The following is a 144,179-nucleotide window of genomic DNA, read 5'->3' on the forward strand; positions in this document are numbered from 1 at the left end:
TTTGTGACTAGGGCGTCCCGTCGGATGGACCGTTCGCCGGGTGCAAGTCTTTCGATTTGACGCCACTTCGGCGACTTGAGCGTCGATGATGATTAGGGCAACACAACACCCAGTCCCTGAACGGAGAAAATCTCCGACCCAGCTGGGAATCGAACCCGGGCCCTTAGGACTGACATTCTGTCGCGCTGACCACTCAGCTACCAGGGGCGGACATTCAAGCACTTGCATGAGTAAAACGCGGTACTGCGTAGACATCTGTGGGTTTGTACGTTAACACATGCTCAAATGCTCATTACCAATTAAAATATGCCTTTTTCGAGAGTGATAAATTTAAGTTAGGTGAACAGAAATTGGGTTTGTTAGTTCTAAGGAAATTAAACGAAGAACACGTTTGACGACTCTATCTCTGGCAAGCTGCATGAATTTGCGTGCACAACGGCCTCATTATCTGAAACAATGCTAAATAACTCTGAAACGACTTAACGTACCGAATTTTTTTCTTAATAGTTATATCTCAGCCCAGCCTCCCCTGCAGTACCCTCAGAAGCTCTTCAAACTGTTTCCGACCATCCTGTATTCGAGGCAAGTCACCTACAGCATTTGTAAGTTACTTCCTGTGAAGTTTTTTAAAATACGGGAAACTTTCTATCTTCCTGAATAATTACGCTTGAAATTCGGGATTAGTATCATTTTCGAATGAGTACCATCTTCGAAGGAAGATTTCGTCAAAACCACTGTCAGATTCCAGACTTAGGCTACATAGATCTGTTCCCTTAATTTTTCTGTACCATCTGATATTCAGAATTGATTAACTCACTCATTAATCATTTCATAAAATTCACTTAAATAAAAATATAGTGCTTATTCACGGAAAAGTAGGAAACTGCAGTGTACACTGCCGAAAAAAGAGTAATGCAACTGGAAAGACGATGACGGCAAATACCACTTGGGGCGTAGTAGATGTGCTAATAACGGTTTCACGTCGGCCGCCAACAGATAGCGTACTGGCATAGCTACCAGTACGCCACCTGTGTGTACCCTTTAATAGGGACTGCTCACAGCGAAAGGGTTAATGTGGTGCAGACGTGTGAAGCAAGCAGGCAACCATGCCACGGAGACGCACTCATGCTTCCTACAGCCAGCTGAGCAAGTCTGAATGGGTCTAATTGTGGCCTTCCGAGTGGCGGGACTGTCCTTTCGGAAAATTGCCTCACATCTACATGTACATGTACATATATACTCCGCTAGCCACCAAGCGGTGTGTGGCAGAGAGCACAATTCGCACCAAAATCATATTCCCCCCCCCCCCCCCCCCCGCCTCTGTTCCACTCCGCGCGCGAGGGAAAAACGACTGTCTGAACGCCTCAGTATGAGCTCTTATTTCCCATATCTTTGAATAGTGATCATTGCGCGATTTGAAAGATGCTGGTAATAATATATGCTCTACGTTGGATTTCGAAATTTAGTGAGCAGCCCTTCTGTTTAGTGCGCCGTCTATCTGCAACTGTGTCCCACTTCAAACTTTCTATGAGATTTGTAACGCTCTCGCGATGGCTAAATGAACCAGTCACGAATCTTGCCGCTCTTCTTTGGACCTTCTCAATCTCTTGAATCAGACCCAACTAGTAAGGGTCCCATACAGACGAACAATACTCCAAGACTGGACTAACTAACGTATTGTAAGCTATTTCCTTTGTTGAAGGACTGCATCGCTACCAATAAACTGCAATCTACAGTTCGCCTTACCCGTTACTTGTGTAATCTGATCATTCCATTTGAGATCATTTCGAATAGTCACACCCAGATTCTTGAAGGATGTTACCGCTTCCAAAGACTGGGCATTTATTTTGTACTCGTACATTAATGGGGATTTTCGCCTTGTTATAAGCAGTAGGTTACACTCACTAATATTGACAGATAACTGCCAGTGATTATACCGCGCATTTATTTTCTGCAAATCCTCATTGAATTGTTCACAACTTTCGTGTGATGCTACTTTCCTGTAGACTACAGCGTTATCGGCCAACAGTCTCAAGCCGCTGTGAATACCACCAACCAGATCGTTTATGCAAATAGTAATAAGCAGGGGACCTATTACGCTGCCCTGGGGCACACCTGAAGTTACGCTTGTTTCTGTTGAAGTCACCCCGTTCAGGACGACATACTGCTCCCTGAGTTAGACGTGCGGCGGCAGTTGTGCAACGATGCCGCGATCACTGGTCATGTCAACATTCTCGCACCCGCAGACGAGGTTCAGGAAGTCCACGCAGCACAGACGTCCGCCAGGATTGTCGCATTGTAAGGCCAGCAGTGGCAGATCGTACGGCTACCACAGCACAGATAGGAGGACTTGTGTTCTTAAACTTGTCAACACGAACTGTTGCGAACTGGTTATTACCAGTGGGACTACGGGCACGCACACCTCTAGCGCGTCTTCCACCCACGCCAGAGCGTAGACGTGCTCGGACCGACTCGTGCAGTCAGAGGGTCACTTCGACGATGGAATAGTGCGCCGTGATCTTCAGCGATGAAAGCAGATCCTCCTTGTGTATACGGCATAGACGTGGTGAGCGCCGTCTCATAGAGTGTATTTTGTCCGAGACACACTAGCTCCACTCCAGGCCTAACGGTCTGGGGTGCGATGAGCTACAACTCTCAAAATTCACCTTTGGTGTTTGTGGAGGGGACGCTAACCAGGCGTTCTTTAGCTGTTCATGCAACAGTAAGGTGATGTGTTATTGCAAGAGGATAATGCTCGTGCCGGCCGGAGTGGCCGAGCGGTTCTAGGCGCTACAGTCTGGAGCCGCGCGATCGCTACGATCGCAGGTTCGAATCCTGCCTCGGGCATGGATGTGTAGTTAGGTTTAAGTAGTTCTACGTTCTAGGGGACTGATGACCTCAGAAGTTAAGTCCCATAGTGCTCAGAGCCATTTGAACCATTTTTTAATAATGCTCGTCCGCACACTGCACTGCCCATGAAACTCAACGTGTTTTGCAAGACAGGCTGCAACTTTCCTGACCAGCACGCTCTCCAGACTTGTCTCCAGTCGAATACATGTGGTACATGATGGGACGAGAAATGACTCGTTCGACTCGTCAACCAACAATTCTTACAGAACTACGTGAAGACATCGAGTAGGCGTTTCATGAAGTGTCCCAAGACAGTCTTTGCCGTCTGTAAGATGGGCTGGATTCCAGAGTCGACTCCTTCATTGCTGTCTACAGGAGTCTACTGGAGGCAACACCGTACACTAATAGTGGTGTTTCAGCTTGGATCGGTACCTGGTACACCAGAAGCGTTTCTGATATTGATCTGTAAGTGTAATAATTTGATTTACTCCATGTGCGGTGTTGCAACAATATATCTTGTGTGAACTGGAAAGCTGCAAAAGGGTGTACCAATTTTTGCCGGTAGTATAGAAGATAGTGTCAATGTATTTTTGTACTTTGTAACCAGCAACATTTTCTGTAATACAAATTCTAGTAATTCGTGTAAGTCATCGAAAACAGAAAATATTTAAAAGCGTTATGTATTTTTCAGAGTAACAGTTTGTTGTTACACGTCCGCATTTTGATAGATAACGAGTAACAGCCAGTCCTGCTCTCGTTGTTTGACTTACGTTTATATTATGTATATTGTGCGTGCGAGAATACAAACTCCAGTCCCCGTGGAACTCAAGACCTTTAATGTTCAATTACCTACGGGTAATAACTGTGATATAAATTAACGCACTTTTTTTATTAAAGTAGGGTTTCATGAAGTGTACTGTTAACTGTCACTGTCAGTGAAGTGATATATTATTGGTCACAGTGATTCGTATTCTGAACTGTTGTAAATGAACAACTGAATTTTAATCATCTGTAACAAACTACTGAACTACTGTGCAGAATTTGAACTGTATGGTGATAAATGAGAACTGTGATATTTTTTGTATATTTTAGCTACCATCTGGTATGGATCGAGGATTTAGGTTGAGCGGTAAGTGTCTAGGCCATGAAAATATTTGACAGTCTCTTTATTGATCCTTCAGAATATTTAACAGGCCCAGCACAAGTGAATCACTGAACAAGAAGGTGTAACACCATTATCGATAATAAGTAGGTCATGCTATGTAATTATGTGTATGTAACTTTGAAGTGATTGTCCTGCACTAGTTAATATCTCTCAATTGTCAGAGGGAAAGTGGAAATTTATGATGTAAAGATTTAATAATGTTTAAAAATAATGAAACTTCATAAAATATGTATGGTCGTGAAAGAGAAATTGTACTTTGAATGCTGGTTCATACTTAGGGAAGTTGTATTATATAAAGGAAAATGTGTAGGGAACCCCTTTCACTGCGGACGGGGCTTGAGGCGCGGGAAAAGAAGGATTTGGCGGTCAATCTGGGCGGTAAGAGAGAGAACAGATTACGCAGTCAGTGGCCAGCAGTTGTACAGTCAACACCATAGGTGCCAAGTGAGGCATTCGGAAGCTGATTTGTGTTGAAATTGCCTCGGATGTGGTTTCGGCTGTAATATGGTGCTCTTGTGTTATGGAATGGCTCTGAAATGATTAATACATTGCCAAGAAGAAATCTGAAAAAGCCTTAAACTGCAAGAAGTGAGACCAGACAGCTGCCACGTCCTTGTCACCACTATTCCGCCACTGCTCCGGTAACTTCAGGAAATCAGATATGTGTTTTAGTATGGACCAGGACATATGTGTGTGTTTTTTCAATAATAATTTCGGTGATAAACTTATGTGTTTCAACTTTGAAATTGCGCTGATCATGAAACCTATGCAGGTTCCTATCCTGAACGTGCTACGACCGAGTATCCTGTTTCTGAATAATCAGTGATTTGTTTCTACTTTGAATGTGCCAAAGTTTCAGTGCTAAAGTGTTTAAATGATGCTAGTTAAACCACCTGCTTCATAGTTAATGAACGAGGCACAAAATTTGAACTTTCATGAAACTTAACTTTGTTGTGACTATTACAAGGAACTAATTTCTGAAGTTTTATTTGAAAATATTAATTGAGTAAATTGCTATATAGTGTTGAAATATAAACAAATTCAAGTGGGGTTATAAATACACATTAGTGTAATGCAATTGTCTCTGAAACAGTTACAGAGTTTACCTATAGAGTAAATGACAGTTTATAGGCCCCCATTATACTCTTTTCCACTATGGGAAAGTCAAGCTAAAGATCGTTTTTTGTTGCTATTAAAAGAAATCTGTGACATTGTTAACAATGAAGGCATAATAAGTATAGGTGTAGGATTATTTAATTTCATTTGTGGTATGTATGTGTTAGCTGAAATCAGAACTCTTTCCATGCCTAATTTCAGTCCAGTGTGTCTTTAGTAACATCCTAATGTTGAATTAGTGCTGAATTAATTAATAATTGCAATAGTAACTTTTATCACCATGAGTTAAGTGTTATTTAGTTCTCTATGTTTGCTGATTTGTGTAAATAGCTATCTACTGCTAACCACTACGTAGTTCGTTCGTTAGTTGTGTGTATCCATTGCACTGTTTAAAAGGAGCATTACTGGAAGTCTCTTCAGCAATCCATGTTCATTTTTCTATAAACTTAATGTTTCAAGGTATTATGCCTAATTAGGCTGGCGACCGTTTAGTATTTCATTCACGAAAACTTCCATAATTTCCAAAATTAAAGTAATTCAGCCTTCTATTAACTGCCATATTCACAAAATTCATGTTCGATACCCTCTGTCCATTTGATTAACATACGGTCAAACAACTTCATAATTCCTCCCAGAGGGTAACACTTCTTGTACGTTAACGTCATATTTGGTACAACGTACATAAGTGTTATAAGGGCGACATCTCATTTCCAGATTTGGCATTTCATAACTTTCAACATTTATTTTAGAATGATGGAGTTACGACCTGCAGGGAACGAATACTCAGACTGGCCCCACAGACAATTATGGCACAACTAAAACAGACAGATGGTACATTGTAAAAGATGCAAAACATATAATCATAAGACCAACCAGAATCGGCCACAAATAACCTAGATAGTGAAGTTCTAGGGTTTCTTTTAATAACTGAGCAACATGACCTTAAATAATGAAACCTTTAAATTTAGTTCTAGATACTAATATGATAAAAAAGGAACCTTAAAAAACCAAGCAACAAATGAAATATAAGAGCTGTGACCTTAACTGTAGATAATGAACTCTTGAAGAACATTTATATAACATCACCTATTGGAAAACTTGAACTTCGTGAATTTAACCAAGCTAAACATTACAGCAAACTCAAAAACGCTGTTGCTGCATCACAACAGACAAGTGATTTATGGCAAACAACTTACTTACTTGTGATAGTGCACAACTGTTCACAATGACGTAAATAAGAAATATGAGTTCCACAACTTACCGTTCACGGCAAGATTAGTGTTCAGCATCTTAGAAGTTAAACAGAGACAGCAAATGGCCATCAGAAACTGATAATTAAAACCACAATAAAATACACAAATGGTATTCATGATGAATCGTTAGGACAATAACACATGGGGAAAGTGGGCCAGACAAACAGCTCGTTTTCAAGGGAACAGGTCATGGGGAAATAGCGCCCTGTCAAACGGTGTGTCCAACAGTTTGGATCAAAAGTTTCCTCAAACGACCCCCTCATCTGCGGTCACCATAATATAAATGTTGCCACTGCTTCCCAAAATGACCAAGTGCATTTGACGTCCAACAAATGCCTCACCTCTACCAAGAATCCATAGCGTCACGCAAATCAAAAATGATGCAGGCACGAGGATACACTATCAGCCAAATTATTAACACTAATGCCTGACCTCAAATAATAATATAATGCAATTAATCCACTACTGTTTGGCTGCCCGTAGCTGAGTGAGAACGAGTTTTGCCCTTTGCACTTAACAGACTCGAACATCAGCTTTACCACGGCTGCGCTTACACTCCTTACGGACTCTGCACGCAACTCCACAGATAAACATTGACGGATGCCGACAAGAAGGCGCAGATATGGCGCAGAACTTCACTGTTTCGCTTCCTGGGTCGACAGGCCGCGAGCGCCTCAGTTGATCGCTAGCAGAAGCCTCGCGAAACCCCACAGCGAGCGGCCGTTGCAAACTTCAGGCGAATAATAGCACATGTAAAATCGATTCTAGCTATAGCACTCGATATCAAGCCAGCACTAAACTGGCTCAGTAACTTTGTATATGAACGTAAAGCAGTAAATACAAGCAAACCTGATGATGACATTAGGTTAAGGTCGGGGCTAGGCTTAAATTCAAATGACGAACTCGATGACTGCCAAATTATGGCCACTGCTCTCTACAGTGCGAAGGAAGAAGCTGGCAGTTCTAAGTTAATGGAACAAGTTACTATCAAAACACGATTTTCAGGAAGAGAGTGGTATAGTGCAAGAAGTATCAATAAATGATGGTTTTCAGTCGGAAATGCTAAAGCTAATGAAAAGTTTCAAGTGTTAGAAATCAAATATTGTGACATTTGCTTTTATTTATCTATACTGTCATAATAAAACGTACGCTTATCCAAGCATAAGATAAACAAAGAATAGAGATTCAATAATAGTGAAAATCCAAGGCATCGATATATAAAAAAGCTGTCAGTTGCCAAAGTAGAAGTTTGTTGAGGGAAGTAGCTCTTTACCGTTAATCTTTGTTGTTTGTCCCTCCTCAATAAGCAGACATAATTATGAGTAACTGGCAGGTCTTGTGCTCTATATTGTTCTGAATAATAACTTGGCATGTTTATCAAAAGTGTCTACCGTAAATCTGGTCACCTATAGATATCTCACTTACGTTTTTATACTGGGTATTTTCTGTTTTGGAGACGGTGTGTCAGGAAGGGTAATGTACACTGTCTGGAAGCAATCAGACCGATCACGGATCGTGTCTTTCTATTTGAACATTGTATTCCAAATACAACTTGCATCTTGAAATGCAAAGGCCGATTCAGTTTTGCTACCACTATTTAAGGTTGGAATTAAAGTAGCATTTTTCTCAATCTGCTTATCGAATAGTGGTTCGTTCGTCAATATCCACGGTTTGACACCCTCACCATTGACTAAGAGACAGTGATTTCATTTTTCGTACAGGAACTCACTCAATACTCAATGAGATAATTTATGTTTTCAGATGCTTGGATGTAAATCGAATGCGTCGTGCTATCGCTTCTGTGATGTGTCCTTCCGATGGAAATAATTGATGCAGTGCATACTATTGAGCAGATTCGTTGACTTTTATCATTTTTAACATTTACCCACTGCTGCGCAACGAAGGAAACATTACAAGCTGAATTCAAAAATGGCCAAAAATAATAGAGCGATTGGTGTTTTAAGGTTAAAATGAAAGAAATGGATAAAGTGATTAATTGTAATTAACTCTAATATCGCAAAACTGGATGAAAGAAGTGACTCCGTAAAAATTTGTATTGAAAATCATTGAGATGCTCGAATTCAGAATTTTCAAGTTAGTGAACTATATACGAAAAAATGTAATAAAGAGATGGAAGTTATTGATTTTTGTCACGATGATTTAACTGAAGGAGTGCAAATCTGTTATAGAGACATAGTGACTTTCCATGATGAGCAAACTAATGCTACTGATATAGAAAAGATGGTCGTAGTTACAGAGGATATTTACGTAAATTTATGCATCTGATTATTCTGAAAGAGAACGTGTACCAGTAGTAAATGAGATAGTTGATTAAATTAATAGTCTTGTTGACAATGAATGCAAAACTATGGTAATTAGTAGTAGTAAAGTAAATGAAATGCATGTAGTAAAGATAAGTGTTAGTAACACTGTGATGTCATACTGTTGAAAAGAAAGTGCAGGCTATCAAAACGAAGAAGTCATTTGAAAAGTTGCCAAGTGTTACTATGTGCAAACTATTAGAAGTTGATGAGGAGGTAAAGAGTATGGTGGCTATAGGAAGAATTTTTGATATTGACAGTGAAGTAGAGAGTTGTCAAAAAATAAATTTCAGTGTAACTGTGAAATGCGATGTACTTGTGTTTGTTGGGCATCAAATGTTCAAAGAACTAGTTTTGCCAAATGTTCTGTGAGAATGTTGTTGGGCTGCAGTCAATAATGTAAAATTAGATGTAAGGACAAAAGACCTAATTAATCGAGAACCTACCAGTAACCAGGGGTTCACTGTTCTTTATTGAATTAATTATATGACTATAATGCTCCCCTGACCAGGATGATCTCATTCAGCCTCTTTCCTGAATCATTCAACCTTTTCTACTATCCTGCAGTAGCTAGTATGTGGATTGTGCAGCTAGTTTTTATTGTATTAATGATCAGAAACGATAACTCTAAGAGGTTGGAAATTTGGACAGTACAGAATATATATGTGGTATTTGGTAAAATTGATGAGGTTTTGTCTACATTTTGGGACTGAATATCGTAATGAGAATTTTGTGTCAGTAGCAATAAATTCCTTTCATCCAAAAGATATCATAAATGTGTAATAAAATATGCCAGAAAATTGGAGTTTGTAATAATTTTAAAAATAATATTTAAGGTCTAAAGCAATTAGTTAATAAGTGGAATCAGTGCGAATTTGTGCAGCAGCTGGAGTAAAGACAGGGAAAACATCTTGACTATATGTTGTAGGCTACTAATTGTGGCAAAACACAAAAGTTTTGTACTCAAGGCAGCTATTCATGGAAAATGACACATGCTATAACCCTTCAGGTATCAGTAAAATGGAATAAAGATAAGATACAGATACCCACAGTTATATTTATAGAGAAAGGTTCATATCGCTAATGCCCTTCAGGCCTGAGTTCAAAGTAAGAGGAAGATACAGAGTGAGTAATTATTTTAGCAATTCGCATTATGTCTGCTGTGTAATAAGAGTTAAGTTCATGAGCAATTCTAGGATTTGTTACTGTGGAAGTGTTAGTTTGTATATTCATTTTTTGTATATAAGGAACAAAGCAGGTGTTTATCTCTTTGTTAACAGAGCAACGAAGTAAGTAAGGAAGCATAAAATTGTAATAACACATTGATAAAATAATAAAGTAATAATGAGAAGTCATGAGAAATGCATTAGGTGGGATACCAATGGTTAGGGACCCTGACTTTGCATTAGGATAGTTTTTTTTAATTGAGAAAGCACTTATTTACAAAACAGGGTTGGAATTGAAGGGATATGACAGAACTCACAGACATGAATTAGTAATGCAATGTTACATGTGTACAACACAATGTGTTTTCGTTGTACTGAAACATCTTTGTGAATTAGGCAACACTTGGTACTGCTTATATGAGCAATTCTTGACACTTACTACAGTAAAGTCAAATGAAAGAGTAATTATTTGAGAAAGTAATAACTAATTGCACTACATATTCTGCTGCACATATAATTGCCTTGTTATTGAATGTCCTGATTGTGTTTTTGGTATTCATGGTTTAAGGTAATGATGTTACAAAAATATAATCTTGATAGTTAAATAATTACAGTAACTCAAAAATAATGTAAATATTCACACTAGACTGAATGATAAGTGACATTTTGGGAATTTCTTGAGAATTTAATTTTCAGTTCTAGTGAAAGTAGTAAAATGATTGAGTGAAGTAATGTAATGATTTGAAACAGCTTCCATCCCCTTAACTTTACAGAACTAGTGGTTATATAAGGGTGTAATGCTAATGGTTCTATTTCTACGTAATATGTACTTTGTCATGTTGGAAAGTGATTTGTATCAGGGTGCTGGTCATTGGAACAGTTTCCATTCTCTTTGTATTAACTTAGGTAATTTTCTGTATCAGCTTGAGGATAAATACATATAAGGTTATGTAATGGATATGTGATTACAGACAAGACATTTTATTGCTGGTATAGACTTAAGAGTGTACTAGTTTGCTAAAGTAGAGTGTTTTATTTGTTTTTCCTCCTTAACTGAAACAACAAGTTTAATGTTACCAGTCACTGTTTATTTACCTCCACGACGCGTTTCAAAGATGTAAACCTCTGTTATCGGGTGGATTTACATTTACTAGTATGGCATGTGTCTGTGTGTTGTGTTTTTGGAGGAAGTTGTGGCTCTGTCTAGTGGAGAAACAAAACACTATTTCAGAACATGGTTTTAGGTTTCTTTTGACAAAAAATTAAACGTATATCTAAGAGTAAACGTAAAATAAGTAAAACAGAGTACCTCCAGTGGTCACAGTTTCCGTTCACTGTCATAACAAATCACATTCATACTGTCATATTTTGTAAACAAATATGGCGTCTGGAAACTACTGGGTACAAGGCTCGTGTAGCAGAAGAGAAAACACTGTCACAAAATACAAAGCATATACACTGTAACAACATTATAATAGAATACATTTTAAAGGATTTGGAGATGCTTGTTTTGAGGCATAGAATACATGCGTTGGAGTAAATACTTCAGGTGGAATATCAATCCGATTTTGACAAGTTAAAATAACTTAAACTTCATACTCGTTTATACAATCAGGTGAATTGCTACAAATTTAAGTAAAATAATCATATTCGCTACAGTGGTAAAATTATACACAAATAAAAATTTTGGTTGGGATTCAGAGATAGATATGAAAGGCTGGAGGCAGAGGGAGAGGAAGAGAAAGTGCGAGGGAGAGAGAGGTTGGAAAGACTGATTGTATGAGAGCAAACGTTACAGGTAATACAGGTAATAACAGCCTAAAGTTTGGGGTAACACATTGGTTAATGATTTAAAAAATGCAGATAGGTGTAAAATTTGTGCCAGTAGTTGATGGACATATAGTTTCAAGCTGACAAGGGGTACAAACTGTTGGTGTGATGATAGATCTGTAAATGAGGTCAATCTAAAATGTTCGCATTTAATATTTTTCTTCCATCTACCACAGACTGAGTGGAACCATATTCAGGGACATGGCTGACAGTGAGTGAAGATAGGCTTGTGATTTGGACCTCCAATGATGGGTTTTGTAATAGCACAGTATTCGAATAGAATGTGTCAGTGATAAACGAAATATGAGTAATTTGATCAGTGGAATACATTATGCTTTTGTGGCTTTGTCAAACAGTAACCAAACTTTCCCTTTCTATGAAATTAATGTTGAAACAAAAAATGTACTTTCTGGGTAGCATGGAGTTACATATTTGAATATATTTTGAACACTTTATTCTTCTTTGTAAGGCATGTATGATTTTTTAGACTTTACTGTGGGCAGTTTTAGCATATATGATCTCATTTTCGTGACAAGTGTACATTTTCCTGTTATCTGTGATTCTTGTTGAAGGTAAAATAGATAGTATAGACACTGGATTATGTGGTCAGCAATCTGGCAATGTCTGTCTATATAACCCAATGTGGGGGCTAAGTGACAAATAAGATGGAAGTTACATGTTTTTCTACTCCTTCCCATTTACCTAGAGACATGTAACACTTACTTAAAAAACTCAGGTTTTTATGTGAACTCTATTTCATTCGAATTTATTGCTGAAATCATAATTTCAAGTGTTTTGATTCTATTTGAGTAATTTTCATTAGTGAAGTGATAATTCAAAGTTACAGTTAACTGAAATTAGCACGCAAAAATCTATGAGTTAATACTTACATTTGTAGGAAGTCAGATACACCATTTCAAAACTAACCATTCCAACTTTCCTGTAAAACATTTTAAAATAACGAAAAGTAATTATCTTCCTCTATAACTACACTTTAAGTTACGCATGAATACCATTTTTCATGGCAGATTTTGTCAAAAGTATTAGCTTCCACACTTCCCTTAGTTTTTCTGTACCATCTGACATATAACATTGATTAATTAACTCATTTAATAATAATTTTATGTGACTTGCTTTGATTTGCAAGATGGTGTCTAGCCATGCAAATATGGGGAATAGCAATCAATGTAGAAGAGAAACAGTGTCATTTTTATAATTTGTAATCAGCAACATATTCTATAATAATCCGATATCTATTAATTCATGCAGATCATCAAAAACAGAAAAATTGCAATCTAGCCGTATTTCAAAGCACTATGAAGTTTTCAAAATAAAAGATTTTTCTTGTGCAACATATAGGTAGTTCGACATTGTCCAAAGCAGTAATGCCGCATTTTGAGAGCCAATGAGTAACACCTATGCTGGACATGCTCTCAATGTTTGACTGAGGTTCTGTTCAGTATGCTCTGCATGCAACCACAGAAGTGAAGAACTTCAATGTTTAATTACTTACGAGTGATAGTTGTACTCTAAATTAATTGACTGTGTTTGAATAGGCATGCAGTCAACAAGTACTGTGAACCACCATTGCCACTTGAATGAACTATTTGAACTGAGTGATCTGTGTCCTGAAACTGTAATCATCTGTAACAAATTACTGAAGGACTGTGCTAAAACTGAACTGTGTCGTCATAAGTAAGGATTGTGGTATTTCAATATAAATAGTAACATTGTTTCGTATAGTAACATTCTTTTGTCCCACAATAGAACAATTACTTCCCACATGCTGGTCTATACTCTTGAAGTAATGATGCTTCGTACTGTAACAACTGGCAACCATAATTAATGAACGAACTTCACATAAATAAAGATGTATACACAGGAAAAACATGCAGGGCTTTTAAAGCGTGATATTCAGAACACCTCAGAGCTCTAGTAAGTTACAGCTCCGATAACACTCCTGCTCATCACCTAACAGACCACAACCCGCACCCAAATGAAACAGATTTTAAAATAATAAAACCAGCCACACCATAAACTTACTTCTACATGCAGAAGGGATTAGCAAAATGAAAACAGATTACAAATGAATACACCACACTATACAGACACGCTATTTAACATCTTTAAGGGAAAGATGAAAAAAACGACTATTAAGCACGCACGCACACACAAACACACACACACACAAACACACACACACATAGAAGAAGTAGGGAGAGCCAAAGGGATGTTGTTGTTGTTGGGGTCTTCAGTCCTGAGACTGGTTTGATGCAGCTCTCCATGCTACTCTATCCTGTGCAAGCTTCTTCATCTCCCAGTACCTACTGCAACCTACATCCTTCTGAATCTGTTTGGTGTATTCATCTCTTGGTCTCCCTCTACGATTTTTACCCTCCACGCTGCCTTCCAATACGAAATTGGTGGTTCCTTGATGCCTCAGAACATGTCCTACCAACCGATCCCTTCTTCTACTCAAGTTGTGCCACAAGCTTCTCTTCTCCCCAATCCTATTCCTAGCCAAAGAGATAGAAAGCAAAAAATATTCAAATTTGGAACCAAACTCACTTGACAACTAGGGTGTGCCAACTGGGACTGGACACAGAAGGGCGCTGATTACGCTCTTTTTCGGCAAATTGCTATTTACAAAAGAAATTCTGCAAAATATGAGTAGTATTTGTGTGTAATAACTCATGAGAACGCAAATGATGAAGCATTTAGCAAGGCTAAAAGTAAGTAGTAGCAAATAGCGGTGTAGCAAATAGCGGTGCGAAATATCTTGAGATAATGAAATTATGTTTTGATAAATCCACTAAATTACTAAATTACAGGCTCGTATCATTAACGTCGATACCCAGCACTATTTTGGAACATATAGTGCGTTCAAACATTGTGAATTACCTCGAAGAAAGCGGTCTATTGACACAAAGTCAACACGGATTTAGAAGACATCGTTCTTGTGAAACACAACTAGCTTTTTACCCGCACGAAGTGTTCAGTCCTATTGACAAAGGATTTCAAATTGATTCCGTATTTCTGGATTTCCGGAAGGCTTTTGACACTGTACCATACAAGCCACTTTTAGTGAAATTACGGGCTTATGGAAAATCGTCTCAGTTATGTGACTGGATTTGTGATTTGCTGTCAGAGGTCCCAGTTCGTAGTAACTAACGGAAAGTCATCGTGTAAAACAGAAGTGATTCCTGTCGTTCCCCAACGTAGTGTTATAGGCCCTTTGCTGTTCCTTATGTATATAAACGATTTGGGAGACAACCTGAGCAGCCGTCTTAGGGTGTTTGCAGATGACGCTGTCGATTATCGACTAGTAAAGTCATCAGAAGATCAAAACAAATTGCAAAACTATTTAGAAAAGATGTATGTATGGTGCGAAAATTGACCCTAAATAACGAAAAGGTCATCCACATGAGTGCTAAAAGGAATCCGTTAAACTTCGGCTACACGATAGATCAGTCAAATCTAAAGGCCGTAAATTCAACTCAGTACCTAGGAATTACGAAGAACTTAAAAAGGAAGAATCCCAAAGAAAATGTTGTGGGGAAGGCTAACTAAAGACTACGTTTTATTGGCAGGACACTTAGAAAATGTAACAGATCTACTAAGGAGACTACCTACACTATGCTTGTCCGTCCTCTTTTAGAAAAATGCTGCACGGTGTGGGATCCTTACCAGATAGGATTGACGGAGTACATCGAAAAAGTTCAAGTAAGGGCAGTATGTTTTGTATTATCGCGAAATAGGGGAGAGAGTGTCACTGAAATGATGGAGGATTTGTGATGGACATCAGTAGAAGAAAACTGTTTTTCGTTGCGGAGGAATCTTCTCACAAATTTCCATTCACCAAGTTTCTCCTCCGACTATATTTTGTTGACGCTGACCTACATTGGGAGAAACGATCACCATGCTAAAATAAGGAAAATCAGAGCTAGTATGGAAAGATATAGGTGTTCGTTCATTCCGCGCACTATATGAGATCGGAATAATAGAGAATTGTGAAGGTGGTTAGATGAAACGTCTGCCAGGCACTTAAATGTGATTTGAGGAGTATCCATGTAGATGTAGATGTATATGTAGATGATATAAAGCGATTTGCTAACTCGCCAATTATGTTCATATTAACATCATGCAGTTGCAGATGACAAGCTACCGGTACATGATAATGTACTGAGGGTCTTCCATAACAGTAGAATGTAAAAACTTTTTTAGGCCTATTTTTAGTAGATTAGTTAGCACCTAATATATGTTCACATTTCACAAATTTGATTAAGAAAACCCACTGACGATGGCACTAAGGTGTTGAAATATGTTTGGTTCATATGAATAAACAGTGTTTTGCATAATTTTAGGTGGAACGCCACGTTTATTTACACGAGATACTTTGCTGTGGTTTTTCTGTCGCCAATGTTTGAGAGGCAGATGAAGAGGGATATGCTGTTACCGACTACACCAACCATCACAGTGCTAGCAAAATAGATAGGACGTACGGAGTCACCAGGGATAAACCGTATGGGTTGGCAAAACATTCAGTACGCTTAACAAGGTACTTAATTCACGTTAGAGAGAAGGTTTTTTAGCGAATACCTCGTTTAGTGGATCTGATATTCTTAAAAACTTCGAACCTCCTCGTAGAGATACTATCGCATGCCAAAATATTACGTGTGAGTTAATGCACACAGGCTAAACAACACGCCAGATGGACGAACGAAAAGCCCAAACAGCAAGAAATACATGAATATTATTGGACCTACATTACCAAAATAAGTTAACTGTCTGCTGAGTCGGGAACTGAGTAAACTTTTTAAGCACGCAGTGATCAGTGAGGCCATGAATAAAATTAACGCCATTACCAATAAGGGTAGAACGTAGAATATTACTCAGCGTTGGAGCAACCAAAGAGTGTTAGCAACGAATTTTTTTATTTATCTTATGAATTACCATGTCATTTTATATTTAAGTGTGTATGTAGTAACATTAAAATTTGTCACGAGCAATAGCAGTCAGATGTCTCATATAATGAAAGCAATGGAAGAGGCTAAAATAACGTGATACAGCAAGCACTCTAGGAATGTTTCGATGCGTGCATTAATGTATAAAGAACTGTACTACCTGTATCCAAAACCGAGGTATACTGTAAAACAAATCGCAGACTCACGAAATTTTACTTTTTCTTTTCCAAAGGAGTCACGCGAATAGTGATTTTATTACATGTGTCCGATGTTGAGGCGTATTTCTTGCATGTGTATGGTAGCATAAGTAAAGTGATAGTGATCATGTGGTAAATGATGCCAAACGTTATTAAGTGATCCTGCTCTCTTAGGAACAATTGATTGGGACACTGTAAAAAAAAAATTGGTATTTCCGCAAAACGAGAATTAGATATGCTGGTAATCTGTAAATGTTCGAATTTTTGTAATGAAATGTTAAGACGTCAGATATGCCAGTAACTGTATTCTAATTGGATTTCTCGTGAGCGAAGCTTAGGAACGTGTATGTAAACATTATACAAATGCGGCAAGGTGGAGAGGGATCACGATAGCAATCAGTTTCAAACAGCCAATACTAAAATGGACTTGAAAAGCGAACCCAGTGTAGCTCACACAAGCGTGTAGACAACAGTAAAATAACAGTAATGCGCATTTGCGTACCTGTGATACGGAACTGCGATCTCGAGATGAAGTCTCGTCGTCCACTAGAAATGTTATTCTATGTATGAGACAATTGATGATGTGGTAGAAGTAGCAGTTGAGAAGGAGACACACAAAACTCCCAAGTACGTTTCACGCAATTCTGGCGCTACTACTGCTAAATCACCCGATGGCGTGAGCAACTAAACGGTCGCCGCGTCCGTTTAGCACAAATTGTTGGCGGCGCCTTCGACATAGAAACCGCATTCTTGAAACTTAAAATGGATGAGTGAAGATAACTTCCTAGCCCAGTTGACGTATTAAGACGATGCCACCTGTATCATTTGCTTTTGCCATTTAGCTGCTAACAAGTGAACAAATTAACTCAAGAGCTATGTACAGCATTATGTATACAAAGTATGAACAGTATGAGAGCACTACAATTACCTAAAGGTCACACGGCCACTGTTACGCTCACGAGCCTACAACACTACTGGCCATTAAAACTGCTACACCACGAAGACGACGTGCTACAGACGCGAAATTTAACCGACAGGGAGAAGATGCTGTGATATGCAAATGATTAGCTTTTCAGAGCATTCACACAAGGTTGACGCCGGTGGCGACACGTACAAAGTGCTGACATGAAGCAAGTTTCTGGTGAAACGTTGTTGTGATGTCTCGTGTAAGGAGGAGAAATGCGTACCATCACGTTTCCGACTTTGATAAAGGTCGTATTGTAGCCTATCGCGATTCCGGTTTATCGTATCGCGACATCGCTGTTCGCGTTGGTCGAGATCCAATGACTGTTAGCAGAATATGGAATCGGTGGGTTCAGGAGGGTAATACGGAACGCCGTGCTGAATCCCAAGTGCCTCGTATCACTAGCAGTCGAGTTGACAGGCATCTTATCCGCATGGCTGTAACGGATCGTGCAGCCACGTCTCGATCCCTGAGTCAACAGATGGGGACGTTTGCAAGGCAACAACCATCTGCACTAACAGTTCGACGACGTTTGCAGCAGCATGGACTATCAGCTCGGAGACCATGGCTGCGGTTACCCTTGACGCTGCATCACAGACAGGAGTGCCTGCGACGGTGTACTCAACGACGAACCTGGGTGCACGAATGGCAAAACGTCATTCTTTCGGATGAATCCAGGTTTTGTTTACAGCATCATGATGGTCGCATCCGTGTTTGGCGACATCGCAGTGTACGCACATTGGAAGCGTGTATTCGTCATCGCCTTACAGGCGTATCACCCGACGTGATGGCATGGGGTGCCATTGGTTACGTCTCGGTCACTTCTTGTTCGCATTGACGGCACTTTGAACAGTGGACGTTACATTTCAGATGTATTATGACCCGTGGCTCTACCCTTCATTCGATCCCTGCGAAACCCTACATTTCAGCAGGATAATGCACGACCGCATGTTGCAGGTCCTGTACGGGCCTTTCTGGATACAGAAAATGTTCGACTGCTTCCCTGGCCAGCACATTCTCCAGATCTCTCACCAATTGAAAACGTCTGGTCAATGGTGGCCGAGCAACTGGCTCGTCACAATACGCCACTCACTACTCCTGATGAACTGTGATATCGTGTTGAAGCTGCATGGGCAGCTGTACCTGTACACGCCATCCAAGCTCTGACTACATGCCCAGGCGTATCAAGGCCGTTATTACAGCAAGAGGTGGTTGTTCTGGGTACTGATTTCTCAGGATCTATGCACCCAAATTGCGTGAAAATGTAATCACATGTCAGTTCTAGTATAATATATTTGTCCATTGAATACCCGTTTATCATCTGTATTTCTTCTTGATGTGGCAATTTTAATGGCCAGTAGTGTATTATTAATGGCCGAACGAATAATTCACTAGGAATATGTATTTTGCTGCATGCGCAAGTAACTCCCGTGATCAGTCACTCCAGTTGCTGTTCCTAGGTCTTTTCTGCGTAAATCGCCAATTCTGTGCGGCGATGGAACTTCCTGGACGTATCTAATCCGATTGTCCTGAAAGACTTTCCCTGAGATTCGTGGTTCAGCCTGCGGATCCTTGGTCGTTTCATCATTGTACTTACGATTCGTCGCTTCTGATCTCATGTCTACCACGAGCATCACCACAATCCAATATGAATTACCTATGTTCTACCTCAAATAAGTGATAAAGTGAGCGTTTCTCAATTTTCTTTCTAGAGAACCATTCAAAACAATCTTTTTGTAACTTTATTAAATGTTAAGTGAACAGAGTAAAATCGAATGAAATGCTTGAAAATTCTGAGTGACAAGTATTAGGTGACTTTTTAAGTCGAACTAAAATGAAAGCGAAGACACCATGAGCAAATAGTAACAAACTATCTGCTAATGCTAAAACTATGTAGACAAAAAATATCACTTTTTCGTGTTGTACCTAAATCATTACGTAAAACTTAAAGAAAGTTACTTTAAATGTGAAGTCCATGTCCTCAGTAGACGCTCCATGCAGTGAGAGGAATATTTGTTTTCACCGAGTAATTTGAAAAGGAAAATTCCTCGCCTCAACCAAAGGAGGCAGTGAAAGAATGTATAATGTGATTTATATTTTGTGTTATAAATGCTATTTAAAATATGTAATCCAATGATTTCCCCTATGCTCTGTCACGGAGTATGGGACTTCATGATCATCATCAATGATTTAGCATGGCCAGAAAAGCAGACTTAGTGTATATCAGTGGTTACGATGGAAATGAATAAAATGCTGTCTCTGAATTTTTGTAAGTTACTCAGCACTTGTTTTTATCTTACTCTCTCTCGCTTTTACTTTAGAGACAGAAACTTGTCTGTCTCCTGTCATGGCCGTTGCCTATGCAAGCATTTGCTATTTCCGTTAATAATAAGTACGTTAATAACATGAAGCTTTGAATGTGTTCATTTCAAAGCATAATAATCACCATTTTCATAGCTGACGGACCAAAAAAAATGGCTCTGAGCACTATGGGACTTAACATCTGAGGTGATCAGTCCCCTAGAACTTAGAACTACTTAAACCTAATTAACTTAAGAACATCACACACATCCATGCCCCAGGCAGGATTCGAACCTGCGATCGTAGCGGTCACGCGGTTCCAGACTGAAGCGCCTAGAACCGCACGAGCTGACGGACCAGTTGTTGGGTTTTTGTAAGTACTTGTTGTAACGCTTTCCGGAATAACGACTTGCCAAAGAACAATTATAAACCATTTTTTACATCTCATGAAGATCGCTGCTAACGGTAGGAAACTTTTTCAGAGCTCGCAGTTATTGATTCTCTACTAAATCTGATGTCTTAGCGTGATGAATTCGATAACTGTTAAGAAATGAGGATGTTCTCTGTGAAGTCGGCGAGGAGTTTTACATACGGAAACCACTTGCAAGAAGAACATACAGGATGAAGGACATTAGTTAAGACACCAAGGGATAATTTACGTGGTACTTGGAGTATCTGTAAAGAGCAAAAACTGTGGAGGAAGGCAAATAATATCCAAAAAAAGATTCACCACGCTGGTCGTAGATTCTCACTCATCTTACCAAAGTTATGCATCATATATAGCAGTAACAGAACAAGAGGGACATGGCAAGATTTTCTATAAGTCAGAAACAATCCTCGAAAGATGTTAGAAGAACGAAAACGACGTAAGAGAAAAATAAGCTAAATGAAATCTAGAAAGACTTCAAGAGAAGTAACACAAGAAATTTCTACAGAATTTTCAGGGAAAATACAAAGGTTTATCAGCCTCCAAATAAATAGAACAGACAGGTCTCCGGAAACAAATACTAAAGAAAACTGCAAAATTTTTAAAAATCGTTTTGATAAAGTCCTCAATTGCAGAAGGCCTAAAGAAAAATTACACTTTACGAAAACGTACCAAATCCAGATTCAAAGCCGTCATCAATAACAGAAGATATTATAAAACAATTGAATAACAATAGAGCCCCAGGAGAGGACGGCGTTATGTCCGAGATCTTGAAACTCAAAGATCAAACTTTCACAAAGAAAGCCCTGGAAATTCTTACACAAATATGGAATACAGAGAAAATTGCACATGAATGGAAATGTGCGTTGATTCTCCATTTCTACAAAAAAGGGCGACAAGACAGGCCCTAATAAGTACAGAGGTATTCAAAAACAAAATTATGAACACGAAATCTGAAATAAAAGAAAGGAAGAAAACAGGCAAAGTATGGACAGAGCAAAAGAAACAGGAACACGGAAAAAGAATGAAGCGGATTTTGGAAGAGAAAAAGAAGAAGAAACCAAGAAAAAAACAAATAATCATGTAACATTTAATTTACAGCTGTCCTGGAGGCAAAAATCAAAGGGAGCGTTTTATGGGGCCATTACCGTTCAATATATATGTGCTCGATTATACATCTCATCTACATCATACTCCGCAAGCCACCTAATGGTGTGTGGCGGAGGGTACTTTCGCTACCACTATCTGATCCCTCCATCCCTGTTCCACTCGCGAACAGTGCGTGGGAAGAATGATTGTCGGGAAGCCTCTGTATTGGCTCTAATCACTCGAATTTTCTCCTCGTGATCAATACGCGAGATGTATGTTGGAGGAAGTAATATGTTGTTTGACTCCTCCTGAAAAGTTCTGTCCAGAAATTTCATCTCTGCGTGATGCGTTACGTCTCTCTTGTAACGTCTGCCAGTGGAGTTTGTTTAGCATCTCCGTAACGTTCTCTCACCAGCTAAACGATCCCTTGATGAAACGCGCTGCTCTTCGTTGGATCTTCTCTATCTCTTCTATCAGTCCTACCTGATAAGGATCCCACATAGACGAACAGTACTCAAGAAACGGGCGAACAAGCGCCTTTTAAGCCTCTTCCCTTCGTGGGTGAGTTACATTTCCTTAAGATTCTTCAGATGAATCTTAGTCTTTTGTCTGCTTTTCCCACTATCTGTTTTATATGGTCATTCCACTTAAGGTCGCTCTAGATAGTTACCCCTAGATATTTTACGGCAGACGCTGTCTCCAGATGTTTTTCATCAATAGTGTTTGTCATCAATAATGTAGCTGTACAGTAGTGGATTTCTTTTCCTATGTATGCGCAATATGTTACATTTATTTACGTTCAGGGTCAACTGCCTGAGTCTGCGCCATCCATCAATTCTCTACAGGTTGTTCTGCAAATTCTTACTACCTTCTGGCGTTGCTACTTTGGTATAAACAACAGCATCATCTGTGAATAGCCTTAAAGAGCATCCGACGCTTTCTACTAGATCATTTACATATATTGTCAAAAGCAACGGTCCTATCACACTGCCCTGTGGTACTCCGGATATTACCTTACATCTGTCGATTTAGTTCCGTTAAGAGCGACGTGTTGAGTTCTATCTGCAAGAAAGTCTTGGATCCAATCGCAGGTCTGCCCGCTACTTCGTAAACTCGTATTTTTTTCATTAAAGGGTAATGCGGGACGGTGTCAAATACCCCACTGAAATCAAGGAACACGGCATCAACCTGAGCGCCGTTGTCCACTGCGCTGTGGATCTCATGGAGGTAGAGAGCGAGCTGAGTTTAGCAGGATCTCTGTTTGCGGAATCCATGTTGATTTTTATATAGGAGCTGTTCATTTTCCAAGAACATCATAATTCTTTAGCATAAAACATGTTCCATACTTCTACAACAGATTGACGTCAACGATATAGGTCTTACGGCCTTTCTTAAAAACGGGAGTGACGTGCGCTTTTTTTCAGTCGTTAGGTACCTTTCGTTGCTCAAGCGATCTTCGAAGAATTACTGCTAGAAGGGGAGCAAGTTCTTTCGCATAATCTTTACAGAATCTTATAGGTATCTCATCTGGTCCTGAAGCCTTTCCATTACCAAGCGATTCTAGCTGCTTTTCAATTCCGCGATCGGTTATCTCAACATGTGCCATTTCGACATTTTCATGTCTATTGAAAGGAGGAATAGTGCTACGATCTTCCGCGATGAAAAAACTTGGGAAGACCGAATTCAGTATTTTGGCCTTCTCTCTGTTATCTTCCGTTTCGGTGCCGGTGTGGTCGCTGAGAGAATGAATAGATGATTTTGACCCACTTACTGATTTTACATACGTCCAATATCTCTTAGGGTTTTTACTCAAGTCGGTTGACAACGTCCTACTTTCGAAATAACTGAATGCTTCTCTCATTGTTCTCCTTACGCTCATTTTCGCTTCGTTCAGCTTTTGTTTGTCAGCTAGGTTTTTACTTCTCTTGATTCTGTGATGAAGTGCTCTTAGTTTACGTAGTGCTTTTCTAACACGGCTATTAAACCATGGTGGATCTTGCCCATCTCTTAAGGCCTTACTCGGAACATACTTGTCTAGGGCGTATTGAACGATGCATTCGAATTTTTTCCCTTTGTTCTCCACATCTTCGTCCTCATCACCGAATATTTGATGCTGACTGCTGAGATATTCTGAAATTTGTATCCGCTCACCCTTTCTGAGGAAATATATCTTCCTACCTTTCTTAAAATTCCTTGTAGGACCCGTCGTCATAGATGCTGTAACAGCCTTACGATCACTGATACCTTCCTCTGAGTTAACTGATTAAATAAGTTCAGGTCTGTTTATTGCCAGGAGGTCTAAGAGGTTACCCTCACGAGCTGGTTCTCTATCTGCTGAAGGTAATTTTCGGAAAAGACATCCAGAACAATGCCACACGATTTCCTGTCTCTGGCACCAGTTTTGATGGCATAACACTCCCAATCTATACCTTGTAAGTTGAAGTCACCCCCTATAACAACGACATGTTCGGGAAAGTTACTAATGATATTCTGCAAGCTCTGTCTGAAGCGCTATTATATATACTGTGAACAGTAGTGATCCTAAAGCACTCCCTTGAATTGCTCCAGATGGGTGCTCTGTAAACAATAAGCAAAATTCTGGTACTCCTGTAGTAATTGCAACCCATCTTCGTACTCTTGTGACCACTGGAGAGAAAATGTGGGGTTAAGCTACATTTAGCACCCACAGCGACACCGCGCGTCTGGATTCGGTAGAGCTTTCAGTAGTTTGGACGAACAGAAGGGATGTTTTTTACTGAATGGCTGTTTGTGGCCGCGCGGTTTAGGACGCCATGTCATGAATTGGGCGTCACCTTCCGCCGGAGGTTCGAGTCCTCCCTCGGGCACTGGTGTATATGTCGTTCTTGGCATAACTTAGTTTAAGTAGTGTGTAAGTCTAGGGACCGATGACCTCAGCAGTTTGGTCCCTTAGGAACTCACACACATTTGAACATTTTCGAGCTGTTTGTGCTCGTTGGTAACACGTAACGGGGCCCACCGATACAAACATTTTCTTGAGCCCTCCCTCCAACCTCCCCTCTCTGTGGCGGCCAACTAATGTCCAACGAGTCCCTCAATGTCTTCATCGACCTCGCGCTTTAGATGGGGTGCTGTTAATTCCAGAATGTCGCCAGCTCTTCTGCCGACCTCTCCAAATTATCGGGCCCGTCGCTCGTTTCACGCCTTAGGAGTAATAAATCCGTGTTGAAACTGGAGCGCCGTCCGGAAGATTAACGGCTCCGGCCGTTGATCCATTAGTTGCGTGCCTAACACTGGTCAACGTGCTCCGACGTGTCAGGGCAGATAACAGGGCTCGCGCGAGGACATAAATTAGGATCCAATTATGGAGCCATTAGCAGAACAATTAGGGGAGCGCCGCGAGGCGAACAGTTTATCACTGGACACCGCGCCGACCTGCCGGCTCGCCATCCTCGATAGCGGCGGGCACCCTCGGGGCACCAGCGCTGGCTTCGGACCATTGCGCCGGCGCGAGAGTGAGAACGCAGCTGGATCAAAGGGATAACCGGGCAGCTTTGTGGCTGGATCGAAGACTTTCCGGTCAGCAGAGCTGAGAACGCCGTTCTGAAAGAGGAGTTATTTAGTGAGCTATTGCTGTTGGACATAAATATGAAATCACCAAAAACACAATATATTGCCGTGTCTAAAACGGTGTGAGAAACCCGTTGGCATTCAGGCTTCCAGTCGTTTCAGAACAGATAAATGATTGTCAAGGGAATCTTAAACCATTCTTCCTGCGAAAGAAAGGTACGTTCAGATGATTATGGAGGGGTTGATAGCGATCATGCACCCTTCTGACCAAATTAGATCACAAAGGCCCATTAATATTGAGATCTAGTGACTGTGGATGATGTGAGCTGTATGGACAGGGATCCTGTCATCTTCATACACAACATTACCAATGGGGCGCAAACATTCTAGCATGGGATTTACCTGCCCATCCAAAATGTTCATATAATCCGTGACAGGAATGTGACATAACAGAGTAACTTTAGGGCCCAAGTTATACCAAGGTATGGCTGCCCAAATCATCACCGAAACCCCGCCAAGTTTCACTCCTGGGACATAAACCCGGCCGGAAGTTGGAAACAGTGTGAAACAAGACGCATCCGATCACATCACACTTCTCAATTGCTCCACAGTCCAGTTTTTGTGGCTTTGGCTGCACATTTTTCTGTTACAGGCATCTACATAACTGGTAAGTGGTTACGGGATTCCAGCTCGCCCTAAAATTCCCTACTTAAGGAGCCCTCTCCGTGTTGTTCACGGGGGCGACATTCAGTTCTGCAATGATTTTCGCAGATGTCGTTTATTTTTCGTTAAAATACTCTTCAATGAGCATCTTTCATGATAAATCAAGACACACTGTTGCCCGCGCATACCGACGCATGTGCGTTGGGATTGCTTGGAAGATGGAGAGCAGTGCGCACATCACGAGTTGTGCTTAGCCAAGCAGGCAGACACATGAGAGTAGCCGATGTTATTGCACATGCAACAGCTTACTTATTCATGACCACTCATCGTAACAAAACTACTGGTACGCAAGTACAGCCATGTGTAACAGCTAATAGTTTTTTACATGGATAATGAGTCATGTATGCACAAAATTTGAATGAACTTCCTCCAGACGTTGCTAAGTTAAGCCTCTATGTCACCCTCTTTCCACTCCACCCCTGTGGGAGGCAAGTAGTTTTTACCGCCAAAGATAACCTCGCTTTTGTGTCCGTAAATAATCATATGAACGGTACAGTAACGCATATAGATTAATTTCAGCGGATGGCTGCTTGCTGTCCATTAATGACAGAATGGCCTAAATTTAACGCTAGTGTACGTAATATTTTTCAGTCCTACTCATCCAAATAGATTTAAAACTAGTTCTCTTTTTTTTTAGAATCTACCAATTTTTAAATAAAAATTCGTCGATGGAATAGAAAGAGTTGTCCAAGAGGAATGACTTTAAATTAGATTTAAAATTGCTTTGCTACCTGTCAGACATTTTATGTTATTCGGTAAACGATCAAAAATTCTTCTCTCAGCCAGTTCTTAATGTCAAAGTCTAAAGGGTGTCCTTTTAGGAAATTTTAATTTTGGTGACACTGAAAAATCAAGTAGAGTGAGGTGTCCAGTATGGAATGGGTATGGAAGGACTGTCATATAATGTTTGGCACCAAATTGACGAATTAACAAATCTAAGTAGGCAGATGCATGGTGTGATGGAGGTGGTATGGGTAATCTTGACACAGTTGTGGTCTCTACGAAATTTAGCAGGCAAACATGTCAAACTCTTCCTTAGTAATGACGACTGACTGTCACCTTGAGGCTAAATTTCGAATTGCACAATTCCATTAACAGTGAAAAAACTGTGAGCATCACTTTTTCGTTGGATCGAGAATATCACGCTTGTAATGGATGTGCTCGTCACTTGCCAACTCACTACGGTGATTTTAGCCTCAACTTCGTAGTCGTAGACCAATCATTCACCTCCTATGATGATGCTTTATGTGAATATCTCATTGTCATCTTGTTCAGACTGTAACTTGCAACCGTTGAAAGGTGGCTACACTGAGCCACAGCGCCAGAGATCGCTAGAGAGCATTGTTCCGCCGCCTCCACTGGCACAGTGATTATTGAGATGTCGTAGTGGGCAGTGTTTGTCCAGGACTCGTAGTAGTCAGTTCGTGTTCAGATGTGCTAGTAAGGAGTGCTTGCTGAGATGTGATACTGAAAAGTTCTTGTTGAGATGTGGTAATAGCGAGTCGGTGTGGAGATATATTGTAATTATGAGAGTGATTTTGGTCAATATATGAAGGTAACGAAACTTGATTTATTTTTCATTATTTCCATGTTTTAAATAATGCGTCATTACAGGTTCAGTCAACAAAGCATCTGGCTTGTGTTCTTGGATTAGAGTGTAATTCTGGTTTTCTTGAGTAATTATGGTATTTTTATTTCCTTTAATTAATTCAGTTTAAGTGATATTTAAAATTTCTTGTGTTGTTGAAGAAGAACCGTGCCAGATGCGTACGTTGAGTCATACTTCCACACACAGAACAGTTACACTTGTGCTTTGGTTTCGTAGGTTTTATAGTTGCTGGGGACTTAATTAATTAATTGTGTTAATGAAAATTTCCATTTCATTCTTTGTTGTTGTTCTATGCAGTCAGATAGCGTAATAATAACAGTCAGGGCCAACCGTTACGAGACTTCGTAATCGGACAGACAGCTACTAAAGCAAAAAAAATTGAAATTATTTGCATTCAACTTTTATTAAGCCCCCATGCACGTGGCGACCACTGCTTCGGATCGTCCCTTGGAATTCTTCTGATTGTAGAAATAGTGGACAGTAGCATTGTTGTAGTAATTTGTAGTTTAGTAATTATAGTCTGTTTTGCATGTGTAGATTTGGTAAGTGTCATTCTTATAATGGTATTTTTTCTCTGAATTTGATTTGTTGTCTTGTATACGCATTTGACGACTTAGTGCAATTATTTCAATTGTTCGTTAATCGTGTTTGAGGGAAACATTTCGAGTGAATGGTATTGTTGGAGATAAAGAGTCATTGTGTGTAATTTCCGTACAGTGACGAGTTTTGTATGCTTTGTAAATGATTACGCGATCGATGAAAAAGGCAAAAAAGATGAATAGTGAGAATAACGAAATTGTTAACATGGCGAACTCGCCAACAGAGGAAAACAGTATGATGGATAATGAAGTGGAAAACAATGTAATAAGTCGGGAAAATAGTCCGGAACCATTTCAAAATTTTTCTCAATCAGGAAATTCACAGAATACGAGATTAACGATAGAAGATTCGGAAATAGTATCGAACACAGATAGCTTTACAGCTATGACGAAGGAAACTGGTTTTGCGGGATATGTTAGGGGCGGAAGGAGTTTCGAATCAGTTACTATGGAGCAGTTGATGAGTGCTATATTAAAAATGGAAACACGGTTTGGATCTGAATTAAAAACAAATAGGGGAACAATGGAGCAGTTACGAGACTCACTTGGATCACAAATAGGAACAATTAAAACAGAGATAGGAACAATTAAAACTGAGATGGGAGCAATGGGAACACGGTTAGACTCACAAGGATCTGAATTAAAAACAGAGATAGGAACAATCAAAACTGAGATGGGAACAATGGAAACACGGTTAGATTCACGAATAGGGACATGTTTCAAAAACATGAAAGATGAATTAAAGAAAGAAATCAGAGAAGAAGTACAACCGATTTTGAATTCTCACAATAATAGATTAATTGCAGTAGAGATTAGACAAAGGGAACAGGATAGAGAACAGGAAGAAAGAGATCGCGTGATAGTACAAAAATTTTCAGAGTTAAATTTACAACGTGCACACGATAAGGAAGAGATATTTGAGAGAATCGAGGAATCCGTACCAAATGACAGAATAAATAATCTAACACAACAATATGAACAGTTAACTACCAAATGTGACAACACTGAAACCCGAGTCGCGACACTTACGGAAGACGTAGGTAAACAGAAAGAAAAAATAGGTGACTTATCGGAAAGAGTTGAGGAGATTTCAGATAAATTGACAAGTCTTAGTTTACATGGGGATAGAGATTCAGATGATACAGCTCCATTACCATTCGCAGAAACCGAAGAGTACCAGAATATAAATAAGCATGTTGAAAATCAGGGAAAATTTAATGAACGCGTTAAAAGGGAAGTTGAGGCATTACGGAAGCAAGTCAAACAAATTGAAGGGGAAATCGTAGGAAAAGACAGTAGAAGAAATTTAGAATCACAGATAGCAGAGGGCTTTGAAGAAGATAATTTGTTTCATTTACGGGATGCAGCAAGAGAGCGCCAGGCGCGCGAACTTGACAATAATCGACATTCAAACTGGGACAGACGCGGTAGGTCTTTGTCGCCACGAGGCGAAAACTTTGACTATAAACACTTTTTGACTGTTCGGAAATTTAAGATCTTCCGTAATTCTAAGAATGACATACATCCACGTGCATGGGGGCTTAATAAAAGTTGAATGCAAATAATTTCAATTTTTTTTGCTTTAGTAGCTGTCTGTCCGATTACGAAGTCTCGTAACGGTTGGCCCTGACTGTTATTATTACGCTATCTGACTGCATAGAACAACAACAAAGAATGAAATGGAAATTTTCATTAACACAATTAATTAATTAAGTCCCCAGCAACTATAAAACCTACGAAACCAAAGCACAAGTGTAACTGTTCTGTGTGTGGAAGTATGACTCAACGTACGCATCTGGCACGGTTCTTCTTCAACAACACAAGAAATTTTAAATATCACTTAAACTGAATTAATTAAAGGAAATAAAAATACCATAATTACTCAAGAAAACCAGAATTACACTCTAATCCAAGAACACAAGCCAGATGCTTTGTTGACTGAACCTGTAATGACGCATTATTTAAAACATGGAAATAATGAAAAATAAATCAAGTTTCGTTACCTTCATATATTGACCAAAATCACTCTCATAATTACAATATATCTCCACACCGACTCGCTATTACCACATCTCAACAAGAACTTTTCAGTATCACATCTCAGCAAGCACTCCTTACTAGCACATCTGAACACGAACTGACTACTACGAGTCCTGGACAAACACTGCCCACTACGACATCTCAATAATCACTGTGCCAGTGGAGGCGGCGGAACAATGCTCTCTAGCGATCTCTGGCGCTGTGGCTCAGTGTAGCCACCTTTCACCGTTTACTCTATTTCTCTTCAGCTATTTGATTATCAAACTAGAAATTGGTGCAACTCGATGAGTGGTCGCTATATCGGTAGGAATCCCACGACAAGGAGCAGTTATTTCCAACACTTTCTGCAAGTTGCCTGACAGTTATATAACAATGCCGCGCCTCAAATTCTTAACTTTCTTAATGTTAGCACCATCAGATGACGCGAAAGTCTTTGATTGGAGAAGGTGAACTACTTGTGACTGACGACTACTTTGAAACGAAAGAACCTTTATAAGACTGCCTTAGACCAAGAGTATCATCTTCGTAAGCTCGCTTCCAACGTACATAACTTTCCTACAAATACACTCCTGGAAATGGAAAAAAGAACACATTGACACCGGTGTGTCAGACCCACCATACTTGCTCCGGACACTGCGAGAGGGCTGTACAAGCAATGTTCACACGCACGGCACAGCGGACACACCAGGAACCGCGGTGTTGGCCGTCGAATGGCGCTAGCTGCGCAGCATTTGTGCACCGCCGCCGTCAGTGTCAGCCAGTTTGCCGTGGCATACGGAGCTCCATCGCAGTCTTTAACACTGGTAGCATGCCGCGACAGCGTGGACGTGAACCGTATGTGCAGTTGACGGACTTTGAGCGAGGGCGTATAGTGGGCATGCGGGAGGCCGGGTGGACGTACCGCCGAATTGCTCAACACGTGGGGCGTGAGGTCTCCACAGTACATCAATGTTGTCGCCAGTGGTCGGCGGAAGGTGCACGTGCCCGTCGACCTGGGACCGGACCGCAGCGACGCACGGATGCACGCCAAGACCGTAGGATCCTACGCAGTGCCGTAGGGGACCGCACCGCCACTTCCCAGCAAATTAGGGACACTGTTGCTCCTGGGGTATCGGCGAGGACCATTCGCAACCGTCTCCATGAAGCTGGGCTACGGTCCCGCACACCGTTAGGCCGTCTTCCGCTCACGCCCCAACATCGTGCAGCCCGCCTCCAGTGGTGTCGCGACAGGCGACGAATGGAGGCGTGTCGTCTTCAGCGATGAGAGTCGCTTCTGCCTTGGTGCCAATGATGGTCGTATGCGTGTTTGGCGCCGTGCAGGTGAGCGCCACAATCAGGACTGCATACGACCGAGGCACACAGGGCCAACACCCGGCATCATGGTGTGGGGAGCGATCTCCTACACTGGCCGTACACCACTGGTGATCGTCGAGGAGACACTGAATAGTGCACGGTACATCCAAACCGTCATCGAACCCATCGTTCTACCATTCCTAGACCGGCAAGGGAACTTGCTGTTCCAACAGGACAATGCACGTCCGCATGTATCCCGTGCCACCCAACGTGCTCTAGAAGGTGTAGGTCAACTACCCTGGCCAGCAAGATCTCCGGATCTGTCCCCCATTGAGCATGTTTGGGACTGGATGAAGCGTCGTCTCACGCGGTCTGCACGTCCAGCACGAACGCTGGTCCAACTGAGGCGCCAGGTGGAAATGGCATGGCAAGCCGTTCCACAGGACTACATCCAGCATCTTTACGATCGTCTCCATGGGAGAATAGCAGCCTGCATTGCTGCGAAAGGTGGATATACACTGTACTAGTGCCGACATTGTGCATGCTCTGTTGCCTGTGTCTATGTGCCTGTGGTTCTGTCAGTGTGATCATGTGATGTATCTGACCCCAGGAATGTGTCAATAAAGTTTCCCCTTCCTGGGACAATGAATTCACGGTGTTCTTATTTCAATTTCCAGGAGTGTATTTACCCCACTTTCTTACGCGGTGCATCCTTACTAGCGCAAATGGGTAATAGGTAAAGCCGACACGAACACCGTTCCATATTTCACACATATGTCGCCTATGTGAAACAGGGAGATTACTTGGAAGATCGTGAAGGATACAGTGCTGCGAACGGCTCACAACCAGGACGCTTCGTCTGCGCGTAAAAAGAATGAGCAGACCTCGTACATTAAGGATTGCAACATCAAATTATGGTGTGGACTCGAAAGGGCTGAGGAGAGCATTCAGTTTGCCTTGCACTTGGAGGAAACGAGCGAAAGGTGGCGCTAATTGTGTGTCGTAACTATCACACCAGCATCACATATTTTTGCTCTTCACGGGTTTAATGTTCCTCCAGGTGCCAAAGGTTGCTGTTGTGCACGTCTGGTCATCTGCGTGAAACATCCATGTTGCACCCGTTTCGTCGTATTTCAAAATCGCTACTAAGAAAGTAGACACCTTGAGCGGGTTAGGGCAGAACAGATAAGTACTTGGGGCAACATTCATCTCCAAAACCAGCGTCGATATCATATACATCCATACGTATTATAAAAATGGATCTTACACATCTCCTCCTAAACCAATGGACCGACTTCCACCAAATTTGGTACACATATCACATACTATCTGCAAATCATCGCTGCGGCGTAGGAACCACCTACTTATCAAAGATGTAGTTGGGGGTGAAAAAGTAGAGCAACCCACGACGCGGGCATACCCAAACTTTAGTCAGCCAGTATTTACGAATGGGAACAATTAGAGAATTGCAACAAAATTTGCTCTTCATTTCAAACCTTACGAAATTGTTTCCCGATGACAGTCCCCACAAAATGAGGAAAGAAAAAAGTTTTATAGATATTAGTGGTGTCTGTTGTATCGGAGAAGTCAGACAGAATAGACTTATGTCATGTCTATGATTCTATGGCAGCGACGGCTATTTAATGAAAAAATTTCAGTGTGAATGCACAACCAACGTTCGAACTCCTACGGGACTCAGAAATCTGCGAGAAAGGGGTTAATTGGCGGGGTCGTTGCTGTGTGGCTAGAAGGAAGTTGGGAACTTGGGTCTGACAGAGACCATATCCGAATGGCCGAGGTTAGCGATGAACTCTAACGGGTGTCATGTGACGTCCGTCCAGACCATGAAACAAAAAACAGTTAAGGCAACCGTTCTAGTAAAGTGGAGCATCAGAGTTTTAGTCGCCGCCTGGCTCAAATTTTCACCTCTCTCCGTTGCAATGCTGCAGTACCCTGTGCGCCTGGAAGTCATTATTTCCTTCCTGTCTCTTTCCCATTCCGTTTCCGTCCCATTCCTTTGACGCCAATTATTCTTAGGAAAAAGTGATCACTTACTACATTTTTGCTGTTCATGCAGTAAAACTGCCACATGAAGCACGACATTTTAATTTATTACTTGTTTAGTACTGTGTTCAGGGCACATTTTGCAGATGGTACCCATATGTGCTGCTGAATGTACCTAGAAAAACATATAATCGTACGACACCTAGGAAAAAGGATACGTCATAATCAATGAGATTCGCGAAAAACTGCCGCATCATACATGATGTTTAAATTTGTTACTTCTTTACTACTCACTTTATTCGCAACATGTTTCACATACAGAAGCCATGTGTACCACTGGATGTACCTGCAAAATTATATCACTGCACAGCACGTAGCTGAGGAGATACGACAAAATAAACATTGAGCTGCGTGAAAATGAAACTGCAGGGCGAAATTCACTAGAGAAATAGCTGAAATATGTACACAAATACCTGTAATATACAGTATGTTAAATACATGTGCAATACACTTGACATGTGTGTACACATGCAAACCAAGGGCAGAAAGCTCGTCGTAAATCCCTGAAACAACTCCAACGAAATTTAGTTACCATCTGTAAAGAAATTTGTGGCGGTAAGAACCAACAGCCTCCTTCTGGGGTGAGCATGTTAACGTGGAGAGAGAAGGGAAAGGAGAAGATGGAGAGACAGCGAGGGGGATTTAGGAGATGTGCACACATAGGAGAGAGAAGGAGACAGGCAGAGAAATGGGGGAGGGGAGAATGGACAGAGAGAGGGGAGAGGAGCAGATGGACAGAGAAAGGAAAGGAGAAGTGATGGAAAGGGTGAAGGTGAGATGGACAGAGAGAAGGGGAAGGAGGAGATGGACATAGAGAGGGAGAAGAAAAGTACAAACAGAGGGAAAAAGACGAGGAGAACAGGGAAAGAGGAGAAGGTAGGGAAAAAAGGGAAGAAGAGGAGTGGTGAGAGGGAACGATGAGATGGACAGAGAGAGGGGAGAGGAGATGGACAGAGAGAAGGAAAGGAAGGAGATGGACAAAGAGAGAGGGAGGATGAGATGGAAATAGAGAGGGGGGAGGAGATGGACAGAGAGAGGTGCACCGAAGAGATTGACAGGGGGAGGGGGAGGAGGTGGAGAGAGAGAGGGGGTGGAAGGAGATGGACAGAGAGCAGGTAGAGGAGAAGATGGATGAAGAGAAGGGGAACGAGGAGATGGACTAATAGAAGCTTATATACTGTAAATGATGCCTCACGAAAATATACACACTGAACCGCCAAATAAACCGGTATAGGCATGCGTATTCAATTACAGAGATATGTAAACAGGCAGAATGTGGCACCGCGGTAGGCAAAGCCTACATAAGACAAGTGTCTGGTGCAGTCGTTATAACGGTTACTGTTGCTACAATGGTAGGTTATCAAGATTTAAGTGAGTATGAACGTGGTCTTACTGTCGGCGAACCAGCGATGGGACACAATATCTCTGAGGTAGCGATGAAGTGGGGATTTTCCCGTACGACCATTTCACGAGCGTATCATGAATATCAGAAATCCGGTAAAACATCAAGTCTCCAACGTCGCTGCGGCGGGAAAAAGATCCTGTAAGAACGGGGCCAACAAAGACTGAAAATCGTTCAACGTGAGAGAACTGCAACCTTTCGCATGCGAACCATTCAACGAAACATCATCGATATGGGCTATTGGAGCCGAACGTCCACTCGTGTACGCTTGATGACTACACGACGCAAGCTTTACGTCTCCCCTGGGCCCATCAACACCGACATTGGACTGTTGGTGACTGGAAACATGTTGCCTATTCGGACGAGTCTCGTTTCAAATTGTATCGAGCGGATGAACATGTACGGGCATGGAGACGACCTCATGAATTCATGGACCCTCCATGTCAGAAGGGGACTGTCCAAGCTGGTAAAGGCTCTGTAATAGTGTGGGGCGTGGTCAGTTGGAGTACATCTAGATACGACTCTGACAGGTGACACATACGTAAGTATCCTGTCTGATAATCTGCACCCATTCACGTGCATTGTGCATTCAGACCGACTTGGGCAATTCCAGCAGGACAATTCGACACCCCTGACGTCCAGAATTGCTACAGAGTGGCTCCAGGAACACTGTTGTGACTTTAAACACATTCGCTGGCTACCAAGCTTACCAGACATGAACATTATTGAGCATATCTGGGATGCCTTTCAACGTGCTGTTCAGAAGAAATCACCACCCCCTCGTACTCTTCTCTTACGAATTTTTGGATAGCCCTGCAGGATTCACGGTATCAGTTCCCTCCAGCAGGTGTACCAGTTTCCTTGGCTCTTCAGTGTATATTTGACATGTGTGTACAAGGGCAAAGCCAAGGGTAAAAATCTCATTATAAACCACTGCAACGATTTCAACAAAATTTAGTTACAATTTGGAAAGAAATACTGTGGGGACAAGAGCCAACAGACTACTATTGGGGTGAGCATGTTAATGCAGAGAGAAAAAAGAGTACGAAAAGATGGACAGACAGCGGAGGGGTAATGAGGAGATGGGCACACATAGGAGAGAGAAGGAGATCGACAGAGGTAGGGAGGGGGAAATGGGCAGAGAGTGGGAAAGGAAGGAGGTGAAAGAGAGAGACGAGGAGATGGATAGAAAAAGGAAAGAAGAGGAGATGGAGGGGGTGTGGATGAGATGGATAGAGTGAGAGGGAGGAAGATATGGACAGAGAGAGGGGAGAGGAGGAGGTGGACAGAGAGAGGAAGAGCGAGGAGATGGCCAGAGAGAGATGATAAGACGCAGAGCGGGAGGAGGAGATGAACAAATAGAGGTGCAGGAAGAGATGGACAGAGAACGGGAAGGGGTGGGACGAGAAGGACAGAGAGAGGGCGTGGAGGAGATGGATAGAGAGGGAAGAAGGAGGACATGGATGGAGAGAAGGGGAATGAGGAAATGGACTAATAGACCATTGGAATAAATACATAACTAAGCAACCGCGGTACTCAACTTGTATGGCTATAAGTGTTGACGCACGGAAACGTACATAACACTTAAAGGAGACATGTAAACAAATCATAGACAAACGCGGAGACGCGATATCAACAGGAGCATGGTAAAAATTATAAATGATTATCAAATTAAAAAAAAAAAGCTTGTTATTTTTATACAAGGAAATCACACAGGTCCAGTTGCCAGAGGTATCAGGTCTGTAATTTAAGCAGCAACAAGCCACAAGTATGGTTGATACACGTTTGTTTAACTCAAACCATTATCGGTTTTGAATTTTTACAAATCCATCTTCAGATGGCGTCTAAAATCTTTCGTTTCTTTCCTGCTGGGGACTCGCTTTGTATTCGTTATTGGTGTGGTGCACTACAGCAAACAAAAGTTTTTTCGCTCACAATACGCTAAAGTTCCGATCGATTCTTTTTCATTTTGACCTTCACACAAACCTTCACGAAACGATTTTTAAGTTAACAAAACATGAAATATGGCGAAAACTTGTGTGGTGGATGTTTCTATGTGACGAATTCGTCCTGTCTGTGTGTTCTGAATTATAAAGTCAAAACATTTTTTGTGCATGTACTATGTAAGGGCTGTTTAATTCCCTGTAGACTGCTATAACACACATCATTGTATGTTTCATGGCAGCACACACGCTCAACATTTGCAATCCTTGGCCAGGCTTCACAGAACAAAAACAGTAGTTTCAAAGATGTTAAGAGTACTGAAGATGCTAAGTTACAGATGTTATACAGAACGTATGGGCACAGTAAAATAGGTCTTTGGTAGAACGGAGAAATTAATTTATAAGTCCCATAGTAAAACTATGTTCAATAAATTCTGGTATGGTTTTGTATTGATTGGCTGAGGTTACAGAAGCAAATAATATGTACATGATAAGTGTAATCTACCTAATCAGATAGCATGTGTGTCACATTGTCAACATCGCGTATCAACAAAAGAAGGAGAAAGTTTTTTTATTGTACTCTTGTACTTTACACAGTATTGATGATCTAATTTCAATGTCCAGTGCTGGTACTGTTCAATGTACACATACCTGTTCAGAATGTAAAACAAGTTAGATCTGATTATATAGGTCACACTTACAAAACTTTTATTGTTTGTACATAATATTCGTTTGTGCAGTCTCAGCCGATCAACAGAATGCCATATTAGAATATACTGTAGATAATTTTATTTCTCTGTTCGACTTTTAAATTAATTTCACCGTTCTACCAAACATATACTTTCTATGCACACATACGCTACACAACTTTTGTAACTTAACATTTTTACCATTCTAACATCTATGGAAACTACTGTTCTTTTTGTTTTTACTCGTGCAAAGCTGGGCAAACACTGAGCGTGCGTACTGCCATAAAACATAAAATGGTATACGCTGTAGCAGTTTACAGGAAATTAAACAGCCCTTACATAGTTCTTGTCCAAATAATATGTTAACTGTACAGGGCGATTATTCTCAACGTTTCAAAACCTCTGAAGCGACGTAGATGATGCTGAGACAAGTAATGAATATGAGACATATGGAGCTGCGAGTGTTGGGAAAAACCCCAAAGTGGATGACAAAAGTTGAACAAGTGACGTCACAAGATGACGTATCTCGCCACTCATGCAGTGGATGGGCCTATCGCTCTGTCGCACCTGATCATGCCAACCCAAGGCAACACACCGGTGTGACTCCGTACCCATGTGAACGACTTCAGCGCGTGTGGCTCAGGGTTCGAATCTTGAGTGTGGCAGGTTGCTTTTCTTTTGGTTGCGTTAGACAATCATTCGTTTACTGTGAGGGAGGAATTACTATTTTATTTACCGGTCTCGCGGCCTCCGCTGGTTTATTGCATAGTATGGTACAACAATAACCTACTGTATTGCTTGACATGTAAATGATTATGAGCTTCCGAATTGCGTCGTTATCAGTAGATGACCTTCGTCTTCTTTACTAAATAATGTCCGCAACCAAAGAAAAAAAAGGGACAAAAAGAAATGAACACAAAATAAGAAAGGCTTTTACTCGGTTACAGCGACAATAATAACATAGTAATTTCTACGGTTATAACAGATCAGATTTACAGTCGTGTTCCAAATTTGCACCGTTTGCACGAATGCAAGTATTGAATCATTCGATCATCCCTTCACACCAAAGCCCAATCACTGCACGCGTGGTGAGGTACGCCATCTTGTGACGTCACATGGCCAACACTTCTCAATCATTTTTGGGGTAGTTCCCGACATTTGCGACACCATGTGTCTTATGTCAAATTACTTCTCCTCGCTTCGGGTATTTTAACATTAATAAGAATCAATTTCCCCCATGAACCATGGACCTTGCCGTTGGTGGGGAGGCTTGCGTGCCTCAGCGATACAGATGGCCGTACCGTAGGTGCAACCACAACGGAGGGGTATCTGTTGAGAGGCCAGACAAACATGTGGTTCCTGAAGAGGGGCAGCAGCCTTTTCAGTAGTTGCAGGGGCAACAGTCTGGATGATTGACTGATCTGGCCTTGTAACATTAACCAAAACGGCCTTGCTGTGCTGGTACTGCGAACGGCTGAAAGCAAGGGGAAACTACAGCCGTAATTTTTGCCGAGGACATGCAGCTTTACTGTATGATTAAATGATGATGGCGTCCTCTTGGGTAAAATATTCCGGAGGTAAAATAGTCCCCCATTCGGATCTCCGGGCGGGGACTACGCAAGAGGACGTCGTTATCAGGAGAAAGAAAACTGGCATTCTACGGATCAGAGCGTGGAATGTCAGATCCCTTAATCGGGCAGGTAGGTTAGAAAATTTAAAAAGGTAAATGGATAGGTTAAAGTTAGATATAGTGGGAATTAGTGAAGTTCGGTGGCAGGAGGAACAAGACTTTTGGTCAGGTGATTACAGGGTTATAAATACAAAATCAAATAGGGGTAATGCAGGAGTAGGTTTAAAAATAAATAAAAAAATAGGAGTGCGGGTTAGCTACTACAAACAGCATAGTGAACGCATTATTGTGGCCAAGATAGACACAAAGCCCATGCCTACTACAGTAGTACAAGTTTATATGCCAACTAGCTCTGCAGATGATGAAGAAATTGATGAAATGTATGACGAGATAAAAGAAATTATTCAGGTAGTGAAGGGAGACGAAAATTTAATAGTCATGGGTGACTGGAACTCGTCAGTACGAAAAGGGAGAGAAGGAAACATAGTAGGTGAATATGGATTGGGGGGAAGAAATGAAAGAGGAAGCCGCCTTGTAGAATTTTGCACAGAGCATAACTTAATCATAGCTAACACTTGGTTCAAGAATCATAAAAGAAGGTTGTATACCTGGAAGAATCCTGGAGATACTAATAGGTATCAGATAGATTATATAATGGTAAGACAGAGATTTAGGAACCAGGTTTTAAATTGTAAGACATTTCCAGGGGCAGATGTGGATTCTGACCACAATCTATTGGTTATGAACTGCAGATTGAAACTGAAGAAACTGCAAAAAGGTGGGAATTTAAGGAGATGGGACCTGGATAAACTGAAAGAACCAGAGGTTGTAGAGAGTTTCAGGGAGAGCATAAGGGAACAATTGACAGGAATGGGGCAAAGAAATACAGTAGAAGAAGAATGGGTAGCTCTGAGGGATGAAGTAGTGAAGGCAGCAGAGGATCAAGTAGGTAAAAAGACGAGGGCTAATAGAAATCCTTGGGTAACAGAAGAAATATTGAATTTAATTGATGAAAGGAGAAAATATAAAAATGCAGTAAATGAAGCAGGCAAAAGGGAATACAAACGTCTCAAAAATGAGATCGACAGGAAGTGCAAAATGGCTAAGCAGGGATGGCTAGAGGACAAATGTAAGGATGTAGAGGCTTGTCTCACTAGGGGTAATATAGATACTGCCTACAGGAAAATTAAAGAGACCTTTGGAGAGAAGGGAACCACTTTATGAATATCAAGAGATCAGATGGCAACCCAGTTCTAAGCAAAGAAGGGAAGGCAGAAAGGTGGAAGGAGTATATAGAGGGTTTATACAAGGGCGATGTACTTGAGGACAGTATTATGGAAATGGAAGAGGATGTAGATGAAGATGAAATGGGAGATAAGATACTGAGTGAAGAGTTTGACAGAGCACTGAAATACCTGAGTCGAAACAAGGCCCCGGGAGTAGACAACATTCCATTAGAACTACTGATGGCCTTGGGAGAGCCAGTCATGACAAAACTCTACCATCTGGTGAGCAAGATGTATGAGACAGGCGAAATACCCACAGACTTCAAGAAGAATATAATAATTCCAATACCAAAGAAAGCAGGTGTTGACAGATGTGAAAATTACCGAACTATCAGTTTAATAAGTCACATCTGCAAAATACTAACGCGAATTCTTTACAGACGAATGGAAAAACTGGTAGAAGCTGACCTCGGGGAAGATCAGTTTGGATTCCGTAGAAATGTTGGAACACGTGAGGCAATACTAACCTTACGACTTATCTTAGAAGAAAGATTAAGAAAAGGCAAACCTCCGTTTCTAGCATTTGTAGACTTAGAGAAAGCTTTTGACAGCGTTAACTGGAATACTCTCTTTCAAATTCTGAAGGTGGCAGGGGTAAAATACAGGGACCGAAAGGCTATTTACAATTTGTACAGAAACCAGATGGCAGTTATAAGAGTCGAGGGGCATGAAAGGGAAGCAGTGGTTGGGAAGGGAGTGAGACAGGGTTGTAGCCTTTCCCCGATGTTACTCAATCTGTATATTGAGCAAGCAGTGAAGGAAACAAAAGAAAAATTCGGAGTAGGTATTAAAATCCATGGAGAAGAAATAAAAACTTTGAGGTTCGCCGATGACATTGTAATTCTGTCAGAGACAGCAAAGGACTTGGAAGAGCAGTCGAACGGAATGGACAGTGTCATGAAAGGAGGGTATAAGATGAACATCAACAAAAGCAAAACGAGGATAATGGAATGTAGTTGAATTAAGTCGGGTGATGCTGAGGGGATTAGATTAGGAAATGAGACACTTAAAGTAGTAAAGGAGTTTTGCTATTTAGGGAGTAAAATAACTGATGATAGTCGAAGTAGAGAGGATATAAAATGTAGACTGGCAATGGCAAGGAAATCGTTTCTGAAGAAGAGAAATTTGTTAACATCAAGTATAGATTTAAGTGTCAGGAAGTCGTTTCTGAAAGTATTTGTATGGAGTGTAGCCATGTATGGAAGTGAAACATGGACGATAACCAGTTTGGACAAGAAGAGAATAGAAGCTTTCGAAATGTGGTGCTACAGAAGAATGCTGAAGATAAGGTGGGTAGATCACGTAACTAATGAGGAGGTATTGAATAGGATTGGGGAGAAGAGAAGTTTATGGCACAACTTGACTAGAAGAAGGGATCGGTTGGTAGGACATGTTTTGAGGCATCAAGGGATCACAAATTTAGCATTGGAGGGCAGCGTGGAGGGTAAAAATCGTAGAGGGAGACCAAGAGATCAATACACTAAGCAGATTCAGAAGGATGTAGGTTGCAGTAGGTACTGGGAGATGAAGAAGCTTGCACAGGATAGAGTAGCATGGAGAGCTGCATCTAACCAGTCTTATGACTGAAGACCACAACAACAACAACAAGAATCAACCTGTAAAATGCAGAACACGAAGACAGGATAAATTCCTCACGCAGCAACATCCACGACGTAATTTCCACCACAGTACCTGTTTAACTAACTTGAAAGTCATATCATGAATGTTTCTATGAAGGCCTACCTTAGTGCACCATGCCAGTAAGGAACACAAAACGACGCCTCAGCTAGAAAGCATGGAAGCTGTAAGAACCCGTCTTAACACGGATTTGTAATAAATGAGAAGTTGGTAATGCTCTGAGTTAAATAAACTTTTTTTAAAACATATTTCTAATGGGTTGCTGCTTACATTATAAATCTTGTAATTGTACTAGAGCCACGTCTCTCAATACGCCAACATTTCACAAGATAGCATGAACCCGCCGAAGATTATGAGGCTGTAAATAATCAACTACACATCAGAATAGTTCTACATCGCAGACGTCCCAGCTGAAAAAAGACTGAAACGAGGTAGGAACTGTCGGAAGTGAAAAAAGTGGGAGAATGAAGGATTCTTTGTAAATGCGAGCCATAAATCTCAGAAGCAATAAACATGCGGAAGTTTGAGGCGGCGCGGGACGGCGTGTGCTGTTTATTGATTCCGATGTCGACGGGAGAGATGACGCAAGACTTAGGGCACCAGAGCGATGATTTATGCTCGTGGTTCCAGCACAGTGCGCACGTTTTTTCTGTTGCTGTAGCGTCATCAACGCGACGACCACCCACACATTTATCACATTCGCCTAAGAAAAATTGGCCAAGTACGAGGGTTACGTACAAACTAAATTTTGTATACGTGTATTTCACCCACCTTGAGAGTCGAGAATCTCAACGGTTTTTGCCCGTTATTGATATCGATACTGGCAGGATACTAGTCCCGGGAATTCCAAGACCGTACCAAAATCTCTACAGTAGTTCCTCAGACTAGCCCGAACATACAAAAAGAGGCGAGCAAGGTGACTTCAGTTTATAAACTTAGAGAGAGAATATGTAAATTAACATTTTTATTTACTAACTAAAACATGACTAAAACTCACATTTTATGTTAGCATACACTAAAGTTCGTCTATTATGCTTTTGACAGATGATGAATGTAGTGTATGTTCAAATGGCGAAAGATATTTTCATGTGATATAATTACAATTTAACAAGTTTAGGACTTTTTTACTTGTACTGTAAAACCTTGCTTCTTGTCGAATTTCAAGTTCCTAGGTCAACGGGAAGCACCGTACAGGTTTTGATGAGAGAGTTTCCGAGTATCAAAATATGAGACATAAATGGCTGTATCGTTTGATTGAAATTACTTAGAAGCGTAAAATTTTTACACCGCCAAGAGACTATACACTATAATCTGTGACATAAATTTTAATTTGATGCGTCTACCCGCATCTGGGAAAAAGGGTCCTTAACAGTCTAACAGACAGACAGACGGACGGCCGAACAACAAAGCGACCATATAAGGGTTCTGTTTTTACAGACTGAGTCATTCTTTGAAAGAACCAGTACTAGATCTACAAACAGTACTCATGCTCAACACACGATTTCCCTAGAACTGTAGAACATGCGGAAAGGTAGAAATCTGATGCAGAAGACTTTCGAAAAGCGTTCTGCGTTGCATCACAATGTCGGACGATACCGAGTATCTACACAAAAATGATTTACTCAAAGAATATTTGACTGGTAGAAAGCCATACTGACGGAGACTGTTGAATAGGATCGAAAGTAACATTCGCTATGCCCTAAAGAAGAATACGAGGACAAGGCTAGCATAACTATCAGACAATCTACCGCGAATCCCTCGAAAGAAAAAACTGCGCCCAGTAGTTGGAAGAAAGCACGCATTACGCCTGTCTACAAGAAGGATAGCACAGTGTTTTACAAAACTGCCGACCAATATCCTTGACATCAATTTATTGTAGAATCTTAGAACATCCTGAGCTCAAGCATAATGAGATTTCCCGAACAGAATGACCTCCTCCGAACAGAATGACCTCCTCCATGGCAGTCAGAACGAATTTCGAAAATATATGATGAGAAAAAAGAAATTATTCACATACTGAAGGGAGACGAAAATTTAATAGTCGTGGGGGACTGGAATTCGATAGTAGAAAAAGGAAGAGAAGGAAAAGTAGTAGGTGAATATGGAATGGGGGTAAGGAATGAAAGAGGAAGCAGCCTGGTAGAATTTTGCACAGAGAATAACTTAATCACAGCTAACACTTGGTTTAAGAATATGAAAGAAGGCTGTACACGTGGAAGAGACCTGGAGACACTGGAAGGTTTCAGATAGATTATATAATGGTAAGAGAGAGAGATTTAGGAAAAAGGTTCTAAATTGTAAGACATTTCCAGGGGCAGATGTGGACTCTGACCACAATCTATTGATTATGAACTGTAGATTAAAACTGAAGAAACTGCAAAAAGGGGGGAATTTAAGGAGATGGGACCTGGATAACTGAAAGAACCAGAAGTTGTAGAGAGTTTCACAGAGAGCATTAGGAACGGATTGACAAGAACGGGGGAAAGAAATACAGTAGAAGAAGAATGGGTAGCTTTAAGAGCTGAAATAGTGAAGGCAGCAGAGGATCAATTAGGTAAAAAGACAAGGGCTAGTAGAAATCCTTGGGTAACACAACAGATATTGAATTAATTGATGAAAGGAGAAAATATAAAAGTGCAATTAATGAAGCAGGCAAAAAGGAATGCAAACGTCTCAAAAATGAGATCGACAGGAAGTGGAAAATGGCTAAGCAGGGATGGCTAGAGGACAAATATAAGGATATAGAAGCTTATCTCACTAGGTGTAAGATAGATACTGCCTACAGGAAAATTAAAGAGACCTTTGGAGAAAAGAGAACCACTTGTATGAATATCAAGAGCTCAGATGGCAGGCGAAATACCCTCAGACTTCAAGAAGAATATAATAATTGCAATTCCAAAGAAAGCAGGTGTTTACAGGTGCGAAAACTACCGAACTATCAGTTTAATAAGTCACGTCTGCAAAATTCTAACACACATTCTTTACAGACGAACAGAAAAACTGGTAGAAGCCGACCTCGGGGAAGATCTGTTTGGATTTCTTAGAAATGTTGGAACACATGAGGCAATACTGACCCTACGAATTATCTTAGAAGATAGATTACGAAATGTCGGACCTAAGTTTCTAGCATTTTTAGACTTAGAGAAAGCTTTTGACAATGTTGACTGGAATACTCTCTTTCGAATTCTGAAGGTTGGAGGTGCAAAATACAGGGAGCGAAAGGCTATTTGCAGTTTGTACAAAACCAGATGTCAGTTATAAGAGTCGACGGGCATGAAAGGGAAGCAGTGGTTTGGAAGGGAGTGAGACAGGGTTGTAGCCTATTCCCGTTGTTTTTCAATCTATATATCGAGCAAGCAGTAACGCAAACAATAGAAAAATTTGGAGTAGGAATTAAAATCCATGGAGAAGAAATAAAAACTTTGAGGTTTTCCGATGACACCGTAATTCTGTCGGAGACAGCAACGGACTTAAAAGAACAGTTGAACGGAATGGACAGTGTCCTGAAACGGGGATATAAGATGAACGTCAACAAAAGCAAAATGAAGATAATGGAAAGCAGTCGAATGAAATCAGGTGATGCTGAGGGCATTAGATTAGGAAATGAGACACAAAGCAGTAAATGAGTTTCGCTATTTGGGAAGCAAAATAAATGATGATGGTCGAAGTAAAGAGAGTATTAAAAGTAGACTGGCAATGACAAGGAAAGCGTCTCTGAAGAAGAGAAATTTGTTAACATCGAGTATAGTTTTAAGTGTCAGCCGTGTATGGAATGAAACATGGAGTATAATTATAGACAAGAAGAGAATAGAAGCTTTCGAAATGTGGTGCTACAGAAGAATGCTGAAGATTAGATGGGTGGATCACGTAATTAATGAGGAGGTACTGAACAGAATTGGGGAGCAGAGGAATTTGAGGCACAACTTGACTAGAACAAGGGATCGGTTGGTAGGACATGTTCTGAGGCATCAAGGGATTACCAATTTAGTATTGGAGGGCAGCGTGGAGGGTAAGGATCGGAGACGAAGAGATGAATACACTAACCAGATTCAGTAGGATGTAGGTTGCAGTAGTTATTTGGAGATGAAGAAGCTTGCACAGGATAGAGTAGCATGGAAAGCTGCATCAAACCAGTTTCTGGACTGAAGACTACAACACTAACACATCATGTGAAACTGAACTCGCACTTTTCTTATGTGACATTGCGACATACTGAAAGCCGTAGATAAGGTAGGCAGACATATGCAATATTCCTCGATTCCCGAAAAGCATGTAATTCAGTAATACACCTAATTTTACTATCGAAAGCACTGTCTTATGGGGCATCAAGCGGAACTGTTTGTCTGGCCTTCTTTTAAGGGTTAAGGTTAGATCTAATTGTACACGCAGTTAGCTTTGGCATAAGGTTTAAGAAAGCCTTTCAATGCCATGAAGTGAAAGTTTAAATTGATAATGCCGATTAAGCAGGTGTCGTAAGAGAGCGCGAAGATGTTGGAAATGCAGTATTGGCTGTGTTGTTCGGAATTACAATACAGTATCCTTCGGATATGCACGCATGCCCGAATGCACTACGGAGCGACTACAGCCATTATGCAATACAAGAAATGTATCCGCATTTGCGAGGATGAACAACCATTAGCTGTATAAAGGAAAGACGACAATGAAAATTTGTGCCGGATCGGGACTTGAATCCGGAATTCCCACTTCAAGCGAGTGGTCGCCGTATCATTTCCTTTTTAGAAGCTGCAGAATTCGAACCCCGTAACAAGAGATTATAAACTCAACGCTTTACCTACTCCACTATATCAGGGACCTCTTTTTTTATGTTTATTTACAGGATTACGTTGACATTACTGAAATAACTATTGGAAAATTTACAACAGTTACATGTATACCATCTTTACATCATTTCACTTTAGCACAAAAGAAGCAACAAAATGAAAGAAAGACCTCTCCAGGTCTGTGAGATACATGGTTCCCTTTCGGAACACATTTCAGGATGTGAAGACAGAATATATGAAGACTTCCGAACTGTCCGGACCCGGGGCCGTCTTCTCGATGCTTATCTACTACCGGTGGATTCGTGTACGAGGGTCGGTCAAAAAGTAATGCCTCCCATTTTTTTTCTACTTAAAGAAATTAAGTTAAGTGAAAAATTTGAATTTGGCGCCATTCCTCAAACCTTCTTCTGCAATCCACTGCAGTAGTAACTTTCTGTGTCAACAGGTGGCAGCACAGCAGAAGTTTGTAAGATGGCCGACATCGATGTTCGTTTGAGACAGCGTTGTGTGATTGAATTCTTGAATGCAGAAGGTGAAACGCCCATACGCATTCATGAAAGACTGAAGAAGGTGTATGGTGTTGTGACAGTGGATGTCAGCACTGTTAGACGATGGGTTCGTCGTTGTAAGGAAGCTGAAGGGCAAACACCGTTGACTGACGAAAAGCGGAGCGGCAGGCCGGTGAGTGCAGTGACTCCACACAACATTCAGCAAGTTGATGACATCATTCGTGGTGACCGTCGGGTGACTGCAGATGAAGTGTGTCGCATTATTTCTCTTAGTAAAGGCAGTGTGATCACGATTATTAAACAATTGGGGTACTCAAAAGTTTGTGCACGGTGGGTTCCAAGAATGTTAACCGATCAGAATAAAGAGGCAAGGAAAACAATAGCCTCCCAACACTTGCAGCGCTTCCGTTTGGAGGGAGATGAGTTTCTGAAAAAAATTGTGACCGGGGATGAAACATGGGTGCATTTTTTTGAACCCGAATCAAAGAGGCAGTCAATGGAGTGGCGTCACACAAGCTCGCCGAGGAAGAAAAAATTCAAAACTGTGCGATCGGCAGGGAAAGTTATGGCAACAGTTTTCTGGGATACAGAGGGTGTGATTCTGGTTGATTTTTTGGGGCAGGGATGCACAATAAATTCTGTTCAATACGTCACAACCCTCAAAAAACTTAAAGCACGTCTTCAGCGAGTTCGCCCAACAAAATCAATGGCAGATGTTCTTCTTTTGCATGACAATGCAAGACCACACACCAGTCGTCACACCTCTGACGAGATTGTCAAAATTGGATGGGAAGTTTTGCCTCATCCCCCATACAGCCCTGACCTGGCACCATCAGACTTCCATCTGTTCGGGCCACTAAAAGAAGCTCATCGTGGGATTCATTTTGAAGATGAGGAGGCCGTCAAAACATCCGTGCGTCAATGGCTTAGGAAGCAGAGCTGTGATTTTTACCGTGCTGGGATACATGCCCTTGTTCAAAGATGGACCAAAACTGTAGAGATGGGCGGAGATTACATTGAAAAATGACAAAATGATCCTCAATGTTGTGGTTTTCAACCTATGTAATTGCATTTAAATTTCCTGACAATTAAACGTAGAAAAAAAATTGGAGGCATTACTTTTTGACTGACCCTCGTATTATTTTTATTTTTTTTAAATATATATCTCTGTATACATGACTGCTCATGCCCATCGCCACCAGATTACCAGAATGTCTGCCAATGCCTTCAGTAGAAAATTCGCATAATTATTGTGGTACGTTGCTGTTCGCGTCAACATCGAATGTTGGTTCTGCAGAATTGTATAATCTCCAGCATCATAGTCCGTGCTGGTTAACACGTAGCACATGGTGACGCACTTTAGCCAGTACAATGGATTTCTTTTCCATATCGGGTACGCGATGTCGTGAAAGTAAAGTAAGGACGTCATTGAAATCACATTAGGCGCCGTTCGTTGGATGAAGGCCAATAGGCGGCAGAGCAGCCCCGCAAACCAGTCGGTGAATGTCTGTACATGCATGCGGCAGGTCTGGTACAACGCGAGATGGATGTTGTGCAGACGTGACTGCGTCGGACATTTTCCGTTCACATAATAACACTGTGTGGTCCTCGCCGCCGTCGATAAGTTGGAGGGGGGGAGGGAGGGAGGGGTTGTGTATATTACATCAGACTGCCTTCTACTCGACCCAGGATATTTACTTTCGACCACGTTCTGTCACTGTCGCAGCATGAGATTGCTATACACCTTGCGGACCCCAGGCAGATTGTCAATGCGCAACATCCTCCTCAGGTAGCCGCATTCTTGCAGAAAAGTACGGCAGTGGGACAGCGTTGCGAGGATGTGGTCAGATTTAGTTGGCACACTTATCACAAGGAGGAATGAGGTAAGACGGCTGTATCATTAGGCTATCTATGCACGACTCCCTGCCAGACTCAAACTTCCATATGTCGTCAAACATGTGTCTTCAACCTGCACTTGCAAATCTAATATGTATATTCCTGTACAGGAGAGACGTTTTAATTGAAAGTCGCTGGCCCGATGTCGGCGGATAAATACGATACTGCTGTGCATGCATGTCCGAAGGAACAGGGATTGTGGTTGCTACAGCCGTTATAAAGTACATGAAATGTGTTCGGAGTTGCGAATATGGACAACCATCAGCTGTATAATGGAATGGGCCGGAATCCGTACCTGCATTTCCCGATTATCGAGAGCGGTCGCCTAACCGTTTGGCTATCTGAGCGGGACTCACGGACAGTCCCAAGTGAATCTTCTTCAGATAGCCAAATTGCAGGTCGACCTCTCACAATAAGCGGGAAATGTTATTCCATTATACAGCTGATGGTTGTCCGTATTCGCAACTGCGAATACATTTCATGTAGATATTGAAATTATCGCGCTATGCTCAGGTGGTAGCTCATATGGTTTTTATAGGCTAGTGTCATGTTACGTCTTTTCTAGTTTGATGGGCGTGAAGCGTCTTAGATTGTTTGTGTCGACATTCGCGACAGCACTACGATACATTGTAAACAGTTATGACATACACCCTTTGGAACGCATTGTACGGATAGCTAGTTTGCTTGGAAGATATAGATTCTGATAAGGTAATGCAGCAATTTCAACATAGTACGTTCTATCAGTCCTTTAGAAAGAAGGTATTTATTCATCCTATGTTACTGTAGCTTCCATCAGACTTGATCATAATAAACGAATATTAAAATTGGAAGAGCAGCCGTCGCTGCAGAGTAGGTAGTAACATATCATCCCTATGTGACATTACAGTCCCCTTCACTCTGCCTTCACAGGTACTAGTTCAGCCGACAAAAGCTGCGTTGAAGAAAATTCGACTAAATACCTACCAAGAAGAGGCCGCGTAACTCAAGCTTCCAAGCGGCATCTCTAAGTTCGCTAAAAAAATACAGGCTTTCGAGATCCTAAATAACTTGCGTGAAACAATTTAAACTTCAATTAATTAGGTGTTTTTGCCTTCAAAACAACTTTTAAATGGCTACCAAGTTCGCATTCACTGTCAAACTACTACTGGTGCAAGGTAATTGCTGTTTTTACTACAAAGTTTCGCACGAAAGCATCCAGAAGCTTACTAGTCTGACCCAAATGATTCTCACGTTCAGTCGAATCACTGACGCACAACTGCTCGCGAATTACTACATCAAGTAGTTCAGTGGTCTTCTTAAAAAAAAGGTGCTCGCCAGAATCTTCTCAGATGTTCACGAAACACGCCACGCGGAGTTTTAAGTGCGACAAGAAAGTTGACATGAAAATAACTTCGAAACTAAGTTGCTAAAATAAAACAGATTTTTACTAAAATGTTCAAAACTATAGTCGCTTCGCAATTAAGACAGAAAAATCAACAGAACGTAAGATCTTCAAACCTTGGTGCAACGCTGTTCCACATCGACCCGGGTACTAACACAGTTCTTGAGAGACTCCTAGAGACATAAAACCGTATCACAGAAGACTGATGATTTAGAAAACCAATGAGAACAGCTCCTGCCCTCAAATACTCGCAGTAATTCCTAGGTCATTCAAAACACTACAGAAAGCAGTTTATAAAAGGAATTCTGTCTTTACGCAACCAAATTTTATTCTAAAAAAGCAAAGCATGAGTTATCCCCAGAAATGAAACATTCATGTTGATTTAACACCACAGATCTCTTCTGGACATACATCACATGACTCATGATTGTACAAGAATTTTCTGACACATACATTTCACCCACTTTTTAATAAAATAATACATTCACCATTTACTGTATGCCCTCTATACACTCTCTCACTCTCTCCACAACATTCACAAAACAAAACAAAATTAAATAATAATTTTGAAATGGTTACTCTTACGTCAGCAAGCTATTGTAATCCGAGTAAATTCTAGAAAACCCAATTTGTATGAACTGAAACTTTTTAGTTATTCTTTCAGCTGATATTATAAATGACTACATTATAATCCTTATCTCGGTTCCGTAACACCAGAAAAGCTGGTATGTTGAAACTACTTTTTCTGGATACATATTGAGTCTGAACTGTATCTTTAATAAAGATGTCATTTAAAGTAATGAATTAAAATATGTGCCAAGGCCAGGACTTGAACCCATTTCTCCTGCTTATAAGGAAGATGTGCTATCCACTGCGCCCCCCTGGCATGGGTTACTCTTAGTCCAACGCACTCCCTAGCACAAACTTCAATTCACACCTCTGGCCATCTTGATTTTCCCCTTTTTAAATCATCAGTATTGCCGAGGCTCTCCAGTACTGGAATAGCACCCCAACTATGTACATAATGGCGAAATGCTGCCTGCACTCATGTGTAGGTATTCTGCTGACGTGATGGAACATTTGGTTAGTAAGCAGGAGACCCGGTTCAAGTCCTATCCTCGACCCAAATTTTAATTCATTACTTAAGCTTCCATCCTTATCGAAGACAAAGTTGAATCTCAGTATGTCTCCGGGAAAATTTAATTCCATCAGATCAATAGATCACCAATGCAGGCAGCATTTCCCCATTGTGTACAAACCTGGGTCCTGTTCCATTATTGGAGAGCCTCAGCAATACTGGCGATTTAAAAAGGAGAAAATCAAGATGGGATGACGCATGAAGTTTGTGTTGGGGAGGGCACTGGGCTAGGGTAATCCTGGCATCTGTGTTAACTGCAGTGCCAGGGTGATTTAGTAGATGAGACATCTGCCCAGGAAGCAGGAGACCCAGGTTCATGTCCCAGCCTTGACACAAATTTTAATTCATTACATCATCTTCTATCCTTAACCAAAAAAATATTAACACGCATTTTAGGTGAAATTTTATATCTCCGAAAGTAATGAAGATAATGAACCGAGGTTTCTACAGTATAGTTGTATTATTAATGCAAGTCTGTATATGGGTAAGGGCCAAGCAGGGTTTTGAACAAGCTTTCTAAATCCAGACATTTGCGAACGTAAGCTTATCTCTATCAAGGGAATTGAATACACTATGTGATCAAAAGTATCCGGACATCTGGCTGAAAATGACTTACAAGTTCTTGGCGCTCTCCAACGGTAATGCTGGAATTCACTTAGCCTTGGTGACAGCTTCCACTCTCGCAAGCATAAGTTCAATCAGTGCTGGAAGGTTTCATGGGGAATGGCAGCCTATCCTTCACGGAGTGCTGCACTGCGGAGAAGTATCTATGTCGGACGGTGGGGCCTGGCACGAAGTCGGCGTTCCAAAACATCCCATCGGATTCAGGTCAGGACTCTGTGCAGGCCAGTCCATTACAGGGATGTTATTGTCGCGTAACCGATCCACCACAGGCCGTGCATAATGAACAGGTGCTCGATCGTGTTTAAAGATGCAGTCGCCATCACCGAATTGCTCTTCGACAGCAGGAAGCAAGAAGGTGCTTAAAACATCAGTGTACACCTGTGCTGTGATAGTGCTACGCAAAACAACAAGGGGTGCAAGCCCCCTCCATGAAAAACACATCCACACCATAACGCCACCGCCTCCGAATTTTACTGATGGCACTACACACTCCGGCAGATGACGTTCACCGGGCATACCTCATACCCACACCCTGCCATCGGTTCGCAACATTGTATACCGTGATTCGACGCCCTACACAACGTTTTTCCACTGTTGAATCGTCCAATGTTTGCACTCCTTACACCAAGCGAGGCGTCGTTTGGCATTTACCAGCGTGATGTGTGGCTTATGAGCAGCCGCTCGACCATGAAATACAACTTTTCTCGCCTCCCACCTAACTGTCATAGTACTTGCAGTGGATGCTGGCGCAATTTGTAATTCCTGTGTGATGGTCTGGATAGAAGTCTGCCTATTACACATTACGACCCTCTTCAACTGCCGGCGGTCTCTAGCAGTCAACATCTAGCAGTCAACAAACGAGATCGGCCTGTACGCTTTTTTGCTGTACGTGTCCCTTCATGTTTCCACCTCACTATCACATCATAAACAGTGAACCTAGGGATGTTAAGGAGCGTAGAAATCTCGCGTACAGACTTATGACACAAGTGACACCCAATCACCTGACCACGTTCGAAGACCGTGAGTTCCGCTGAGCGTCTCATTCTGCACTCTCGCGATGTCTATTGACTTCTGATGTCGCTGATATGGAGTATCTGGCAGTAGGTGACAGTACAATGCACCTAATACGAAAAACGTATGTTTTTGGGGGTGTCCGGACACTTTTGATGATGTAGTATATATTGCATCTTGTAATACGCCCAAGAAATGTGCAGCTGACTGACATAAAGGATGTTGTTTCTTGGACCTTCTCACATACGGAGCTGCCTGCGCATTTCTCCAGTCGCTTGGGACACTGCGCTTCTCACAGGTACGCGATAACTGCAAACTAAGTAAGGGGCCAACACCGTAGTTTACTCTCTGTTATGCCAAACTGGAATTCCACGCGGACCTGCCGACTTCCATATTTTCACTGCTGAAGTCGCAGTGCGTGGGTCTTGGTAGCAGACTTGGTAGCGAGCAACATGCCCTCACGGGCCGAGCAGAACCGGGGGCGTCCATTAGAGGCGTCGTGTCACGGGGAGAGTTATAGGGAAGCAGTAACACGTATTAACATCTCCGGAAACGAAGGCGGCTCCCAGCGGCTCATCCATCAGTAATGAGACTCGGAAGCGGGCCCATCTGCATACGCGCAGGGCGTGCCCTGGGAAATCCCCCAACCGCCGTCTATTAGCCACGCTTAAATTACGGCTCAATTTGTGGCGTATTATGTCATCAGAGAGCGGCTAACAGATATATTCCGAGGCACTGAATTATACTCCCCGTGTTTAATGTTATATTAATGCCGGGAAAGTTAACGATGAAACATCATTACGCCCTAAATCACCAGCTATGAAAGATTCGAACTCTGGATTAAGTCACCGCTCTCTGCAATCGAGGACCGTCCTGACGCTTTCAAATATCGTGGTAACGTTTAATACTCAACATTTTCATATTTTCAAGCTGAATGGCGTGCATAAACTCACAATCCATCAGCATATGCAAAAATATGTTGGGCAAAGTTTATGATGACTGTACTTTCGGTCATAAATCAAAGGCAGCCGCATTAAAACTAGAAAAAATGCGAATGTTTGGTTCAGAAATGCTTAATAGTGTCACAATAGAAGTCAAAGAAAATCTCTAAATAGGGTGCCAGTAGAGTGAGGTGCTCGTGATAACGATGGCAGATGAGGTAACCTCTCTGGCAAGGTACAAGTCGTGACCAGAAAGAACGTGTGCTATTCAGTTATTACTCGTGAAACAGAACTGAAGATCTGGCCAGTGTGGTGAAAGTATCGTGTTGGCACTCGAGAAACATACAGCAGAAGCAGGAATATCGTACGCTCTCACGAGTGGAGTGCTGTCATATGTTACACATGGGTACTCCCTACTGTAAGAAGTGCCCACTTACAGCAAGAAGAGAAACGGAACGTTCAGTAGGTTTCACCTTCGCTGTTCACGATACTACCCCGACAGTCCCAAGTCCTAGTCCTACACAACGCACCACAATAGATATTCAATTGCGATCACCATTTTATGTAATGCTAGCTGTGCCCAGCATGCTTTACCATGTCTCTTTTTCTGAGTAGCTATACACATACTAACCAGACACATTTACATGAACAACATAAATGAAAGACAATGATATTTTAGTGCATTAAACTAAATTGGAAAAAGTTTTTCAAGAGCTTCTTGTCCGAGTCTTCGCTCCTATGCACATGTCACATATCCACTGACAGTAAAGAAAAAATTGCAACACCAAAAAATAATAAATGTAGAGTAATGAAATTTCGGGAATACCCGCCAGGTTAGCCGAGAGCGCTAACGCGCTGCTTCCTGGACTCGGGTAGGCGAGTAACGACGAGGGCCGGTGTGCCGACCAGCCTGGATGTGGTTTTTAGGCGGTTTTCCACATACCCCTAAGAGAATACCGGGCTGATCCACACGTCCCGCCTCAGTTACACGGCTCGCAGACATCTGAACACTTTCGCACTATTCCATGGATTACACTAGTCGCAGACAGTAGGGGTACACTAATTCCTTCCTGGGGAGTACGGGGTGGCGGCAGGAAGGGCATCCGGCCACCCCTTCAGCTAACATTGCCACATCCGATTAACCATGCCGACACTGCGTATCCGCGGGAAAATAGGCACAAGCAAAAGAAAGAAAAAGAAAGAATGAAATTTCGGGAATACATTTGTCTAAGTAATATATTTAAGTGATTAACACTGCAAGATCACGGATTAATGTGCGATATAAGCCATTGCAAATGTGAAATACAGGTACATTAATAACCGGTGTAACAGTCAGCCAGCATGTTGAATGAAAACATGGAAACGTGCATGCATTGTGTTGCAGAGGTGCCGGATGTCAGTTTGTGGGATGGAGTTCCATGCCTGTTCCACTTGGCTGGTCAATATAGGGACGGTTAATGCTGTTTGTGGATAACACTGGAGTTGTCATCCGATAGTGTCCTATATGTGCTCGATTGGCGACAGATCTGGTGATCGTGTAGTCGACATTCTGTAGGGCATACTGCGCTACAACAGTGGTATGTGGGCGAGCGTTATCCTGTTGGAAAACACCCCCTGGAATGCTGTTCATGAATGGCAGCATAACAGGTCGAATCGCCTGATTGACATACAGTTTTGTGGTCAGGTTGCGTGGGATGACCACGAGAGTGCTCCCGCTGTCACACGAAGTAGCACCCCACAATAACTCCATATGTAGGTCGTGTGTGTCTAGCACGCAGACATGTTGGTGGCAGGCCCCCAACTGGTTTCCTTCTAACCAACATACGGCCATGTGGCAACGAGGCAGAACCAGCTTTCATCAGAAAACACAACAGACTCCCACTCTGCCCTCAAGTGAGCTCTCGCTTGGCACCACTGAAGTCGCAAATGGCGGTGGTTTGGGGTCAGTGGCTCAGAGATGTCCTTGAAGCAACCGGTTTGTAACAGTTAGTTGTGTCATTGTGGTGGAAACTTCTGTTCAAAAAGCTGCTGCTCTCTCTCGCTAGTGCCACGTGGCCATCCGGAGACCGGTCTTCTTGTTATGTACATTCTCGTGACCACCGCTGTCAGCAATCGTATACTGTGGTTACGTTCCTGCCCAGCCTTTCTGCAGTATCGCAGAAGGAACATCCAGCTTCTCGTAGCCCTATTACACGACCTCGTTCAAACTCAGTGAGTTGTTGGTAATGGCGTCTTGGTCACTTTACACGCATTCTTTACTAACGCGAGCCTACTACGTACGATGAAAGGTAACTAACGCTCACAGCTTTACAGCGTGTATTTAAAGCAAAACTGATTCGCATCCTCACTTATGCGAGTGGCTTGAAATTGGAATGGACATCATATTTCAGATGTAGAACTTTCGTTCATGTCGCACAACCCCTTCTTAGTGTTTCAGTTTGTTCCATCAGTGTTTTCCATCCACACACATATATATAAGAGATTTAACATATTTCACGCATATTGGTACGTCATGCAGCTCTAGAGAGGGCGTTCAATGAATCTGTGGTGTCGAGCAGTCTGGCATGATCTTTGGCCCCGAAGTATGCTAGCAAATTAGTGGCTCGCTGCATTGCTGATCCTCATGTGGAGGTGATGCACTCAACAACGCAACTGTCAGACAGATTGTGCTTTACACCCTTAAAAAGTGCCAGGTCAACTATTTGCAGGAAAGAAATACCAGCGTTTTCGTATGTTTCCAAATGTTGCCCCTTCTCATGCTCACCCTCAACCCTAGTGGTAGTATGGGTGTCTTACTCCCACGTTGTTTTTATACAAAAACCAAATGTGGTTGAAAATGCTCCACAAGTTCCTGTGTTATGATTTTAAGTCACCACTTTTCACTCCAAACCTCAGCCGTAACGTTGCTAGGGTTGCCATAAGGTGAGAGTAAATTTTTCCTGACACGAGCGCCCACGTCCTCCCCATCAACTCCAGAGGGGGAAACTTAATCTTAACCCTGAGCAATAAGTCTGGCGACCCCAAAACCTGTGGATCTGATACCATGCTTCTATGTGACTTTTCAACTGTAACGCTATGGGTTACAGGTGCTTTCCTCACATAAACCTGAAAGCAACGCCTAGCTCAGTTCACAAAGTCTTTCATAATCAAATGGGAACATACAACAGACCCAACGGTTTTTTTTTTTTTTTTTTTTTTTTTTTTTTTTTTTTTTTTTCCGCCGGTTCATATCCGGTCCAACTGTCTCGGTGGGCAAGTGAGAGGAGGCTCAAAGCAACGGCTGAAGAACAACCGAGCATAGCACTTTGACGGTGTGGCAGTGGAAGTTTAAGTTCCGTGCCACCCTCCGACGGTGGAAGTACAGAGGAAGGGTGCAGTGATGTGTCAACTCAATGGTGGAGGAAAAAAGAGTCTGGACGAGAAGAGACACTGCTAGTGACTGTACGAAGCGGACAGAAAAAGGTGGTCGTATTGGGTCTATCGTCAGTAGTCATAGCCCGAATCCGAGTCCTCCAGGATGGGGAACGGAATGGGGTGTCATTGCTTGGAACTGTGGTGCCGATGGTTTGTAGTCCAGCGACCGTTTCACGGAGGCCATGCACTTTATTGTATAGTTGGCGAGCCTTACGGCTAATGGTCGTCTTGAGAAGGGCCGTATTTGTCTCCTCATGCAGAGTGGCAATCCTGGTGAGCAGAGTTTCCACTGCAGAAGGAAAAGGCCACTCTGAAGACAACAGTTCCATATCCTGGTGAATAGGACCAGGGGCTTACGCGTTAACCAACGGAGATGTTTTTTAACGATCCCATCCAGGCTGGGTGCCGAATTACCTCGTTTCCTCCAGAGTTTTCGGAGCACTCCGCCGTGGACGTAAGGCAATGGGCTATAAGTGGTGGTCTGTTTCGGAAGGCGGCCACAGCCATCAGGATATCTTGGTCTTCCTGGAGTTCATCTGGCGTGCGGTCCAGGACGAGCAGTTGGGTTTGGGCCCCAAATGCATCAGCAAGGGTTTCCACCACACGGAGGCTATCATACGTGAGACCAGCGGCCGTCTGGACGGACTGGTGGGTCCGCAAAGTGGTATGACGCAGGACTCAGACGACAGCCCAGTCCGATTTTTGCTGGAGGAGAAAGGTGGACATCCAATCCTCCCACTGTTCCGATTTCCCATCAGCTAAGCGGCGACCGAACTCCCGTTGGAGATGCTTCAGGGACGCTTGTGCCGAGGGTCACAGTATTGTTTCCACCGGACAGTATTGTTTCCACCGGCGGCAGTAGCGGTTCTTCTGGATTTTTAGTTCACGCAAAAGTGGAGGTAAATCATCCAGTGGATTTAGGGCCCTAGGAACGTGGGGAGACTTACCGCTCTCTGGATTTTCGCGGTGAGGTAATCAACCACACGGACAGGCTTGCCAGGAGTCGTCAGGTCTAGGTCTGGCCGGGTGCTGTCGTTGACAAGCAGTGGTCGGATGTGGATCAAATGAGCTGCACCAAGTGTGATTGCCTCAGGGCGGGTGGAGGTAGTGACAGCTGTGGCCTCTAAGCAGTTCAGTAGCTGCAGAGCCTCACTGGCCGATAGCAATCTTTATATAGTTGACAGAGCCACCTTATCACCTGCGGGTATTCTCGCTCTGCAAAAGATTCGAACGATTAGAATCGATTACAACTCAATTGTGAACTAATTAACGGCCTTCGAAATGTGAGACGAAGGAGTATTACACGGCGAACGAAGCGGGATAATGTGCAATATATAAGGGGCGATCTCTCATGCGATTATCACGCTTTCGGTCCTTTTTTTTTAAAAAAAAAAACATTGAAGGGTCGACGATTCTTGTCGAACGAGGATGTGTAGCAGGCAGTTGCGGACGTCTTCACACGTAGGAGGCGGTGTTTTACCAAAGAACTTAGTGCGTCCCTGGCTTGGCTGCCTCAATGCTCACGGGGTTTTGCCTGACTGGCAGCCGATTTTGGACTGTGCGGCCTTCGACCGGACACATTTTGACAGCCCATTATATACAGTGCTTCTTAAAAAAATATTTAGATTTGTAGGTTTGAGTTTTCTGACAGCAACAACACAACAGCTGGAGACAAAATCGGGCGCAGGCTTTCTACAGATCACGGTCGAAAAGCATTAAAAAAAAGTTGCGAAGTAACTGCATTAAAACATACAAAGTTTAGAGGATTTTAATGACAACTCTTTGTCCAAATCAGTGCGGACGTATTCTATTTTCGCTTTGCTAGTCGGTTCGAGTGTCTCTCTTACAGTAGTCACCACACTCGTTTTTGTCGTGCGTTTCGAGTCTTCTCGCGTAACAACACCAAATGTAGGCTGTCCTTGAAAAAATGTGATTCAGTGGTTTGTTTTTTGGTTAGTTACGCAGGAGTTCCCTGTACTGAGATTAGATTTTTCTCTGGTGGAAAGAGCTGTAGCGAGTATTACAATCTTCTCCTTCTTCTTCTTCTTCTTCTGTGGCTGTATAGTTAATTGTGAACCTTGACCTGTTCAACAACTCTCCGCCAGTTATCAAGCTCCAACGTTCCAGCTTTCCACCACCTACAGCCCGTTTTCTGCAGAACCTCAGTGATTCCATCCATCCATCTGATTCTGGTCGGCCTCTACCACTACGACCTCATTTTGGTTTCCATTTTTCGTCCTTTTAGTTTCTTGCGTTAATTATAGAATAACTAAAAACAGTTTCCCCTCTGTCCTGGATGTTCCATTTTTCGTCCTTTTAGTTTCTTGCGTTAATTATAGAATAACTAAAAGCAATTTCCCCTTTGTCCTGGGTGTTAAGGGTGTTGAACTAATAGATGAGAACGCGGACGAAATCTGCTGAAACTGCTGGTGTACCGCAAAATCCTGCACCGGGCTTGTGCTTCTCTCCGCTACAGCTATAGAACACGGTAGCTTCTTGCTTTTCTAGGATTGTACTTCCAATCATCCGCACTTCTTGTAGAATCCGTTTCAATTTCGATGTTTGCTCTAGTAGCACTCTTAGGTATCCTGGGCGATACAGAGACTTCACATTCCACGTTACACTATGTAAACTCGACTCGATCCTTCTTTGTCCATTATCAGTCTCCATTTCCCTTCTGTGTGTCACCACTGATCACTCCAACTTCCTTTTGTCCAAGTAACGCGACTTGAGTTCTTTTTACGGAGTGGGTTGTCAGTCGTTTGTCCTACCTCCTCCAAAGGATGGGTGATTTTTTAATTAGGATTTTCCTCCCTTAGCGTTTAGGGAGTCAACACCACGTACTGCAAAGAAGCAACCTTTTTCTCTATAGCCCCGATGGATCTTATTCTTCGCAATATTCCAGGCCAATTCTACACGGCTTAGGTGCATATATTTCGGCGGCATTAGGGCGGGAGTGATTTCTTTGAAAAATTTTATCGTTGAAATTAACAGCATAAAGCTGGTGCTCTTCAGTGTCAAACTGCTTTTCGCAACAGACCAGGACAAAACTGTACCAGCGTTCCTCGTTGAAACTGCTGTTCCGTGTTCCTTTGTGAAAGCTGAGCTCGGCGGGCTGATACTTCAGACGACCTGTTTGATGTCTTCTCTCTCCACGGTCTCATCTCGTATCGTTCTGTAGCAAAAAATAGTAATTATAAACGTATCACAGCGAATCTCTACCTCATTCACCAGCCGGAGGTTCGAGTCCTCCCTCGGGCAAGCGTGTGTGTGTTGTTCGTAGCATAAATTCGTTTCAGTTAGTTTAAGTAGTGTGTATATCTAGGGACCGATGAGCTCAGGAGTTTGGCCCCTTAGGACTTCACACACATTTTGAACCTCATTCGATATTTTTAAATCTGTAGAAGCCGTTTGGCGCCGTTCCTCATAAGTCTCTTCTGTTGTTGTTTGATGCAGCTCTCCATGCTACTCTATCCTGTGCAAGCTTCTTCATCTCCCAGTACATACTGCAACCTACATCCTTCTGAATCTGTTTAGTGTATTCATCTCTTGGTCTCCCTCTACAATTTTTACCCCCCACGCTGCCCTCCAGTACTACATTGGTGTCCCTTGATGCCTCAGAACATGTCCTACCAACCGATCCCTTCTTCTAGTTAAGTTGTGCCACAAAATTCTCTTCTCCCCAGTCCTATTCAATACCTCCTCATTAGTTACGTGATCTACCCACCTAATCTTCAACATTCTTCTGTAGCACCACATTTCGAAAGCTTCTATTCTCTTCTTGTCCAAACTAGTTATCGTCCATGTTTCACTTCCATACATGGCTACGCTCCATACATATACTTTCAGAAACGACTTCCTGACACTTAAATCAATACTCGATGTTTACAAATTTCTCTTCTTCAGAAACGATTTCCTTGCCATTGCCAGTCTACATTTTATATCCTCTCTACTTCGGCAATCATCGGTTATTTTGCTCCCCAAATGGCAAAACTCCTTTACTACTTTAAGTGTCTCATGTCCTAATCTAATTCCATCAGCATCACGCAACTTAATTCGACTACATTCCATTATCCTCGTTTTGCTTTTGTTGATGTTCATCTTATACCCTCCTTTCATGACCCTGTCCATTCCGTTCGAGTGCTCTTCCAAGTCCTTTGCTGTCTCTGACAGAATTACAATATCATCGGCGAACCTCAAAGTTTTTATTTCTTCTCCATGGATTTTAATACCTACTCCGAATTTTTCTTTTGTTTCCTTCACTGCTTGCTCAATATACAGATTGAATAACATCGCCCTGTCTCACTCCCTTCCCAACCACTGCTTCCCTTTCGTGCCCCTCGACTTCTATAACTGCCATCTGGTTTCTGTACAAATTGTAAATAGCCTTTCGCGCCCTGTGTTTTACCCCTGCCACCTTCAGAATTTGAAAGAGAGTATTCCAGTCAACATTGTCAAAAGCTTTCTCTAAGTCTACAAATGCTAGAAAGTTAGGTTTGCCTTTTCTTAATCTAGCTTCTAAAATAAGTCGTAAGGTCAGTATTGCCTCACGTGTCCCCATATTTCTACGGAATCCAAACTGATCTTCCCCAAGGTCAGCTTCTACTAGTTTTTCCATTCGTCTGTAAAGAATTCGTGTTAGTATTTTGCAGATGTGACTTATTAAACTGATAGTTCGGTAATTTTCACATCTGTCAACACCTGCTTTCTTTGGGATTGGAATTATTATATTCTTCTTGAAGTCTGAGGGTATTTCACCTGTCTCATACATTTTGCTCACCAGATGGTAGAGTTTTGTCAGGACTGGCTCTCCCAAGGCCGTCAGTAGTTCTAATGGAATGTTGTCTACTCCCGAGGCCTTGTTTCGACTCAGGTCTTTCAGTGCTCTGTCAAACTCTTCACGCAGTATCATATTTCCCATTTCATCTTCATCTACATCCTCTTCCATTTCCATAATATTGTCCTCAAGTACATCGCCCTGGTATAGACCTTCTATATACTCTTTCCACCTTTCTGCTTTGCCTTCTTTGCTTAGAACTGGGTTTCCATCTGAGCTCTTGATATTCATGCAAGTCGTTCTCTTTTTTCCAAAGGTCTCTTTAATTTTCTTGTAGGCAGTATCTATCTTACCTCTAGTGAGATAAGCCTCTATATCCTTACATTTGTCCTCTGGCCAGGCCTGCTTAGCCATTTTGCACTTCCTGACGATCTCATTTTTGAGACGTTTGTATTCCTTTTTGCCTGCTTCATTTACTGCATTTTTATATTTTCTCCTTTCATCAATTAAATTCAGTATTTCTTCTGTCACCCAAGGATTTCTATTACTCATCTTTTTACCTACTTGATCCTCTGCTGCCTTCACTACTTCATCCCTCAAAGCTACCCATTCTTCTTTTACTGTATTTCTTTCCCCCATTCTTGTCAACTGTTCTCTTATGTTCTCCCTGAAACTCTGTACAACCTCTGGTTTAGTCAGTTTATCCAGGTCCCATCTCCTTAAATTACCACCTTTTTGCAGTTTCTTCAGTTTTAATCTACAGTTCATAACCAATAGATTGTGGTCAGAGTCCACATCTGCCCCTGGAAATGTCTTACAATTTAGAACCTGGTTCCTAAATCTCTGTCTTACCATTATGTAATCTATCTGATACCTTTTGGTATCTCCAGGGTTCTTCCATGTATATAACCTTCTTTGATGATTCTTGAACCAAGTGTTACCTATGATTAAGTTATGCTCTGGGCAAAATTCTACCAGACGGCTTCCTCTTTCGTTTCTTACCCCCAATCCATATTCACCTACTACGTTTCCTTCTCTCCCTTTTCCTACTACCGAATTCCAGTAACCCATGACTATTAAATTTTCGTCTCCCTTCACTATCTGAATAATTTCTTTTATTTCATCATACATTTCTTCAATTTCATCGTCATCTGCAGAGCTAGTTGGCATATAGACTTGTACTACTGTCGTAGGCGTGTGCTTCGTGTCTATCTTGGCCACAACAATGCGTTCGCTGTGCTGTTTGTAGTAGCTTACCCGCATTCCTATTGTTTTATTCATTATTAAACCTACTGCTGCATTACCCCTATTTGATTTTGTATTTATAACCCTGTATTCACCTGACCAAAAGTCTTGTTCCTCCTGCCACCGAAATTCACTAATTCCCACTATATCCAACTTTAACCTATCCATTTCCCTTTTTAAATTTTCTAACGTAGCTGCCCGATTAAGGGATCTGACATTCCACGCTCGGATCCGTAGAACGCCAGTTTTCTTTCTCCTGATAACGACGTCCTCCTGAGTAGTCCCCGTCCGGAGATCCGAATGGGGGACTATTTTACCTCCGGAATATTTTACCGAAGAGACGACATCATCATTTATTCATACAGTAAAGCTGCATGCCCTCGGGAAAAATTACGGCCGTAGTTTCCCCTTGCTTCCAGGCTAGGGATCTTTTTTATATTCAACAGATGGATTGTCTTAGTGTCACTATCGTACAGTAAAAATATAAGTTAAATAAATAACTAAGACGTATAATGAGAATTTAAATATTTTAGTTAGGTATGTTGAAAATACCCTGACAGCATACACTGTAGAGCTTATTTTCCAAAAATGGTATTTCAGGAACCAGCTTTATTACATAGGGATGAATTTAGCTTGAAAGCTTCTTTAACTTTTTGTTCTAACGAAAGTATTCACTTTGCAAAATTAATTAGCAGAGGTGGGATATTTTGTAAAATTTGAAATTATTACAAAATTCGACTATACGGTTTTCAAGAGCATTAACTACGTATCAACTTTTATATGAGAAACGTTCTTCATGTATCATCGTTTCGAAGATATTCCCTCCAAACCCAATACGCCAAATTACATATCGGGGTCTGTTTTACCCAGGGAAACTGGGAATAAACAAAAAAATACGGATTGCATTATTCTGCCCCCCCCCCTCTCTCTACATACTCGCCAAGTTTCATCAACATCGTTTATTGGCACTTGGGAATGTTCCCTTGTGAGTGAACATGTCGACTGAATGAACTGCGGCACATTTACCTTATAAAGCCAGGTCGAATAAATCTGGGAAGATCCGTAGACACACTTGCAGGTATCCTCATGGCGTAGACTTCTACCCACTGCCTATCGGCTCGAAACATCAATCCAACCACATAAAACCTTAAGTGAGCAGAGAAGTTCTGTTCATCAACTCGCTATTGTAGGTGCCACTTAACATTCAACAAGCAAAATTGGTACTTTCCACAGACGATAATAGAGTTATAATAAATCCCATTAGAGAGAAAGCAACAGAAGAGTTAGTAAACGATATTTTCCAAAGAATTTTCAAGTGGTTCTTTGAAAATGGACTATCCTAAATTTTGAAAAAACACACCACATTCAGTTCTGTAGAACTATTAGAGTCATATCAACAAATGATGTAACACATGAGCAGGAGTCATTAAGCAGGGTAGAATGCTCCAAATTTTTGGGTGTACACATTGATGAAAACTTGAACTGGAAGAAGCATATTACTGAGCTTTTCAAACGACTAAGTTCAGTGACTTTTGCTCCTCGTGTAATTGCTAATGTTGGAAACAAATGTATCAAGCTCCTGACGTGTTTTGCATATTTACACTCAATAATATCGTATAGAATAATTTTCTGGGTTAACTCATCAGATGGAATGAATGTATTGATTGCACAAAAGCGAGCATCAAGAGCAATATGTGCTTCTCACCCACGGAGATCATGTAGGCATTTTAACGGCTCTGTCACATTATATATTTACGCTAATGAAATTCGTCATAAATAATCCATTATAGTTTGAGAACAACAGCGATGTATATGCATACAACACTAGACAGAATAGTGGCCTTCAATTCCCATTGTTAAAGCTGTCGGTAGCTGAGAGAGGAGTTCAACATGGACCAAGAAAAATTTTTTATCATTTGCCCAACGAAATAAAATGTCTGACAAGTAGCGAAGCAAATTTTAAATCCAATTTGAAATCATTTGTCATGGACAACTCCGTCTATTCCACTGAATAATTTCTTCTTAAAAGTTGACAGCTAGTTGGAAAAAAGTTGCGTTTAAATGTAGTTGCATGATTAGCAATAAAATGATAAAATGTTCATTAATGTTAAGGCTAATCACGTGTACATATTTATGAAGACAGTAACTGTTCTCGAAAGAACAGAATAATGTTGATGACCGTGCAGCTTTTCCCTGGAATAAATGATGACTAACTGAAACCCTCAGCTGCCGACAGGTGTTGTTGATATACCTCGATGTGGACAGCTGAAAATGTGTGCCCCGACCGGGACTCGAACCCGGGATCTCCTGCTTACATGGCAGACGCTCTATCCATCTGAGCCACCGAGGACACAGATGAATAGCGCGACTGCAGGGACGTATCCCTTGCACGCTTCCCGTGAGACTCACATTCCCAACTGTACGTATACATATCCTGTAAACGGATTCGGCCAGCATCATTTCGATAAAAGTTGTTCAGATGATCTAAGGAACATTTAAATAACTAACTAACCAATCTCTTGTAGTAGCTACGCCGCACACACCCAGCACGACTGTTATATCCGAAACACAGCTTCCAACTCGAGAGTCTAGTGTAATTTGTGCGGGCGGGAATTAGAGGGGCCTGTTTGGTACACGCCAGCGTTCGTGGGTGGTCGCTCCACTTTCAGCCTCTAATTGCAACCGGGACGTCTTCATGACCAAAGAGACCACTCCTCATCAGGGAGGCCCTTTCACGAAGCCGCCATTACCGATACCACTTTTTTACTTTACTCTCTTTTTTGCTTCGAATTGGCAATAAATACAAAGTAATTCATTTTGCAGAGGATCGTACACATATTTCTAAGGACTTTATTAGCGCGTTAATGCCTCCGGAGCAATCGCAGAGGAGAGCCTCGCTCGGTGCATTAGGAAACGCGAATGGTCGATAATTCATGTTGCGCTTAAGCGTTCGCCCGTCTCGTGCGCTGCCCGACCAGATTACAGAGTAATTTACGCTCGCGCGTCTGTGTAATTAAGGATCGGAGAGAGTTGTAGGTTGACTCCACATTCATGGTAGCGTAATGGCACTCCATGTCGTGGCAACGCAGCCATCAGATATTCTGGTAGTCAGTCGCAGGGGGAACACGAATTGTTACGTTCTTCGGCAGTGACACGTGTACAGGAAGTGTTTACAGGGTACTCCAGATCTTGAAGGAGCGTCTTACATTAAAATCTATCTAATTAGAATCTTTATTGGATGGGTAGTGTAGTGGAAGTGCTTAGTAGTCCTATTTTCGTCTCATTTTACACTTTATATGTTTTAAGAATAAGACCATCCATTACTTAAAACTTTAACTGAATTTACATATATTTCAGTTTCTGAATGCTCAACTAGTAAGCATTACAGTCAGTCGGGGTGACTTTGTACAAATTTTTACCATTTTTTGAAAGTACTGGATACAAAATACATTACACAACAGACATTGTAATAATTTACATGTCTAGGTACTTAGTGCTTTGAAAAGTAATACTGTACACTAACTATGCCCTATTAGAGTAAAATTTCAGTTTTAATGCTGGTACGAAGGAACACAGACATTCACAATAACTTTAGACTACTCTTAAAAAAATAAAGAATATTTCCTGTCTCTAATGCTCTGAGTAGATCATGCTAGAAGAAATCAAGCGTTATTAAGAAGTAAAAACAAGTAGAGTTATAAGAACATAGGCTAAATGGCTCTGAGCACTATGGGACTCAACTTCTGAGGTCATCAGTCCCCTAGAACTTAGAACTAGTTAAACATAACTAACCTAAGGACATCACACACATCCATGCCTGAGGCAGGATTCGAACCTGCGACCGTAGCGGTCTCGCGGTTCCAGACTGCAGCGTCTAGAACCGCACAGCCACTTCGGCCGGCTATAAGAACGTAGGCTTCCGCGGCCAGTGTCATAGTGATTAAAATTCTTCTGGGTATTATGCCGCGTTATTTCTAAAAACTAACAACTATAATAGACTAAAACCGACGTTTTGGCCGAATTGCAACGGCCTTCCTCAGTGCACGACTGGTTTTGCATGGGGGTAGGTGCTTCTATTTATTGCAGACTATCGATGTCTGACGTCACTGTTGTGAAACTTTTAATTGGCCCTCTAATATGATTGGCTAGTCATGACGTAAGGGAAGGTGGAAGGAAAGAGGCTATTCGTGGATGTCCATGTCGTCAACGATTGGTAGCTGTCCGCCAATCGGCGTTCGGCTTCTGGTCGGCAAGTCTTCCTCCTGATGTGCGCGGAAGTGGACCGACAGTTGCTCTACAGCTGTTTGTGCAGATACGTCCGTGTCACGTGTAGCTTCTGCCCCGCGACCGCTCGCGGCCCGTTGGACTGAGATGGCCGGCAGCCAGGACGTCTGGAGTTTGTAGCCATCTTCTCTACTGATGTTGTCAGGCTGCTTAGTAATTGCGATCGCCTCCCGTATTTTGCGTTCTCGTATCCATGATTCTTCTCGCTATGTACGATTACAACAACATAATAAATCGGCGATAGTGGAACACCACCGTGACTGTGGATAACCTATCAGGTTCCAGGAAGCCCGAGTACTGGCGAAAGAATCGTGGATGCGAGAACGCAAAATACGGGAGGCGATCGAAATTATTAAGCGGCCTGACAACATCAACAGAGAAGATGGCTACAAACTCCACATGTCCTGTCCGCAGCTCGTGGTCGTGCGGTAGCGTTCTCGCTTCCCACGCCCGTGTTCCTGGGTTCGATTCCCGGCGGGGTCAGGGATTTTCTCTGCCTCGTGATGACTGGGTGTTGTGTGCTGTCCTTAGGTTAGTTAGGTTTAAGTAGTTCTAAATTATAGGGGACTGATGACCATAGATGTTAAGTCCCATAGTGCTCAGTGCCATTTGAACCATTTTTTTCCAGACGTCCTGGCTGCCGGCCATCCCAGTCCAACGGGCCGCGAGGGGTCGCGGGGCAGAAGCTACACGGGACACGGGCGTATCTGCACAAACAGCTGTAGAGCAACTGTCAGTCCACTTCAGCGCACACCAGGAGGAAAACTTGCCGACCAGAAGCCGAACTCTGACTGGCGGACAGCTACCAGTCGTTCACGACATGGACATCCATGAATAGCCTCTTTCCTCCCATCTTCCCTTACTTCATGACTAGCCAATCATATTAGAGGGCCAATTAAAAGTAGAGTTAATTCAGTACTGCAGCGTTACTTTGAGATTTCAAGATATTAGTGTCGGTCTGGCATTATTAAATTCAAATCAGTGTCACAAGAAGCTCTCTTTACAGCCAAGGTAATTAAAAAATAATCCCAACCTAAGAACTTGTACGAAGTTGGAAATACAACTAAAATACTAACTATAAATCACAGAGGTAATGTGTTAATTTTAGCACAAAATAATGCAAGTAGGTGGAGCAGCAGTCATTTGAAACAGAAGTGGTAAATGGTTCAATGATATCCTCACTGGTTACAAGCTACCCTGATTGACTACATAGTATTTATATCCAAAAATAAAATTTTATGTTCAGCCAATGGATCAAAGAGTTTCTCATATTTCCAATTAAATTTGAAAGTGTAGCTACATTTGACATTATTGCCATTGCTGCTAGTTTTGTATTTATTTTGAAAACATTAGTGAAAAGAAATGATTGATCATGTATGTAAAATCGATATTTTGTAAGATCGCTGCAATGTGAGCGTTTTTCTATCTTAGTTCTGCTTAGAGTTGTCCATGGTATGAGTTAAGAAGACGTCATGTCTCTTCTGTACTGTACTGTACGTGACAAATTGTATTGTGAAGGACTGGTCTCAATATTGAGATTGTTCAGTTTGTGACAAGAAGACAGAAGAATAACAAAATATGTATTGAAAATAAAACGCCTACAAATGTTCATATCAAAGTACATATTTTTAAACTAAAACCTTATCTCCAACATTCATGAAATTTGTATCGCTGGACACCGAGCAGTAAAGAAGACGTTGAAATATAACGAACAAAAACAGTAATTCAAGCAATCATAAACAATCATCATGTGGACCGTTTTACAAAAATTGGTTTTAAATTCATCCTGTGCTCGAAATCAGTTGTCAGTCAGACAGGTATCTCCGCAAACATAAGCGAAGTATCTACTTGCAAAGTTTGTAATAATGAAATCAAGTATTGTAGTCTCGAGTGCACGGGTTTGAATTTGGGGTCTGCAGCTGGGATAGAAATAAATATAGATATGTACTGCGATGATATGCATGGTGCAAGAACAAAATTAACAGTACTGTGAAAGCTCAAAAAAAGCGACTCCAAACAGTGGAACAATACTGGACAAAATAGAGACTGACATTGTCGACAGCAGCGGACGGACACATGAAACTTACGTAAAAATCTCTTATATCTTTTTTTTTTTAGTTTTCAGTTTTCGTATGAAGAACAGTTATTAAAAATTACTATTTTCGAGCTAAAGGCCGAATCATAAACAGTGGGGAATAGCGAAAAAGTGTCAGGCATGGGGAACATAAACATATCATCGAAGAAGGAGGTGAATCGTATGTATTAGCGGTACAGGGACATTTGGATACAGAAATGATGATTTTGCTGACGGGTAAATCAATTCACACTACAACTGTTGAGTCTGTGAACCAATAGTTAAAAGATATTCAGACTGAAAATAAAGAGTCGAGGAATGCTTTAAAGGCTTTTGGACCATCACAAAATAAATATTTCCAGATTTCTGAACCATTTTTAAGAAAAAGTAATGAACGAATTGAGAAACAAGTAGACAATGTATTGAGGAAAGTGAACAACAGCCCATAGAACGCGAAACAGAATCTAATCCTGTAGTTAATGCAGAGATTGTTGATGCTATTGAAGTGGACAGTCGGTTTGAGGATGTTAAAAACTTAGAATCTGATGATCTCACTGCAGAATTATATAAGTTTCTTAAAAGACCTTGTACAGTTTAAAAGACCTTGTACAGAGAGTAAATGCGCAACACTTAAAAGTACTGGGTGATCAAAAAGTCAGTATAAATTTGAAAACTGAATAAATCACGGAAAAATGTAAAAAGAGAGGTACAAATTGACACACACGCTTGGAATAACATGCGGTTTTATTAGAACCAAAGAAATACAAAAGTTCAAAAAATGTCCGACAGATGGCGCTTCATCTGATCAGAATAGCAATAATTAGCATAACAAAGTAAGACAATGCAAAGATGATGTTCTTTACAGGAAATGCTCAATATGTCCACCATCATTCCTCAACAATAGCTGTAGTCGAGGAATAATGTCGTGAACAGCACTGTAGAGCATGTCCGGAGTTATGGTGAGGCATTGGCGTCGGATGTTGTCTTTCAGCATCCCTAGAGATGTCGGTCGATCACGATACACTTGCGACTTCAGGTAACCCCAAAGCCAATAATCGCACGGATTGAGATCTGGGGACCTGGGAGGCCAAGCATGACGAAAATGGCGGCCGAGCACACGATCATAACCAAACGACGCGCATCTGTCGGACATTTTGTGAACTTTTTTTTTTGTTCTAATAAAACCCCATGTCATTCCAAGCATGTGTGTCAATTTTTACCTATCTACGTTATTCCGTGGTTTATTCAGTTTTCAAATTTATACTGACTTTTTGATCACCCGGTATGTTATTTGATGATCTTGGTGAAGGGATAGTTTATTTTATGGCAACACTTGATGCAGAGAGTAAAAGTGTAACGTTCTGGAAGATATTAATGTTTTGAGTCAAGGAGAGATTGTTGTAAATACAGTAGATGATCTTGGTCTTCAGGCAAATTGTTTTTCTGCTGTAAATGATGAATCATTACCTTTCGATTCGTCTTCTTCCTCCCATGAGACAATGCGTCTGTGGAATAACTTTCGCCTCTAACTCATTGAAAAAGGAAGAAGAGACTTTAGAAGGTTGGCATTTGGCATTTTAATCCTCATTCCGTCGCTGAAAAGCTAGTCGAAAGCTATTACTTGGAGAACATTCGTTTATTTCGAAGTATAATCGAACACAAAGGGCCTACGTAACAGCACCTCACGACAATGTGTCTGATGAACGCCCCTGAGTTATAGACCATTGGTTGTACATGGTTTCTTTCTCTATGAGTGTAAACTAACGGCCTACCTTGCAGTGACGGACTGTGCTGGATGTTATCTAGGCGAAGTAAAAACTCTGTCCCATTGATGGTTTGATCTTGAATCTTATTTGAAATTATGGGAAATATTGGTCCTTAAACAAATACAAATAATCTGTCATGGAAAGATTTTGCTGGAAATCGCTTTATGACTTCTCGACCGTCGTCTCTCTCTCTCTCTCTCTCTCTCTCTGTGTGTGTGTGTGTGTGTGTGTGTATGTGCGTGTGTGCGCTCTCTGAATCTTGCACATTAGAAGACTAATAAAAATTAATGGAAATGGAAATGCCGTGTGGCTAGGGCCACCCGTCGGGTAGACCGGTCGCCTGTTGCAAGTCTTTTGAGTGTGAAACGTCCACTTAGAAAAATGTATGAATGACTGTGCTGATAAACCTCTTACATTATTTGATTTTCAAACAGCTGAGCAGAACTGAACGTACTCACACATTTCGCTCTTTACCTACTCTGATCAACACTAAACTGACACACAATATTTTTAGCGCAACGCAATCTGACTTTCAAAAATCCCTACAAAAGAATGGCCCTGACTTACAATAATCTATACCTTTCATGAATCACTTACCTCACAAAAATCTTTGTTACTCAAACTACTGCAATACAGCCTGCGCTAATACTGCCAGCTGAATAAAAGATTCTAACTACTGAAGGCACTAACTACTGATAGGCATAGTTAGCAAATGAAAGATTTTGATAGAGAAATTTACTGTCTCTGATGGACACACGTCCAGATCATCCGCTCTCAAAACTCCGCCATATCTCTCCACACATCCACCACTGCTGGCGGCTCACCTCCAACTGCGCAACGCTACGCGCTGTTCACATCCAACTGCCCAACACTACAATAGCGAATATTCCAACAATGCCACCCAGCCACAGACTGCACACGGCACAGCCAGTGATTTTCGTACAGAGCGCTACGTGGCGTTAGCAATATAAAAACCTAAACAGCCTACTTACAAGTTGACGCCACTTCGGCGACTTACCCGTCGATGGGGTGAGATGATGATGAAGGCAACACAACACGCAGTCACTGAACGGAGGAAATCTCCGACCGAGCCAGGAATCGAACCCGGGCCCCTTGGCATGACAGTCTGTGGTACTGACCACTCAGCTATCGAGGCGTACATAAGAGTTAATGTTCGTATACTAAATATCAAGCAATATGCACTACCGGAAAAATAGTCATTCTTTTGGAGGATTCCAATTCACTCAAGATTTATTGTGGCAACAGTGCTTACACAGTACATAAATGATTACATTTACAGATCAATAGTCAAAGTGGTTCTGAGGTATCAGGTATCGATCCACGGTGAAATAGCCACATTAGTTCGTTGTGTAACGCAGGCGCTGACTCTGCCATACAGTCGATCGTGCAGAAGGCGAATACTGTCCTGGGATATGTTATGCCACGCCTGCTCGTGCTGTTCATGTAGTTCCGTAAGAGTTGTTGGCTGAAGAGTCGCACCTGTCGCTTCTCGACCCACCATATCCCACGCACTCGATTGGAGACGAGTCCGGAGGTAATGCTGGCCAGGGAAGTTGCCGCACGTCCTGCACGTTGAGATTCACGGGCAGTGTGTGAGCGAGATTTAACCTGTTGCTGCATCGCGTCACTTTTCTGTTGCAAAAACGACCAAAGAACGGGTCTAACAGCATTCTGCACTGGTTAGCGTCCCCTCCAGGAACACCAAAACTGAACAAGGTTTCTAGCTTTTAGCAGCTCAGACTATAAGTCCTGGTATGGTGCTAATATGTCTTGGACTAATGCGCTCTATGAGTCAGCGCTCACCAGGTCTACGTCGTATGTGCAAACAACCATCAATGCCTGCAGGCAGAACCCGCTTTCATCGCTGAAGACCATGGCGCGCCATTCCATCCGCCAAGTGATCCTCTGACAGCACCAGTCGAGCTGTGGACGTCAATGCTGTGGCATGAGTAGAAGAGGGATTAAGGAGTGCGAGCCTGCAGTGCCACTGCTAAAAACCGTTTCGCAGCAGTTCATGTCGACACGTCTTGCTCAGAAGCCCTCTTACCTGTGCTGTGGTGGTTGTACGATCCGCCACTGCTGCCCTTACAATACGACGAACTTGGTGGCGTCTGTGCTACGTGGACATCCAGAACCTCGTCTATGGTTGTGAGAATTTTCACGTGACCACAGATACAAGTATCATTGCACAACTGATACAGCACGTCCAACTCGTGTAGCAGTTCTCAGAAAGTGCCATCCGGCCACTCGGAAGGCCACAATTTCACCCCTTTCAAATTCGGTCAGTTGGCTGTAGTAAGCACAAGTGCGTCTCTGTGGCACGGTTGCCTGCTTGCTTCACAAGTCTGCACCAATCTTAGCCTTCTGGCTGTGAGAATTCCCTATTGAAAAGAGGACACAGGCGGCGCTCTGGTAGCTATGCCACTACGACAGGGCTTCACAACATACGTGCTCGCGGAGCAAGCTGTGAGCAGCAAGGCGCGAGCACGGAGCAGCGCGAGCACGCTACCCCCACTACCGGACCAGAGCGGAGAGTGGGGAGAGTCACGTGGGGTACACAACAGCTGCCGCCAGTCAATGTAAATCCGCGGCCACCTGCAGGGATATCACTCACGAATTATTACTGCGACAAATGAAACAAATAAAGGAAAATGTACACGTGCCACATAATTTTATTAGCTTAGTGTATGCCTCTACCATCTGTAGATACTGAAACTAAAGAATTCCACGACAATCCTATATTTTCAACACTTTCTTCAACACTACTTAAAATATCACCTCCGGTTGTAGTGTTCTTCATGGCTACTACATCGAGGAGCTCCTCCCTCACCTGAAGATCTCTATTAACACCTCTAATAAATATGGCAAGCTGCGCTGTTCCAGTGATATCAACACTTTCGTCCAGAGCTAGAGAATACGCCATAAAATCTTTACAGATATTTGCAAGCTGGCTCTGGACGTCGTCTGCCATGTCCTGTATGCGACGCATAATGGTCATGTTAGATAATGGCACAATCCGAAACTGTTCAACTTGAGATGGACACAAATGTTCCGCTGCAACTACCAAACATTCCTTTATTAAATCGCCATCAGTTAAGGGGCGCAGGGATTTTGTTAAAAGCAAAGCAATTTTGTAACCCACTCTGAGAGCTGCCTCAGTTGATTTTTCTTCGTCGTCCAGATCTTCTTCGGATAGCTTCCTTTTAAGTTTAATAACTTCCTGTGCACGATCTGGTCAATCACATTTTCCATGTCCGTAGTCTTTCGCATGGTACGACATATAATGTCACTGCAAATTAAATTTCGTAAAAGAATTCAGCGTTTTGTGACATACTAAACATTTTGCAACACCATCTTTTTCTGTAAACAGATACAATTCCCCCCAATGGGGGTTGAACTGCGAAAGCATGGTTGGGGTTACACAACGGCGACTTCACATGATTCTTAACCAGCGAAGTGACTGTTAAGAGCTGATCGTAGTAGTTTAAACGTTACACAGTCGGCGCGAATTCAATAGGCACGCTGCGGCCCTATTCAAACGTGCGCGCGCTTTTCCCCTCCCTCCCCTCCCTCCCTACTCCACGACCTTGCAGCTGCTCGCGAGCACGTGCCTGAGCAGACGCGAGTACTCGCGCTCAAAACCGGCCAGTTGTTAAGCCCTGCACTACGATAACTGTTGGCGGACAACGTAGAAACCATTTACTATCCCGCCAAATGCCATTTTTCACCAAAGCATAAAAATCGGCCGGCCGCAGTGGCCGTGCGGTTAAAGGCGCTGCAGTCTGGAACCACAAGACCGCTACGGTCGCAGGTTCGAATCCTGCCTCGGGCATGGATGTTTGTGATGTCCTTAGGTTAGTTAGGTTTAACTAGTTCTAAGTTCTAGGGGACTAATGACCTCAGCAGTTGAGTCCCATAGTGCTCAGAGCCATTTGAACCATAAAAATCGACGTCGTATTTCCAAGTGTTTACTTCTGAATGTAAAGGAGGCACTATCTGTGAAAGCAGTTGAATTGAGTGATTTCGTTTTCCTGTAGCACATTTTCTTACCCCTTTGTCATTGAAGTGAGACGTATTCCTGTAGAGTTGAGATTAATTTGACAAATACGTCAATTGTGATTCAATGGATATTTATTTTAATACATTGTCCAATTATATGAAATGTGTTACTTGGAGACAAAGTCCGATATAATAACAGAAAACTGTAATTAAAGGAAATATCTGTTAAACAGAACGACTGTTGGTGTCTGTCGTAAGCTGGTGGCAAAATATTTGTGTCATGATATTTCACTGGCCTGATCAGCATAAAAGTATCTTTACACCTTATTTGGAACTAAATGTTTGTCGTAAATGCCTAGGGAGCTTCCCCAGCAGCCGCACTTGTGGTGTTATGCGGGAGAGGAATATTCCAGAAATAATTTTGCATTTATACTTTTCCACAAATAACACGTGTAACACTATCAGTGGCGACTGTTTACATGAACGTTCGCGATGGCGATAGTTGAATTCATTGTGTTGTGTGATGCTTAAATTTATGTAGATACAGTTTCATATACGATAGTAATTATTTTTGTTCTTTTCATGTATAGCATACAATGACACATGAGATATAACAAAGCGGAAGTAATAAATACACACTATGAAAAATTAACACTGTCGGAAACTTCAGAAACATGAAAGTAGCCCCCCCCCTCCCCCCCCCCCACACACACAAACACGAAATGAGGTAATGTAATCGACTTTTAACTACTCAAAAAATGGTTCAAATGGCTCTGAGCACTATGGGACTTAACATCTATGGTCATCAGTCCCCTAGAACTTAGAACTACTTAAACCTAACTAACCTAAGGACATCACACAACACCCAGTCATCACGAGGCAGAGAAAATCCCTGACGCCGACGGGAATCGAACCCGGGAACCCGGGCGCGGGAAGCGAGAACGCTACGAGCTGCGGATTTTAACTACTCTTATTCACTCGCAACGTTATTAAAGAAATGCAGTTGTAGCTTGATCTAATAGCCGTAGACGTCTTTTTCTATGGATTCAACATCAGTAAATAAATTTCTCACATTTGCATAGCAGTCACTAACAACCAAACGATAAGTCACTAGAACGTTCTATGGCTTGACAGCTTGCTGTTTTGCAATTATCTTGTTGTATTTGCCCTTTTCCTTTCAATTTCCGTAAAATCTTGAGTGATAAATTTATTGCTACATTTTTTAAAAATGGCTAACACTGACATTATATCTGACGTAGGGAAAACAATAAGTGACTCTGCCAACATGAACGAAATTATTAGTCAGACTAACGTCGCGGCCGGACGTTGTGACCGAGCGGTTCTAGGCGCTTCATTCTGGAACCGCGCGACAAATACGGTCGCAGGTTCGAATCCTGCCTCGGGAATGGATGTGTGTGATGTCCTTATGTTAGTTAGGTTTAAGTAGTGCTAAGCTCTAGGGGACTGATGACCTCAGATGTTAAATCCCATTGTCCTCGCAGCCATTTGAACCAGTAACGTCGCGCGTAGCGGAAGTGAATCCACATTCCATCAGTTTGATAATATTTCACAGGGAATTAAAGAGCGACATTTGGCACACAAATTTCTCTTGAAGCACGCATTTCAGGAGGTATTACTGTTCATATAACGGGTGATTCATCATCATAATCACCGAGCGAAATTTCGTTTCTTCCGAATGGTCTTGTCAAAGAGGCAGTGCAAAATCAGTCCATCCGAGTCAGCTACAACTGATTTAGATAATATGAATAAAGATTTTTTATTTCATATGCAGGGAAGTCCTCATTCAGCTTCAGCAATACACCATGCTATAGAAAGAAACAATGGTGAGTGCAACTATTTACTCGTGCCACCAGTCATGTAGATTACCGAGTACCATCGTCCCTGTCAATGCCACAATCACTGCAAGGGAGGGTGGAGGACCACCACTGTCTTCAGTATTACTCGATGGGAATCTGATGAAACCTCGACAACTACAGGTATTTTCATTCAAAAGAAAGGAAGTACACTCTATGGTTTTTATACGATCTTTTTGTAACGTACTAGGCAGAAGCACGTACGTTACGTCATGTATTAGGCTTTATAGAAGGCAATGCTTTACTTTGGCCGGTAAATACAGCTGGACTATGTCGCATACAATTTAAACAAGCTTTCTTGGACAAATTCTGTCTTAGTTCTATCCAAGAACGTCTTCGTAGACAAATATTTAATAGTAACCAAGAAGGGTTACGCAAATACTTAGGGCGTCACATTAACAAAACTTACTGATATCCCGAAAATTCGGAAAGAAAAATTACCACTCAACATTCGTGAAAAACTAGTTGCTGTGCGAGAAACAAATTTAGAGTATTTCCTTTCTATACGTAATTTAATCTGTCTAATTCACGAGGATGATAAAGGACAAAGTAATAACACAAATGTACATTCTGGTTCACGAGGCAGTAGGTATTAAAAATCATAGTAATAATAATGAATCCGGTGGTATGTACACAACTTTCCCCCATGCAATCTGCAGAACAGCAGCACTCAAGGTAACATGAATTGCTGTGCAAATAATAACCGTTACCGAAGGAGAGGAGAACACCAATACAATCATGGACATCAAATACACTCCTGGAAATGGGAAAAAGAACACATTGACACCGGTGTGGCAGACCCACCATACTTGCTCCAGACACTGCGAGAGGGCTGTACAAGCAATGATCACACGCACGGCACAGCGGACACACCAGGAACCGCGGTGTTGGCCGTCGAATGGCGCTAGCTGCGCAGCATTTGTGCACCGCCGCCGTCAGTGTCAGCCAGTTTGCCGTGGCATACGGAGCTCCATCGCAGTCTTTAACACTGGTAGCATGCCGCGACAGCGTGGACGTGAACCGTATGTGCAGTTGACGGACTTTGAGCGAGGGCGTATAGTGGGCATGCGGGAGGCCGGGTGGACGTACCGCCGAATTGCTCAACACGTGGGGCGTGAGGTCTCCACAGTACATCGATGTTGTCGCCAGTGGTCGGCGGAAGGTGCACGTGCCCGTCGACCTGGGACCGGACCGCAGCGACGCACGGATGCACGCCAAGACCGTAGGATCCTACGCAGTGCCGTAGGGGACCGCACCGCCACTTCCCAGCAAATTAGGGACACTGTTGCTCCTGGGGTATCGGCGAGGACCATTCGCAACCGTCTCCATGAAGCTGGGCTACGGTCCCGCACACCGTTAGGCCGTCTTCCGCTCACGCCCCAACATCGTGCAGCCCGCCTCCAGTGGTGTCGCGACAGGCGTGAATGGAGGGACGAATGGAGACGTGTCGTCTTGAAAGGTGGCTACACTGAGCCACAGCGCCAGAGATCGCTAGAGAGCATTGTTCCGCCGCCTCCACGGGAAGTGATTATTGGGATGTCGTAGTAGGCAGTGCTTGGGGAGAGCTCGTAGTCAGTCAGTTCGTGTTGAGATGTGCTTGCTGAGATGTGATACTGAAAAATTCTTGTTGAGATGTTGTAATAGCGAATCGGTGTGGAGATATATTGTAATTATGAGAGTGATTTTGGTCAATATATGAAGGTAACGAAACTTGATTTATTTTTCATTATTTCCATGTTTTAAATAATGTGTCATAACAGGTTCAGTCAACAAAGCATCTGGCTTGTGTTCTTGGATTAGAGTGTAATTGTGGTTCTCTTGAGTAATTATGGTATTCGTATTTTTCTTTAATTAATTCAGTATAAATGGTATTTGAAATTCTTGTCTTTTGAAGAAGAACCGTGCCAGATGTGTACGTTGAGTCATACTTCCACACACAGAACAGTTACACTTGTGCTTTGGTTTCGTAGGTTTTATAGTTGCTGGGGACTTAATTGATTAATTGTGTTAATGAAAATTTCCATTTCATTCCTTGTTGTTATTCTAAGCAGTCAGATTGCGTAATAATACTAGTCAGGGCCAACCGGTACGAGACTTCGTAATCGGACAGACTAATACTAAAGCAGAAATTAAAATTATTTGCATTTCAATTTTATTAAGCCCCCATGCACGTGGCGACCCTGCCAGGATCGTCCCTTGGAATTCTTCTGATGGTAGAAATAGTAGACAGTAGGATTGTTGTAGTAATTTCTAGTTTAGTAATTGTAGTCTATTTTGCATGTGTAGATTTGGTAATTGTCATTCTTATAATGGTATTTTTTCTCTGAATTTGATTTGTTGTCTTGTATACGCGTTTGACGACTTAATGCAATTATTTCAATTGTTCGTTAATCGTGATTGAGGGAAACATTTCATGTGAATGGTATTGTTGGTGATAAAGTCTTATTGTGTATAATTTTCGTACAGTGACGAGTTTTGTATATTTTGTAAATGATTACGCGATCAATGAAAAAGACAAAAATGATGAATAGTGAGAAAGACGAAATTGTTAACATGGCGAACTCGCCAACAGAGGAAAACACTGTGATGAATAATGAAGTGGAAAACAATGTAATAAGTCGGGAAAATAGCCCGCAACCATTTCAAAATTTTTCTCAATCAGAAAATTCACAGAATACGAGATTAACGATAGAAGATTCTGAAATAGTATCGAACACAGATAGCTTTACAGCTATGACGAAGGAAACTGGTTTTGCGGGAAATGTTAGGGGCGAAAGGAGTTTCGAATCAGTTACTATGGAGCAGTTGATGAGTGCTATATTAAAAATGGAAACACGGTTAGACTCACAAATGGAAACACGGATGGAAACAATGGGATCTCGGTTAGACTCACAAATGGGAACAATGGGAACTCGGTTAGACTCACAAATGGAAACAATGGAAACACGGTTAGACTCACTGGGATCACAGTTGGGATCACAAATAGGAACAATTAAAACAGAGATGGAAACAATGGAAACACGGTTTGACTCACGAATAGGGACATGTTTCAAAAATATGAAAGATGAATTAAAGAAAGAAATTAGAGAAGAAGTACAACCGATTTTGAATTCTCACAATAATAGATTAATTGCAGTAGAGATTAGACAAAGGGAACAAGATAGAGAACAGGAAGAAAGAGATCGCGTGATAGTACAGAAATTTTCAGAGTTAAATTTACAACGTGCACACGATAAGGAAGAAATATTTGAGAGAATCGAGGAATCCGTACCAAATGACAGACTAAATAACCTAACACAACAGTATGAACAGTTAACTACTAAATGTGTTAATACTGAAACCCGAGTCGCGACACTTACGGAAGACGTAGGTAAACAGAAAGAAAAAATAGGTGACTTATCGGAAAGAGTTGAGGAGATTTCAGATAAATTGACAAATCTTAGTTTACATGGGGACAGAGATTCAGATGATACAGCTCCATTACCATTTGCAGAAACCGAAGAGTACCAGAACATAAATAAGCATGTTGAAAATCAGGGAAAATTTAATGAACGCGTTAAAAGGGAAGTTGAGGCATTACGAAAGCAAGTCAAACAAATTGAAGGCGAAATCGTAGGAAAAGACAGCAGAAGAAATTTAGAATCACAGATAGCAGAGGGCTTTGAAGAAGATAATTTGTTTCATTTACGGGACGCAACAAGAGAGCGCCAGGCGCGCGAACTTGACAATAATCGACATTCAAACTGGGACAGACGCGGTAGGTCTTTGTCGCCAAGAGGCGAAAACTTTGACTATAAACACTTTTTGACTGTTCGGAAATTTAAGATCTTCCGCAATTCTAAGAATGACATACATCCATGTGCATGGTTAGATCAATTTATGTATGCACTCCCACCAAATTGGCCACTAAGTCACAAACTGGAATTTATGTGTGGATATTTAGAAAACGAACCGGCGACGCGGATGCGCGCACTCATTAGAGAGTGTAATAATCTGAATGATTTTTATCATGCATTTCTATCGGCATATTGGTCCGAAAACACACAAGACAGAGTCAAACATAGTCTGATTATGCAGCGTAATTTTAAACAGTCTGAGTTCCGCACACCGGCAGATTACTTTGAAGACATGATTCGAAAGAATCAGTTCCTGTCCAACCCTTATAGCCCAACTGAATTAATTCGGATTTGTTTAACTAAGCTGCCACAATCCATAAGACAAATTGCTTTAGCTGGAAGATGTAAAGACGACATTGAGACTTTTAAGACTTTGTTACAAGAACTTGAGTATGACAACGACGACGGGACTTCTTGTAACTTTTTCAGTAACAGTAATTACGATAGATTTTCAGAGAAAAGGGATAGTGATCGGAACGGGCGTTATATGGGTAATTTTGAGAATGACAGACGTAACAGACAGGACAATAGATACCAGCCTTATGACAATAACAGACGTTCTAACAGAAATTACACAGACAATTATAATAACGGTAATTCATACCGGAATGATCATTCATACGGAAACAGTAATCGGTATCATCAAGACAGAAATTATCCATACAATAATAGAAATTCTTACTACAGAAATAACCAGGGTAATAGGTCTAACAATAATTTCAGAAGTGACAGTCGAAATTATACAGGAAGTAGTTATGCAGACAGACAGGAAAACAGAAATTTTAATAACAGACACAACCAAGAATTTGCATCCAACAGACAGGAAGGACCTAATTGGCATCCTCCGCGTGACAGAAATTCAGAGAGACAAGTGGAAATAGTAGAAATTGATCCGCGAAATGTCGGGAATAATCAAAGACGTGACGCAAACAATCGACAATGACTAGCAGCTTCGGCTTCTGGCAGCAATATAGACGGTTCAGAAAGTAATGACACTTCGACTTTACACTACGTACGCCTGGAAGACATGAGAGACATTTTGTTAGACGAAAAGGAAACTAATGTAGACGCATTTTTACATCCTGTTATTGAAGTATGTGTGGGTAAGAATAAGTTCACTGCAGTTTTAGATTCTGGGAGCCCATTGAACGTCATTAGTGAATCAGTTTTTCATACATGTGAAAGAACTATTGCCTGTCCTGTGTTACCTATTTCTAAAACTACAATTCGAGGTGCTATTTCTGGAAAGGGTGTGGAAGTTAAACAACAGACCAACCTAGATTTCATTTGTCAAGGATACGAATTTTCTGCTAATTTTATTATTGTTCCATTACTCAGTACACAGATTATATTAGGTATGGAGTTCCTTAACGCAAATAAGGCAATTTTGAACTTTAAAGAAGGAAGTGTGAATTTGACTGTTGCCGGAATGCCGAAATGTTTGAAATTTTTCGAGTGTTTAGCAAGATCAGAATCAGATACAAAATGTTTAAGGTTTCTTACTTCTGATGTTTTCGTTGAGCATTATGACGGCAATGTGTTTATTCATGACAATGACAATAAATACAGAGACGCGATGGATGATGTACTTAATAGCGAAGAATTAATTAGTGAAAAGGTTAAGAAAGCTGAAGTGCCAGATGACGTGGCAAGAGAAGAGCTGCACCACATTTTGACTTCACATGCTACAGTGTTTAGTCATCACACAGGAACTATACAAGGCTTACAATATTTATTTAAAGTGAAAGAACACACACCATTTCGAGGAAAAACGTACGCTATTCCTTTGGCTTACAGAGACAAGGTTAAGAATGAACTTCAATCCATGTTAGATCAGGGCATTGTTGAGTCAGCAGTCAGTCCTTATACCAGCCCATTACACGTTGTTCTTAAAAAGGATGGATCAATTCGTTTGGTTCTGGATTCCAGACAAATAAATAATATTATTATTCCTGAAACTGACCGTCCACAAAATTTAGATGAACCTCTTCAACATTTCCATGGAATTAAAGTTTTATCCACGATTGATATGCGCGCAAGTTTTTGGCAAATAGAACTCCACCCTGATTGTAGAAAATATACTGCCTTTTTAGCCTTTGGTAACTGTTACCAGTTTCGGAAATTACCGTTTGGACTTACTGTATCTTCAACAGCATTCATTCGTAGCTTAAATGAAATTTTACCTGTTTATCTTCGTGACAATATTACTTCATATGTTGACGATATTCTTATTGCTAAACGTTCTTGGAGTGAGCACAACAAAATTTTGGATTCATTATTACGTATTTTTGCACGAGTTGGCATGACAGTGAACTTGGAAAAATCTGAATTTGGTCGTTCTCAGGTGAAATTTCTCGGTCACATTATTTCTACAGAAGGTATTCTTCCCGATCCAGAGAAGCTAGACGCTATTCGTAATTATGCTGTTCCTACCACAAAACGTGATGTTCGTAGTTTCCTTGGTGTCTGTAATTTTCTTAGACGCTTTGTTAGATTGGACAATTTGGCCACACCTCGTTTATGTGAATTATCTGGAAAAAATTCTAATTGGTGTTGGGATGAGGAAGCTCAGTCAGAATTTGAACAACTTCGTGATGCTTTAGTTGCTGCTCCACTTCTTTCACATCCGGATTTATCTAAAGATTTTTGTTTGGCGACGGACTCATCATACAAAGGCCTAGGGGCACATTTATTTCAAGAGATAGAAGAAAACGGCGTTGTAGTACAGAAGACTATTGCATTTGGAAGTCGTGTTCTCTCTAAATCCGAAAAGAATTATTCGATTACGGAACTTGAAGCTTTGGCTGTTGTTTGGGCTTTCACAAAATTTCGCACATTTTTGTTTGGCAGACATACTAAGGTTTACACCGATCATCGAGCTCTGGAATTTCTTATGTCGACAAAATTAACTCATGGCAGATTGTCACGATGGGCGTTGTACCTACAGGAATTTGATTTTCGTATTGTTTACATACAGGGATCTTCAAATATAGTTGCTGATGCTTTATCACGTGCACCTATGGGTTTGAAACAATGTGCTGAAGAGGACTGCAAAGAAAACCATTATTGTTTGATGTACATTCAAGGTGTTGCGTTTGAGAACTTTATTTCATCTTCGCTCCAGGACATCGCTAAGGAGCAAAATAAGGATCCAATCTGGAAGGACATTAAGGAAAAGTGGAGGAGAAAGGAAAGCGTAGCGATTAGACAGCATTATTTAGTTCGCAATGACATTCTTTTCAAACGAAAATCGGTCGACAACTCTGTTTGGTTAGTTTGTATTCAATAAATTGATTTGGTACACACATTTCAGTTATGCGCACTTTGGTCCCAGAAAATGCTTTCATAAATTGCGAGAAAATTGTTACTTCAGTAATATGGAAAAACGTATTCGATCTGTTCTTGCCAAATGCAAATTATGTCAAAAGGCTAAGCCGCCAACAGTTTCTCACAGAGCACCGTTGTTTCCTATCATTCCAGCGAAATTAAAGGAGATGGCTGCAGTCGATTTGTTCGGTCCAGTGGTTCGTTCTACTAATGGTTTTGCGTACATTTTCGTAGCAGTGGAATTGACATCAAAATATGTGTGTTTTACACCGTTACGCAAAGCAACAGCTCGTTCAGTATCTAACGCTTTCATCAAACATTTTCTTAAAGAAGTTGGTCATGTTGATAAGGTTATATCAGATAATGGATCACAGTTTCGCTCTAAAATTTGGCTTAGTACTCTACGGCGTCGTAAAATTAAACCAATTTTCATTTCACTTTTTCACCCTCAATCTAATGCTTCAGAGAGATGGATGAAGGAAATCAATAAATTGTGCCGTCTTTATTGTCATCAGAATCACAGAACTTGGGATCAGTATCTTCATATTTTTCAAAACATTCTGAATGAACTTCCTAATGACTCACCTTCTTTACCGCCTCTATTGATATTAAAAAATAAAGTACCAACAAATCGCATTTCTGAAATCGTTCCTTTTCCGCCTTCACGGAAACTGCGGCATTCTGAAGTTGTCAACCTGGCTCTACGAAATATTGCGTCTGCGGCTGCAAGAAGAGAGAAATCAGCTAAACGTCCTGGTCGTTTAAAAATCTTGTCAGTTGGTCAAAAGGTGTTAATTAAGTCTCATCGTTTGTCTCATAAAGGAAAAGGCTTGTGTCGCAAATTTTTTCTGCTTTATAACGGTCCATTTAGAGTTCGCAAAATTATTCATGATAACACTGTTGAAGTAGAAACTCTTAAATCTCGGCGCTCTAAGGGAATACATCATATATCGAACGTAAAAATTTTTGTGGAATGACATACTTTTGAGAAACCAACAGCTACATGTAAACACGAAGAGAGTACAAGGATACCGCGCTGTGTTTTGGCGGTGGCACATACTCAAAGCAACAGTCAAGTCGGCGCGCCGCACAAGGCAGTCGTTGACCGCAAACAATCGCTTCCTACGTCACGCGCCTACAGCTGATCGAGCGCTCAGTGCGAATGCACTGACAGACGTAAACAAATACACAGTCTAATTTCTCCGAATAAATTCTGTATAAAGCTATGATGACTTCATAAATTATGTTATTAACGTTCAGTATTTTTCAGGATACGATTGTGTAAAATATTTAAGACCTTCAGGTAAATTCTGTGCGTGTCCGACGTTAAGACGACTTGCTTTGGAGAAAATTTCAGGAAGAATGTAATTTCGAAAAAAAAAGGTAATAAACTAAAAAGGGTAACTATTAATTGAGTTTATTTTTCAGGTAACATAATTCCACTTAGGTACGTACTTTAGACGTAATTTGCTGCTCGCGATTACGTGATTCATACTTTGTGCTAAATTTCATGTTCTATGAATTTACTTGTGAAGCGACGTGCTTGTGTACATTTGCTGATTTTGACAATTATTGATTAATGAACAGTGTTATTATTTGTGTATATTATGCATCGCTTGGCTGCTATGCTTTTTCACTGATGTCATATTTTTTAATTATGTGCCTGCTGTGCTTATTTATTTAAATTATAATTGTCACCTGATTAATTGTGCTGATGTGGTTAGATATGTAAGTTATACTTTGTGATTTATCTGCTTGCGCCTTCATGGGTACTTATTAAGATTACATATGAACATTTATTTGCTTATGCCGATGTGATGCTAATGACCTGTTTATTGTGTAAGGCATGTTTGCTGCTGTGCGTATGGATTGCATATTTACACGTTTCTGTTTTGTTGTCATAACTACTCTTCAATTTAGAATATAGAAATGCTGATATACTGTGTACGTACATAGAGTTTAGGTCACACTATTGTATTAATTATAGATTGTTCGCTTGGCAGAGCCTCGTTGTAAGAATTGTGCTGCATCCACTTGTTGACATTCTGTTCTCTACTGGTATATTTACTCGCTATTGCTTGTTTTGCTTACGCTCAGTGCCTTATATTTTTAAGATAAGAAAATGAACTGCTATAATTCGACGAACGACATTAGTACAAGAAAGTCATAGAAGTCACATGAGCTGAGGTTTTATGGAAGCTGTATAAATTTATGCTAATAGGAAGGAAGCTAACGACATGACATACCAAAACTAGGTTTAGACCATTGACAGTATTACACTGCATTTTTCGTGAGCAATTGAAATAGGAAGTGACACTTGACACAAAAAATACTCCACATGTTTGCTTCTGCTTTGATTCTTGAAGTGGTGTACACACTGTGAAATATTATGATCATTCACACTCCGTAATCGTACTTAATTACTGAGAGTTATTCGAACTAAAGTCTGTTAGAGGTCAGGTATGCATTTCTTTTATTTAATGATAGACAAGGAACCAAAATGTATCTTATAATTTATAATGAGTAGAAAATTTGGGTCAGATGGATTACACAGAGGTTGTGTGTGGACACTGCGTCTTCGGATTGTATGGGATGATGAATTGAAGTTGCACTAGGATTTTGTCTGTACTTGTTCGAGGAGACTGACTAGAGGAAAGAGTTGCTATGGAAGTGAAATGATATTGGTGCTGAGGTTTATATGTATCGACGTATTATTGAGGTATTGAGATTAGGTGATGATGATGATTATTGGAGTTTTGGTGAATAAGAGGTAAAGTAAATGAGGAGCATATTGTTTTTGTGGGTTTATATGGAACAAGGAGGATGAAGATGGCAGACTAGAACACTAAAGTGGAAGGAAGATTGTCTACACACACACTTTGTCAAATCACTAAGCAGTATATACTTTTTTGAGAGAGGAAGCATTTGCATATCTTGGTACACTGACAGTTGTTCAGCAACCGTACATTTTGATCTGGCTTGGCAAACATTGGTCTTGACATGGTGACTATGACGTTGACTAACTATTATTGACTGTTATACATTGCTGCCACTACTACTTGATACACATGATGAACATAAAATTTTGACAGAATTGCATTTACACAGTTAACACTATTCAATTACACAGTAGCACTAATGTGGATGAAAGATGAGTGAGTGTGTTTTGTGTGTTTTCCTTTTATAATCCCAGAGAAGTGATCCCAACCTATCTCCTAAATATTATTTCACTTGTTTGTGGTGGCTTGCACTGACACCCATAAATATTATAGGTTAACTGTTATTGTGTACTGTAATAGTTAATGTGACAATTAACTGATATCATTTGTGTGTTTATTATGATTTGTATGTTTAGTGTAAGAGCATTGATTATATTTTGTTAAAGAAATTGTATGTGCATTCAAACTATTGTTCATGACTGAACTGTCTCAGTAGTTATGGTGAATAGTATGGACTGTTACTTGCACCTTTTCTACATGATTGGTGCTACAAGGATATGTTTAATTTCTGCTGATGAACAGTGTGATTCATGATAGTGATAGTCCATAAAGACTGCGGTCAGCATCTGGTCAACATTACTGGGTGCCACTGATGGACTGCTTCTACCGAAATGATGTCACTTGTTGCTGTGTGCACCTGCTCAACATTGCTGGTGCCGCTAATGGAACTGCTTATACTGAAATGGTGTTACTTGTTGGTGTCTGCACCTATTCAACATTGCTGGGTGCCACTGATGGACTGCTTCTACTGAAAAGATGTCACCTGTTGATGTCTGCAACTGCTCAACATTGTTGGGTGCCACTGATGGATTGCTTCTACTGAAATGAAGTCACCTGTTGCTGTGTGCACCTGATCAACATTGCTGGTGCCACTAATGGACTGCTTCTACTGAAATGGTGTTACTTGTTGGTGTCTGCACCTGCTCAACATTACTGGGTGCCACTGATGGACTACTTTTACTGAGATGATGTCACTTGTTGGTGTCTGCACCTGTTTAACATTGCTGGGTGCCACGGATGGACTGCTTCTACTGAAAAGATGTTACTTGTGGGTGTCTGCACCTGTTCAACATTGCTGGTGCCACTAATGGGACTGCTTATACTGAAATGGTGTTACTTGTTGGTGTCTGCACCTATTCAACATTACTGGGTGCCACTGATGGACTGCTTCTATTGAAAAAATGTTACTTGTTGGTATTTGCACCTGTTGACCATTGCTGGGTGCTACTGCTGGAACTGTCAACTGCTTATTCTTGAGCTATGGAAAGCGTTTATGTGAATATTTGTATAAACTGATTTTTTGTGTATTACTGTTTGTTAAATGTTATGAGACTCTTACCTGCACATATTCGTCATTGCTGACGCTATTGATTGAACTGTTTAACCACATAATACTTGTGTAAACTGTTATGTAAAGTCACATGTATGAAAGAATTTGTATTGCTTACTGTATTTTATATATTAGGTTATTGAAAGGTCAGTGCAAAGCCAAAATTTTATCTAGTTATATGATATTTACGTATTAATATTATCTTTTATTTTTGTCTGTATTTTTTTGACGAATTTGGTGGTATTTTCACCACCAATGCTGGCAAAAATACCATCAAATTCTAGCCGTGGAGGAAGGGCATATGAAAGGTGGCTACACTGAGCCACAGCGCCAGAGATCGCTAGAGAGCATTGTTCCGCCGCCTCCACGGGAAGTGATTATTGGGATGTCGTAGTAGGCAGTGCTTGGGGAGAGCTCGTAGTCAGTCAGTTCGTGTTGAGATGTGCTTGCTGAGATGTGATACTGAAAAATTCTTGTTGAGATGTTGTAATAGCGAATCGGTGTGGAGATATATTGTAATTATGAGAGTGATTTTGGTCAATATATGAAGGTAACGAAACTTGATTTATTTTTCATTATTTCCATGTTTTAAATAATGTGTCATAACAGGTTCAGTCAACAAAGCATCTGGCTTGTGTTCTTGGATTAGAGTGTAATTGTGGTTCTCTTGAGTAATTATGGTATTCGTATTTTTCTTTAATTAATTCAGTATAAATGGTATTTGAAATTCTTGTCTTTTGAAGAAGAACCGTGCCAGATGTGTACGTTGAGTCATACTTCCACACACAGAACAGTTACACTTGTGCTTTGGTTTCGTAGGTTTTATAGTTGCTGGGGACTTAATTGATTAATTGTGTTAATGAAAATTTCCATTTCATTCCTTGTTGTTATTCTAAGCAGTCAGATTGCGTAATAATACTAGTCAGGGCCAACCGGTACGAGACTTCGTAATCGGACAGACTAATACTAAAGCAGAAATTAAAATTATTTGCATTTCAATTTTATTAAGCCCCCATGCAGTCTTCAGCGATGAGAGTCGCTTCTGCCTTGGTGCCAATGATGGTCGTATGCGTGTTTGGCGCCGTGCAGGTGAGCGCCACAATCAGGACTGCATACGACCGAGGCACACAGGGCCAACACCCGGCATCATGGTGTGGGGAGCGATCGCCTACACTGGCCGTACACCACTGGTGATCGTCGAGGGGACACTGAATAGTGCACGGTACATCCAAACCGTCATCGAACCCATCGTTCTACCATTCCTAGACTGGCAAGGGAACTTGCTGTTCCAACAGGACAATGCACGTCCGCATGTATCCCGTGCCACCCAACGTGCCCTAGAAGGTGTAAGTCAACTACCCTGGCCAGCAACATCTCCGGATCTGTCCCCCATGTTTGGGACTGGATGAAGCGTCGTCTCACGCGGTCTGCACGTCCAGCACGAACGCTGGTCCAACTGAGGCGCCAGGTGGAAATGGCATGGCAAGCCGTTCCACAGGACTACATCCAGCATGTCTACGATCGTCTCCATGGGAGAATAGCAGCCTGCATTGCTGCGAAAGGTGGATATACACAGTACTAGTGCCGACATTGTGCATGCTCTGTTGCCTGTGTCTATGTGCCTGTGGTTCTGTCAGTGTGATCATGTGATGTATCTGACCCCAGGAATTTGTCAATAAAGTTTCCCCTTCCTGGGACAATGAATTCACGGTGTTCTTATTTCAATTTCCAGGAGTGTATTTAAATCATAGTAATAAGAGAATACTTTTTTAAGAGGCGGACGGTAGATGAGATACAACAATATGTGTGACTATAGTAGAACAGCAAATACTGAACAAGTGGGGTGGAGATACATGGATTGGTAACCAAACTGTTCACAACGCCACTGACAGAAATTGGCCGAACAAAGAGCACACTGTCAACATAGTCGAAGTAACTGAAAGTCGCATTATTATACCACTGTCGGCGGAAAACCTAAATAGGCGTCGTTACGCTCTCTGGCGATGGTCGAAGGGGAGGATGGGAAGATAGACAACATGAGCATACATAATTTTTACGATATGACGATGAGCAAGATATTTGTGACGTATGGTGCTTCAAGCGTGCACAATGGGAAGAAATAACTGAGGAAATAGTACAACAGTAGTCAATGTTCAGATAGGTGATATTCATGTGGTCATCGTTCTTGACAAAGGTGCATCCAAAAATGTCATATCTATAGCTTTATTTTTTGTTCTCTATCAAAATCTTTCATTTGCTAACTACGCCTATCAGTAGTTAGTGCCTTCAGTAGTTAGAATCTTTTATTTAGCTGGCGGTATTGACGCTCGCTGCCGGCTGCGGTGGTCTAGCGGTTCTAGGCGCTCAGTCTGGAACCGCGCGACTGCTACGGTCGCAGGTTCGAATCCTGCCTCGGGCATGGATGTGTGTGACGTCCTTAGGTTAGTTAGGTTTAAGTAGTTCTAAGTTCTAGGGGACTGATGACCACAAATTTTAAGTCCCGTAGTGCTCAGAGCCATTTGAACCATTTTTTGACGCTCGCTGTGAATTTTTATGAGGAAAGTGCTTCATGAAAGGTATACGTTATCGTTAGTCAGGGTCATTCTTTTGTAGGGATTACTGAAAGTCAGATTGCGTTGCGCTAAAAATATTGTGTGTCAGTTTAGTGATGATCAGAATAAGTAAAGAGAAAACTGTTTGAGTACGTTGAGTTTTGCTCAGATGTTTGAAAATCAAATAACGTAGAAGTTTACCAGCACAGTCGTTTGTAATTTTTCAAAGGGGACTTTTCAAGAGTCCGCGGCCGAACAGTGGGAATTCTTCCTCCTGACGTTTCGTTGCCAACTGCGGTCAGCATCTTCCGAGGTGAGCCCAAGACTGGGTACTAGGCTTGGAGGTCCCGTCTGTATAGGGAGCCACTCGTCGCGTCCTGTCGACAGTGAAACTATATCTGACCAAAGCTATTACTCTCGATGAAAGGTAATCGATTGTCACATCGTTGGTACAAAGTCAACCACCATATCTTATCTAATGTTAAGCCTTCTTCTTTTGTTGTAATTGTTGTGGTGTGTATTGATCTCTATGGCTTCTACGTACACATGTGCATAGTAATGCGATACATGAGCTAGCACGTACGTCTCACTAAATTTAATTTCATGATCGCCATCTTCAAAAACATATTCCGCTACAGTCGATATGTCAGTGTGTCCAGACGACAGTAAATTTTGTGTTCCGTTGGGCAGGTATTAACACTTCGTTTCGTTGTTCCAATATAAACCTTCAGGCAGCTTCACTGAATTTTATACAAGCCAGGGGTTGCAAAAGGGTGTCGTGCGTCTTTCGCTGACCTTAAGCATTGACTGATCTTCTTGGTGTGTCTGAATGTTTCAACTCGAAATTTGGCCACACCTTTCCCAGTACGGTCCGTAATATTGTGGATAAATGGAAGAAAAACTTTCCCAGCCAACTGTTGTTATTGTTGCATGTTTTCGGACTTTTTTTTTCTGGGTTGGAGTACTCGATCTATCTCATTATTGGTATATCCATTTTTCTTAAAAGCTGTTCACAAATGATTTAGTTCCTCTTGAAAATAAACTGGCTCTCGGACTTGGATTATCCGACGGTTACCACCATAAGGATTCGAACCATCATGAGAAGACAGGTGTCATTAAGACTTTGGAGGACAGGGCTAATAAAATCTGTGAACCAGTTTCTTTTCAAGAGGAACTAAATAATTTGCGAACAACTTTTAAGAAATATGGATACGTTAATAATGAGATAGATCGAGTACTCCGTGACAGAAGAAAAATGTCCGAAAACATGCAGCAGCGACAACCGTCGGCTGGGAATTTTTTTCTCCCATTTATCCACAATATTACGGCCGTACTGGGAAAATTATGGTCAAATTCCATGTTGAAACACACTTTAGACCCACCAAGAAGATCAGTGAATGTTTAAGATCGGCGAAAGACGCACGACATCTTTTGCAACCCCTGTGTTGTGTAAAATTGCTTGTAGTTATCCGGAAGGTTGATATTGGAACAACGAAAAGGAGTGTTAATACACGGCCGAACACATAAGTAACGTTCGTCTGGGACATACCGACAAATCGGCTGTAGCGGAACATGTTTTTGAAGACGGTGATCACGAAATTAAATTTAGTGCACTTATGTACGGAGAAGCCATACAGATCTATAATCACCATAATAATTTCAACAAAAGAAGAAGGCTTAAAGTTAGGTAAAATATGGCGATCGACTGTGTACCAAAGATGTGACAATCGGTTACCACTGATGAAAAGTAACGACATTAGTCAGAGATGGTTCCAGTCTAGACGGCACGTGAGGAGCGGTGGCGCCCTCTACGCGCTCTATATAAACGGTCCCTGCACGGCCTAGCAGCTAGCCGTTGCCTCACTTCGGAAGAACGTCGAAACGCCAGGAGGAAGAATTTCTACTGTTCGACCACGGTCTCTTAGCACGGAAGTTTTAAATATCAGTCGTATATTGGGAAGGGAGTATTCCTGCCAGCATAGAACGAAAATAGATTCGTACAATGGCAAGTGCTATCTCTAAGTTGATGAACAAAAAATTTCTTTGGCTTTGGTTAAGGCTAGACCGAATCACATTAAGTTTTGTCTTAAAGTGACTTTGCAGCGTATTTACCCAGAAGTGACATTTTCCCATGGGTTATACGCAGACAAACTAAGTGCACTTGTAAATTGACGTTGAAGCATAAAAGAGAAAAAAATTTATGATCCTCCCTAGCTGCAGTACAGAAAGATGAAATATTTTGTTTATTACCGCAATATTTGCCGGTGTTTGTCAAGAGACCTGGGCTTATTCATGAATAAGTGTACAAGATGGAAGATCTTCCTGACCAGACCATTTGTCACTCATCTTTTGCTATACCATGAGCAAAAAGGGAAGCTGTTAGAATGGAAAGCTGTTAGAAATTGAAAGAATGATCAAATGGGGAATAATAGAACCTACATAATTCCCATACTGCAATCCACTACTTTCAGTTGTGATGTCAGACGGCAGCATTCACCTAGTGTTAGACGTGAGAGCAATTAATAAAATAATCTTACCAGTCAGAACAAAACCAGACAATTCAGATGAACAACTACTAAAATTCTGTGAAGTCAAATATCTAACTACTACAAGTTCGCAATCTCCTTATTGCCACGTTGCTCTCCATTTAGGCAGTCGCAAATATACTGCCTTTGTCTGTTCAGCTAAAAGTTATTAATTTTGTATTTTCCTTTTGGTAACAACGTCAGTGGAGGAATTTTCGTCTCAGCTTTGGATACTGTTTTCGGGCCCAGAGCTGTTAAGCAGGATAACAGTGTATATTTTAATTGCGACGACAGTATATATAGATGATATTTTAATTGCGACCACGTCTCGGAAACAACACTTGCAATTATTAGGCAAAGTGTTAAATAGATTCCTAAGTTCGGAGATAACGTGAATTTACAAGAATCAAAATTCGGCAGGCATAAATTTTAAGCCTTGCGCCACGCACCTTGAAGTGGGTTGCGGAGTATCGCCGTAGATGTAGATGTAGACGTAGATCTGGGATACTTCCAGATAAGGGAAAGATTGAAGTGAGTAAACATTTTCCTGTACCTCAGACAAAAAGACAACTAAACTAATTCCTTGGACTGCCATTGTTTTTTCCTACATTTGTACCAAACCAGCTTTTAAAAAGAAATGCCTTGCTGCATCTACTGCAGAAGAATTCCGGTTTCTTTTGGCCAAACCAGTGCCAGAAGGATTTTGAAGCAATAATATAAGCCTTAGTCGATGCAAGCCTATTGCACCACCCTGACATGAATAAAGATTTTTGTTTAGCTCTGGTCGTCTCTTTCCATGGGTTGCGGGCATTTCTGTTTCAAATTAGAGATATTGACGGAAGACCTATCGTTTCTGCAATTCGTTTTGCGAGCAGAATTCTCACGAAGTGTGTAACTAGATATCATCTAACAATACTTTTCCTCAACAGTTGTTGTCGATACCAGTATTAGTTTTCGAATTTTTGACAGCTCAGTATTATCTCAGTTGCTTTTCTGAAAAGTTTCGTATAATTTTATACATAGTATGCTATATTTCAAGCTAAAATTAATGAATAGGAACTACTTTAAAAATAGTTCAGTTCTAATGTTATATTCGATAAGTACTAGTTCTGAATGTACAGTTAAAATTATTTTTTTGGAAACATTTGAAATTACGAATTATTGGCACACTTAAAATTTCTATTATTAATTATGCAATCCTGTACTGTTTACCATGTTTATTTCTGAATAATAATCGAAATTAATAATGTATTGGAAACTAGTAGAAATTCAACTGTTAAGAACAATTTTAAACCCTTAGGAATATTGTTATTTCCGGACAGCGTGGGAGTCGTAAGCTTGCCTCTGATGCAATCGGACGTATTTTTGTGTAATAGATGCGAACAATGTAATTTCAGCTTTGTTAATGTGAAAAATCAAAATACTGTGTCATATACTAAAATGTGAGAAAATGCAGTTACGCAGAATATGCTGCATCAACAATCTTCAAATTTATTTGGTTCAAACCAACAGTGAGGAACTGATGCGAGATTTTCAGCTTCAAAGTTCAGACCCCTGCACAACAAGAACTGGAGCCATCTCAACATGACAAGCTAAGTAAACTATAAAGTTTATTGTAATCTTCGCTCCTCTCAAATCTTTATGAAAGACTTTGCTTATTAATTACTTGGACTAGACATTATTTAATGTGAACAATAGATGGAATCAGGAAGGAGGTTGGGAGATTACAAGTGTGAACAGTAGTACACAGTGACAGAATTAGAAGCACTAGCGGTTGTTTAGGCTTTTAGGAAACTTCCGCATTATCTGTGGAGTAAACACGCCAAAGTTTTCTGTGACCACCAAGCGTTGTCATTTCTTTTAGCTTGCAATTTGCTTCACCCACCATTAGCACGATGGTCCCTTTTTCTTCAAGAATTTAATTTTGAAACTGTATATGTAGATGGAGAACACAGAACATTGTTGCGGACGATCTTTCACGTCTTCCGTGAGGTCATAATGAGTTTGTGGAACTCACTGAAGAAACATCTGAACTTCAAATTTTACTTATACGTGACGTCACCTTAATTTCCGATTATTTAAAGATGTGTAATAACCTGAATCTTCTACAAGACGCTGATCTCCAGTGCAAAGCAGTAAAAAAAGCTTCAACAAACGTAAAGCACATTTTAGCTTCCCGTTTCCATCTGGAAGCAAAGTCCGTCGCAAGAACTTTCAAGGAATTCAATAGTTTTTATCGCGACACAAGTTCCTACAAAAGAGACTGCGTGGGTAGGATACTTCGCTCCATTTGAGCAAATTGTAAATGATCTTCCACATTTTTCCACAGAGTTTACTCCATCAGCATTGATGTTTACACAACACTTTTCTGTATGTCGTACCACATCATAATGTAAAAAGCTATACTGGAGGAACCAACTTTTCGTCCGTGGTGCGAGAAGCAATAGACAACAGCAGATCCCCTCTCTATCCACCATATCAACTTATTATAATAAATTTCCCGCCCCTTCCATCTCAAGTGACCAATCAGAACTACAAACGTTTAAAATTATGATATAACGTCATACTCAGTGAGCGGCAATGACATAATATAACCGATTGCCCACAGCTAAAGCACATCAGTAGACCCAGAAGAAAGCCACTGTTGGCGTAAACGAAATGTTGATTTAAAAAAAATGGCTTTGAGCACTACGGGGCTTAACATCTGAGGTCATCAGTCCCCTAGAACGTAGAACTACTTAGACCTAACTAACATAATGACATCACACACATCCATGCCCGAGGCAGGATTCGAACCTGCGACCGCAGCGGTCACGCGGTTCCAGACTGAAGCGCCTAGAACCGCACGGCCACACAAACGTTGATTTCTTTGGTATAGTTTTTTTTTACATTATGACGAGGTACGATACTCAGAAAAGTTTTATGTCAATTGACTCTGGCTGCGGAATCCTACGCAATTATAGCATTGATGCTGTGTAAGTCAGAAGTGTAAGAGTGGGTTGAGCCACTATCTCGAATACCACATGACGAAGTTCCTCCAGAGGAAAAAGTTCGTCATGCCCTGATAACTTTAACCGAAAATACAAAACGGAGTAAAGTCTCTTCAGGTATACTACCGGATCCTGAAATCAACTTGAAGAAGAACGCTGCTGCTGCTGAGTCCCGCTGTAAACTGATAGAAAGGCTGCAGATCGTCGTCCTATACATGTGTTCGTACCGCACATCACATTTAGGTGGCACCGTCCTTATTGGAACACCGGAGGCAACGATGTACCGCACTCACAGACTATTTTCACTCTCGGACTGCCTACATGCAGCAACTTTCCGTTTTGATGAGCGGTAGTACAGGGTTCCAAGTCCAGCTAAGAGGAACGCCATTGTCTCACGTTGTCTGCGAACCTAATTTCAGTTGCCTCTTTCACTGTCCAAAAAACCGGAAGGTTTGGTATCTATAACCGTCTCGTCGAATTTAATTCCGTGTCCCTAGTTTAAGCAATGTTCGCGTACAGCCGATTTTTCCGGCTGTTGAAGCCTAGTATGTCGGCGATTTTCCATACACCTGACCTGAATTGTGCAAATCCAACGGCCTATGTAAGCCTTCCCACACTGACGCGGAAATTTATATATGCCAGGCTTGCTAAGCCCCAAATCATCTTTCGCAGTGCCCTAGGGTGCCGCAGCTGACAACCAAATGGCTCCTGATATGCAATGAAATGGCACCCCAGGCATTCACTCCTGCTTGTGAGCCCATGTGGCGGGTGACAGTCAGTTTGATACCCCACCGCTGTACCGGGAGCCTCCAGACACGTCTTCGGCCTGGAATCTCACTGACTGGGGTATAATTGTCTTCAGAAATAAGTTCGTCTTCGAACTGAACCCCGATCACTAGCAAAGATGTGTCTAGAGAAGCACTGGATAGCGGTGGGATACCAGCTTGACTATCGCCCACAATACGGCCCGACAACCAGTAGTGATGACCTGGCGTAGCCAAACCGAGGCAAGTACACTATCTGATCAAAAGTATACGGACACCCCCAAACACATACGTTTTTCATATCTGGTACATCGTGCTGCCACCTACTGCCAGGTACTCCATATCAGCGACCTCAGCAGTCAATAGACGTCGTGAGAGATCAGAATGGGGCGCTCCGCGGAACTCACAGACTTTGAACGTCGTCTAGTGATTGGGTGTCACTCTTGTCATACGCCTGTACGCGAGATTTACACACTCTTCAACACACCTAGGTCCACTGTTTCCGATGTGATAGTGAACTGGAAATGTGAAGGGACACGTGCAGCACGAAAGCGTACAGGCCGACCTCGTCTGTTGACTGAGAGAGGCCGCGGATAGTTGAAGACGGTCGTAATGTGTAATAGGCAGACATCTATGCAGACCATCACACAGGAATTCCAAACTGCATCAGGATCCACTGCAAGTAGTATGACAGTTAGGCTGGAGGTGAGAAAACTTGGACTTAATGGTCGAGCGGCTGCTCATAAGCCACACATCACGCCGGTAAATGCCAAACGACGCTTCGCTTGGTGTAAGGAGCGTAAACATTGGACGACTGAAAAGCGAAAACGTTGTGTGGAGAGACGAATCACGGTACACAATAAGACGATCCCATGGCAGGGTGTGGGTATGGCAAATGCTTCCCATTATTGAGGAACAATTCGGGGATGGCAATTGCACCTTTCAACACGTTCATAATGCACTGCCTGCGGGGGAGTGGTTACACGACACTAACATCCCTGTAATGGACTGGTCTGCACAGAGTCCTGACCTGAATCCTATAGAACACCTTTGGGATGTATTGGAGCGCTGACTTCGTGCGAGGCCCCACCGACCGACTTCGATATCTCTCCTCAGTGTAGCACTCCGTGTAGAATGGGCTGCCGTTCCCCAAGAAACCTTCCAGCTCCTGATTGAACGTATGCCTGCGGGAGTGGAAGCTGTCATCAAGGTTAAGGGTGGGCCAACACCATATTGAATTCCAGCATTACTGAAGAAGGGCGCCTCGAACTTCTAAGTCATTTTCAGCCAGGTGACCGGATACTTTTCATCACATAGTGTATATTAAATGTTGTAAAACCTTTTGCCATATCTGAATTATAATCTGATTTACAGGAAATTGATTTTATTTCAATAATAACGAATGCATCAAACCTTATTGCTGTTGCTGATGTGGTCTTCAGTCCAATGACTGGTTTGATGTAGCTCTCCTTGCTACTCTATCCTGTGCAAGACTCTTCATCTTCGAGTAACTACCGCAACCTAGATGCTTCTGGATCTGCTGAGTGTATTCATCTCTTGGTCCCCCTCTATGATTTTTACACTCCACACTTCCCTCCGAAACTAAATTGATGATCCCCTGATGTCTCAAAACCAACCGATCCCTTCTCCTAGTCAAGTTGTGCCACAAATTTCTCTTCTCCCCAATTCCATTCTGTGCTTCCTCATTACTTACGTGATCTACCCGTCTAATCTTCAGCATTCTTCTGTAGCATCACATTTCGAAAGCTTCTATTCTCTTCTTGTCCAAACTATTTATCGTCCATGTTTCACTTCCATACATGGCTAGACTCCATGCAAATAGTTTCAGAAAAGACTTCCAGACACTTAAATCTATACGCGATGTTGACGAACTTTTCTTCTTCAGAAACACTTTCCTTGCCTTAGTCAGTCTTGTATTCTCTCTACTTCGACCATCATCAGTTATTTTGCTCCCCAAATAGAAAACTGCTTTACTACTTTAAGTGTCTCATTTGCTAATCTAATTCCCTCAGCATCACCTCATTCAATTCGACTACATTCGATTATCCTCGTTTTGCTTTTATTGATGTTCATCTTATACTCTCCATTTAGGACATTGTCCATTCCATTCAGCTCCTCTTCCAGATCCTTTGCTGTCTCTGACAGCATTGCAATGTCGTTGGCAAACTTCAAATTTTTATTTCTTTTTCATGGATTTTAATTCCTACTCCAAATTTTTGTTTTGTTTCCCTTACTCTTGCCCAATACACAGATTGAATGACATCGGGTATAGGCTACAACCGTATATCACTGCTTGTCATTTCATGCCCTTCGGTTCTTGTAACTGCCATCTGGTTCCTGTATAAATTGTAGATAGCCTTTCGCTCTCTGTATTTTACACCTGCCACCTTCAGAATTTTAAGAAAGTGATTGAGTCAACATTGCCAAAATCTATAAATGCTATAAACGTTGGTCAGTATTGTCTCGCGTGTTCCAACGTTTCTACGGAATCCAAACTGATCTTTCCTGTAAAACGGTAAGAATGTAAAAATATTCCTTTACTTGTTAGGTACTTTAATCCTACTGAGGAGACTGAATTTAAAATATTGGATCTGAAATCTTTCCCTGGAGAAACTTCAGAAATTATTGCTATATTTTTGAGTGAGTGTTTGAAAAATAATAACGTAAAGGAAAAAAAAGTCGGTCTTTGTGCAGCCAGTACGAACTGCAGTGTTGGAGGTTTATCTAGAAACTGGGTCGACAACGTCTTCACAAAAATTAAGAGGTAATTTGGGTCAATACTTACTTGCGTGTTCTGCTCTTGTAATGTTCTACTCTTGTAACCCACAATACTGTCAGATGGTTACTGATGTCCTTCCTATTGACACTGAAATTATTGTTTGTAAAATACATTCGTATTTCATTGTGTATACTCTAAGGGTTGAAAATCTTAAAAAATTTTGTAAACTTACATACCAGGAGTTCAAACAAGTTTTAGGCTATAGCAAAACAAGGTGGCTTGCTTAAATATTCTGGCTATATTTCTTCCTCTGAAATCATATTTTGAATCTCAAAACAAAAGTCCATTTATTATAAAATCATTCTTTGCAAATTCACGACCACGCATCAGTTTTTCACATTGCATTTCAAAGAGTAGTGGGTGAAGTAGTTGCAGTTCTGAAGTGATTTCTGTGTTAAATGATTTAAAAGCTGCTTTTGTTTACAAGTCTCATAATGTCAACTGTCAGATCAATTCTTGGCAAATTGGAAAATGAAGGCTTATTATCGGAGATTTCATAATTTGAACAGTATGTCCATACATTTGATCAAACTGCAGCTGAATATTGAGAGTTTGCGAGACTGCAGTTGGCTGACACGTAAGACATGAGTATCCCAATGGAAGGATAGGAAAGGACTGAAGTATCCATTCGTTGAATGGCTCCTTCAACTACTATATAACAGATGATTCTGGTCTGCATGATGTGTATTTGTATATTAAACAATATATACCACAACGATATACGTATATCACCGGAAATATTAGAAAAATGGAAACTGGAAAAAACATCACCTAGCGACTGTTGGGCAGAAATTGTTTCACATTGTAAAATGAACAATGCGCTTTATACCAGTTTTCTTCAAGTATCAGAATTTCGTCTTTGCTTCTCTGGAACTAAATCCCCACTGAACGAGTGTTTTTTCATATGAATAATTTGTGGACAAATGACAAGGACGCACTTTCAGTGCAGATTTTAAAAGTAATGTTTATTAATGAACTGAATCTTAATCACACTAGCGTAAATTTTTAAAAATGTTGTGTAGTACAATGGACTTACTGAAGACGATCCATTCATCAGCAAAATACCAATGAAGAATGGCTCCTTCACTTATAATTCTACAGAAATGTTTGGCTGGAGTGAACTGAGAGCTGCTATACAGGGCCTATGTAAGTTACTCATTATTTATTTATTATTAGTTTTGAAACCTTCATATCTGTGACGAAACAATTTCACGCACTCTCTTTGTCCCTTGTTTCATCGAGGCAAATTTATAGTGTCCCGCCTTCTTGTTTCAAAACTATGGCCGTCTTCAGATAAGGCATTCATACCATTCAATCCGGCACTGTGTTCAAAGAAGAAGAAGAAATCAAGACGCTGGTCGAGGGACCTGATTCTAGTTAATTTGCTCTTACTTTGAATAGGAAGAAACAAACGTCCGAAAATTTATTCTCTTCCACTCAGTCCTCTAATGAGAGTCCTTTAAAATACAACAAGGTGCGAAAATGTAGCGTATATCGTTAGTGGAACAACCGGATAGCTTCGATTTTTTTAATTGCACTCCCGCTTGTGTGTTGTGCGTAGTATATTGATTTTCTTTTTAACCTCTTCCTGCATAGTATACGGCCTATGGATATCAAGGATACAACACCTCTACAATTTTGGTAACTGCCAGTGCTAATTTGCTTTTATCCTCGATAGCGGTTTCCTTAGTTGTGGAAACTCGCATTTCTAGCATTCACTCCGGCACTATGTTCTAAGAAGAAGAAGTAAACAAGACGCTGGTTCAGGAACCTGATTTGAGTTACTTTGCTCTTACGTTGAAAAATAAGACACAAGTACGCGAAAATTTATTCTCACTCAGTCCTCTAATAAGAGTTCATTAAAATACAACAAGGTGCGAACATGTAGCGTATATCGTTAGTGGAAGAACCGGAGAACTTCGATTGTTTTAATTTTATTGCATTCCCGCTTGTATGTTTTTACCTTCGATCGCGGCTTCCATAGTTGTGGAAACTCATGATACAACGAGATAGATTGTAGTAAAACTCTTTTTCGGTAAACATATGCGGCGAAAAATCAACACAAAACCCATCCGCGACGGTTCAAATCCGCATCCCGCCATTATGATTTAGGTTTTCCGTGATTTCCCTAAACTGCATCAGGCAAATACCGGAATGATTTCTTTGAAAGGACACGGCCGATTTCGTTCTCCATCCTTCCCTAATCCGATAGTCTTCTCCCCCAAATCAACCAACCATACAAAATACGCCACCTTGTCAAATTTTCCGTCAGTCTACATTTCTCTCGAAATCGTCAAACTTGCTCTATGTTTGACAAACAAGTCAAACAGCGCTGTACACTATCAAATGTTTGGGAAATGTAGTAAAGTTTGACAAATTATTTGATCGTGTGCGGCGTCCTTAAACCATTGTTTGAGTGGAACTCCTCCCCAGGTCGCCGAGATACTCGCCGACGATAGTCATTCGGGATAGTGCAGAACTGTGATTCGTGGCTGAACACTACGCGAAGCCATTCATTTCCAATCTACGAGGTCTGTTCAAAAAAATTCCGGAATATTTGTAATTTCGCGCCAATGATGTGTTGGGGCGAAGCGCTGTTGGCGTCCCTGCACATGCCTGTGTTTAATGTGTAACTGCGGTAAGTTTCATTGTTGAATGTCTGTTACTGTTCGGTGCTGTGTTGAATAGAACATTGTGTCACACAGTTTGCTAATTTCGGGATGACAGAGTTAGAGGAGCAAATTTTGCGTGAGACTCAAGAAAACCTTTACAGAGACACACAACATGATGCAGGAAGCCTGCACTATGAATGCTTAAGCCGTTCTCTGTGTTACGAATGGTCCATATAGTTTAAAAATGGCCAGACGGAAGTTAAAGATGACCGTCGTACAGGACACCATTCGACGTCTACTGACGACGCTCATGTCAGGAAAGTCACCGAAATTTTTACGTGACATTCGAAGACTGACGGTTCGAGACATTGCAGAAGAATGTAAGATTTCAGTTGGATCATGTCATGAAGTCGTGATTCAGCTTCTTGGAATGAATCGTGTTGCCGCCAAGTTCGTCCCAGTGCTCATGAGTCAAGACCAGAAAGACCGTTGCGTCCCAATCTGTGAAGAGCTTTTAAATCACGCAAATGAGAACGAGATGTCCCTTAAGAGAATGATAACAGGTGATGAGACGTGGATCTACAGTTATGATGTTGACTCCAAAGCTCAGAATTCTCCAAGACGAAAAAAGGCTCGTCAGGTCAGGCCAAATGTCAAAGCCATGGTGATAGTTTTCTGTGACATGTATTCGTACCACAGGGACAAACTGTTGATTGATGGTACTGTTGGGACGCGTTGCGACGCCTGCGAGAAAATGTAAGAAGGAAACGGCCTAAAATGTGGCGAGACAATTCATGGCTCTTGCATCACGGTAACGCACCCGCACATTCATCCCTGTTTGTGCGTGACTAACTGCACAAAAAACGAAATCACATTGCTGCCTCATCCTCCGTATTCTCCAGACATGGCCCCAGCGGACGTTTTTTTATTTCCAAAGATGAAAACCCATTCGAAAGGACGAAGATTTGCAGGGTAGACGAAATAAAAGACAATTCGCAGGCGGCGCTTCGTGCGATCCAGCAAGACGTGTACTAAGACTGCTTCCACTAGTGGAAACGGCTTTGAGAGCTGTGTATCAATTGTGGAGGAGAGTATTTCGAAGGAGACCATGCACGTCAAGTAAAAGGTAAGCGCAGAAAAAGTTTGACGACAAAGTTCCGGCATTTTTTGAACACACCTCGTTTTCCTCCCGATGGCGGCACCACTCCGAAGGTAGCCATTCGCGTTGTGTTAACGCAGCCTACACACGGGACGGTAATTCCCGAGTTCTGTTGCTACTAATCTCCTAGCAGTGATGTATGACAGGTGAAGGGGTTATGATGTGACTGGTGCTCAACACGGTGACCCTCCGTTTTGGTGTTCACAAGTGGTCGAGCATAACCTTGACGATGAGTACGCCTGCCGTCACGTTCGCAAGCAGTACAACATCATGCCACTTTCACATCAGAATGCTCTTCAAATCTGAATATTGCACTATTCGACCAACTTGCCAAATGGAGACCACAATGAGGCCCCTTTTAAACTCCGCGGGGTGCTGATAACGCTGTCTCACACGAGTATGCGACATTTCCGTTTTCTTCACTGGGATCGCTCGACATCTGAAGCTGTTCACGCCTCTTCTGTGCCTTACTGGGGCCTAGTAACAACACTAAAAACGAAACAATAGCAATGCGGACTTGGCAACTGTTCCACAACTGCGCATAAGCATTTGCACCCATAGATTATGGGAGGGCAGAAACGATTGACTGAGTAGCACACATTGGAGGCGATTACAACTAGAGAACGCTAAGTCAAAGAATGCGTCTGCAACTGGAGTGTTCATTAAAGTCTCATGTGGGCCAGAAAACCTAGCAATTGCTTCAAAAACAATTACAATACTTGACAGCATGAAGCCATAACCTGAGATACAATTATTATTACACTGCACCTGAAAACACTGAGTCTCCATCACCGTTGAGGTAGACACTTTCTACACATCTCATTCGTTAACAGACTTTAGTGCTCAGTACGCTCGTGACGAAGATACACAATGACGATTCAGTACGACAACGCATGGCGCCTTCCGCCTTGAGTCAAGTAAACAAGTTTACTGCGCAGACTGTGAATGCATCGAGACGCGTACTAGTTGCTTACTCGCCGTCAATGTACAGACACACTGCTACCCTTCTACCACTACACTGGCGAGATAAAGCGTCGCTTCAGTCATAGAGCTCAAAAAATGGTCCAAATGGCTCTAAGAACTATGGGACTTAACATCTGAGGTCATCAGTGCCCTAGCACTCAGAAATAAACCTAACTAACCTAAGGATATCACACACATCCATGGCCGTGGAAGGATTCGAACCTGCGACCGTAGCAGCAACGCGGTTCCGGACTGAAGCGCCTAGAACCGCTCGGCCACAGCTACCGGGCCAAAGAACTCACCTCAGCATCAATGGATAGTATAGTCAACACAACTATAGTGCCGAACATGGCACAACATGTGGCAAAGAATAACAACTCTAGTCGTTTACATACGATGGAGTGTACGTCTACAAGTTACGTTTACATCCGACATTGCCAGGCAATATCATTAAATAACATTATAGTGCCGTGCGAGAGTATTTCTGTTGCGCCGCATGCTATAGACTCTGCTTTCGCAGTGGTTACATCTTTGGCAGAAGTAGGTGACAGCAGATGGGAGGCTCTACGGAGAACGGCTACAAACACTGAGGTGACAAATCTAGTGGAATTCTTCCCAATATCGTGTAGGACGTCCTCTTGCCCGGCGTAGTGCAGAAACTCGTCCTGGCAAGGACTCAACAAGTCGCTCGAAGTGCCCTGCAGAAATCCTGAGTTATGCTACCTCTATAGACATCCATAATTGCTAAAGTGTTGCCGGATTTTGTGTCTGCAGGATTTTGTGCACGAACTGACTTCTCCATTATGTCCCTCAGATGTTCGATAGGATTCATGCCGGGCGATCTGGGTGGCCAAATCATTCGCTCGAACTGTCCAGAATGTTCTTCAATACCAATGCGAACAAAGGTGGCCCGGAGACATGGCGCACTGTCATCCACAAAAATTCCATTGTTGTTCGGAAACATTAAGGCCATGAATCGCTGCAAATGGTCTCCAAGAAATTCAGTTGTAACAGAGGACGCAGTCTTTCCATGTAAGCCGGCGGCTGTAGCCGAGCGACTCTAGGCGGTTCAGTCCGGAACCGCGCTGCTGCTGCGGTCGCAGGTTCGAATCCTGCCTCGGGCATGGATGTGTGTGACGTCCTTAGGTTAGTTAGGTTTAAGTAGTTCTAAGTCTAGGGGACTCATGACCTCAGATGTTAAGTCCATAGTGCTTAGAGCCAGTCTTCTTCCTTCCACGTAAACACGGCGCACACCATTATGTAACAGGCCTTGTTGACAACTTGAGTCCATGGCGTCGTGGCGTCAGCGCCACACGCTAACCCGTACAATCATCTCTTACCAACTGAAATCGGGACTCATCTGACCAGGCCACTGTTTTCCAGACGTCCAAATGATATGATCACGAGCCCAGGAAAGGCGCTGCAGGCGATGTCGTGCCATTAGCAAAGGCGCTCGTGTCGGTCGTCTGCTGCCATTGACGATTACGGCCTAATTTCAGCCCCTGTCCTAACAGATACGTTCGTCGTGCATCCCACATTGATTACTACTATTATTTCACGTACTGTTGCTTGTCAACAAGCACTGACAATTCTACACAAACTTCGCTGCTCTAGGTCGATTAGAGAAGGCCTCGGCCACTGCTTTATCCGTGGTGGGAGTTAACACCTGAAATGTGATATTCTCGACACGCTCTTGACACTGTGGATCTCAGAATATTGAATTCCCTAACGATTTCCGGAATGGAATGTCCAATACGTTTAGCTCCTACTACCACTCCGCGTTCGAAGTCTGTTTATTCCCATCGTGCGGCCGTAACCACGTCGGAAACCTCTTCAGATCGATCAGCTGAGTAGAAATGATAGCTCCGCCAATGCAGTGCCCTTTTATACCTTATGTACGCGATACTACCGCCATCTGTGTAAGTGCGTATCGCTGTCGCACGACTTTTGTCACCTCGATGTAGATGCGCAAGCAGCGTGTCCGTGAGATAGGTAATTGCTCCGCTAGTGCGAGCGAGTGGTGGTACGTTGTTTGAGACCTGGTGCCGGACTGCCTTGAGAAGCGGAACAGAGTACAAGGCGGCTGCTTGAAGAACAAGCTGTTGGGCACCGTAGCTACAACACGGAGGCTGTGTGCAGTCGTCGTAATTGTGGGAAGTTCAACACGTCCGGTGGAAGCCTATCATCTTTTCCGTTCTTCGATGAGAACATCCCCTACTCATAGCTACAGACTTTCGTGTACTAAGACTTGATCACTCCTCCGTTTGACTTTGCTTTTGTGCTTTTCAGACGTAGTACCAATTATTATTGATAATTCGCAGCTAAATTACATTTACCTTGTGATTTATATTCTTTTGCTGTTCAGGGGTAAGTGTGATATTTTTGTCTGCTCGTGAGTCTTGATCAGCTGATAAAGGAAGCACAGTTCTTTTAGTTACTTAGTTGCATTTTCCATAGACCATTTAAACCGTTCTTTCATTGAAATGAGATACAACGAGTCAGTTTACAGCATATGTACACAATATACTGTTAACATTAATGATTACAATGTTATTTGTAGTCCTACCCAATGTAATCTACCCCCTCCTTCCTAGTTGCAGCTATTGTCCACAATAAGCAAAGTCTTTCATGAAAAATTTGAGAGGAGCGAAGATTGCAATAGTTTACTTAGCTTTTCGTGTAGATTTGGCGCCAGTTCTTCTTGTCCAGGGGTCTGATTCTTGAAGCTGAAATTCGCACATTTTAGGTCCACATGGTTGAATTGATCTAAATAAATTTGAAGTACCAAATGTGGTGTCACCGCCAGACACCACACTTGCTAGGTGGTAGCCTTTAAATCGGCCGCGGTCCGTTAGTATACGTCGGACCCGCGTGTCGCCACTATCAGTGATTGCAGACCGAGCGCCGCCACACGGTAGGTCTAGAGAGACTTCCTAGCACTCGCCCCAGTTGTACAGCCGACTTTGCTAGCGATGGTTCACTGACTACTTACGTTCTCATTTGCCGAGACGATAGTTTAGCATAGCCTTCAGCTACATCATTTGCTACTACCTAGCAAGGCGCCATATTCAGTTGCTATTGACATTGTGAACCATGTACCGTCAAGACCGACGTTCATCATTAATGGATTAAAGTTAAGTATTCCACCAGCTACGCCCGTTTTTCTAAATTCTAATTTCCTTCTCCTATTCCAGACCTCACGCCAGCTTGCGTGAGCTAAAACGCGTGCATTTCGGCCTCCTCTAGTAACACGGTGTTGGCTCTCCTGCCAACCACAACATTGGCGACGAGGCAAAACCGCGTTCTTATCGATATTGCCCTGATTTACTTGTGTAATGGCTTCGCCACAATCTCCAGATGTACTGTCCGAATTTTATCGCTTGCAGAATCAGCAGACGCAGGCCTTACTGGATGCCCTTGGACAGCTCGTCCAGGGTCAACGTGCGATGCAAAACGATGCGGCAGCAGCCGCTCCACCGCTAACACAGCCACAACACGCAGTTGCACCAACTTTTGGACCTTTTGATGCTGCACTGGAAAGCTGGACGGAGTGGTCACGCCAATTTGGATTCCATCTCGCCGCCTACAGAATTCAAGGTCACGAGCGGCAGCCTTTTTTGTTATCATCAGTCAGGGTGAACACGTACCATGTGATAGTCAAATTATTTCCCCGCCGCGACGTAGCAACTCTGTCCAACAAAGAAATTTTGTCTGCATTAGATGCATATTTCAAAGAATCAGTCAATGTAGTTGTGAAACGGTATACCTTCTTTCGTACAAAACGTACGGCAGGTCAGACTAATCGGGAGTGGGTTGCAACCTTGCAAGGCCTTACTAGGCACTGTGCTTTTGAGTGTCAATGTGGACTCCCTTATTCAGATACTATGATACGTGATGCAATTGCACAGAACGTTTCTGATGTTCGTATAAGGGAACAGATTTTGAAACTAGTCAATCCCTCCCTTCAACAAGTGGTGGACATATTGGATCGGCAGGACACACTTGACTTTGCTCAGGAATCATTTGAAACTTCACCAGCCGTGTGTCAGGTTAACCGGCCCGCCGGGCGAGCTGCACGGAGCAGTAAACAGCCCTCCCGCCCGGCTGCGCCGCTGCCGCCAGGCTCTCAGCCACGTGTGCCGCGCCGGCAAGCAAATGCAATGCTCAAATCCTGCCCGCTGTGCACAACTAGACATTCGCGTGAGAATTGCCCGTCACGCCAAGCTATTTGCTTTTATTGTAATAAAAAAGGACATGTTCAGAGTGTTTGCCGGAAAAAGCTCAGATTGGAAGCTGAATACCATTCCAGGCCCTTTGCTTCGCGCCGGAATCGGAATCAAACCAAGGATACTCAGGCTCGCGAAATTTCGCGCATGGAAATTCATGTAGTTCGTTCCACCCGCCCAGTGCCACTCTCTCTAACAGTGACTGTGTTCGACCCACAAATAGTGTGCGTCGACATCGCCGGACCTCCCGTCAAGTCGCAAGTGATTATGTGCCAGTGTCAGTTCACGTTGCACGAGACAGTCGCTCTTGTCATCAGCAGGACAATAAACGTTTTGTGGACTTGGACATTAACGGCAAAGTGATACCATTCCAGCTCGATACAGGGCTGCAGTTTCACTGATCAATCAAGACACTTACAAACTGCTGGGCACACCTCTGTTGCATGCCGCAAATGTTAAGGGGTCAAGAGGTCCCTGTGTTACGACAGTGTAGCCTTCTTGCAACATGCAAAGGACAAACATAACTTGTGTCATTTTACGTCCTTTGTTCTTCTTCTGCAGAGAACTTATTTGGTTTCGATTTATTTCAGTAGTTTAACTTGTCTATAGTAAATCAGGTCCTATCAGTGAACCAGACTGTGCCTTCAGGCAGTGTTTCTCGTCTATGTGAAGAATTTGCAGACATTTTCGCACCGGGCCTTGGTTGCGCTAAGAACTACAAAGCACATTTGGACCTGAAAGTAAACGCGCAACCGAAATTTTTCAGAGTGCGCAATGTTCCCCACGCATTGCGTGATGAGGTCGCAAAAACATTACACGATTTGGAATCACAAGGTGTAATTGAACGTGTGCAGGCTTCTCTCTGGGCATCACCCTTAGTAATTTTGCCAAAACCTTCCGGAAAATTGAGACTTTGCGTGGACTTTAAGGCAACAGTGAATCCACAACTAGTGATCGCAACTTTTCCTTTATCCCGCCTGGAAGATCTTTTTGACAAACTGTGCCCGGGTAAATATTTTTCGAAGTTGGACCTACCAGATGCGTACTCGCAAATACCGGTGGACGAAGAATCCCAGCGCGTTTTGGTGGTTAACATGCATCTTGGGTTGTATCAATTCAAACGACTGCCATTCGGGTGTGCATCCGCCCCTGCATTGTTTCAGCAATATCTACAAACTGTTTGTGCGTCGGTCCCTACTGCAGCAAATTATCTGGACAATATTGTGATCTCCGAAAAGACGGAAGAAGAACATTTGGCCAATCTCAGAACATTATTTCAGGTCTTGCGACAAAATGGTCTTCGCTTGCGGAAGGCCAAATGTGTGTTTTTTGCTCGTGATTTGCCATACCTGGGACATGTACTCAATGCCCAAGGCATACATCCCAGTCCCACGCACCTCCGTGCCATACAAGACTTGCCTTCACCGCAGAATTTGAAGCAGCTACAGAGTGTGCTGGGAAAAATAAATTACTATAACAGATATGTGCCACATGCCTCTTCCATTTCAGCTCCGCTTCATCGCTTACGCCGTAAAGGTGTTCCGTTCGTCTGGACGACGGAATGCGAACGCGCCTTTCGCCAGTTGAAATCGGCGTTGCTTTCCAATACTTGCCTAACGCCATTCGATCCCCGGAAAGCCCTTTTGTTGATGGTGGATGCATCGGATTTCGGGATCAGTGCTGTGCTTGCGCACAAAGATGGATCGCACGATCGCCCTATTGCCTTTGCGTCCAAATTGCTCTCGTCTGCGCAACGCAATTATTCACAGATCGAGAAAGAAGCATTGGCTCTCGTATTTGGTGTTACAAAGTTTCATGATTTCTTGTATGGTCGTCACTTTACAATAATCACAGACCACAAACCTTTGACATCGCTTTTTCATCCGAACAAGCCTGTACCTCCACGTACAGCGCAGAAATTCATTCGCTGGTCTATTTTCCTCTCACAGTACCGCTACGACATCTTGTATCGGTCCATTGCTGAGCACGGAAACGCCGATGCGTTGTCCCGCTTGCCTGTTGCTGAGGATAGGGCATTCGATTCCTCCGAACTTGCTTGCATGTTCATTGATGCGGAAACCAATGATGTGGTCGAATCGTTTCCGATTGATTTTCGTCGTGTAGCTACAGCCACAGCTGCCGACCCTGTCCTTGCTACCGTTCTGCGTTTTTTTGCTACGCAATGGCCCTTGTCAAAGTCACGGATCGGGGATCCGTTGGTTCGCCTATTTTTTGCTCACAAGGAGAGACTTTTAGTACGACGTGGTGTTTTGCTGTTGCGTTCTGATAATGATCAGTCCAGGGTCGTGGTCCCACGTTCGTTACAATCCTCTATCTTACAGCTTCTCCACCAAGGACATTGGGGTATAGTGAGAACGAAACAACTTGCTCGTCAGCACTGTACTTGGTTCGGAATCGATGCCGCGATTACGAATATGTGCTCTTCTTGCATGGTGTGTGCCGAACAACAATCAGCACCACCGCGGAAATTCTTTGCATGGCCAAAAGCCACTTCCCCTTGGCAACGCTTACACATCGATTTTGCCGGTCCATTCTGGAATGCTCGATGGTTGGTTGTGATAGTTTCTTTCAGTAATTTTCCTTTTGTTGTCCGGATGTCTTCCACGATATCATCTGCCACCATCCAAGCATTATCTGCTATCTTTTGCATTGAAGGTCTTCCACAGACAATTGTTTCCGACAGTGGCCCACAATTCATGTCCGCAGAATTTCAGTCATTCTGCAAGGCCAATGGTATTCAACATCTGACGTCCGTGCCGTTTTCGCCACAGTCAAACGGTGCCGCTGAACGATTGGTCAGGACTTTCAAGTCACAGATGTTGAAGTTAAAAGAGTCGCATTCTCAGGAGGACGCGTTATTGCTCTTTTTGTCCTCGTATCGCTCTCAGCCCCGAGATGGTCGCTCGCTGGTTGAGTTGCTCCACGGTCGCCCTCATCGAACCATGATGTCTTTGCTACATCCGCCGCATCAGGTTCCTGTGCAGCGGCAGCCACCTGCTTTTGCCCCAGGCGACGTTGTCTACTACCGCCACTACCGAGGTTCACGGCATTGGCTCGAAGGGCGCATTCTTCGCTGCCTCGGCCGTGCTATGTATCTGGTTTTCGGGGCCTCTGGTGAGGTGCGCCGGCATCTCAACCAGCTGCGCCTCTGTCGTCGCACGGGATCTGCCGCTCGCCGTCTGCTTTCAGCGACGGTGCCGTCCGGGCAGCACCCTGGGGACCCATCTATTGGCTCGCCTCAGCTCCAGGTGTTACCGACGCTGCCTTCCATTTTGCCCCATGACGACGCGCCGCCGCCACCGCCGCCGCCGCCTGTTCTCCCGCCGGCGACACCCGCAGTGGACGCGTCGCTGCAACCGCCGGGCGCCTCCCTGGGTCACGCGCCGCCGATCGCTTCCCGTGACCAGTTGTCCTCCGACATGGAACTCTTGCCCGCTCCGGACCATATGTCGTCTTCGCCCGTCGGGTGCCCCGGCCCGATGGAGGTCGACCCTTCGGCCCCTCCTGTCTCTCCGCGGCGCATACACCGCATGTTGGCGTGCACCCTGGAGCAGGTTTTCAGGCGTTTCCTAGCTCCCCGCGGTCCGAATGGCAGGGTGCGGGTGGCACAGCCTCGCCTGTTGTTATGCTCCCCACCTCGTCGCATACATCAACATGGGGTCCTCCCCACGGCGGGCGGGAGCCTTATGCCACCACCGTACGCCGATTTGCGGGGGAGGAATGTGGTGTCACCGCCAGACACCACACTTGCTAGGTGGTAGCCTTTAAATCGGCCGCGGTCCGTTAGTATACGTCGGACCCGCGAGTCGCCACTATCAGTGATTGCAGACCGAGCGCCGCCGCACGGCAGGTCTAGAGAGACTTCCTAGCACTCGCCCCAGTTGTACAGCCGACTTTGCTAGCGATGGTTCACTGACTACTTACGTTCTCATTTGTCGAGACGATAGTTTAGCACAGCCTTCAGCAACGTCATTTGCTACTACCTAGCAAGGCGCCATATTCAGTTACTATTGATATTATGAATCATGTACCGTCAAGACCGACGTTCATCATTAATGGATTAAAGATAAGTATTCCACCAGCTACTTCCGTTTTTCTAAATTCTAATTTCCTTGTCCTGTTCCAGACCTCACGCCAGCCTGCGTGAGCTAAAACGCGTGCATTTCGGCTTCCTCTAGTAACACGGTGTTGGCTCTCCTGCCAACCACAACACCAAATAATTCGTAATTTCAAACGTTTCTAAAAAAAATAATTTTGACTGTACACTCAGAGCTAGTACTTATTGATTGTCACATCGAAAATAAAGTAGTTCTCTTTCATAAATTTTAGCTTGAAATACAACGTATTGTGTATAAAAGTATGGAAAAGTTTTCAGAAAAGGAGCTGAGATAATACTGACCTGTCCAAAATTCGAAAAATAATACTGCTATCGACAACTAATGTTGAGGAAAAGTAATGCCAGCGGAGGATGCCCTGTTACACCATGCAGCTACAATTTTTTTTTTTTTTTTTTTTTACTGGTTGGCAAGTTTCAAGTAAAATTCTTCAGTGGAGCAGAAGGAGTTTTTCGAGAGAAATAATTTTAAATTAGATTTAGAACTTGCTTCGCTAGCTGTCAGATATTTTATGTTATTGGGCAAAGGATCAAATATTTTTGAGCCACTGACAGCATTAACAGTGGGTAATAAACGTCAATTTTTTCCTCTAGTGTTGTAGGTGTGGACATCACTGTTCTTCTCAAATTTTGATCTATTATTTGCGACGCTTTTCATTAGGGAATATATGTATTGTGAGGGTGCAATTAAAATGCGTAGCACTTTGAAGAGGTACCTACATGACGTCCATGGGTGAACACAATATATTATTCTTATTGCCAGCTTTTGTGCAATCAATATTTTCTTTCTGAGTGATGAGTTACCACAAAAAATTAATTCGTAAAATATTGTTGAGTGGAAATAAGCAAAATATATGATAGTTTGCAATCACTTTGCTCTCTCGAGCATTTAGAACAATTTGATGTAAATGTTTTGTGTTTCATTAACTTCTAGGGTAATGTTTCGTTCTGCGTATGTTGCGGTAGTAACCTGTACACACAATTAATGAGAAAGTTATTGTTATGTACGTGATGGTACTTCTCTTACTGCCGAGCCGGCGTAACAGTTGTGCGCCACAGGTATTTTTGAAAATCGAAGGCTTGTGCACGGGCAAGAACGCCCGCAGTGTAATAAGGCATTTCTGTCCGCTTAGTTAAAAATTGAGAAGCTTCTGTAAGTGAGCAAACTCACATTAGCTTGTCCTTTTTTGTAGCGTCAGAATTAGAGATTCTATGATTTGTTTCTCTTAATTAAATGGAGGAGTAATTTCTTGTTATGTATGTTACAGTAGTAACCAGTGTATGTGACTGACCAGAGGTCTGGTGTTATTTTAGGCCTTGACGCTTAATGGCAAGGGCGGTGACACATCGGGCGCAAATAGCGTATTGTAAATATTGAATGCCTGTATCTGGAAGAAAACGTCCAGGGTGCAGTAAGGTAAACACAGGGTGACAATTGTTGAACTATATGAAATCAAATCGTCATAACTTCTGATTGGTTTGCGTTAGGACGTTCAAGCTGCACTATTAGCCGCGAGGCATGATGGGAATTAGTAAGCGCATTGTTGTTTGGTTTAGCGACGAAGCCCACTTCCATTTGGACGGGTTCGTCAATAAGCAAAATTGGCGCATTTGAGGGACTGAGAATCTACATTTCGCGATAGAGACGTCTCTTCACCTTCAACGGGTGACTGTGTGTTGTGCAGTGTATAGTCACGGAATAATCGGTGCTATATTCCTTGATGGCACGGTCCCTCTGAACGGTACGTGAAGGTTTTGGAAGATGATTTCATCCCCATTATCCGAAGTGATTCTGATTTCGACAAGATGTGGTTCGTGCAATATTAAATACATGTACAGCAACAGCCCCAAAACCACTGCTGAGCTGGAAACAGATGTTCAGGAGGTAATCGACAGCATGAGTTTTCCGATAGTTCAGCGGGTCACGCTGAATTTCGCTATTCGTCTGCACCTCATCATCGCCAATTATGGCGGGCATATCGAACATGTCATAAGCTAAATCCGGATATCTGTAGTGACGTTTAAATATTGAATAAAGTGTGTGCACGCCATAGTTTGTAACTAATTTACGTTTTTTTCCCTTATAGTTAAACAATTGTCACCCTGTATGTTTACTGGATTAAGAATCATCGACCAGCTGACACGAACACCGAACGTATTACAGATAATTTTTCGATTTCGTCTATTCTGTTGCTAATCTAAGTGAGATGGTTCAAATGGCTCTGAGAACTGCGGGGCTTAACATCTGTGGTCATCAGTCCCCTAGAACTTAGAACTACTTAAACCTAACTAACCTAAGGACATCACACACATTGTCCGCAGCTCGTGGTCATGCGGTATCGTTCTCGCTTCCCACGCCCGGGTTCGATTCCCGGCGGGGTCAGGGATTTTCTCTGCCTCGTGATGGACTGGGTGTTGTGTGATGTCCTTAGGTTAGTTAGGTTTAAGTAGTTCTAAGTTCTAGGGGACTGATGACCATAGCTGTTACGTTCCATAGTGCTCAGAGCCATTTTTGACATCACACACATCCATGCCCGAGGCAGGATTCGAAACTGCGAACGTAGCGGTCACGCGGTTCCAGACTGAAGCGCCTAGAACCGCACGGCCACACCGGCCGGCAAGTGAGATGGTAAGAGCAAGTTTAGTGCCGATAAATCTCTTAAGTTACTGTCCGTTGCTCTGTGAGACATGATCCGAAGTGTCTTATTGACTGTTGTTCTTGAAAGATCGCACTAGATGGCAACTGTTATGTTAATGTCTTTGTTGGCCCGGCTAAATTTAAAGAAAAAGCAGCAGAAAAAGTAATACTATCTTTGCTGTAAAGTTATGTCTTCGAATACAATATAAACTCGCCTTGTTTTCACGTAACTCACCGCTGTAAATTAGGATACGTTATAACGTGAATAGAGGCAGTTGTGTGTGTATTAGCCGCCACGATACCGTAATTAGGTCAAATAACAAGCATGTATGGAAGCACCCTTGTTAAGGGGTGAACGGGTGGTCCGCCAGGGTTGCCGGTGGTTTACCCGACGGACGGCGACGCGCTAATTATAGCAAGTCCAAATGAGGGCCCCATCAGACTCGATTGCCGAGTGTTGTTGATAATGACCCACATGGCGTACACGGACCACACACGCGGAGGGCGCGGTAGCGCGCAGTACGGTTCTGACGGGCGGAGCCTCCAGAAGTCGTGGCCAGGAGATAGTAAACACAGCGCTCCGCGAGGCCACTTTCCACCGGCAAGGTCGCCTGGAGCGCACGGGCCAGGGGCTCTTTCCAAAGGCGAGGAGCACGGCGGATGCTTGTTGGCAGTGGCAGCTGCTGTGCGTCCCTCATGGTGGTCAGCGAAAATGTTGCGCCCACACTCTTTAGGCTAGGCGCAAATTGAGAAGCGTATAGCACGTGTGACACGACACTGCAGCGCGACACGCACGTGCCGCACGGGTCGCGCGGGTCCAGCGCATATTGCGACGCGTACACCAACCTCGCACGCGCCGACTGGCGAAGCTCTGCGCTGACTGAACCGAAGCGCGCGCAACATCTTACCTTACAGAAACTATTCTCTGAAAATATATGATTTTTGCCTTACTTGTAGCGTTATATGTCAGCTTCGTGACGAAGTGCCCATCACTTCGCTAATGACCATTCTTATTTTGATGTACACATTTTAGTAAGACACTTCGCAAAACTCAAACAGTTTGCAACGAAAATTAGGGGTCGCTATGATTTTACGTTTGGTGCGTATTACACCATATGTTGCTGCGTATGAAATTTAGCTAACTTGCTGAATTTTTCTTTAGACTTGGGAGGAGGTCTCTAACTGCCTCCGATCTCGAGAAAATGGATCCCATGTAGCGCGCTCACTTCCGATCTCACGCTCGCGAGAATGAAATACTCGCAACATCTCTGGTATCTCCTAAACCGTTCGAGACATCGAAACGAAAGTTTGGCGAATGATAGCACACAAGGAGGAGAGTGTTTTGCCAATTATTAAACAGACGGAACTTTGTTATCTATGACGATATATCACTACTTGTACTTATTTTTCTTTTTTTCACCCCAGTGACTGTAATTTTTTAAGAGTTACCGACAGCTAGCGAAACAAGAGCTTCCTAGTATGAAAATAAACATGAAATTTCTTCTTTTATGTTACTGCAAACCGATACTATGAGGTTTTTCTTAAGCTATTGAGCTCTGTGATTGCCAATTACTTGTTTAATGAGGCCCTCCTTTTCGGAATTCTGTCTCAGTAGCTGCTGTGAGATGAGTTTGGCAATTACACTGTGACAAAGGAAGTACAATTAAACCAGTCACCAAGAGAAATGTGGCCTTTACTCATAAATGGTGATGCTTCTTCGAATGAGAAAATGTTAACAACTCACACAAAAACAGATTGGCAATTCTGTTGGAATTTTGGTGGAATCCCCGTAACCCATCGTATTTTTAACACTGAGCGACTGGAATGGAAACTTACCAAAGGATTTTATTCCTTCTCTTGATCTGAGCAGTATTAAAATAATGACGAGCGTTCCTTCAGGCGGAATGATAGGCACATGCCAGATACTGTTTACTCACCTAGGGCTTGCCAAACTGACAATGCGTCATCGCGCATAAAATAGTTGTTATTGAGAAAAATAAACAATTGATCTGTCGCACAACACAATTGTCAGTATATCGTCAGCAGCGAAGGATAATGCGCGCGACAGGAATGCACAAGCTAGCCATGTGTGCCTTGTGAGATGGAGTTCGAAAAACATTGTCATGAATGTAAATCTGCCTTTGTCAGCAGTACATTTCAACAAATTAAATATATCTAATCATAACACTCTTTTAGGATATTCCTACTTTCGTAATAATACCGACCATTTTCTTCATTTGTGTAGCCTGTTGTTGTATAATTAGTTTATTAATGCTGATAATGTCCATGCAACAATTGAAATGCTTTTTCTCATCAAGGCGAACCAATTAAAACATTGTTATTTGTGACTGCTTTTCGACTGTTTCTAGCTTGCAGTGGAAATATGTTGTTCACATGCATGTAGTACCATGTGTTCTATTACATTATTACATCCATATCAGAGTAATCACAGTGAAACTTCTATACTTCAGATCTTGGACGCTTTTTACCACAAGCACAAAGGGATCACACCAGTAGAGATTATCCCTTTGTAAATTTTTGTAACAGATCGTACAGATACGTTAGCTTACTAGGCAGCGAGAATATAACCTTGATTTACTTTCGTGCCTTGATTCTTAATCACATGATTTTATAATATTCCTTGCTTCCTTATTCACTACCCTCCGTCCCTTCTTGCGATCTGAAAACATCGTCGAGGCATATGGTGCAATTCCAGCGGCCAATGGCTCATCAGTTACTGAAGTATTCATTTTTCTTGACAGAAAAAAAAAAAAAAAACAAAACTATGCAAATATAAATAACAGAAAAGTTTATCGTGCTAACGAAGAAAGCTGGAGCGTTTAAATGGCGAAAAACGAAACACTACCCAAAGGCAATAAAATTCAGTACACAGTAAGGCAAAATTTATCGTATTGGCAATACTGACAATGCTGATATGCGCCGTTCCGATGTGAGCATATGGCCGGGCTACTTTTGCGCTCCCCGCCTCAAATTTCCCACGGTGCTAGCGAGGCAAGCGCGACGCGCGGCGCGAGAAACTGTGCGTCAACCACAACGCCGCGCGACCTGGCGCAGGCGCGTGTCGCGTCCCAGTGGCGTCGCGTCGCAATTTGCGCGGTCCCATTTCAACCTGTGATGTTACAAAAACGCGCGCTGCGCTGCGTCGCGCCACACGCGCTATACGCGTCTCAGTTTGCGCCTAGCCTTTAATAACGCTAGCCGCAAATTGATACGCATACAGCCCGCATTTTTATAACATCACTGATTCAAATGGGATCTCGCACATTAGGACGCGACGCGACGGGTCACGAGGCGTTCTGGTTGTAGCACAGTTTCTTGCGCCGCGCGACACGAGCACTGCGGGAGGGGTGCGGCGGGGAGCAGGAGGCATTCCTGTCATATGCTCACTTCGCCATGGCGCATATAGGCAGTGGGAGTATTGCCCATCCGGAAAATACGGCGTTATAGTATATTGCATTTTATTTGTCACTGAGTAGTGTTTCGTTTCTCGCCGTTTAATCGGTCCAGCTCTTTTAGTTAATACATAACAGTTTTCCGTTACATATATCTGTAATGTTTTTTGTTTTGTTTATTCTTTTGTCAAGAACAGCCGGCCGGTGCGACCGAGCGGTTCTAGGCGCTTCAGTCTGGAACCGCGCGACCGCTACGGTCGCAGGTTCGAATCCTGCCTCAGGCATGGATGTGTGTGATGTCCTTAGGTTAGTTAGGTTTAAGTAGTTCTAAGTTCTAGGGGACTGATGACCTCAGATGTTAAGTCCCATAGTGCTCAGAGCCATTTGAACCATTTTTTTGTCAAGAACAATGCGCAGCTCAATAACTGGTGAGCCATTAGCCACTTGGATTATATCTTCTGCCTCCACAACGTTTTCAGATCGATAGAAGTGACAGACGATTCATCGTGAGGGTAACGAATAAGAAAGTAGCTCCTCCCGAACAACCTTGAAGGCCCAATGGAACCGACGGCCGCCGTGTCATCCTCATCCCACAGGCATCACTGGATGCGGATGTGGAGGGACATGTGGTCAGCACACCGCTGTCCCAGCCGTATGTCAGTTTCCGAGACCGGAGCCGCTACTTCTCAATCAAGTAGCTCCTCGGTTTGCGTCACAAGGGCTGAGTGCACCCCGCTTGCTAACAGCGCTTGGCAGACCGGATGGTCACCCATCCCAGCCAGACAGCGCTTAACTTCGGTGATCTGACGGGAACCGGTGTTACCACTGCGGCAACGCTGTTGTCAGTAAGTAAGGAATATTATAAAATAATGTGATCTAGAAGCAAGGCAGGAAAGTAAAACAAAGTTATCTACTTGCTGCCTGTTACCCTGACGTATCTCTACGATCTATTGCAAAAAGTCGGATAGGCCTACTTTCCATAGGTGTGAACTCTTTGCGCTCCTCGTAAAAAGGGTCCAAGATACTTCGTATTTAAGTTTCACTATCATCACTTGGATATGGATGTAATAAGAGACATTATACTACGTACATATGGACATCACATTTCCACTGCAAGCTAGAAACCGTCGAGAAGCCCTCACGAAAAACAATCTTTTAATTGGCTCACCATGACGAGAAAAAGCATTTCAGCAGTAATAAAATAGTTATACAACAGACTACACAAATGAAAAAATTGTCGCTATTAGTCCGAAAGTATGAGTATCCTGAAAGAGTGTGGTGACTTGATATATTTAATTTCTTAAAATTTATTGCTGACAAAGGCAGATCTACTTTCATGACAATGTTTTTCAAAAGATGTGAGCTCCCACTCACAGAGCACACATGGTTAGTGTCTGCATTCCTGTCGCGCGCATTATTCTCAGCTGCTGACAATACACTGACCATTGTGTTGTGCGACAGATAATTTGTTTATTTCTCTCAATAACACATATTTTATTCGCGAATGAAATATTGTCAGTTTGGCAAGCCGTAGGTGAGTAACAAGCATCAGGCATGTGCCTGTCATTCTGCCTGCAGGGAACGCTCGTCATTGTTTTGATACTGCTCAGATCACGAAAAGGAATAAAATCCTCTGGTAACTTTCCATTCCAGTCGCTGTGTTAAAAATGCGATGGATTACGGGGATTCAACCAAAATTCCAACAGGATTGGTAATTTATTGTTGTGTGAATTGTTAACCTTTTCTCATTCGAAGAAGCAGCACAATTTATGAGTAACGGCCACATTTCTCTTGTTGACAGTTTTAATTGTATTTCGTTTGCCAAAACACAGTATAATTTGGTCAAATTCACCTTACAGCAGCTATTGCGAGGGAATTCTGAAACAGAGTACCTCATTAAACAAGTAATTGGCGACCAAAAAGCTCAATGGCTTAAGAAAAAGGTCATTGTATCGGTTTGCAATAACATAAGAGAAGAAATTTCATGTTTATTTTCATACTAGGAAACTCTTGTTTCACTAGCTGTTGATAACTTAAAAAATTACAGTCCCTGGAGTAAAAAAGAAAAGGAAGTATAACTACTGATATATCGCCACGGTTAAGAAAGGTCCGTGTGTTTACGAACTGGCAAAATATTCTCCTCCTTGTGTGCTACCATTCGCCAAAATCTCGTTTCGAAGTCTTGCTCGGTTTAGGAAATATGAGAGATGTTGTGAATATTTCATCCTCGCAGATGTGACATCGGGAGTGAATAGAGACCTCTCCCAAGTCTAAAGAAAATATTAGCTAAACTTCATATGCAGCAACATACGCACCAAATGCAAAATCATAGCGATTCCTATTTTTCATTGCAAACTTTTATGTTTGCAGTGTCTTACTAAAATGTGTGTATGACAATAAGTATGACCATTAGCAAGATGATGGGCACTTCACCACGAGGTCGACATATAACGCTACAAGCAAGGCAAAATGAAATATTTCTTCTGAATAGTTTCTGCAAAATCGTTTGAGAAAGATTACAGGATGCGCGCTCCAACTGGCGCGTTATTTGTCTAGACTGGGTGCTAAATTCACATTTGATAAGTTTCGTAAATTTCCACGAAACACGGCTGGCAAGCTCGATTATTCCAAGCATCGTATAAAGAATTTCAACAATGTACAGCGTACAGTTCGCTGTTCACAGCCGTCTGAATTGATCAGTGTGTCGGCTGCGACTTAAAAACGGGGAAACCGAGTTTCTTGCTGTTATTCAACATTTCCGTTTGAAGGGTTGGAGATTGTACCTTCACTGGAGATCATTTACTTTTGGATTTACGAATCTAAACGTGGTCGGACGAGCACAGAAGACGAAGCACACTGTGGCCGTCCAGCTGAGGATACCACAAAGGAAACCGCTGATAAAATCACTGATGTAGTAATCCAAGAACGCCGAATAAAATTCATGAGAATGGTGAGACTGTAGACATCTCAAATGAGCGAATAAGTAATAACGGCTCGGAGGACTGGCTTCAAAGATGCTGCATGCGAGATGGGTGCCGCGATTGTTCACAGTCGACCAAAAACCTCGCTCAGTGCAACATTTCAGAGCAATGTCTGGCGATGTTTCATTGCAATCCGGAAGACTTTTTTCTGCGCTGATTTCTGTTGATGAAACCTTTAAACACCAGAACTAAAACAGCAATAAAAACAATGGACAAAGGCTGGCGAAAGTGCACCGAAGAAGGGGAAAACAATTTTGTCAGCTGGTAAGATGATGGCTACTAAGATGATGGCTACTGTTTTTTGAGATTCCCAAGGAATAATCCTCGTAGATTACTTGGAAAAAGACAGAACCATAACTGGACCCTACTATACTTCATTGTTGTTTGTAACTTGCGTTGGCTGAAAAGAGAACCAAGGCTGGCGCGCAAGAAAGGGCTGTTTCTTCAGGATAATGCACTATCCCACACATCAGCGGCAACAACGGCGAAAGTTCATAAACTAGGTTTTAAACTGGTTCCTCATCCACTATGACCAACAGACGGCCCCAAGTGACGTCTTCCAGTTCTCTAATTTGAAACTTTGATTTGTTGGGAAGAAAGTTTCATCAAATGCGGTAACGATAGTTTACTGTTTTGCAGAGTTCGACAGAACCTATTTTCCCGACGGGATGAAAAAGCAGAAGGATCCTTGGACTAAGTTTATATCCCTCAGCCGGCCGAAGTGGCCGAGCGGTTCTAGGCGCTTCAGTCTGGAACCGCGCGACCGCTACGGTCGCAGGTTCGAATCTTGCCTCAGGCATGGATATGTATGATGTCCTTAGGTTAGTTAGGTTTAAGTAGTTCTAAGTTCTAGGGAACTGATGTCCTCAGATGTTAAGTCCCATGGTGCTCAGAGCCATTTGAACCATTTTTATATCAATCAAAGGAGACTATGTCGAGAAGTAAGTAGTTGTAAGTAATAGGAACTGACTTTGATCACATAGAAACTAGAAAAACTGATCTATCTGGGTTCATAGCTGGACAACAGGATAACTGAACTCCTAAATCCATGACATCCTCGTCGATTGAATTCTTTGAATTTCAGCACAGACCACCTTGCATTTTATCAAAAGTATAGAGAATAGTGTCGCTGAGAGCCCATGATGTTTTATTTGCAGCGCCATGTCCTGTGCATTGTGCAAGTCGGATGCCAGTGAAATGAACTGCATGTGCTTGAGCATTGTTTTTTCACTTGAATTTCCACCTTGGTAATGGCCCTGATCATTTCTTAGTTTGATATGAGCAAATTGTATAAAATACTGTAACTGTTTTTCAGTTTTTATAATTATTTATTAAAATAACGTTTTTCTGTTTAGATACATTGAGATACATTAGTTTGGTAACCGTAAAAAATGTTTTATAGTCCTTCATGAATAGTAAAGTAGTTCGCATACCTTATCACCCCAAGAGGCGAGTCCGTTCTTGTTTCAATTAAGGGGAATAGTGAATAACCATTTTCATTTGACAGTTTGCTACAATACATTGTCTTTGCCTCAATGACAGTTTGTAAGGTAACTATAATTAAGGGCAGTAGTGAATAACCATCTTCATTTGACAGTTTGCTACAATACATTTCCTTTGCCTCAATGACAGTTTTTAAGGTGGCTATAATTTCGCACGTTACGGGCACTCATCTACATACTTTGCCGTGATTTACAACCGGAATTGGATATCATTTGATAGGTTGTACATCGTATATATGAATATTTAAAGAAGACTGACATTGTAACGTACACTTGTAAAGAGTTGTAAATGCTTATTGCGTGAAAGGTGACGGAGTGTCTTTATTATCAAACTGGCGTAACGAATGATTGCCTATACTAGTAGAGGTTGGAACGCCAGAGGAAATGAAATGGCAGGCGTTACTCAAGCCCTGGGTGGAAAAGCCCACACTGGTGTGTTGGTCCTGCTTGTCACAGGAAGTAGAGAAGACGGACGGTCGGGGCACCTGAGCGCTGAACTACAATACAGCGGCGACCGGCCGTTTGTATAGCGGGGCTGGGAGGTTAACCGGATAATACTTCGGAAACTGAAAATCTTGGACGCAGCAGAGAGGAACGAGGAAGCGTTACCTTGGAATTCACGCAGGCTGGGTTATTTCCGAAGATTTTTACTCTGAGAAGCGTACCATTGTATGCATTCCTAGTAAATGGGGATAGGTATTTCCTCACAAAAGACTAAAATATGGTTGGTCGGCGTTCAGAAGAATCTGTAGAGAGAGAGAATATTCCGTGGTTACGAGAATATGATTCACTTTCTACAGTTACGAGGGAGGGGAGCCGAGTTCTGCTAGGAAGACAGTGGTGGAGAGAAGGAGTCTTTCGTTTTGAGCGCCCCTATTTGCCGGTCGCTCAGTATCAGCTTTTGTTGGTACAGATGGACTTGCTGTCTTTGCTCTTAGGAGATTTTATAGTCGGAACAGTTAAGCACTGTACTGTTGTGAACTTATCAATTCTGGACTTCGCCTCTGGGTAGGGAGTCGTCATTGAGTACGCAGGTTCAGTGATTGAGAGAACTTCTTTTGTCTACATTCATGTAGAGACGTTATCTGAATTCCGTCCTTGTGCCTGGGAGTTCGCGTTTCTTGTCTGTAGAACACAGAGAGGAGAAGACAGTATTAGATTATAATAGTGTGTGAAACAGTTTTTGTGGCTTGATTTCTTCCATCATCGCGGACGTGTACGAGAACCATCACTCCAACGCACTGGATGCATTACAGTTGTAAGTAGGCTGTTTAGGTTTTTTTATTGATAACGCCACCTCAGTATGAAAATCACCGGCTGTGCCGTGTGCAGTCTGTGGCTGCTTTGCATTGTTGTAATACTCAACCATTGTAGTGTTAGGCAGCTGGCTGTGAACAGCGCGTAGCGCTGGGCAGTTGGAGGTGAGCCGCCAGCAGTGGTGGATGTGGGGAGAGAGATGGCGGAGTTTTGTAATTTGTCATGATATCAAGGTAAATACATTGTTTGTTCTCTATTAATATCTTTCATTTGCTAACTATCCCTATCAGTAGTTAGTGCCTTCCATAGTTTGAATCTTTTATTTAGCTGGCAGTAGTGGCGCTCGCTGTATTGCAGTACCTTGAGCAGCGAAGATTTTTGTGAGGTAAGTGATTTGTGAAAGGTATAGTTTAATGTTAGTCAGGGCCATTCTCTTGTAGAGAATTTTGAAAGTCAGATTGCGTTGCGCTAACAAAACATTGTGTGTTGAAAGTCAGATTGCGTTGCGCTAAAAAATATTGTGCGTCTGGTTAAGCACAGTCCTGTATAATTGTTTAAAGAAGCACAGTTGTATAAAATTGTTAAAAAGGGGACGTTTCATATGTCGACCCTTAGCCGAGGATACCTCACTGGAATCTTCTGATTTTTTTTCTTGTAGTTTGTGTAATTAGTGTAGATTTTGTTTATTGCTAGCGCGTAATTCTAGAGAGAATCTCCTTTGTAGTTGTAGTTTTTCATTGTTGTATAGTAAAATAGTTGTGGCATGCATGTAGATTTGCACCAAGTATTTCGCAGCTGCAATTAACTAGATATTATTTTCAGTGTTGTGTTAATGTGTTCTCCTATTTTTGCTCTTCAAATTGTGTTTTTCTGTGTTGTCGTGTGAAATACTGTGACAATAATGGCGTGTGAAAAACGTAACACTAGGCTCCAAAGTAAATTGAGAAATGACAGCGAAGACGAAAGCAGTGTGTTAGCGCCACCGTGTAATGAATTAACTAATATTCAAAGTGGTAACTTGGTAATTGCGCATAGGGAGATGGAGCGGGTTGCAAACAATGGCGTAGACAGTGAAACAATCAGTGAGCAGGGAAGCATTATCGATCGGTCGGTCGGCAACAGCTCGCCTCAGGAATCCGAAATGACAGGACACGATCTCGCAAATACTGTAGATCCAGGTTTTGGATCCTCACCGTTTTCTCAAATGAGTCAAGACACATTTTCTGCTTGTCAAAATGTGAATGTTGCCGGTGAAAATGCACTGCCAAAAAGCATAGAGAAACAGATTCCAGACACTAATACATTATTATTACAATTAATACAACAAATGGGACAAACACAACAAAAGCTTGAAAAATTAGACACAATGGAACAATACCAGGGACAAACACAGCAACAGTTAGACACAATGGAACAAAATCTTCTAAAGTTAGACACAGTGGAACAAAATCTTAAAAAGTTAGACACCACACTTGAACAAACACGTGAAGATTTGACTACTGAGTTACATGAAATCGAATCGAAATGTCAAACAGTCTGTAACGACGTAAAAACACAAATTTGTGAGCATTTCCAACCTATTTTTTCGCGTCATGAAAATGCACTACAGAATCACGAAGCAGCCATAAAAGAACTGCAAACTACTGTTCATGAAAATCATGAGACCTTACAAGCTAAATTTGACTCAGTTGCATCTACCGATTCGGTTACGCAACTTGCAAAAACTCAGGAAAACTTGAAGGACACAGTAGATTCGATTTCAACACAAATGGACAATCTGAAACTTGGTTCAGAAAAACACACTGAGGAAATGTGTTCACTATCGGAGAAAGTAGCCGAACTTTCGGATCAGTTCACTAACTTATCTACGAAGGTAGATGATAATCTGAACGACACAAAACCGGTAGTCTTTAATGACACAGAAGAGAGCGAACAAATTAGGAAACTGAAACAAAATCTGAATCAAATTAATACGCAACACCAAAGAGAAATCCGCGAAGTACAAGGTCAGCTGACACAGGTAATACAAGAATTACGTATTTCAGAGGACACTCGCGCCCCAATACGGGAAGAGGGACATAGAAATACGGATCAACCACAAAATAATAACACAGGACACTTCGGAAATTATGAAAGAAATTGGCAAGGCACACCGAATTTTGAGATGGAACCGCCGACACGACGTAACAATGACCGATATGCGACTCGCCGACATGATGACTTTGACTATAAGCTGTTCATTACTACACGTAAATTCAAAACGTTTAAAAATTCTGCCAACGACATTCATCCACAAGCGTGGCTCCATCAATTCTCTCATTGTTTTCCTCCCAACTGGTCGTTAGAACACAGATTAGAATTTATGTGTGGCTATTTAGAGAATGAACCAGCTGTAAGAATGCGTTCGGTCATACACGATTGTCATAGTGAAGGAGAATTTTACCATGCCTTCCTCTCAGCATATTGGTCTCAAGCCACACAAGACCGAGTAAAACATGGCATCATAATGATGAAACATTTCGAACAATCTGAATTCTCCAGTCTTGTGAAATATTTTGAAGACATGTTGCACAAGAATCAGTACCTGTCAAACCCATACAGCCCCTCAGAACTCATCCGCATTTGCTTAATCAAACTGCCTGAACATTTGCGACACATTATTTTGGCAGGACGTTGCAAAGACGACATTGAAGCATTTCAAGGACTCTTACAAGAACTGGAAATTGACACTGACAATCGCGGAACGCGAGAACAGGAACACAACAATTACAGGTCACATACGTCACAATTCCGTGACGACAGAAACAAGAACTGGACACGACAAGGCTATTCTCACAACACAAATCGTGACCAAAACAGACACCACCCGTATGACAACCGTTGGCAGAGTAGTAATAGTTACAGAGAAAGATCGCATTTCCGTAGTAATGACTATCACAGAGACAATCATAGAAACAGACAATATGGGAACCAAAACAATTATTATTATCAAGGGAGGCAGAATAACTTCAGACGCAACAGTTCGGCGCACAGTTACGATTCAGGGAGAAATTCTCCACCACGTGACGGACAAGGAAGAAACTACGGAACCTACCGACATGACGACAGACGATATATTCGTAACGACAGACCTGAATTGCATCAGAACTGGCGGGATTTAAACACGGCAGGGCCCTCTCGGCAAGGTGAATTTCTAGAAGTTCGGTCTCCGAATCCCATTAACGACGCGCGCCAACAATGACCCGCACCGCAGGCAGACACCTGCGCCAGCTGGCTCCGAGAAAAATAACATTGACGCTAACCTTGAGAAAAATTCCAGTATTCTTTAACGATGTATACCGCATGTTAATTGCATTGTTCAAACTCTGAGTACTATGAAGAGCAAAGGTTTACACCACATTTCACACGTAAAACCGTTTATTGAGAGATAATGTGCTTTTTTAACTTGAGATTTTAATGCAACATTTTGGTTTACTTGCAAATGCATTATGGATTCAAGGTGCTTTCTGAGAGATACCAGGTGACACAGTGGTTAGTTATGTGACAGCTACATGACTATATCACGAAGCTACTAATGAGTGACAGTTTACAATGTTGCTTTTGAGGTGTTTCTGTTTTATATTTGCACAGTTTTCTGAATTCTTTTGGAAAGAAAAACATGTTTTATTAGTAATTTTTGTGGTATAGCAACAATGAGGCAGCCTTTTCCGTAGTACAACAATACGTTACAGCACGGTACTTTCTTCATCACGGCAATAAGCGTAATAACTAAGATATCTATACGCAAAGCATTTCACTTTTGTGTATCATGAGGTAAGTACATTGACTTTTGTGGAACTCAGCTTTCGGAGGACGATATCTACGACACTTACACAGAGAGTATCTTACAACAAGACGCACAGTTTAGCGCTACAGGACACGCATTTGAGTGATTAATTTTGTACTTAAAACATTTATTTTTAAAGATTTTTGAATTACAAAGAAAGTTTTCCGAGATACATTTCATTCCATTGATGTAATTTGTAACACCTGAGGGTATAATTACATTAATCCTCAGGGGGGTACACGCTTACTTTGTGTACCATGTGTTTGGCGAGCACAAGGAGCCCTAGCTAATATGGTATTTGCTTATACAACTTTACACATCGGTACCATATTTCTCCAACACAGTATTACACAGCTATCAGATCATTTAACTGAGAGAGACAAACATTTTTTTTACTACGTCAGTGACAGATGTTTACGTAATTACACAGTTGAATAACTTCATACGTATGAAATTGTATTTTGTCTGTACTTTGTGAACAGTTCGTATTTTTTCGGAACCATTGTGATACTATGAGAGCTTTGAATGATGTATTTGGTATGGGATCATGATTTTTAAAGTACGTTTGAGGTAGATAACACTTTTGAAATGAGCAGAGAATTTTTTTAGGTTTTAAAATATTCAGGAAGCAACGACGATTTTGAGACTTAGCTGAGGTTTTATAATGTTATGATGACGATGTGTATTACGCTGTTGCGGTATGTTTATGATAAAGAAGCTGATGCTATATGAGGAATTTGATTATGCTATGTATCTTATGATGAAGTATTGAAGAAGCGTCGACGAATTTGTATATGTATAATAAGGTAAGGAGTAATGAATAGTGATTAGGGCACTCTGATTTGTGAAGACGTATGTTGGAAACCGAGAATCGTACTTTTAGAATTATGAAATGTGTGTAAATGCGTGAATGTATCACAATGCCGACGAAAATTTTTTGGACACTGTTATATTCATGGGATTTTGTTTTTACAGGTTTGCAACGCAAATTCTTGACCTGTGAAATATTTTTATATGAGACTGCCATTTTAGCGCAAACTGCTGTCGTTAATATTTCCGTACGAAAGTTAAGTGACCACCTGCACGTAATGCGTCGCGGGCACCCACCTGGGCGACAGCCGCCCGAACAAAAAAAAAGCCATCAGCCTTCCAGCGGCACAGGTAGAAGAAAAAGCCATTAGGGGAAGCCATTATAATCGCTATTGACGTTCCTTTGTAGAAAGCATCGCAAAAACGACACGGTCGAACTTGAAAACGATGAGAAACATTTCACGGCTATTGTCGTGCTAATTGAGAGAAATGCCATATGGCTAGTGAATGACGTTTCACGCCTTGCTTTGCCCATTTTGTTTAATATCTAGTTTCTAGCTGCACTGCAGCACTGGTTCAAATAAAATTTTATAGATGTACTAATTTAAATATTTTCTGTCTACAGATCTATTAAATAATAATTTTGTAATCCACATTCTTAAAAAAAAAAAAAAAAAAGGAGCACTTGGAAAGGAAAGAACAATAAGAAGGGACTAATCACAGGAACTGCATACATAATTTTCTTTTCTAGTACTTAGTAATTTTTTTGTAGAATTAGTTTTTGTGGTGCACCACTTTAATTACATAGTCATTAAGATGTGAATATACATTTCCCTTGTCTGCATTGTTGTCTTTACTGTAATATTTTTTCTGCTTGAGCGTTGTCATGTTTAGATATAATTTATTGCTTTTGCTTCTGCTGTTTGCCAGGCATAGTGTTATTGAATTTGACTTTGTATTATTCTGTTAAGCCAGTTTTACTAATGATTTCTTGTTATTATTTGTTGCACATTGCCTTAGATTAGTTGTAATATTACAATTGCTTTGCTAATTTCTTAATGCTGCTTGCTTCGCAAATCTGCGTTTTTTTTGTCATTGCTGTTTGTGTTAATTTGTTATGTGCTGCTGCATTGCCTCGTCCCTTAGTTTAGCATCTGAGCTCAGTAGATTTAAGTTAGCTTAAGAGGGGGTAGACTATGTAAGACAACAAGTTGTGATGAATTGGAAGAAATACATTGAAAATCTATAGGAAAATGGTTTGGCCAAAACAGTATTTTGAAAGAGGATATGAACCAAAAAAAGTAGGGTTTAGGGACAACAGGTTTAGGTAGGATTTTCTTGGAAATAAATGATGAAGTAAGATAATGGAAAATAAATAATGAGGTAAGAAATATGTGAACATATATATACAGAAAGCATGCTTGAATAGGATTTTTTTGGTGGAAGCAAAGGTTGAAATAAGACGAAAGGTCTACAGAATGAAGTTTTGCGTTGGACTGCAGTACCAAATGATACACTGAAAACAAACCCTGTCCTTTCCTTTTGTGTTATCCCACTATGTGTTTGTGTACCCTTGTGTATTTGTTTTCTTCCTGTCTCTGTGTAGTTTCATAGAATTTTTTTCTTCTTCTAATACTAAGCTACATTCACTATGATGAGGAATGCTGTTATCCTCAAATATAATTGTCATTAATAATATGTTATTTTCTTTGTAGAGATGTTAGACGTTATTTATATGTTCTGTTTTGTTGCTCATGTGTGAAGTTGATGTTTCGAGGGTTATTCTGATCTTTTATGTATGTGCTTATGTCATTATTTATGTAACACTGATGTATACATTTTTATTCTTTTGTAAAGCCTGTATTACTGCAAGTGTTATCTGTATTGTTATGTTCCTTAATGATGTATTTTGTATCTTTGTAATTGTATTCTTATGTTATGAAATTGTAATTGACACCAGTTCATCATATTATTAACTTGTAAGTTACATTTCACTGCACACGTTTCTGTTGGTCATAGTATATGGACAATATGTGAGAAGTAGGGACTGTTAGTGTTTGCACGTGTGTTAATAATTCAGCAAGGGACTGGATAACAGCATTGCTGGTTCTAAGGACATTCCAAAAAATTTTGTGAGTGCACAAGTGGTGGTTTATGGACGTGCTACATTCTCCGCAAGACTCTTCGATGGTGATTGTGCACCTGCACAGTCGCAACGGATGGCTGCTAGCCATCTCTACAAGGACTACAGTGGGTCTGCATCTTTGATGGCCCACCAATGCCATTATTTCTACGAGGACTTCAGTGGGTCTGCACCTCTGGTGGCCCACCAATACCATTATCTCTACAAGGACTGCAGTGGGTCTGCACCTCTGGTGGCCCACCAATACCGTAATCTCTACCAGGACTACAGTGGGTCTGCTCTGTGATGACCTACCAAACGATATTCTTCAAAACTTCGATTGACTCCGCTGTGGGTTTGCTCTGTTGTGGCCCATTACCTGCCTGCATGTCAAGAGTCAGCACGGTCTTTCTGTTGGAAGGACAACACTACTTCTTCAAGACTGCATGGAAGTCCACTACTTTCGTGTGCATTTTCTTCTACTGCTCAGACTTTGAGAAAAGAAACGGCAGTTTTACGATGAACGATTAGGACTGTCTTTATGGACTGTGAGAAAGTTTAGCTTTTGACCAACATTGTATCAATAAGTGTGTGCATTTGATTTCTTTGTTATTGTAATTGTGAAAAAAAAATTTTAACAAATATGTATTGGCCAGTGCCCAACAAAATTTGTAAAATTTTTTGTGGGGAGCATGGGGGCTATGTAAGTAGGCTGTTTAGGTTTTTTTATTGATAACGCCACCTCAGTATGAAAATCACCGGCTGTGCCGTGTGCAGTCTGTGGCTGCTTTGCATTGTTGTAATACTCAACCATTGTAGTGTTAGGCAGCTGGCTGTGAACAGCGCGTAGCGCTGGGCAGTTGGAGGTGAGCCGCCAGCAGTGGTGGATGTGGGGAGAGAGATGGCGGAGTTTTGTAATTTGTCATGATATCAAGGTAAATACATTGTTTGTTCTCTATTAATATCTTTCATTTGCTAACTATCCCTATCAGTAGTTAGTGCCTTCCATAGTTTGAATCTTTTATTTAGCTGGCAGTAGTGGCGCTCGCTGTATTGCAGTACCTTGAGCAGCGAAGATTTTTGTGAGGTAAGTGATTTGTGAAAGGTATAGTTTAATGTTAGTCAGGGCCATTCTCTTGTAGAGAATTTTGAAAGTCAGATTGCGTTGCGCTAACAAAACATTGTGTGTTGAAAGTCAGATTGCGTTGCGCTAAAAAATATTGTGCGTCTGGTTAAGCACAGTCCTGTATAATTGTTTAAAGAAGCACAGTTGTATAAAATTGTTAAAAAGGGGACGTTTCACAGTGATATTGCGATTTGCTTCAGCTTATTGGTGCTATAAGGCTAAACAGCTGTGATCACGTAAGTTTTATTTCCACTGAGGTTACACACCACTGTAGAACATCTTTGAAAGTAGTGACTTCTAGTGTTTGCTACGTAGATGATTTCAGTCATCTCGCGATATTCATATTAGATCGCATAGCCATAAAAAGAGGCAGATTTGGGCCATTGATCAATCATATTTTTACGAAATTTATTTGTATCTCTTTATGCCCATTGGACATTGATATATAAACATTTGTAAGACACAAAGGAGTTTTAATCTACAATAAGTGTATAAGCACAAACAGCATTTATGATTTTGTAGTTACTAGTTCCCTTAATCATTCATTTATGTTTATGTTGTAACTTATGTGTTAAAGAGCAAGAAGGAGGAGATAATATCATCATCAAGAGATCCTAGCAAGAAGGAGGAGATAATATTGCCATTAAGAGATCCTAAGATCTGCTTCAGGGAGTAGTCAAACAGGGCCAAATCTTGATTTTGGCATTCATGGTTTTTCGTTGCGCACATTCATTTTACACCCACCTGGAGTAGCATCACGAAAGTTTATTCAGTTATTCAGTGATGATTGGGATATGTTCATGCCTCGTAAATCTCTGTTGTGTTCGAACTCACCTTTGTGTCAAGGACTGCTCTACATTACATTTAGCGACCAAAAATACATGCAATCTACACGGCCCAGTGACATTAATGTGACCATCGTCTATGTTCGACGTCAATGTGCAATAAACACCCACAGACGGCGGGTGGTAGTACTAGCAGTGAAGGGTACGTAAAGTTTGTCGGGGAGGGGCGGCGGAGGATGCGGAAAACAGTGCAGGTGTTGTAATGGGAAAACGGAGCGATTTATCTTACATCCAAAAGTGCATGATCATTGGCTTTCGGGCCTAGCCAAGTCTGTAAACCGTTCGCGCGAAGCCGTGGTGAAAGTATAACGTGCACTGAAAAGTCGGCCGCGGTGGCTGAGCGACTCTAGGCGCTTCAGTCCTGAACCGCGCGACTGCTACGGTCGCAGGTTCGAATCCTGCCTCGGGCATGGATGTGTGTGATGTCCTTAGGTTAGTTAGGTTTAAGTAGTTCTAAGTTCTAGGGGACTGATGAACTCAGATGTTAAGTCTCATAGTGCTCAGAGCCATTTGAACCATTTTTTTTCACTGAAAAATGGCACTACTCAAAACTGACAGGAGGCAACTGTGGTGCACCACGAGCCATAGATGACTGGCGTGTACGACGGCTGTGGAGATGTGTACGGGCGAACAGACGTGCAACTGTTGAGCAACTGACCTCCCAGACGAACCGAGGAGCTGCCAACAGTGTCTCCTCATCCACCGTTCAGGATATATAGTTGTGCGTGGGCCTCCGCAGTAGCGTCCTGGTTCTGGCACCCATGCTGACTGCTGTACATCGCCGACGAAAGCTAGAATTTGCAAACCGCAAAAAAAAAAAAAAAAAAAAAAAAAAAAAAAAAAAAAAAGTACGTCCGCTGTGTGTCGACACATGACCCTTTCAGATGAATCACGTTTTATACTCCATCGTACAGATGACCGTTCGCGTGTACGGGGTGACATGTCTGAAAGCAAACATCGTGCAAGAATCGTCGGAAGGGTCCAGGCCCGAGGAAGAAGCTTTCTGGTCTGCGGGATGTTTCCGTGGCATTCCCTGGGTGATCTAGTCATTTTGGAAGGTACAATGAATCAACACAAGTATGCATCTATCCTTAGAAAGCCGTGCTGTTCTAGGCGCTTCAGTCTGGAACCGCACGACTGCTACGGTCGCAGGTTCGAATCCTGCCTCGGGCATGGATGTGTGTGATGTCCTTAGGTTGGTTAGGTTTAAGTAGTTCTAAGTTCTAGGGGACTGATGACCACAGATGTTAAGTCCCATAGTGCTCAGAGTCAGCCATCCTTAGAAATCTTGTCGGCTGCTAAATTCAGTATGTTTTCCCACGGCAGATTGATATCTACCAGCGGGACTGTGCAACTTGTTACACAGCAGGTAGTGTACGTGCGTAGATCGAATAGAAGCAGGATGTGTTTACCGTGCTCGCCTGGTTATGAAATTCCTCTAATTGTTCGAGAATCTGTGGGACCATCTCAATCGGTCTGTTCGCGCCATCGATTCTGAGCCGAAAAAACCAGCGCAGATGGCCACGACACTGGAGTTATCATGAATCCATATCACTGTCAGTGACTTCCAGAACCTCACTGACTCTCTTGGTGCACGTCTCGCAGAGGTCCGCGCCGTCGAAGGTGGTTGTTCGGGCTTTTGGCAGGCAGTGACATTAATGTGACTGGACAGTGCATATTATTTATATTTTATTGTCAGCTTTTACTTCAATCTCTGTCTTACCCTACAGTCCACGGAAGTGACAGTTCAACACACGTCCTATAATCCTGTCCGTTCTTGTCAATATTATCCATACATTCCTCTCTTCGCCAATTCCATGAAGGTACTCTTCATTTCTTACCTTATTATTTCACCTAATTTTCCATATCCTTCTACAGCACCAACGCTTTTTTCTTTTCAAGTTTTCCCACAGTCCTTGATACACATTCATTGAACGCTGTGCATCAGCTCTACATTGCCAAAAATGTCATCCCCAAAATTACAGTTGACGTTTTGATACTTTTTGCCAGGGATTCCCTCTTTAGCTGTGATATTCTGCTTGATATGTCCTCTTTGCTTTATGTATCATATATTTTGTAAAATACCTTCATTTTGCCTACTTTTTCGTACCTAATTTTGATTTCTGCTACTCCTAATCACCTTTGTTTTGTTTTGCCCCTAATCCTTAGTACGTACTCATTAGACTTCTAGTTCCATTTAACACGTCTTCAAATTTTCCGTCACTTTCACTTAGAACACTAACGCCTTCAGCGAATCTTACCAAGCGTAGGTCACCTGGGGACGCGTTTCTTACGTTCGACGTCCACAGCACGTGGTACAAGGTTGTTAATTGGACTATACCGACCACTGAAAAACTGGTAAGCATATAGCTGATCTGAACAGACGTCTGTTGAACGTCCAGTGACCTAGAAACTCTCGAGCACGGAATTTTGTGACGAGCGTTCGTAGCTGTTTCGCTGTCTACTACTGCATGTGACATCTGGCAACTTAAAAAACTATATCTGAAGTGAGAATATTTTCTGCTTTTGACTACATTTATTATTTACTATCTGAAAAATACCCACTTCACTACGTCTTGATTTTCATTTTTGAAATAAAACATGATTTTCTCTCCTCATTTGTTTCATTTCATTGCTCTTCTTGGTGGATGCAGAGTGAAAGTTAACTGCGCAGACGACGTGAATTTGATACTAATTATTTCATGAATTGCTATGTTCTTTTATGTAAATGACGAAAGCTTCTGTTTTATTTCATAAATGGAGCATCTAAACACCAGTATCCCCCGGTTCTTAAATTTTGTCACACTTTTGAAATCGCACAGATGAACAATAAACGCCTGATATTGTACGCTGTTAGCGTCACACTGGCTCCAACGATTAGCAATGTTCTACGATAACACGATGGAGGGGGGGGGGGGGGGGGCAGAATTGCGCGGCTCGTCACATCAAAAAATTCCTTACCTTTAGAAGTCACAAATGTGTCACTAATGGATAGCAGTAGGCCGTAAAGAACCTCGTAAAATTTTCTGATCGGTAAGCGCCATGAGACAATTCCCTCTCATCTGAAAACATTCCAGCCGAGACACCCATGGATACAGTTACTGACTTGTAGCTTTGTCTGCCGACTTCGCATATATTTCTTTGCCCTGGCCCCCTCCCCCACCTCACGATCACGTCCTCCCCCCTCCTCCTCCTCCTCCTCCTCCTCCTCTTCTTCTTCCTCCGCTTCCTACTCCTGCAAAGCAAATAAAATGTGGCAACTACACCTGTAGCAGCCGCCAGGTCTGTTCAGTTTCTCATTTGCTGGCCGAACATACGTCACCACTCTCCAAGTACGGTATAACTGCGCACTGTACTCGTGTTGGAAAGTGGTGTCGACCTCTCGATCGGTCTTTTCGTAGTGATTGATGGCTTCCCAACAAGCATGCATATCCAAATTTGGTCACGGTGCCCTTGTAACGAGGCGTTTCGAGAAGGTCAGCTTGCAGATTTGCGTGTTGAACGCATCTGTGGGCTCGAATGATTCCAAAACAAATTTTACTTTGGTAGTATGTCCTCTAACAAGTCACACAAAATTGCGACTCGTGGTGTACCGATAATACGGCCTTGTCGCGTGTTAACCTGCTGGTAGCAGATGTAGCAGCACACGCTGCACAGCGCCAGGAAGAGTGAATTCAGTCCAGCTGAAACTACAGTGAGCTGTTGGTTCTACCTCGTGATTTTACGAAGTTGCTATACCTGAAATTAGAATATTTCCCGCTTTTGACTACAATTGTTATTTACTATCTGAAAAATACCCACTTCACTACGTCTTGATTTTCATTTGTGAAACTAAACATGATTTTTCTCTTCTCATCTGTTTCATTTCTGTGGTCTTCTTTCTGTTTTCTTCTTTTCAACTCAATACAGGCAATGTTTCTTCCCCTGTATTACGTTTCTGCGTCTGTTAAATATTAATATTGTTTAACACACTAAAATTGGCCTTAATGTACTGTTGACTAACTAATTCACTTTTCGTTACTGACGCATGCGTTTCTCCATTGCCAATAAACAACCTTATCTGGAAAGTTGTACAGCATTGTTGAACGTTTTGGAGGAGTCTACAACATTCTGGAACATTCTACAACCTTCTACAACGCTCTCCACCGTTCTGGAACATTCTAGAACATTAAGGGACATTTTGGACAATGTCTATTACTTCGACAATCGATTCCACCTACTTCACCGCGTTTACATAAGAAGTCCATCGGTGTGTCATATCTTCGAACGCAAACCCTGAAGTTCAAATGTGAAACCTCCAACATAGAAGTGAAAGGACACCACACCATACAACTCTCTCGTAGCTGGGGGGGCGGGGGGGAGGGGGGACGGTTGGGAGATAACATTGGCATGCAAGGCCACACTATACTTTCATTAATTGTTGTGCATGTATTGGCTTTCCACTACTGCTTAATTTCGGCTCTGGCGCTATTTCCAAGCGGAGGTTAACGTGCGTGAGCACAAGGCACCAAGATATCCAGCCACCAGCATATGGCGAGTTTTATGTCATCTCGTTGTCACTGTAGAGCTGCACCATGGGAGCAAGGAGTGGATGTTGTTTGGTGGATGGTATCCTCTATCTATAACATAAACTGCAAGCAATTATTATCTAGGTTATTTATTCATAAGCATAGAATATTACTTAACTCTAGATAGTCGTTGTGGTACAAGCTCTTCCTTTCTAGTCCACGTGAGCCTCATCACTGCTGAAGTACAAAGTCCGCTCGTACACTCCTCTGGTCGCAATGTGCTGCCTGTCTCTGAGCCAGCGGCGGGGCTAATTGCTACTGCGACTCCCACTGCGCTCTGACTGATGACGGGCTGGAACTCACTGGGTGCGACAGATTGGCCCTCCGGTCCACGGCGGCGGTCTAAATACTGGCGGCCAAGAGGGCGTTGGCGGCGCGTTGCCTGCGAGACTGTTTTGGGCCTCTGTAGATCTTCGCGCATCCTCTTTGCCACCTGGTGTGCTGGCGCCAGCTTACGCCAGCACAGCGAGTAAGCCTCACTGATTTACGTCAGAAACATTCCATTTAAAACTCTTTGAAATATTTGTATTCAAAACCCTATGTAGTTTACTAAAAGCTACTATATATTTTCCAAGAAATAGTTCAAATTAATTTCCAGTTGCTGAAGCAGCAAACTCTCAAATAATCACACATCTACCTGACTGTTGATAAAGAAGCAGAAATCCTACCATTGCACTTTAGAAAATCGATGCAACGTGAATTTTCACCCTGCAACAGAATGCATGCTGAAGCTTGTAAGGTGTGAGAGCGGTACTGGCAAAGTACAGATGTGAGGGCGTGAACTGTACACTGAGAACGTGCACAGTTAGTGAAACTGTTTTATGTGAACGGCAGCAGTGACACCAATTGAAAGCTCTCAGGAGGCCTGATGTCATTAAGTGGTTTAAAGAAGATGATAACGAAATTCGAAGGTGAACTTGGTATGGCGCCTGGAAGAGGAAAGCATCCTATGTTGTTGACGAGATTGCTGTTGCTGTAACTGACCATGCAGCACGTGGCACGGAGAGTGCTAGTGTTCCTGTAGTATCACGAGAATTGCCCATCTCATGCTCAGCAGTACGGTAAGTTTTGTGGTCTGTATTGAACTGGTACCCATACACAATTCAGACGGTGCAAGAGCTGAAACCTCATGATCCGCAGCAACGTTCTGAATTTGCCCTTTAGTTTCTGGCACTGACTGGAGTTGATTAGATGTAGTTGGGCAACACTCTATCGAGTGAAGAAGCACATTTTCACTTAACGGTGCAGTGAACACACAGAACTGCCTTATTTGGGGTATTGTTAAACACTGTGTTATACACGAAGAGCCATTGCGCTCGACATATGTGAATGTGTAGTGAGGATTCACAAGCACCTTTACACTCGGTCCATTCTTCTTTGAACAGAATACACCCAGAAGGCCTGACAGGTGTTCCGTGACGTCTGCACACTATCGAGATTTCCTTGTACTGCATGCGATTCCTGCTTTGGAAGGGCGCAACTGTGTGAAAACCACTACTTTCATGCAAGATGGGCCAACGCTTCACGTCGCTCGCCAGTGAAAGATCTGCTTACAGCAACCTTCTATGAACGTCAGGTTACCCTCCATTCAGAGGCTGTTGCACGCAGCGACTGTTATTTTGACTTGTAAATAATAGATTTCAGCTATCAGTCATCCTTTGGAATTTTTATTGGCAGATCTAGATTTCAGCTAGAAACCAGCCATTCTCAATGCACTATCATTTTTGGTCAATGCATGTAATGCCTGTTGGTCGGGCTTTGTCCATAGTTCATTGAATTCAATGAACTGTGGACAAATCCCGACCAACAGGCATTACATGCATTGACAAAAAATGATAGTGCATTGTGAATGGCTGCTTTCTAGCTGAAATTCATTGAACTGTGTGAATTGAATGAACTGTGGACAAAGCCCGACCAACAGGCATTACATGCATTGACAAAAAATGATAGAACATTGAGAATGGCTAGTTTCTAGCTGAAATCTAGATCTGCCAATAAAAATTCCAAAGGATTGATAGCTAAAATCTATTATTCTATGAACGTGTTATCTCCAGAGGTTTTCCAGATGCATGTCCTGCAAGATCACCTGATCTGAATCCCTGTGACTTTTGGCTTTGAAGATACCACCAAAGAATGCGTTTACCAGGGACACATTCGGTCTCTGCCTGATCGGAAGGCCAGTAGACAGGGACATTTTCTTTGGATCTCACCGGAACTGTTACGAGCAACTGTTGATCACATCGTTGTATGGACGCATGATCTCATCGACGTCTCTGGAGCTCATACTGTACAAATTGTGTAAGCGTCCGTTAATAATAAAACAAAAAAAAAAAATGTTTCAAATGGCTCTAAGCACTATGAGACTTAACATATGAGGTCATCAGTCCCCTAGACTTTGAACTACTTAACGTAACTAACCTAAGGACATCACACATATCCATGCCCGAGGCAGGATTCGAACCTGCGACCGTAGCAGCAGCGCGGTTCCGGACTGAAGCGCCTAGAACCACTCGGCCACAGCGGCCGGCCTAATAAAACCACCATTATGCCTTTCTCACTTGTTTGACTTTTTCTATCCATGTCCCGTTCCTAATCCATTACATATGGAAACTTTTCCAAACGTCTTTTATGCAGTCACAGAGCCAAATTTGCACATGGTGCTGAAAATGAGAACTACTTTTTTCAAGCGTAAATCGGTTCCGTATTAACGTATTACAATATCTACCAAGTTTCGTTTCCATACGATAAATAAAGCCCACACAGGACTTCTGTGAGTAGTTGCACATTAAATATAACCACTTGGTATATACATAACGGAAAAAACTCGCGACTTAAACGAAGGTTAGTATGCGTGTTTCTACATCTCAAAGATGATGTCTGTTCAGATTCCACGCCAGTTACATTAAGGTGGCCCTTGTAGCGTCACTATGAGGACGTAAATCAGATTTTCTTTAAATACGTGCTGTAACAGCCGTGAGGTAAGTTACCTTTAAGATTGGAGGTGGTGTGTTGATGTTAGTCAAGAATGCCTTTAAGGCGACAAAGACGCCATTATCAACATCCCACTGATTTTGAACGATGTCGTGTAATAGGAATACGAGAAGCTGGATGTTCCTTCTGCGATACTGCAGGAAGACTTGGCAGTAATGTAGCCACTGCACTTGATTGGTGGCGGCGGTCACAAGTATGTACGCTCGCAAGAAGACCGGCGTCCGGACTACCAAATGACACTACCCGGAGGGAAGAAAATCGTGTTCGGCGTATGGCTGTGGCGCATCATACTGCATCTACAGCAGAAATTTGAGCAGCAGTTGGTACCTCAGTGACACAACGAACACAAATCGGTTACTTCAACGACAGACACCGTATAGCTTGTATTTCACTGACCCCAGATAAACGCCATTTCTGACTTCAGTGGTGTCAAGCGAGAGTTCATTGGAGTGCAGGGTAGAGGTCTGTTGCGTTTTCTGATGAAAGCTGGCTCTGCCTCGGTGTCAGTGATGGCCGGGTGCTGGCCTGCAACCAACTTGTCTATATTCTAGTCACACTGGACCTACACCTGGAGCTAAGTTCTGGGGTGCGATTTCGTATGACAGCAGGAGCACTCTCGCGGCTATGCCACTCAACCTGACTGTAAATTTGTACGTCAGTCTTGGGATTCGACATATTGTGCAGCCATTCATGGACAGAATTCCAGAGGATGTTTTCCAATGGGCTAACGCTCGCTCACATACTACTGTAGTAACCCAACATGCTCGACAGAGTGTCTACATGTTGCTTTGGCCTGCTCGATCACCGGATCTGTCTTCAATCGAGAACATACGGGACATCTTCGGAAGACAACTCCAGCGTTATCCACAAACAACATTAACCGCGCCTATATCGACCGACCAAATGCAACAGGCATGCAACTCCCTCCCACAAACTGACATTCAGCAGCTCTACAACACTTTGCCTGCACGTTTGCATGCTTTCATTCAACATTCTGGTGGTTACACCTGTTATTAGTGTACCAGCTGCTGACGTATGCAATGACTTATCTCGCACTTACATGATCTGTGATCTTGCAGTGTTAATTACTTCAATATGTTACCTATTCAAATGTTGTTGTTGTGGTCTTCAGTCAGTTTGATGCAGCTCTCCATGCTACTCTATCCTGTGCAAGCTTCTTCATCTCCCAGTACCTACTGCAACCTGCATCCTTCTGAATCTGCTTAGTGTATTCATCTCTTGGTCTCCCTCTACGATTTTTACCCTCCACGCTGCCCTCCAATACTAAATTGGTGAGCCCTTGATGCCTCAGAACATGTCCTACCAACCGATCCCTTCTTCTGGTCAAGTTGTGCCACAAACCCCTTTTCTATTCAATACCTCCTCATTAGTTACGTGATCTACCCATCTAATCTTCAGCATTCTTCTGTAGCACCACATTTCGAAAGCTTCTATTCTCTTCTTGTCCAAACTATTTATCGTCCATGTTTCACTTCCATACATGGCTACACTCCATACGAACACTTTCAGAAATGACTTCCTGACACTTAAATCTATACTCGATGTTAACAAATTTCTCTTCTTCAGAAACGCTTTCCTTGCCATTGCCAGTCTACATTTTATATCCTCTCTACTTCGACATTCATCAGTTATTTTGCTCCCCAAATAGCAAAACTCCTTTACTACTTTAAGTGTCTCATTTCCTAATCTAATTCCCTCAGCATCACTCGACTTAATTCGACTACATTCCATTATCCTCGTTTCGCTTGTGTTGATGTTCATCTTATATCCTCCTTTCAAGACACTATCCATTCCGTTCAACTACTCTTCCAAGTCCTTTGCTGTCTCTGACAGAATTACAATGTCATCGGCGAACCTCAAAGTTTTTATTTCTTCTCCATGGATTTTAATACCTACTCCGAATTTTTCTTTTGTTTCCTTTACTGCTTGCTCAATATACAGATTGAATAACATCGGGG

This window comes from Schistocerca nitens, chromosome 2 (genome assembly GCF_023898315.1).
Source record: "Schistocerca nitens isolate TAMUIC-IGC-003100 chromosome 2, iqSchNite1.1, whole genome shotgun sequence".
In the NCBI taxonomy this organism is placed as follows: Eukaryota; Metazoa; Arthropoda; class Insecta; order Orthoptera; family Acrididae; genus Schistocerca; species Schistocerca nitens.